Source organism: Perca flavescens, chromosome 11 (genome assembly GCF_004354835.1).
Source record: "Perca flavescens isolate YP-PL-M2 chromosome 11, PFLA_1.0, whole genome shotgun sequence".
Taxonomy (NCBI): domain Eukaryota; kingdom Metazoa; phylum Chordata; class Actinopteri; order Perciformes; family Percidae; genus Perca; species Perca flavescens.
The window spans coordinates 34,278,552-34,422,286 of NC_041341.1; the positions used below are offsets into that span (position 1 = coordinate 34,278,552).

The 143,735-nt window shown below is 42.1% G+C and overlaps 9 protein-coding genes and 1 non-coding gene across 16 annotated transcripts in view; 6 read left to right on the forward strand and 4 right to left on the reverse strand.

Moving 5' to 3' along the window:
- steap3 (STEAP family member 3, metalloreductase) overlaps window positions 1-1,988 on the forward strand; it is a 10,039-nt gene extending 8,051 nt beyond the window's left edge. For both annotated transcript variants that reach the window (XM_028591342.1, XM_028591343.1), the window contains exon 6: window positions 1,251-1,988. In XM_028591342.1, the coding sequence (XP_028447143.1) occupies window positions 1,251-1,529 (279 nt within the window). In that variant the 3' untranslated portion in view covers window positions 1,530-1,988. The remainder of the gene's footprint in view (window positions 1-1,250) is intronic.
- A 3,482-nt stretch (window positions 1,989-5,470) lies between these two features.
- On the forward strand, window positions 5,471-19,307 carry c11h2orf76 (chromosome 11 C2orf76 homolog). Its single transcript, XM_028591656.1, has 5 exons — window positions 5,471-6,003; window positions 6,097-6,147; window positions 8,028-8,065; window positions 16,314-16,395; window positions 19,125-19,307. The coding sequence occupies exons 1-5, from the start codon at window positions 5,874-5,876 to the stop codon at window positions 19,199-19,201; spliced, it is 378 nt and encodes a 125-aa protein (XP_028447457.1). The 5' UTR covers window positions 5,471-5,873; the 3' UTR covers window positions 19,202-19,307.
- A 2,952-nt stretch (window positions 19,308-22,259) lies between these two features.
- Window positions 22,260-29,822, forward strand: dbi (diazepam binding inhibitor (GABA receptor modulator, acyl-CoA binding protein)). Its single transcript, XM_028590945.1, has 4 exons — window positions 22,260-22,383; window positions 23,702-23,819; window positions 26,946-27,008; window positions 29,056-29,822. The coding sequence occupies exons 1-4, from the start codon at window positions 22,369-22,371 to the stop codon at window positions 29,127-29,129; spliced, it is 270 nt and encodes an 89-aa protein (XP_028446746.1). The 5' UTR covers window positions 22,260-22,368; the 3' UTR covers window positions 29,130-29,822.
- A 3,757-nt stretch (window positions 29,823-33,579) lies between these two features.
- mmadhcb (metabolism of cobalamin associated Db) lies at window positions 33,580-38,287 on the reverse strand. 3 transcript variants are annotated; one of them, XM_028591950.1, is made up of 8 exons: window positions 38,231-38,287; window positions 36,751-36,798; window positions 36,150-36,276; window positions 35,082-35,299; window positions 34,705-34,807; window positions 34,405-34,535; window positions 34,110-34,196; window positions 33,580-33,984 (listed from the first exon to the last, which is right to left on the reverse strand). In XM_028591950.1, the coding sequence occupies exons 1-8, from the start codon at window positions 38,231-38,233 to the stop codon at window positions 33,790-33,792; spliced, it is 912 nt and encodes a 303-aa protein (XP_028447751.1). In that variant the 5' UTR covers window positions 38,234-38,287; the 3' UTR covers window positions 33,580-33,789. The 3 variants fall into 3 exon arrangements, with proteins under 3 accessions (XP_028447751.1, XP_028447750.1, XP_028447752.1); XM_028591949.1 differs by lacking the exon at window positions 38,231-38,287 and adding an exon at window positions 37,834-37,931; XM_028591951.1 differs by lacking the exon at window positions 38,231-38,287 and adding an exon at window positions 37,621-37,848.
- Window positions 38,288-39,115: 828 nt separating this feature from the next.
- nmi (N-myc (and STAT) interactor) lies at window positions 39,116-48,049 on the reverse strand. 2 transcript variants are annotated; one of them, XM_028591238.1, is made up of 11 exons: window positions 47,938-48,049; window positions 47,637-47,680; window positions 47,514-47,555; window positions 47,351-47,419; window positions 46,292-46,450; window positions 46,098-46,214; window positions 45,842-46,004; window positions 44,640-44,746; window positions 42,440-42,626; window positions 40,017-40,120; window positions 39,116-39,737 (listed from the first exon to the last, which is right to left on the reverse strand). In XM_028591238.1, the coding sequence occupies exons 3-11, from the start codon at window positions 47,550-47,552 to the stop codon at window positions 39,543-39,545; spliced, it is 1,140 nt and encodes a 379-aa protein (XP_028447039.1). In that variant the 5' UTR covers window positions 47,553-47,555; window positions 47,637-47,680; window positions 47,938-48,049; the 3' UTR covers window positions 39,116-39,542. The 2 variants fall into 2 exon arrangements, with proteins under 2 accessions (XP_028447039.1, XP_028447038.1); XM_028591237.1 differs by lacking the exon at window positions 47,938-48,049 and having other exon boundaries at window positions 47,637-47,931.
- Window positions 48,050-53,223: 5,174 nt separating this feature from the next.
- Window positions 53,224-67,856, forward strand: ubxn4 (UBX domain protein 4). 2 transcript variants are annotated; one of them, XM_028591866.1, is made up of 13 exons: window positions 53,224-53,504; window positions 54,024-54,126; window positions 55,559-55,587; window positions 58,009-58,127; window positions 58,287-58,428; window positions 61,754-61,844; window positions 63,816-63,870; window positions 64,605-64,769; window positions 65,731-65,858; window positions 66,111-66,213; window positions 66,408-66,539; window positions 67,000-67,262; window positions 67,494-67,856. In XM_028591866.1, the coding sequence occupies exons 1-13, from the start codon at window positions 53,423-53,425 to the stop codon at window positions 67,630-67,632; spliced, it is 1,551 nt and encodes a 516-aa protein (XP_028447667.1). In that variant the 5' UTR covers window positions 53,224-53,422; the 3' UTR covers window positions 67,633-67,856. The 2 variants fall into 2 exon arrangements, with proteins under 2 accessions (XP_028447667.1, XP_028447668.1); XM_028591867.1 differs by having other exon boundaries at window positions 67,003-67,262.
- A 4,483-nt stretch (window positions 67,857-72,339) lies between these two features.
- Window positions 72,340-110,089, reverse strand: itgb2 (integrin, beta 2). Of its 2 annotated transcripts, none has more exons than XM_028591915.1 (16): window positions 110,014-110,089; window positions 93,193-93,244; window positions 88,426-88,520; window positions 81,428-81,638; window positions 80,943-81,113; window positions 79,275-79,516; window positions 78,792-78,950; window positions 78,172-78,267; window positions 77,971-78,060; window positions 77,742-77,879; window positions 76,515-76,705; window positions 75,886-76,118; window positions 74,232-74,451; window positions 73,769-73,983; window positions 73,471-73,637; window positions 72,340-72,872 (listed from the first exon to the last, which is right to left on the reverse strand). In XM_028591915.1, exons 2-16 carry the CDS (start codon window positions 93,239-93,241, stop codon window positions 72,807-72,809), a joined length of 2,343 nt encoding a protein of 780 aa, XP_028447716.1. In that variant the 5' UTR covers window positions 93,242-93,244; window positions 110,014-110,089; the 3' UTR covers window positions 72,340-72,806. The 2 variants fall into 2 exon arrangements, with proteins under 2 accessions (XP_028447716.1, XP_028447717.1); XM_028591916.1 differs by lacking the exon at window positions 110,014-110,089 and adding an exon at window positions 97,346-97,512.
- A 982-nt stretch (window positions 110,090-111,071) lies between these two features.
- LOC114564395 (uncharacterized) lies at window positions 111,072-114,195 on the forward strand. The gene is made up of 8 exons (XM_028591718.1): window positions 111,072-111,156; window positions 112,251-112,390; window positions 112,617-112,703; window positions 112,812-112,985; window positions 113,086-113,169; window positions 113,243-113,302; window positions 113,438-113,509; window positions 113,607-114,195. Exons 3-8 carry the CDS (start codon window positions 112,632-112,634, stop codon window positions 114,006-114,008), a joined length of 864 nt encoding a protein of 287 aa, XP_028447519.1. The 5' UTR covers window positions 111,072-111,156; window positions 112,251-112,390; window positions 112,617-112,631; the 3' UTR covers window positions 114,009-114,195.
- A 6,734-nt stretch (window positions 114,196-120,929) lies between these two features.
- trnal-aag (transfer RNA leucine (anticodon AAG)) lies at window positions 120,930-121,011 on the reverse strand. The gene has a single exon. It is a non-coding gene; the product is annotated as a tRNA-Leu (tRNA).
- Window positions 121,012-126,050: 5,039 nt separating this feature from the next.
- On the forward strand, window positions 126,051-128,347 carry c1ql2 (complement component 1, q subcomponent-like 2). The gene is made up of 2 exons (XM_028591815.1): window positions 126,051-126,956; window positions 127,316-128,347. The coding sequence occupies exons 1-2, from the start codon at window positions 126,375-126,377 to the stop codon at window positions 127,493-127,495; spliced, it is 762 nt and encodes a 253-aa protein (XP_028447616.1). The 5' UTR covers window positions 126,051-126,374; the 3' UTR covers window positions 127,496-128,347.
- The last annotated feature ends 15,388 nt before the right edge of the window (window positions 128,348-143,735 follow it).

Consider the following 143,735-nt stretch of genomic DNA (forward strand, 5'->3'; position numbering starts at 1 on the left):
GGCAGCATAGGGACAGCATCCATAATATTCAACTACTATTTCAACCCAGTGCCATACCTGAACACCGGCCCTCACAACCAAACATCCAGACCGGCCCACCGGGAATTGTCCCGGTGCTCCCGATTAGCCAATCTAATCCTGACTCAGAGCGGAAACGACGCCCGACGTCCTTTTAGCTTCACAGTAAAATAACAGTTGGCTGAGCGCGGATGATTTGATGGTTGCCTAGCAAGAATAACAAAAAGACGCAGGTGGCATTGCTCTGTCTGATCAGAGCGGCATTACAGCTGCACTGATCAGTATTTTTGATATTACGACTAGTAAAAATGACTGTGTAACATGGGGTCACTTGCAGTGACAGACCCGCAGAGATCCCCAACTCTGCCCTTTTTCTCAGCTCTCCTGAACCTTTGGCCACTTTTAGCTCATAGTTGAGTCTCGCCACTCGGCTGCAGACGTTCCAGTGATGAAGTGGTGATAAACCCCCTGTACTCTACCTGCTCGGCTGCAGACGTTCCAGTGATGAAGTGGTGATAAACCCCCTGTACTCTACCTGCTCGGCTGCAGACGTTCCAGTGATGAAGTGGTGATAAACCCCCTGTACTCTACCTGCTCGGCTGCAGACGTTCCCAGTGATGAAGTGGTGATAAACCCCCTGTACTCTACCTGCTCGGCTGCAGACGTTCCAGTGATGAAGTGGTGATAAACCCCCTGTACTCTACCTGCTCGGCTGCAGACAGACTCGGTCTGAGGCGCGCTAGCAGCTCCAGAGATTTGGTTCAGGAGCTGGTGGAGACCAGTAACAGGAACGGCTACAGGGAGAGGGCATCCATGCACCGGCAGTGAATAACAGACTCCAAAAGAATGCTAAAGTTTACTCACAGATATAACAATATTAGAATATGTTCCAATATTATTCAGGAAGCTATCCAGCATTAAATCAGAGTTGAAGGCTCCACCTTTTACCGCGCGGTATAAAGTGAGACTATTAATAGTTCATACTTATTCTAATACAGCCAGAAACACCAGTGAAATACACTCAGCGGAGATATTCATTTCAAAATGGCGTGTTAGTATTTAGCAACTAGAGCCTGCCAATCAAAGTGCAGAGCCCTGAAGCCCCGCCCCCGCTGCTCCACAGAGCTTATTAATATTACAAATTGCACCCAATTCCACAGGCAACCCTAACAATGATTGTGTTCTAATGCTCTCCTTTCTCTTTTATATTTTGTCTTTTTGTGGTTCTCCAGTCAGGACTTGGCTATGCAGCCTTAACTCTCTCCGTCATGCACACTCTCTTCTTCGGCTGGGACTTTGCCTTCTTCCCTTCAGCCTACCGTTACCACCTACCCCCGGTGTACCTGCTGGCCCTCATCCTGCCCTGCACCGTCCTGGTGGGACGGGTCTTCCTGGCTCTGCCCTGCCTGATGTTCAGACTGGCAAAGATCCGCAGGGGCTGGGAGTGCACACGACACCGCCCCCCAAACCATCCGGAGCCAGAGGCAGCTGGAGACGTCTATGGGCTATAGGAAGGGCAGCCAGAGGTGTCTTTTCTCTCTGTGAGAGTGTAAACTTCCTCTGTGCTTTGACAAGGCTACAGCAGGACATGAAGTCATGGCTGCCCCCTTCCTCTCCGACACTAACAAGAATAAGACCCAGAGAGAGAGAGATCATTTAGAGCAGTGATAGAACCTGGCAGGGATCCCACTGTGGACTTCATTTTACTCTCAGAACTCATATCTTTGCAGTTAGGCTGTATCATCACTGCCAGGACACCAGGACAACTCCTCCACAACAGAGCCAGGACTGTGCCTTTAGCTGAACACTTCTACACTACACTAGATAGAATGTTGTTCAATGCATTCATGCGATAATATACCTCTGCTTGATACCAGGTTGAATATATATCAGAATCCGAATCAGAAAAGCTTTATTGCCAAGTAAGTTTTTTACACATACAAGGAATTTGTTTTGGTGTTGTAGGTGCATGTCACACATTCTCTAAAATAAGAGTTTAAAATATATATATATATATATGACGTATAATATTTGCTTTTTTAATAATAAGGGAACAAATTCCACTAATTAACCCTGACAAAGCACACCTGTGAAGGTAAAACGATTTCAGGTGACTACCTCATGAAGCTCATTGAGAGAACACCAAGGGTTTGCAGAGTTATCAAAAAAAGCAAAGGGTGGCTACTTTGAGGAATCTAAAATATAAGACATGTTTTCAGTTATTTCACACTTTTTTGTTAAGCACATAATTCCAAATATGTTCATTCATAGTTTTGATGCCTTCCGTGAGAATCTACAATGTAAATAGTTATGAAAATAAAGAAACACATTGAATGAGAAGGTGTGTCCAAACTTTTGGCCTGTACTATATATACACACAGTATTAGTGCAGAGAGAGTGGTTGAGTATAAAAATTAAACTAAACCAAAGGCTGAGATGCGGTGCGTTTTTATTCGTGGTTCCTTGTGGTGATGGCCAAATGAAGCTTCACAAGTCCTTGTGAACTGTGTCTTTATTTTCTGAGCCCACTAGGTGGCGCTCTTGGTTTAAAGAAAAAGGCTCAAGGAACGGCAACTCAGTGTGCTTTAAACCCTTTGTTGAACAGAGAGCGCCATCTAGTGGGCTCAGAAAATAAAGCAAATGGTTCACCAAGCTTCGTTAAGCTTCATTTGGCCATCACTAGTTCCTTGCTTAAAAACACACCGAGACAGACGGGTCAGCACCACTCAGGTTGTGTCTTCGCAGCAGATGTCCGAAGTGAGAGCGCAGAGTGACAGGATCCGTGATCAATGTGAAATGATGCTGCGTGCAACTCTTCCACGAAGACCACTTCTGGCCAGACTTCTCAGGACAGTAGATGGGTGTCCCTGGGTCCCCTGGTTTCTGCCAGTTTGGAGCTGATGGCACCGCTGGACATCTTCCGATTTCAAAGGGAAATAAGCTTGATGTGTTTTTCATCTGCTGCACTAAGTTTCCTTGGCCGACCACTGCGGCTACGATCCTCAACGCTCCCTGACTTTTTTCAAGTGTACCTATAATGGTGCGTTCTATTATTTATCCGTGTCGGAGTTCCGACTAGGAAAACATACGTTGCCTAGCAACAAGCACCAACATGCCACCTTTCCTCGGATTTCCGAGCTCGGAACTCGGACAACCCAAGGGGGTAAGGTTCGCTTCAGAACGTGAACCTCTGATGGCGCCATTTTGTTGCTATAAAGCGATCACCTCTTGTTAGCATTACACTGACCGCCATTTTTTTTTTACTTCACTTGACTGCGAATAACTTTACATCTGAGGCGTTTAAAGACTCTATTTGTCCGTTGTTTATTTCTAAAGAAACACGACAATGTATAAAAGGCTCCATTACCTTGTACCTCACGTTATAGCTCCGTAGCAGATGTTTTTGTAAAAATAAGCTAACGATTGTGTCATAACCAAGTGAATTACTGTCGCACAGTAGAGGAATTACCGTATAGTACAGGAGAAGCTCACAGGCAGTTTCGACTTACATTAGCTGTTTAGGTTTAATTACTAATGTTAACTAGCATGTTAGTTAGCAATAATTAGCCTGTGCTTATGTTATCTCCTTACATATACCTACACTCTCCGTCTCTGTAAGATTGGGAATGATTGAGATTTCTCTTGTCACAGCTACCAGAAGACTTACAACTTTCAGACACGTTGCTCACGTCACATTTACGTTGTCTCTGTCAGTTGGAGGCTGCGCAGTAAAGCAAGAGATCACCGGAAAAGTGTTTCTAATAGCCTTCACTGGTCTCCGTCCAGAGCAACGGGGTCTATTGGTCCATTGTTTATATGTCAATGGGACAACCGTGATGACACCGAGCAAGAATTCCGATATGGATTCCAAGATGGCAGCGCCCTGTGTGACTTGTAGTATGAATTGTTGTCATTATTTTTGGACCGCTTTGGCTGTTTAAATGAAGATTTTAATCACTCGTATTACTGCAATACCTTACTGCGTCCGTTTCTCTGCCTGTTGGTATGGGAATCGGTCTTGTTGTGAGTGCAATATTGAATGAAGCCTTGTTTGTTAACGTGGCTAGCGTTACTACTCGGCCAGTGCTACCATAGCAACAGCTTTCCGGGTGGTGTCCGTGTTTTTTCTCCGACTCGGACGCGCAAAACATACCAGAACGCTTGAAGTGTGGAAATTACGTCATATCCGAGGTCCGAGTCGGTTCATTGAGAATAATAGAACGCACCATTATGAACTGATGCTGGTTTGAAGGCAAAGGGTAGTAACCCCAAATATTGATGTGATTTAGATGTTCTTTTGGTCGCTCACTTTGCATTTTGTAAATTGATAAAAATAAACTCAATTATATTTTTGAAAGCATTCTTATATTATTTTGTGTGTGTATGTATGTATGTGTGTGTGCATATATATATATATATATATATATATATATATATATATATATATATATATATATATATATATATATATATATATATATATATATATATATATATGTATGTATATGATTCTGAATGGGCTAAGTATTATAACTTTAACAACTTTTAACTATATTTTTATGCTAATTCTTTTGTACTTGTACTTTAGTAAGCTTATGAATGCTTTACTTGTATCAGGACGGACTTGTATAGAGTATTTTTACACTGTGGTATTGCTACTTTTACTCTTTAAAAAGATCTGAGTACTTGTTCCATGCCTGTGCGCAGCACACACACTGCTATGGATGTGTGGACACTGTGAAACAGGTGACAATGGGAGAAATGACCAAACAAAGTAATAAATATAATACATTTATTTTATATAGCGCTTTAAAAGGTAGCCACTCAAAAGCACTTCACGAGGTAAAGACAAAGAAAAACAAGATCAGGACAACACAAAGAGTAACAACTAGAGATAGATATTAAAAAGGTTAAGCAAAGCAGCATAGAAACAGGATATAAAAAAAGGAAAAGGACTGAAGTGAGTGAGAGCCTTGTAGGTGATGATTTAGAACTGGATTCTGTGTTGGATGGGGAGCCAGTGGAGGTCTCGGAGGACTGGAGTGATGTGGTCTGAGTGAGTGAGTAAACAGGAGGCTCAGTATTGGATATACTGTAGTTTTTTGAGGAATGAGGTGGGTGTGCCGTACAGAATGCTGTTGCAGTAGTCCAGTGGTGAGGTGATGAATGCGTGGATGAGTGTTTCAGTGGCTTTTACACAGAACTGCTAGTTTCCCCCAATACATCATTATTTGTAGCTTATTGTGGTATACCCATCCGCCTATAATAATACTCTTAATAACACTAAGAAGTAAGGGTGCTCATGTGACTGATACAGGCTAGCTCTGCTTTTTATTTGGAATCATAGCACAGGTTTCACTCTCCATACACTCCGATGCTGTGGGCGCTATTCACCAGTAAATAAGAAGAAGAAAAAGAAGAGCAGCTCGGTTATCGACTCATCGAGTCTTGATAGCTGAACGTGCTCGTGTCTCGGGGCTCGACTGATCTGCCTTATCAGATATCCGGTAACGTTAGAGCGCCTACGTCACCATGGATGTATTTTGAGAACGTCACAGACACGTGCTAACACACCCACGCCAAACAACTGGACGGTAGCTGTTGACGTTAGCGGTTAACGTTAGCTGGTAGCTGGAAGCTGGAAGCTGTTGGCTGTTAACGTTAGCTGGTAGCAGGAAGCTGTTGGCTGTTGGCTGTTAACGTTAGCTGGTAGCAGGAAGCTGTTGGCTGTTGGCTGTTGGCTGTTAACGTTAGCTGGTAGCTGGTAGCTGGAAGCTGGTAGCTTTTGGCTGCGTGACACCACTCCGAGCCAGCGTTAGTTTCCCCGAGCTGTCCGCGGACAGGCAGCGGGGGACATGGCCGCTGCAGCTGTGGTCACCGTGCGACTGGTCCGCTCCTTCGAGCACAGAAACTTTAAGCCAGTAGTGTTTCACGGAGTCCGGTTAGACCAGACGGTGCACGACTTCATACAGCTGGTCAGAGACGGTGAGTCAGCACAATGACAGACTGTGGCATGTCATGACTCAGCATTGTACCCATGGCAATTCCTCAATTCATGATAAACTCCGTTTCTTTCAGATATAGCAACACGGCAGGGGCTTCCTCCTCCTTTCAAGAAATACGCCTATGGTATGTATGGCTGACATTAGTGTTAGACTCGCGTTACATCGTCAATCAAATGTATTTAAAGTGGGAAATCACCATTAGACATGGTCTCAGTGCACTTTACATATCAACTGAGTAGCTTCTTTAACATGTAGTGAGATGAGTGACACGGCAGGAGACTGCTCTATAACCAATATATTTTAAGTTTAGTAGGGGAATGATCAGGAGACCAGCATCAAGGGAGCAGAGTGTGTTAGTGTATACGGTGTAATAAGCTGAGATAAATACGGTGGTGAGAGTCCATGCAGGGCTTTTTATGTTAAAAGAACCTTAAAATAAGCTCTATAGCTTGCACTGGGAGCCAGTGAAGAGAGGCCACAGGCTGTTGTGTGGTCATATTTTTTAGTGCTGTCAAGATTCTGGCTGCAGTGTTCTGAGCAAGTTAAAGGCCTCTAGTGGCACAATTGGGAAGACCAGAAAACAGGACATTGCAGTAATCTAGTCAGGAAGACACAAATGCGTAGATTACAGTTTCAGCATTACGAAATGATAAAATGGGTCGACTTTTGCAATGTTACTGGGATGGAAAAATGCTGTTTGGTAATAGCCTTGATGTGAGACTGGAATGTCAAAAATCCCACCAAAAGTTTTTGATGCTCAAGCTTTCAGAGATAATACAAGCATCAACATTATTACACAGGTTCTTAAATGTAAAGTGCCCATGTTTGGCTGGTCTTACTACTAATGGCTCTGTTTTATCAGCATTCAACAGCAGAAAGTTCAAACCCATCCATCTTTTTATGTCTGATACACATGCCTCTAAATGTTCACTATAGAACATAGAACTATACCAAGAATTGGTATTGTTGTAGTTGACATGTTCAGTTGGATTTGATGAATATGGGTGAAAACCACCCTGGACACCAGTAGAACTCTCCAGACGGCTGCGGTTCACAGTGTGGAGGGCTGCAGCAACAGAGATGTTGAGTCACAGTCAGCAGTAACTAATAGATCATTTACTACTCTGGTCAAGGCACTTTCAGTTGACTGATGGGAACGGAAGTCAGGTTGAAATGTATTTAAAAGATTGTTGTTTGATAAATGGGCAGTAGGGCTGTTGGATTGAATTCCGAAAGTCAAATATAATTTGAATACTAAAAAAATCAATACTATTTGAATGCTAAAATTACTATTTGAATGTGATTTTTTTTATTTTTTTGTAATAAATTGGCTAATGTTAGTTAATCTCCCTCTTCTCATGTCACGTCTGATGAACAATAAGTTAAAGGAGTGAGAAACACAAGGCATTGTAAGCTAACATTTTGTACCGACTAATGTTAGTACAGGGGGGAGTGACAGAACGTGTAACAACAACCACATGCTTGTAGTAGCATTGACAACGCATAAGCCTGAGTAGTGCAGTACATATTTATAACCGGCTGCATTTGAGCATAAAATATTTGAATATTAATTGAATCTAAAAAAAAAAAAAAATTAAATTCAAATGGTATTATAGAGGAAGACTGACGGCTCTAATGGGCAGTAAGTTGGCTCTCAACGGCACGTTAAAGGAGAATTAGTGTTCAGACTAACGTTAACGTTGGCTCATTAGTTTCTGACTAGATTCGTGATGATGTAACGTTATGTGCAGCATGCTGAGGCAGCAGCTGCTCATTATCACCTCATGATATGATTATATATTCTGTAGTGTTAAAAGGGGCCACGTGGTTACAAATAATACATTTATAATTGTGTACTTGATGTACTTTGACCAACCAAAACATGTTAAAGTAATAATCAAGTAATGGATAGCAGTGTGTCTGAGCTATTTGGCTTGTTCTGGTATGTGCAAGGCACCTGGCTAAATCACCTCTGCATCTGCTTCCATTCTCTTGTATTTTCAGACACAATGAAGATTATCCACCAAGCACATGGAGCAAAGGTATCTATCTTTCACATTGATGTTTAATAAGTCTGTTTGTTCATGTTTGCGTTATTCACCGAGGCAAATTCCACGCAAGTGTACTTATTGTGACCATAAAGCTTTTTCTGATTCTGATCTGAAGTGTCACACACGTGCCGAGTGTCCTCAATGTCGGCAGCACCCAGGTTGAGAAGTCACGAAAGGCCCACGAAATGGCCCGCTGGCAGATGCCTCTTCATTAAGCAACACTTCGCTGGTGAAAGTTACAGTAGGGCAGATGTCGTGTGATATGAAATCTAATGAACACAATGATCATAGTGTAGTTATCCTCATCGACTGTCTTATCCTATATTCAAGAGATTCTGGAGAGAAAAAAAACCTCAAGTTGCTCGTAGGTAGAGACGGCCCGATACCACTTTTTTGCTTGCTGATACCGATTCCGATACCTGAACTTGCGTATCGGCCGATACCGAGTACCGATCCGATACCAGAGTTTCATAAATTTCATTATGTTTTAACAGCTGTATACTACTATCCCTGTATGGATGTGATATGATTTCTATCTTTGTTGTCGGTCTGGCTCAGGTTAAACTCTTTGTGAAACATGAACAAACACAAACAATGAATGCCCCAGAACTTTCTTTTATTCTCCAGTTTGACAGTCAGTTATAACGGAAAAAGAACATAAATAAACTACTTTAATGTAGATTTTCTTTAGGGCTTTAATACGTGGTATCGGATGCATAAACTCCAGTACTTCCCGATACCGATACCAGCGTTTTAGGCAGTATCGAACATCTCTACTCGTAGGGCTGTGTACTGAATTCCAATACTTTTTAGGCATCGGCCAGATTCTCTCTCTCGTCTAACCTTTAGGCCACCACTGCCCCCACTGTTTCTGGTCCTCTTCGTGCAGTTTGTTGTGGCTCATTCACTATGTTAAACTATGCAGTACAACACGTTTGAATCCATAATCAATATGAAGCTGTATGTCACACTGATTTAGAGAAAATTTTACAGATAGATTTTACTATGGCCTGGTGTCAATGATATGGATATGGAGCGGTAAACGGGCTATGTATGTGTATATTAACTATTTTTACCACCATTAACTTCATTTCATATGCTGTTTTTGTTTCTCCCTTGGTGGGGATTTTTTTTTTTAAGACACCGTTTTTTGGATTTAGTTGATTGTTCTGTTAAGAGAGCACAATGCTGGTGTGGGTACATCTTTTCTGTACTGCACATTGCTGCAGCTCCTCTTTTCACCCTGTGTGTTGAGCTCTCTGTTTTAGCTACAGAGCGAGGCATCGCAATTCTGTCCCATCTTTGCTGCGAGGCACACAAGCGCAGTAGCTAGGTAAGGATTAGGCCGGGACACGCAGGGCCGATAATCGGCCGTTGGACAGTCTGGCGAGGTCAGTGACTCGAGTCTGTTCGGTGTGTCCCGTGCGGTCGTCAGTCTGGGGGGCTGTCGGCGTTCATTTTGGCCGACCTGACGTGTTCACTCGGAGGCAGGGCAGTCGGGACTCACCCGGAAATGGCGAGCGGAATGAGCGTGACTTAAACTGACCTTTGTTGATCTGAAATGAAGACAGATTCAGCAACTGCACGGCCTACATCTTAAAATGTTTTCAGAAACAAGTTTCAGTGAACTATTTTAGTACAATATGAGATCGTATTCTGAACGAGCCACCATGACAGTCTGGCTTTGAATTTCCGGAGAAATCAAACCCATGTGACGAGTTCATCCAATCAGCTGCCGGTTTTCATTGCTTGGGCAACAATACAGAGTAGCGCCGCCTGCTGCTATGGAGACGTATTACGTTTCTCAAGTCGTGTCGCCTCAGTGTGTTCCGAGGCAGTTTTTTGTGCCTCGGGGGCCCGACTGATCATTCCGGCTTTTCTGTTGACGGTCGGCCGTCTGGTGTGTGTGTGTGTCTCGGCTATTACATGAGCTAGCTGTTTGTTTCTCTAACTTCAGTCAGTACAAGGCAGGATTAGCTGGGAGACTTCTTCTAAACAAGAGCACACTTCCAACTTTGCGTGGAATACCTGCAGAACAGGGACACAGGAGTAGTTCTTTTGGAGATTATGGTGAACTAGTGGGTGTTGTAGCAGTGTTTTGCCATTGAGAACGAGCTAGCATGCTACGGTTAGCCACCTCGTCTCGGCTAGTGACGTAGAAAGCCGTGCAGGTTTTGACCAGCTCACCCGGAGACTGAAGGCAGGGCGGTCCGTGTACTTGGCGGCCAACGGATTTTCGTTTTTGAAAGGAAAAAAACAAAAACGAGAAACGGCCAGTTTCCCAATTACCATTAGTAAATAGGAAAACAAAAAACGGAAAACAACCCATTATTCGTTTTTTGTTTTGATATTAAAAAACAGAAAACGAAAAAGTGTGCGGAGGTGGTGTGCTCAGCAGGGACTTGTGGCGAAACACAAGTTGACTTTTATTATGAAGTGGTCACAGGAGATTAGCGCTGACTGCTCTCATTCATCAAAAATGAGTCTATACAACAAGACAACCATCATAGTCTAATAATAATAATGATAATGAAGCAAAAAACATTTTCAAAATTTCTAATTTTCACATAAAAGGTCTCTAACGTTGTTTTGCGCCATTGCTTTGGCAAATATCTGTCAAACAAACTAAAATCAAAACCATGATATGGCTTTCCCTTATCAAATCGCAAAAGACTCCGATTTAATACAACAATATCTGTCAAACAAACAGGGCTATAATTAGTATAAATAAGATATAAAATCAATACAAATGGGATTTTTGGAGGTTAAAAAAGTAACTAAGTAACTCTACATTTTAAATTAGCTACTTTTACTATTTTACATGTACTTGAGTAAACAACAAGTAGAACTTAAGTAGAACTTTTTTTTACTCTTTTCACTTCTGGTGATTTATTTAAATCTAAAAATTGCATAGACCTAGCCCTAGTCTGCATATTGCTTTTAATATGCAAATATTAAAAGCATTTCACTGGCGTAACACAAGTTGACTTTTATTATGAAGTGCAGGAGATTAGCGCTGACCGCTCTCATTCATCAAAAATGAGTCTACGCAACAAGACAACCATCATAGTCTAATAATAGTAATAATAATAATGTGCGGCAGTTTTTTTTTTTTTATCAATCGCTGTTTACCGCTTTTGTTAAACATACAAATGAATGCTACTCTTAAAGTAAATAATAAGCTGACCACAGCTACGCCGATATGCAGACTAGGGCTAGGTCTATGCAATTTTTGGATTTAAATAAATCAGCAGAAGTGAAAAGAGTAAAAAAAAGTTCTACTTAAGTAAAAGTACTGTTACTTTGTTGTTTACTCAAGTACAAGTAAAATAGTTAAAGTAGCTCATTTAAAATGTAGAGTTACTTTTTTAACCTCCAAAAATCACATTTATATTGATTTTATATCTTATTTATACTAATTATAGCCTGGGGGCCTGTTTCAAAAAAGCAGATATAAATCCAGGATAACTGATAAAGCGAGGCTTGACCTAGTCTAATCTGTGCATCCTGGCTTGGTGCGTTTCACGAAGGCCAAGCCAGGCTGAGGAGGAGCGACTTGGTCGAGCCAGGCTGAACTAGATAGATGCGCGTCCACGGATTTCCTCAAAAGACCGCGAGGTCGATCACAGATTTACTGATGCCAAAATAGAGAATAGGCATTGTAGATAGGCTACTTTATACAGAGTGAGCAGCAGCTTCTTGTGGAAGTATGATGACGTGAAACACATTATTTGAATAAAAAGAAAATAACACGGCCGCTGTACTGAAACAGCGAGAGAAAGCGTAGCAGACGATCACGGACCGACTGAATGCGTAAGCAGCCTAAACATCTACATTAACTGACCACTGCTCTGAATGGAAACCCTCATAATCCTACCATTCAATGATTGCAAATGACAAGTGACACATTGAATGGTTTCATTTAAGAGCAGTAGTTCATAAATGTATATTTTTAGACTATCATTTAGTCGTCCGCTATTATCTGTCACGCTTTTTCTCGCGTTTTTTTTATTTTTTATAGAGGACGAGTTTCCTTCTCTACATATTATATGCCTTGCTCCCTGGTATATATGGACATAGAAAATAAAAACACTGAAGAAATTGCACTGTAAAATCTAGAAACTATAAAGATAATAAAGTGATACATTCTATGCACACTATAAACATGAATGGAACAGAGTATATTCATCAGTTATTTCCCCCCAGGCAAAATATAAGGTCAAAAACCATGACGGTGTCCTCTCCCTGTTGTTACATGAATGTACAGTAGCCTACATCACTAGATAGTTACTGGTCCAGTGAACTAAGTCTATAATTTGGGAGGATTGTACAGTTAGGATATGTTCTTAAAATTGTACAATCCTCCCAAATTATAGTCCCAGTTTACTGGACAACACAAATTGTGTGTTAAGAAGGCCAAATACAATGCACATGGAAGCAGAACAAACATGATCCTTATTGTTAAAGAATAAAAAAATAAATTATAAACTAAAATAATTTAAGGTGCATTGGGGAACTATAGAAATGTACAGCATTGTATGTATTGCCCTTAGTAACAGACTTCATTTAAAACTCATTTGAAATTTTATCAGCCTTTTCTAATTATCTCAACAACTTCCATTATATATTCATCAAAATCTTACAAAAATATGAACAGCAGTCTTCATACAGCAATATAACAGTAACAATGACAAATTTATAATTATAAAAAAAGATAATGGTCACAACTTTAAATAATAACAGTACTTAAATGAACAGCAATATGCACCTGTTATATTTTAATCCAGGCTGATAAGAAAAGTGTAAAACCACTGCTGAGTGAACAGAAAAGGTTCCAGGATTAAATAAATCCTGGCTGTTAGCCTGGTCAGGACCAGGCTAGCTGCACAGAATAAATCTCCATGGTGATTTATGTGCCTCTGCTTTCGTGAAACCGAGTCAAGGCTAAATTCATCCAGGATAACCAGGAAATCCCGGCTTAATCCCTTATATTGGTTTTGTGAAACAGGCCCCTGTTTGTTTGACAGATATTGTTGTATTAAATCGGAGTCTTTTGTGATTTGATAAGGGAAAGCCATATCATGGTTTCGATTTTAGTTTGTTTGACAGATATTTGCCAAAGCAATGGCTTAAAACAACGTTAGAGAGCTTTTATGTGAAAATGAGAAAATTTGAAAATGTTTTCGCTTCATTATTATTATTATTATTATTATTATTATTAGACTATGATGGTTGTCTTGTTGTGTAGACTCATTTTTGATGAATGAGAGCAGTCAGCGCTAATCTCCTGTAACCACTTCATAATAAGTCAACTTGTGTTTCGCCACAAGTCCCTGCTGAGCACACCACCTCCGCACACGATCCTCTCAGAAAACCCCCGTATCGTTCCAAACTGTGAACCCAGCGCAGCTGCTATATCCCCACAAGACATCATATTCTTTCGGTTTTCTAATATAAAACTAGCATATTCGTCTAAAAACATTTTTACGTCCGTATCATTCTAACTGTCCATGGTCTCATGGGTCTCATTGATGTCCAAATGATTTCCGGGTATGCAGCCGCTTACTACCTACGATCGCTTCCGGGTCACGAAAAAAATGAATGAGGAATAAGATTATACACACAATTTAATTTCCGAGTTCCATCTACAAACACATCAAAGAAAATCGGATAACGAGATAGTTTTTCGTTTTCCGTTTTTTAATATCAAAACAAAAAACGAATAATGGGTTGTTTTCCGTTTTTTGTTTTCCTATTTACTAATGGTAATTGGGAAACTGGCCGTTTCTCGTTTTTGGTTTTTTTTACTTTCAAAACGAAAATCCGTTGGCCGCCAAGTACACGGACCCAGGACACATTCAGAAACCGTATCTCACTCAAAACAGCATGGATGTTTTTTTTGTTTTTTTTTCAAGTTTGTATGCGTGTGGAAGCACCTGAGACAAATAACACCCCAAATCCCAGAAAAGTGATTTGTTTTCATAATATGTGTACTCTAAAAGCCCTTTTTTAAAGGGGTGATAGAATGCAAAACCGATTTTACCCTGTCATAGTTGAATAATGACAGTTTGGTGGGTAAATAGGACATACATAGAAGCTCAAAGTCCCATTGAAACCCCTTTACTATGAAAATCTCATATTTTGAAACTGCCGCTGAAAACGGGCGAATCCCAACAAAGCTGGAAGTTGACGTCAACCTCCCAAAAACCGGAACCTTTGTCAGCCCATGGGTGTATTAAGAGAACGGTCACGCCCCAAGATTGACATAGGCTACACAACTGACCTGAGATCAGGTAGTCTTCTGAATCTAGCTAGGTCACGCAGATCTCTGCTATTCCATTACAAAATTCACTTCTGAAACTTTTTTATGCGAGAAATGAACTATGTAAAGCTCAAATATGGGCCGCTTTACGAAAATTGATGGCCAATTGCAAATTTTGTCCGACTGTGTGTCGGAATTCAGCGGCGCTGCCTGTGTTGTTGCCTCGCCGCCCGACCTGCCTTCCTTCACACACCCCGGCCTGCTATGAGGTACTTGGAGCTCCGTCATGACTGGCAGCCCACAGCACTCCATACCCGCGCAAAGTCACCGGTTTTTTGATAATGGACTACTAAACGCCGGTGCTCTGACAGAGCTCCAGGGTCTGCAGCTCCCCTCTTCCTGCTAGCTAAATGCCCGGTGTGTGTGAGTGAGAGCACGGTCAGCGAGCTTGTTACGCCAGCAATCTGTTACCACAGGTTCCAGTTAATCTTTTAATGTGTGTAGTTATAATGTGTTGAGTTATTTAAACAAACTATTGGGGAAATAAATGCTGCTTGTCCCTGAGTCTCATTGATAGAGCCTGCGGGTGGATGTAGCTCTATCAATGAGAGCTAGCTCCTCTTAGAATTCCTCTGAAATTCACAAATATTCATTAACTTGAAATCGGACACCGTTGTTAGCTTTATAAGACCTTTAGGGAGATGTATAAGTGGCGTGATGAAATTCAAACTGTAAATATACACAAATTTTGCGGAAAATTAAGCTAGCTATCCGTGATTTGTAGCTAGCTACACATAGCTAGGATTGAAGGGACAGTCATAGCTAACGAAACCCCCACTGTTCACAAAAATTAATTAACTTGAAATCAGACACCGTTGTTAGCTTTATAAGACCTTTTAGAGATATGTTGTATAAGTGGGGTGACAAAATTCTAACTGTAAATATAGCTACTCTAGTTATGCCGGCAGCTGACAGCCAGCCTAGAGTAACTGGAACTGTGGTAAGAGATTGCTGGTGTAACAAGCTCGCTGACCGCGCTATCACTCTCACACACGGGCCATTTAGCTAGCAGGAAGAGGGGAGCTGCAGGCCGGGGTCTGTGGAGGAAGGCAGGCCGGGCAGCGAGGCAGCAACACAGGCAGCACCGGCAGCTGAACTCCGACACACAGTCTTACCAAATTTGCAATAAGCCATCAATTTTCGTAAAACGTCCCATATTTGAGCTTTATATAGTTGATTTCTCGCTGAGTTTGCTCAAACCAATCAGCGCGTAGCTCATTCTGAATATTCATGAGCATACCATATTTGGAAGAAAAGCTCTTGTTCCAAATAGAGCAATATTCACAGGGTAGTTAAGGGCCTAATAAAATAGCATTCGGGCAATTTTCAGCCCAACCAATGTTACATACCCCATTAGGAGACCTTAAGGAACAGTGTAAAATACCCTATATAATCATTCTATCACCCCTTTTAAGGACCAAAACTCATGAGGAATTGATCCTGCTGAATGGTAAACCACGCTGCTATGTTTCATAGTTACTGTTGTTTAATTTGAGTCAATCCTACACACCTTGGTGCTGTACCCACTGGTGCACTGTATGTATATTGTTTTTATTGTTCCTATTTATCAATCCGTCTTAATGTTTCTATGTTTCTTCATTGTTGTAAGAGCAGCTAAAGTTGTCAGTGTCGGAGTCCAAGAAAAGTAGGTTGAGTTGAAGTGAGCGTGTCCCCCTGGGGTCAGGCCTTGTCGTTGTGTTGACATCCTTGCGTGGACCATGACTGGTCCTTGGTCGAGTCACCTCGAAGCTAAGAGACTTAGGACTCTGGATCGCCACGGAATGAGCTCGAAATGATCTGTACATTCACAACTGAAGCCATCTCAGACTAAGAAAGCTGTAGTGTAGTTTGGGAGTTCTGTGCTTCTTTAAAAGCCCTTGTTGCCATCTGAATATAAACATTCGTTTTTTTTGGCAGACTAATGAGTTGGTGATGAGTTTGGAGGACGATGAAAAGCTGATCCTGCAGGACGGCCAAACCCTTACAGCTGCTGGCGTTGGTAAGACTTGAGTTCAGTTCTCACTGTGTACTTTGTTCAGGGAATGAAACTTCCACGATAGCTACATATATTAGGGCTGTCAATCGATTCAATATTTAAATTAATCTCATGATTGTCCGTAGTTAACTCACATTTGGTATCTGTTTTAAATGTGCTTTTAAAGGGACTTGTTTCCAGCGTTTAAACGTACAATATGTAACTTTCTGCCGCTAGGGGTCTCTCAACCAAAACAATGGATGGTAAAACTGGACTTTTGATGACGTTGTAAAGTTGCATGGAATTATGGGAGTTTTTAGTGTTAAACACCTTCGCTGCCGGTTAGAATGCATCAGTTCACGGACGAGTTTACCCATTCAAGTTTATTCACATTACGTTTATTCATGTTATTCTAATAAAATAGCTGCAGTTTCCCCAACATAATTAAGTTTTTCTTGATTAGATTTTTATTTGTAGCTGACCAGTTAGCTAGTGAGCCAGCAAGCTAACAGTAGCCAGCAGCTAAAACACAAAATATTTCACATATCAATGTCACCTTTTGGGTGGTTTCAACACCGGGGCGGACGGGGTTTGTTGTAACGCTAGCAAGCTACTCAACAAGGCTGAGAGACGGGTGTGGGTGGGGATTGCCGGGGGAATCTCCGCGATAGCGAGCCAGGACGTTCGGTGCCTGTTGTGCAGCAGCAGAACATCTCCCAGCTGCCAGGAATTATCTCCCCTTCACTCTTCAGTAATCTTAACTTTTTGTTTTTGGTGCTTAACCCACCTTTTGTCGGATTAATTTAGCTAACCGTAAAGACAGCTAAACGCGAAGGGGGAGAAATTCGGCAGGGAGGAGATTTTCGGCACATACACCGGTAGCGCTACGGAGATTTAGCTAGCTACTGCTATGGATGGCCGCTGTTGTGACTCGGTGCTGGGTCTGATATGGTCTGTTTCCCGACGTTTAATTAAACTGACGTTAGCGTCGTAAGCACCAGGCACTGGAGATAAGTTCTGGCCGGGTGTTGCTGTAATGGAAGTAGCTGGCTGATAGCTGACTGGGGGCTAACGGTAACTAGCTAGCTTTATGTCCCGGGGCTGTTGTCAGCTGTCATCCCAACTGAGTCTCTCTGCGCTGGGGGAGTGAGGGCAGACAGACCGGGGTGTGCTACTTTGGCTAAATTAGCATTAGATTAATCGTCTATCTATACAGCTAACGTTACTAGGGAAGTTATTCGTGGGTTAGCTCAGTCCTGTTAGCTGTGGTCGAAACAGTCATACTAAAAATAAATATTAGCGTGTTGAACGATGTTGTAACCTCATAATGTTACCCACAAAGCTTTAGCATCAACGTTAGCACATTGTAGTAACGTCAAGCCGGTATTGATATTGAACTTTCAAAATAGATAAGGTCTCTGTTGTTTTACTGTGATAAAAAAGTGGGATGTAATTCATCACAAAATGATGCTGTATGGCAAAAAAAAAGCAGTATTACGGTTACAAGTATTTTTTTTCTGTGACATTGTATGATTTACAATTACTCCTGAACGTATCATCTTGGTGCCAGTGTTCTGACGGAAGTTAGAGCAACTGGAGGGTGAAAGGTTATATGACGCCACTGACGGGCGACTAAAGGAAACGCGCCGTGTCTGAAAATAAAATAACAGATTTCTCTGGGTTTGACATTTGGTGGAAACATTTGGGATAGTGTAAGAACACAACTCATAAAAATATATAACATAGGTATGGTCATTTTTAGACATTTTAAAGCAGAAATGTTACATATTGTACCTTTTTAAAGGGACTTGTTTCCAGCGTTTAAAGGGATATGTTTCCAGAACACATCCCTTTAAATGCTGGAAACACATCCCTTTTAAAGGTCCAATGTGTGATCATTTCTCCCATCTAGCGTTGAGATCATCGCAATCAACTCTCTCACGCCACGCGGTTCAAAGTACGTATTACAGCTACGGTAGCCTTCACGCTTCAAAAATACGGTCTCTTGCTCTTTTCAATCTCCTTTTTCTGTTTCTGGGCGAAGAAGACTCCTGTTCCTAAAATTTGAATTTTGAATACGTGTGGTCCTCCATGTTTCCTTCTTCAAACTTACCGGGGCCGGGAAGCTACGATACCCATTAGCAGCATTAGCAGCACCTGTGAGTTTATCATGTGACAAGTGTGAAAGGCGGAACAGTATATCCTGTATGTCCCTTACCGACTAACGTATTTCAAGATGGAGCATGAATATGGAGCGTCTACCTCAGTTCATGCGAATGCAAATGTAAAATTTCAAGCCAATAGGAATACTTGGAATTGATGGTGGTGGTAAATATTCATGAAAAAGGACAAGTTGGTGAACGGGCAACACAGATTTTGATAATGAACAACTAAACATGTTACACACTGGATCTTTTAAACGCTGGAAACCCATCCCTTTAAACTTTCTTTATTGTTATATTTGCCTGATTAGTAAGGTCTATAGCACCTGTTTATCAAAGCTTTTGATGTATGCATATACAAATTTGTATACACGTCCCCAAACTCTAGCCTGACATATATGGTAATTTCTTAATAAAAAGTGGTATTACTATTCTCAGAATGTCCTGTAATGATATTCTAATGCCATTAATGGAAGTATAAAAATGATTTGTAAGCAATAAGTCTATTAGGACGTGACTGTCCCGGAGCTGCTGCTAGTGGTTCAGTGTTGTCCCAGTGTTAACTTGAACCATTTGTGTTTTTTGTTTCAGCCAATGAAACAGAAGTGGCCTTCTTTAGACAGGAAGACTACAGCGTCTATAAAGCCAATCCCCAAACTGCTTGGTGACCTCAGTATTACTTTAGCTCAACAACCACGTTTCCATCTTTTTTTTTTTTTTTTTTTTTTTTTTTTTTTTAAATATGCTGAATAATAAAGTTCTGGGACTGATGAAGTTTTTGAGTGTTTTTTTAAAGTGTATTAACAGATTAACATGTACTAAAGGAATTGAAATGCATAGTTTGACTGGATTAGAAAAGCCCTTTCTCTCAGGGACTATTCCCCTGGGCCTTCTCTTGACGGATGAACAAATGACCAAAAGTCCGAGCACCACTGCATGATGTTGGATATCCTTGTGATGTGGCGCCCCCTACGGTTTGAGAGTGCCGTTCCCCTGGACACCACTGCTGTAAATACACGTCCACGTGCATTTGGTATCATTACTTTACTGATGATTGTCTTTGCTAACACAGTCAAAAACATCAAGCAAGTGCACCAACTTGGCAGCTAAAGTAGTCCAGCAGCCAGCCTTTGATCGCTCCAAGCTCTGGCCAAGAGCTAAAAGCCGCCCCAGCTTTACTTCTGCTCTGTCACTCTCCTTTCTCTTGTGAGGGTCAGGGTTTGAACATTAAAGCAGAATAGAATCACAGAATATAAGTATTAACCTGAAAATACTATATCATATTTGCCCTTTAAAACAATGTTACTGTTGTATTCATTCAATTCAACAGTTGTGGAGGTCTGCATCAGCCAATTATACTGGGGTTTGCTGTTTTTTTTTTTTTTTTTTTTTTTACCAATCGTTTTCTGGAGTGTCCTTTTTTAAGTCCACCTTCCATGTCTCAAGTCCAGTGCCAGGCCATGTGTTTTACACCTGGGCCTTCAGTACTCTCCTACAGCAATCACACCACCTTTGAATAACCCCACCATGGCACTAGGACATTACCGTGTGGAATGAAGTGATTTAACACAAGGCTCAACACCTAGAGAAGTTCAATACACCATAACAGAGACATGAACACACAGGGACTGAAGCCATCACGTTCACGCAGCACGACAGGATGCTGCATCACATATAGTCTAAATTAATGTAATTGCCAAAGAAACAGGTAACTCTTTACAATAAGGTACACAAAAAAATAGGTGGTTAATGATTAGTTACTGTTTTAAAAAAAGTAACGAATGATTAGTTACTGTTTTTCAGAAGGGTAGTTACTGTTTTTTGAAAGAATAACTAATCATTCGTTACCCTTCTAAAAAACTAACTACCCTTCTGAAATACAGCAACTAATTATTCGTTACTCTTTCAAAAACTAACTTATTAACTACCTTTTTTTTTTATATACCTTATTGTATACCAAGAAACAAAACAAAACTCCCAACAACCGGTCACTTTTACTCATACGGTGACCACAAAGCAATCAAAAATGCTGTTAACAGCGGTCTACTTTGCCTTAAAAGTGAGTAGTGGAAGATATGTTGCTCAGTAAATATTATTGTCCATATGCGAGAGAGAGCGATAACTTCTTAACTTCTCTCCTCATGAAGACTTGGAGAGGATTGTACTGCAATACCTGAGAACCCCGGTGAGCTCAGAACTGGACCCCCTACTGTTCCCTTACCAACCAGGCATAGGGGTGGAGGAGGCCATTATTTCTCTATTACACAGATCATTGTCACGTGGAGAACACTGGGAGCACTGTGAGGGTCATGTTTTTTGATTTCTCCACTGCTTTCAATACAATTCCACTATCATTGCTCTGGGGGAAGCTACTGGAAGCTGGAGTTGACCCCCACCTGTCTGCATGGACCATCAGTTACCTCACTGACAGACCACAGTATGTGAGGCTCCAGGACTGTGTGTCTGATGTGGTGATGAGCAGCACAGGAGCACCACAGGGTACAGTGCTCGCTCCTTTTTCTCTTCACCCTGTATACAGCCGACTCCAGGCACAACCCAAACAGATGTCACATGCAGAAGTTCTCTGATGAAACTGCCATTGTTGGGAGGGTATCGGAGGAGAATGATCAGGAATACCGGGAGGTCATCGGGGACTTTGTCATCTGGTTTGAGTCAAACCACCTTCACATCAACGCCAGCAAGACAAAGATCTTCTTTAGTTGAGTTTCGCAGGAGGCCGCCCGGTAGGGTGTCGACATCGAGATGGTGAAGACATACAAATACCTGGGTGTTCACCTCAACAATAGACTGGACTGGTCCAAAAACGCAGACGTCCTGTACAGATAGAGCCAAAGCTGTCTCCACTCCACACCTGCTGAGGAGGCTGAGTTTCTTTGGTGTGTGCAGGACTCTGTTAAAAAACGTTTTATGACTCTGTGGTTGCGTCTGCAATCTTTTATGCAGTAGCCTGCTGGGGAGCTGGGAGCACAGAGAAGGACAGAAAAAAGGCTTAACAGACTGGTGAAGAGAGCTAGCTCTGTTCTGGTCTGCCCTCTGGACACCATAGAGGAGGTGCGGGAAAGGTGGGTTTTTGCCAGGCTGGCATCAATCACGGGCAAAACCTCCCCCCCCCCCCCCTCCTATGTCTATTTAATGTGTGTTTGTCTTATTCAGATGTGAGTGAATTTGTTTTGAGCTGCTGTAACAAAGGAATTCCGCCAGTGTGGGATTAATAAAGTCTATCTTATCGTATGATATGTGTGCATATAATGTATACATGCTTGTTTTCTAGCATTGTGGATTAGTGATTGTAATTTAAATCCGCTTTATAAAATAAATTGCATAATATTTTACAATGGATCCTTAACGATTACGCACCTTAGGCGTGATTGGCTACAATGTTCACGCCAGTGCTGGAGTCAGCCAATAGCATTTAGGGCAGGGCGGCTGCGAGGCGAATCGGGCTCGACCATAGGCCAGAGATTTAATGTGGGGTCGCTCCGGGTCGTTTGCCCGGTAGCAGAATTACGAATCCCACTATGGCCACGCCAAGACCCGCCCTACGAAGCAGCTCGATTGGTTGGGGTTAGGCATTTCACCTCGAGTGGTTAAGGTTAGGGTTAGGGGATTGGTCAGGGGATAGGACCTGTACATGTAAGCATGGACGCCTGGGCAATAGTAGTGTGTGAACGCTATTGAAGGGCGGGTCTTGGCGTGGCCATAGTGGGTTTCGTAATATCGCGCCCGGGTACGGCAGCAGTTGCATGCTGGGAACTTCGGTGGACTTTAAATTCCCCAACCATCCCAGTCCGCCTAGTCAGATCCCTCTCTAACCATGGCGGAGCTCCAGGTAAGGCCTGAGTTGTTGAAGCAGTTAGCGTTAGTTACTGCGTTATTAACCCGACACAGGTCTCTACTTCCCCTGCGGCCCAGAGGAAGCTGCTAGCTTTAGCTGATGCTAGAGCATTAGCTATTGTTAAGAGAGCCCCGGGGCGCGTTTCCGTGTCCTTCTCTGTGAACCGAGGCGTGTTCTGTTTGCCTAACCTCCACTCGTAGCAGCTGCTGGTCGACTGGATGTTCTTTGGCCGTTAGCTAGCGTTAGCCAGAGTTAGATAGATAGCTACTTAGGTGAATGAGACATGTTAGTTTTTGAAAGTGTGATAGGACTTGGCAGTGCGCCCTTAACCTTCTCTCCGCGAGGCATCTGTGCACAAACGTTACCGTTAATAGGACAGCTTGACTTTGGTTGGGAAGATGTGAATATCGAATACCGTTAGTACTGTGAGTTTAAACGGTGCGTGGCTCTGCGTGCGTGTTGACATCATGTTGGAGGGCTGCAGTCCTATCATCGGGTCAGCTGATAGTCCAGAGTCTGACACGTGCAGGCTGGCCTTAGCCCTACAGCCGGGGGGGGGGGGGGGGGGGTCGTCGTCCTGTACATTTAGGATTTCTATTGGCCATTTAGCAGCTTTCCTCACAGACAGCACTACTTTTGGTTTGGTTACATCTCTGTGAAAGGTGACAAGTTATCTAGCTAGTGAATTATCTTTTCTTATCTTTATTCACATCACTACCTGTAGTGCTTCTCTTAATGAGCAATGCAATAAACATTTTTTTTATTTTTTTTATTTTGGCGCTGATTAACAGAAAGCTTCATTGTCTTTTAGGGATGTAACAATACGATTCACGATTTTAAGTTCCTGATACGATTTACTCACGATTTTTTTTGTTGTTGTTTTAAACAGAATGCATGACTGAAAAATATTATTTTGCTATTTGTATAATCTGTGCTATACAGCAGATGTGCCCTATTTAAAATTGCAACTGAAATAGTTTTTTTTTTTTTAAATACATTTTTTTATCTTAAATAACAAAATGAATTAAAGATTAGTGTTCCAAATGATTTCTGTGTAACACTTGGTTGTGCCATGGTGTGTTACGGAGAGTTAGTGGTGGTTATTAACTGTGCTGTAAAGGCAGAACTCTGAGAGAAGAAGAAGAAGAAGAAGAAGGCAGTAATCCTCGCCCAGCAGCCGTCAACACTAACTCCTCACGTTATCATCAGTAACTCTCTGCAGGCTACAGTTATCACAGTTCACGTGCAAATCCAGATACTCCCAATGTTCTCCATGAGAAAATTCTGACCTCTGATTGTCTCTGACCGGCAGGCTAAGTTTGATGCTGCAGCAGCTGATGTGAAGCAGCTGAAGGCCAAGCCGGCCGACGCAGAGATGCTGCAGGTCTACTCGCTGTTCAAGCAGGCTACTGTCGGGGATGTCAACACAGGTGAGGAAGTTCTCTGAACACAGCGTCTCACTCTCACACGGGACTCTGAACACAGCGTCTCACTCTCACACGGGACTCTGAACACAGCGTCTCACTCTCACACGGGACTCTGAACACAGCGTCTCACTCTCACACGGGACTCTGAACACAGCGTCTTAAGGTGTAGACACGTATAGCCGACGGGCGACCCTTGACAGAAAACCCCGTCAATATGATCAGTCGCGTCCCAGAGGTCCAAAAAACTGCCACAGAACAGACCAAAAAGACGAGAGGAGACGAGACGTAATATGTCTCTATAACCGCAGGCAGCGCTAATCTGTAATGTTGCCCAAGAAATGAAAACTGGCAGCTGATTGGACGAACGCGTCACATGGGTTTGTTTTCTCCGGAAATCTAAAGCCAGACTGTCATGGCGGCCATTCAGAATACGATCTCATATTGTACTAAAATAGTTCACTAAAACGTGTTCCTGAAAACATTTTAAGCGAGAAATAGGCCGTGCAGTTGCTGAATCTGTCTTCATTTCAGATCAACAAAGGTCAGTTTAAAAGATTTTCGTCAGATTTTGAGACTCTAGTCACCTCATTCCGCTCGCCATTTCCGGGTGAGTCCCGGCTGCCCTGCCACCGACCGAACATGTCAGGTCGGCCAAAATGAACACCGACAGCCCCCCAGACGGGACACACCGAACAGATTCGAGTCACTGACCTCGCCAGATAATTGGCCTGATGTGTCCCGGCCTTCACTCTCACACGGGACTCTGAACACAGCGTCTCACTCTCACACGGGACTCTGAACACAGCGTCTCACTCTCACACGGGACTCTGAACACAGCGTCTCACTCTCACACGGGACTCTGAACACAGCGTCTCACTCTCACACGGGACTCTGAACACAGCGTCTCACTCTCACACGGGACTCTGAACACAGCGTCTCACTCTCACACGGGACTGTGAAGTTATGTCTAACTATGTGAGACTAGCGTTTAGCAACATTGTTGTGGATGCTGCTGTCTCGCGGGAGACAACTCACTCCAGTATTTTGAATTTGTACTGCAGTAACTATTTTAAACACTAGTTGTCCGTATTGCATATTGCACCTTTAAGATCACATCTGAACAGATTTTTGTCATGAAGACAGCTCTGACTTGATTTAATAAAATCTTGGGTTTTATTCAGGCTCAAGTCCATAAATACCGTTCATGGATTCAGGGGAACTGTGTATGGGGAAACTCTGCATGTACGGCAGTACAGAGAATCTGCAGACTTTTCCTTAGTCACCAGCTAACGCTAGCTAGCTTGATTGGCGGAACGATAAACAAGGCATTTTTAGGAAACAATGTTCCGGTTAACTTTGCTGAAGTGAAAACGCACAGTGAGTCAAAGTTTAAAGGTACAATATGTTTTTTTATGCATTAAAATGTCTAAAAATGACCATATCTATGTTTTTTTTTATATATATATATATATATATATATATATATATATATATATATATATATATATATATATATACACACACACACACACACACACACACACACACACACACACACACACACACAGGGTCAAAAGTTTGGGGTCACTTAGAAATTTCCATTCCAGACATAATACCAGCTGAGATCAGTTGCATGTTTTTTTTAACCAGGACAGTTGTAGAAAGAAGTGTCTGATCTACATTGTAAATTATGTAAACCCATAATGTCATCTGAAAACTGCTATGCTGTGTATTTTGTTGAGTTGTGTACTTACACTATCCTAAATGTTTCAAACAGTGTTCAAACCCAGAAAAATCTGTTATTTTATTTTAATGACACGGGACGTTTCATTTAGTTGCCTGTCAGTGACGTCCTAAAACCTTTGAACCCCCCCCTAGTTCCTCTTAACTTCCATCAAAACACAGGCACCCAGATGATACGTTCAAGAGCAATCGTACAATCTCACAGAAAGAACAATACTCCGTAACCGTAATACAGCTTGCTTTCTGCCACACCGCATCATTTTGTCATCGATTACAAGCCACTTACAACACAGTAATACAGCAGAGATCTTCTTTATTGATACATCTCAATATTGATCGATCCAGCTTAACGTTATGTTGAGCTCATGCTAATGCTTGGTGGGGGACGTTATAAGGTTACAACATTGTTGGACATGTTCATAAAGTTATTTTAGTTTTATTTTAACGTTCTAGCAAATTGTTTTGATCAAGGTAAAGTTAACGTTAAACAGCACTGGGCTAACTCATGGTTTTGTTCGCCAGCTAGCGTTAATGTTAGCTGTATAGATAGAGGACAAATCTAATGCTAATTTAGCCAGATTTCCAACTCTGTATTTCTGCCTCACTCCCCGCCGCTAAGGGACTTCACTCAGGATGAGAGCGGACAAGACCCATCCACAGATAGCCAGCAGCCAGCAATTATTTTTAAACTTGCAGCTTTATTGCCCTTTTTCCCCTGGGCCTGACTGTCACGCAAATAATCCATTGTCCTTGCCAAGAAAGTTGGTAAAATACATATAATGCAATGCATTCTGCTATATTTTTATTATTATATACAACAATATTGTATTACTTGAATTAAAGGTTGAACGATTAATGGAAGACGTTCTGGTTATTTATTGGTAAGTAAACCAAAGGGTTATCCACTTATGAGAAAATAATCAATAGATTCATCGGAAAATAATGTAAAACACCGGTTGGTGAGTGGATGGAAGTCCCTGAGGAGAGTAGGAGGCCAGTTCCCACAGAGGCTTTTTGGGCGTTTTTCCATTACATGGTACCTGCTCGACTCTGCGCGCCTTTTTGGGTTTTCCATTATTTATAAAAAAAAAAAAGTCCCTGGTACCTGCTAACGGGTACTTTTATTAGTACCACCTCAGTCGAGGTCCCAAGCGAGCTGAGGCGATACCAAAAGGTGACGTGAAAACCTGCAGAGTACTGATTGGTCAGAGAGAATCGTCACTAATCACTGTGTCATCATTAGCTAGACAGACGGGGCGCCGAGGTCGAGTAGAGTCGAGCAGCTATCATGTAATGGAAAAATGCTCTTGGACTTCCTGTACATAAGCTCTTTGCTAACGTGGAGTTTCCTTCCCTCGCACGTGTCTGTCTGTCTTGTCTGTGCAGGTCGTCCAGGGATGTTGGATTTCACCGGGAAAGCCAAATGGGATGCCTGGGAGAAGCAGAAAGGTACATCTTGAGTCCCGTAGGTGGTGTGGGGGTGGGCTGTTTGAGGGTTTGGATTTGCATTCTTAAGTTAAGGTAACAAAGACAAGGCAGTACAAATGTGTGCATCTCGTGGTTACCTGATCAGCAAGTGATGCAGGTCTCCTTGTGTTCCCCCTTAAAGCTGGGGAGTTCACCACAAGTAATCCCACATGTACGGGTGAGAGGTTAAAGCCGTGCAGGCTTTACACATGAACTCCTCGTGGTTTGCCTTCATCTGTCAAAGTAACCTGAGTGAAGGTAAATCGGACTGAGAAAGATGTTCAAGTACAAACACAGCAACACACAAGCACACCCTTTAAGACCTTTGTCCCCCGGAGGGGAGGGACAGTATAGCAGCCCATGTTCCAGCATTCACACATCATACCACACCCCAAGGTGTGCACTGACTCTCGACCTCGATCTCTCTAACGCTCTCGGTCTGTACAGAATAAAATGGACCCACATCGGTTTGCATACAAGCAACAGCGTAGTACTGATGACGCTGTGGCTACACTCGTGCATCTTGTTTCGAAACATCTCAATGCACAGAAAATAAAACCATATGCCAGAGTGCTTTTCATTGACTTCTCTGCATTCAACACAATACAGCCAGACCTATTGGTCTCTAAAATGCATCAGATGGAGATAAACCCAAATCTCATCCATTGGTACTACTCCTTTCTCATCAATAGGTGGCAGCTGGTTCGGGTTAACATCTACTTTCCCCGGTAACAACAAGCTGCGGTGCTCCACAAGGCTGTGTCAGCTCCCCACTGTTATTTACCCTTTACACAAATGACTGTTACAAGTGTGCCTGACCACCACATTATCAGCTTCTCCGATGATCCGGCACTAGTAGCAGTGATGGAGAGGGGAGGAGCCAGACCTTTATCTGGACAGTGTGAACAAAATGGTTCAGTGGTGTGACCGTAATGCTCTCCTAATAAATTACAATTATGTGTCATTTAGCTGACGCTTTTATCCAAAGCGACATCCAATTGCTATATATATATGTCAGAGGTCACACGCCTCTGGAGCAACTATGGGTTAAGTGTCTGGCTCTGGGACACGTTGGTTGATGTATCACAGTGGGAATTGAACCAGGGTCTCCCACACCAAAGGCATGTGTTGAATCCACTGCACCGTCACCATCATGAACACTCTCAAAACAGAGATCATCTTGGGAGCCACCCAAGACACCCATGTTGTTCCATTCATAGTTCACAATCAACCCATAAAGCATCATTCAAATATCTGGGGGTGAACTTAGACGGCCCATTGTCCTGGACCCCCCCATGTGGGTTTCATCTGCAATAAAGTTCAACAGAGGATCTACTTTTTAAGGTGACTTTGGTCATTTGGAGCCAGTGAGGAAATTCTCAACCTATTCTTCTGCTCCACCATTCAAAGGGTCCTTCAGTACAGGGGTCCAGTCTGGTTCAGTGGCTTCCCAGTCAAACTGAAAACCAGGTTACTACGGCTTCTGGGGATCTTGCTCCAAGTCTGTGGAAAATGCCTTCCTTAAAGAATAATTCCAGCGCATATATATATATATATATCTATATATATATATCTATATATATATATATATATATATAGATATAGCTCCAGTAGATTTCAGTTTGGAGAAGCAGACAGGAGAACCAACACGGAAGTTAATCAGCGTGTTGCTGTGGATGGGGGCAGCAGCTAAACGTGCTTTAGACACCTAAAAACATCTGGATCAGTTCATATATTAATATCAATATATTCAGCACTTTACCTTTCCTTTTCACAGAAGTCTCCTGAAGAGCTGAGAAGTCTGACACCTTGTCTGCCTCTGTCGCCACAGTCAACGGCATCATGTCGTTGCTGTCCTCATCATTTTAAGGAATAAACAGATATGAAGATTTTGGCCGATACGATGACCGATATTAACCTGGCTGTATGGCCGATAACTGACGTCGATAGGATCTGTAGAAACCTCAAATAAAATGCATTATGTATGAATGAACCTGAATGTTTTATTTGTATTTGTATTCCCTGTCAGGCAAGAGCAAAGAGGACGCCATGACGGAGTACGTCAGCCTGGTGGAGCAGCTGAAGGAGAAGTATGGAATCTAAAGTCCTGTGATGGCCGCGGGCCTGACAGCAGCACCACACCGGGAAACGCCTTACAGCCAGCGAGTGTGTCCTTCCACATCCGAGACTGGGGGTGGGGAGTGGGGGGGGCTGAAGAACCACTAAGTGTCCTCCACCAGAGTAGCATCGTATTTCAACCATCGTATCAGCACAGAATCCGGCCATTTCAATATAAAAATCTTTCTACTCAAAGTGTTTGGTCTACTCTAAATGTATTAATGTTCTAGTTGCACATATGTTAGCATTATTAACATGTCATATAATGTTAGCATTATTAACATGTCATGTTAGCATTAACATGTCATGTTAGCATTAACATGTCATATGTTAGCATTACTAACATGTCATATAATGTTAGCATTATTAAAATGTCATATAATGTTAGCATTATTAACATGTCATATAATGTTAGCATTATTAACATGTCATATAATGTTAGCATTATTAACATGTCATGTTAGCATTAACATGTCATATGTTAACATTATTAACATGTCATATAATGTTAGCATGTCATATAATGTTAGCATTATTAACATGTCATATAATGTTAGCATTATTAACATGTCATATGATGTAAACGTTAACATGTCATATACAGGTGAAACTCGGAAAATTTGAATATCATGCAAAAGTTCATTTATTTCAGTAATTAAACTTAAAAGTTGAAACTAATATATTCTTATAGACTCATTACATGCAAAGCGAGATATTTCAAGCCTTTATTTGTTATAATTTTGATGAGTATGGCTTACAGTTTATAAAAAAAGAAATTCTAAATCTCAGAAAATTAATAAGTTCAATATAGACCCTTTTTTTCACAGCAGACATGTTGACATGTCCTAGTAGGAAAAGCACAGGTGTATTCAAACCCATTAATGATGGCTGCATTCCACTTAGGAGAGACCCTGGTATTAAACAATTACTGATGGCTGCATTCCACTTAGGAGAGACCCTGGTATTAAACCATTAATGATGGCTGCATTCCACTTAGGAGAGGTCCTGGTATTAAACCATTACTGATGGCTGCATTCCACTTAGGAGAGACCCTGGTATTGTGCATGCTGAGACACTGAAATATCTTACTGGGACACTTGATGGAACTGAGCCATCGTTAAGGTTATCAAGTTCAACTGTGCTCTTCCTACTATGACAAGTCAACATGTCTGCTGTGAAAAAAGGGCCATTGTAGGCTCAAAGTGTCCCACTCTAATCAGCTAATTAATCCAGAACACCTGCAAAGGGTCCCTGAGCCTTTAAAGGGTCTCTCAGTGGTTCAGTCATGGGGAAGGCTGCTGGAAACCCTCATTGACCCCCTCCACGAGGAGGGAAAGCCTCAAAAGGTAATCGCAAAAGAAGTTGGATGTTCTCTAAGTGCTGTATTACAGTACCTTGAACCTGAACACCTAATTGTGTGTCCTCTGTCACTAACAGACAAGTTCGCAAACTCTCACTTGAAGCACTAAAATTGATTTAAATTTTTTTTTTTTGATATTATATGAGAATATCATTTTTAGGGGGACTGAGATGAAATATAGGGATGCTTGAGCCCCCCCTTAAAAGGGTGTGACATCGCCCATGGCGTCCTCGTTGACTTACAGAATAAAGATGAACATACAATTAAAAAAAAAGATGAAATATAATTAGGACCCCCCATTAAATATGACATGCTACATCTCAAGGGTTTCTCCTTTCCAAAAACTCAAACTGTAAAGACAACGTGGGGAAGTAATCTGGCTGGCTTGATGAGGGGGGGGAACATTAAAACAAAATAAAAATACGTTGTTGCCAAGGTAACAGACAGAGTGCATTAGCTGACTGTGAACGCTATGGACATTAGCCGACAAATAATGCAGTCTAAGGTATACTATAAAACCTGACCACATACAATTATTATTATTACACTGAGATATAAGCTGACCATAACTGAAGTAACATACCTTGTATTAAAGTATCTGTAATGTGTGTGTGTCACTGATTACCTGTTCATTTAAAACACCTGTGCTGTGATACCTCTCACCATGTTACCAAGCTATCCTATACTACACCCTAGTGGTCAGAATGTATATTACAGATGTTTAATGAACAAGAAACGATAACCTAATCAGCTCCGACAGATAGATCAGATCACCACGCATACGAATGTCAACGGTCCATTACTAAATCACCTCAGAGAGCCACTAGGTGGCGGTTCAGCTAAAGATTGTTGCTAAAAACCAAGAATTCTGTGACCAACCTGAACAAGAACAAACAGAATTCTTAAAGATCAACAGTCCCTCTGTGGATGATGCTGGATACTTGATGTTCAATAAAAGCTTTCATTAGAAATAAGGCCGTTGCATATTCATCTAAGATGAATAAAGAACAGCTTAAAGAATACAAGAACTAGAAAATGTAACATCAGACCGGGAACCATCTCAGTGTAACTCGGAGCAAACAGCAGATGAAAGAAATCAAATGAAAAAGTGATACAGAGAGCTGAATCTGTTATAGACATAACTACACTCTATTATTATTTTTATGGCAATCATCCTCGTTGTCTTTTGTCTCTGTGTGGGAACGTTTCCAGAAGATATATTTTCATCTGAGCGTTATTGGGATTCTGCTGATGTTATTATTACATAATCAAAGACAACTCAGGCCACCTATGGTAGAGGAAATATAATGGGGACTGAAATTCCTCAGCCATGTTGGAGCCAGTTGCTTATCAAGCGGTTTAAAGTTGAAAAAAGAAAAATAACATCAAGAGCCGTAGCAGTGTGCCAGTGTTGTCCTGTGCCTGGACTCGGGCCCTCTGATGTGGGATGGGGCCTCAGCTTTTGGGTGTGTAGCCCCCAGCCAAGACCATGACTGGAGGTCAGGCCTGCATAGGCTGGTCGGCAGCAGGTTACATGGGTCTCTGCTGTAGTCTGTGTCATCACGTGTGTGTAAAGAGCTGCAGACAGACTTACACACAGAGAGACAGACACACAGGCAGACTTACACACAGAGAGACAGACTTACACACAGAGAGAGACGCAGACAGACTTACACACAGAGAGACAGACACAGACATACACACACCACCACCCCCCCGGAATTGGTTTTTGATGGTTGCATCATAGCTCGATGCTGATCAACCTAAGGCTGGTTATTATAACTGATTTTTTTTTTTAACTCTTCATTACATTATACCAGCATTACCTTAGGGTCTGCACAATATCACTAATGTTTTCCCCAAATTCCGTTTTGTTTTCCCAGACTGTAACCAGTATATATTTCCCCTTGTTGTGTACCCATATATTTCAGTACTAGCAGCAACCAGTAACTGTTTGTTCCTGACGTCTGGGGGGCGGGGGGAACTGTAGCTCAGTCGGTAGAGACCCAGGAACCAGAGGGTCGTCGCTTCAAGTCCCCCGTACCGAGTGTGGACTGGTAGCTGGAGAGGTGCCAGTTCACCACCAGGGCACTGCCAAGGTGGCACCAAACATCCCCCAACTGCACAACCTGTTACCACGAGGTGTCCCCCGTGACTCGGCAGAGAGGCCGTGGATGAGAGAGTAGTGACTCCAGCGCACTGCTGGTTTGCCAATAAACATGTAATCAGCAGCAGCTCCAGAACGGGCAGGAGAGAGTATCCATGTTCCCAGGGTTCTCTGTCTCTCCTCTTACCGGGTCTTCTAACGGCCCCGACCAGACAGACCGCTGGCACGTTGTGCTGCCATGTTTGTTCAAAACGCCTCCCCCCGACCAGCTGCGTCTTTTTGTTATTCTTGCTAGGCAGCCATCAAATCCCCCCTGCTCAGCCAACCAGTGTTTTGCTGTGAGGCTAAATGACGTCAGGCACTTATCAACTTTGAGTTGAAGTTTTTTCAACCGAGCGTCGAGTGCTGAGCAATGCAGCAGCAGCAGACAAAAGCCAAAAGCCGGCTCAGGCTGCCAAAAAACGCTCTCTGTCTGATCACCTGCTGCCTGTAGCCCGACTGATGCTATAGTCCTGGAACGCTAAGCCCACGAGGCTTTAGACTTGGAATGGACTTTTTATCATTCTAACTGCATTTGAAATGTCCATCTCCCTTTGTTCTTTGCACCCTGGGGACATAGGGACTACAGCTGCAGGTTTCAAATCCAAGATGTCGCCATAATTTGAACAGTTTTAGTTTTCTTCGAGACTTAACTGCGCAATCTATCTCGTCGTCTCAAAAACACATGAACTTTGGAGCAAAGAAAGACAACGTCCACCTCTACTGAACTTTGATCCCCTTAACGTCGCCAGGCCACGTTCCTGGGCTCGGCCCGTCGGACGCCGGTGGCTACGCTAACCCTTGGATTACGTGGAGCGACCCCCGTCAGCTCCAGTTGCTGATTTGACCAATGTGGGGTCACAGCCTGTTTGCATAAAATCACAGTAAGGCTGTACACAGACCGGCCCAACTGGAAGTGGAGCCAACTCTTAGTTTAGTCAAGAAAGACTTTAATGTGATGACAGCAGCCTTTCAGGATTGGATTGGCATCTATAAATATAACTCAAAATCAACTCATTTATACACACGTTGCAAAGGTAAAACCACTGATGGGAATTACTGAGAATTAGTTACAATGATGGAGCTGCGGTCACCAAATAGTCCGTAGGTGTGTTAACAGTTTGAATGGCAGCTGGTGCTCAGCTGCCCTGCAGCGTCTTCATGACGGGGCTGCTGGGTGGTGCGTTGGTGAATATTGTCCCCACAAACACGTGTGTCCCCCACGCAGAGTGTCGGATCACTCTGCAGCAGCCCAGGTCCTCGATCTGAAAGCCCAGGTGGCGGTAGCGCTCATCCGTCTCAAACAGTGTGTTGTTGGTGTACGAGCCAAAGAACTGGGGAGGCACACACACACACACACACACACACACACACACACACACACACACACACACACACACACACTTATTTATCTCATCACATCCATCTCCAGGAAAAGTGAGTGACAGTGGGATCTTACCGCCAGGCCAGAGGATGGCTCGATGAAGTCGGCCCAGAATCCTTCTCTCTGCAGAGCGCAGCAGATTTCCTTTGCTCCATCAACAAACTGCGAAGCAAATAACAACTTAGTCTCGCTGAGTGGCGTCAACGGTTAGGGGTTGTGTGGTTGGGATTCACTGTCTTCAGCTCCCCGCGTGGGACGTGTGCAAAAAAAAAAAAATAGAAAAAATAAGAAATATTTGGAAAAGCCAGCGGTTGTACATGAGCATCCTCACTGCTCCGTGTGTTCTAACTAACGGCAGACAGCAGCTCACCTTGCCGAGCATGTGTTCCCTCTCCTGTTCCACCTGGGCACTCCACGCAGTCATATCGTTCTGGCTCTTCTGGGTCACCGTGACGACCATCATCCCAGACAACGGAGCCTCGGGGAACATGGACTGGAAATCTGCTCGGCACGTTACCAGGAAACATCAGGCGTCAGACACAAAGACAGACAATGGACAAACGTGGATTACAAAAAAAAAAAAGGCACAGTAGCAGCAAAGACACGCTCACAAACCCAGGAAGTCAACGCAGCTGTTATGGATGGTTGTGTGACCCGTGCAGTACGGTACCTTGCTTTAGTAGTTCAGGGCACGACTGAACGGCACACTCCAGACTGGAGACGTCAAAGTACTGGTCGGCTGGATTAGAAGACGAGGCTGGCTCATCTTTCTCCTGACACACACACACACACACACACACACACACACACACACACACACACACACACACACACACACACACACGATTGGTTGAGCTGATTAACCCAAAATGCAGCTAGAAAGAGGGCTTGCCTGCAGCCAAGCTAAGACTGGGATCCCAGATCCGAGATTCTCCACAGGCTGGGGCAGTGGGGTAAAACGGCCCATCTGTGTGATGTACCCACATTTGGCGACTGGCGAGTGTTAATTTCGGACCCTGGGGGTAATGTGAATGTTATCGGACTTACTAAGAACTCTGGGAGGAACTGGGCCAGAATGAACTCGTGCCTCTCACTGCTGGACGGGGAGGACAGCACATCAGGGAGCGTCTCGTGCGCCACGCTCTTTTTCTGCTCGGCTAATCCTCCCAGGTGGCAGTCAAAGCCCACGTTCCCGGGCAGCTGGAAGCGCTGGTCCTGGGGTCCAAACGGCCCCATGCTGTCATCAGGCCACACCGTCTGCAGCCCTGAGGCAGGGAGGGAAAGCACAGGACGCATCAGCACGCAGCGTTCACTCTTATACATTTACATTCTACGCCACAACCAACTGCAACTAGGAGTATCACGAGAAGCCATACGTCAGTAACAAGTCCATGCCAACATTCTGAAACATGACGCTACTCATTTTTCTACAGGACAGCAGGTACCGTAGGTGGTACCGGGAGATGCAGTCCTTCCAGACCTGAGGGGGGCAATATGTACGCCTACAAGTGTTCCAGTCAGTCCCTTCATGCAGAAGAAGACCCCCTCCCAGCACGGAGAACTGTGAGCAGAGCCTCATCTCCGTGCATAGCACGCTGCTCCCAAATTTATATCTACTTACTTTTTACATTTACGTTCTGTAACTTCATCACTAATTATATTACACCCATCTTGAATGTCATTGTTTATAAGGGCATTACAACCTTATTTTAATAAGAATGTTTTTTTTTGTTATTTGTTTTACTTATTTCATTTGTACTGTGTCTATTTTGAAAAGATCTTTTTGTCATTTAATTTTGTAGTTATTTAAAAAAAGGATTGCACATTTTGTTGTTTGTGTATTTTTTCTTAACTTTGTAGGTTTATGTTGAGAAATACACATTTCAAAGGGTTAGTAAATAAGTGTTAAGTAAGTAAGTGTTAGTTTGGTGCATTTTCCTTGGTAATCAAGCGAGTAAACTCACTTCTACGATCCAAAATGACCCTGATCTTAGACCGCACCTCTCTCTAACTCTCACGTCGCCCTTCACATCACATCTCTGTGTTGCTGCTCTATAGCCACATATGACCTGCGGCAGCTAACAAATGCTGCGATGTGAAGCAGTGGAGGCCTACCCATTTCGGAGGGGGGGGTGGACGAGATGGACCCAGCAGCAGAGAAGGCTCTGGCTCCAGCCACACGGCGCAGCAACACATGGAACCCTGGGAGATATGTGACCAGCCTGGCTCTGCTGCACAGCACCTGAACACAGACACACACACACACACACTGCTTCACACAACTCAGTCTTTACAGTCTTCATTTAGACTACACTCACTGATAAACATGGGCTATACTGCACATGCAACAGGTCCCACTGAGGCTGAACACTAGAGCCTTGTTACCTAACTCAGTTCCTGTGGTTATTATTATTATTAATTATCTTTTTAGAGGACCGTTCATGGCACAACAGCTGGCCTGCATTACAATGTACAAGTGTACCTAATAAAGCGGCCACTGCCTGTATACAATCAGCTCTGAACTACTCCCAGACATCTCATGCACTCCTTTCACCATAACTAACATCCAACTGCTGTGTGGGTGTCAGTGTCAATGGGGTGAAATTACTGAATTTCCCCCTGGGGATTAATAAAGTAATTATTCTCCTTTACTTACACACACACACACACACACACACACACACACACTCACTCACTCACTCACTCACTCACTCACCCTGGCCATGGTTGAGGGTCTGCTGTCTTGCACTGTCCCGGTCGGTTTCTACAGGGCAGAGATAAGTCAGTCAGACACTATTTCCAAACATTATAATTATATTATTATTATTCTAACAACATTAATGTTGGAACTCTAACTAGAGCTGGGCGATGGAGAAAATCAAATATCACAATATTTTTGACCAAACACCTCAACATCGATATTGTAATGTTGAGTAATGGTGCTTTCACAAAATATATACACAATGAGATTTATGATAATCATCAGTAATGTGGATATAATGACTAAGAGGGTAAAGGTAAATAATAAAACAGTCTGGTATGTTCAGAAAATGACATCACTTTACTGTAATGCAGCCTTTAACATCAGGAAAAAAACAACACTTATGCCATATTACAATATCCAAAATCTAAGACAATATCTAGTCTCATATCACGATACCAATAAAATATCGATATATTGCCAAGCTCTAACTTTAGCCCGGAGTCTCTTTCAGCCTACAGGGATCTGCCATAACACCAGACTACGCGTCTACCGTCCGGTAAGGAACGTAACGTTACGGTGCCTCTATATTAATTATGTGATCCATAGTTGTATCACTGTGTCATATAACGTTACTGTGTGCACCCTCTGTCTTTAGATTGTGTCCCAGGCTCCAGCCCACTAACGTTAGTCCAGTCCTCCACCTGCCCATTGTCCTCCAGCGGTTATCAACCTGACGGGGGGCGGCTCATACTGGAACGGTTACATGTCTCACAACTGGAGACTTCTCACGTAGCTGCCGTTACCGTTCACATGGACGCTAACGCTGGCTAACAGTAACTTACTGTAACTAAGGCTAACAGATGAGCAAGAAAACAAACTTACCTAGCTAACGTTAACGTTATAAACTTCAGAGGAGATGGCAGCGATAATTAGCGTTCATTCACAGACACCCCACCGAAATACAGACAGACTTCTATCAGACAGCGGCACGCGGTGTTTTATTACTCTTCAAGATGTTTATGATAAGCGAACTCATTAAAAACTAGATTTACGGCGACCGCAGCAGCTAAGTGAACTCCTCCATGCTAGATTCACCTTGAATTTGCGCATGCGCCGTCATGAATCATGATGGAGGCTCGTCTCCTTTCTGTGTATCGATGCGCTGAATGGCGCATTACCGCCCCCCTGTGGCCGGAGTGTACATGTGTCTGGCTGTTTAGAGATGGCCTAAGCCACACAGGTTAAACCTAAACAGCCAGCAATGGTAATATGGTACACAATTTCACCCCATGCTTTTTAGTACACATTAATTCATTGTGCAGTCAGCCACACTCTAAACAATTTCAACATTAAAGCAAACACATTACACTGTTTGGTTAATTAATAATCCACATTTATTTCCTTTAGCTTTATATGGTTTAAATGGAATACACTCTTTTTTTACATTGAAAGGTTTTGTTATATTAATCATTATGTTTTTGTTTTTTGTTACCATGCTTGTGATGAGTTCCTCCTTCCCAGTGCAGAAAAGGCGTGACTAAGGGTGAAGGACTGTTATATACTATGGCCTGCCAATTGGGCCGTACCATCAGATGCCATGCTGGAGGGGGGGATTTAGGTTTAGGCTGGGTTTATTTGTATTAGTTTCAATTGTGTCTATTTTGTTTTTCCCCTGTGCGGGTTATTTGGTTTGGCCCAGTTACTATATATGTTTCCTGTTGGCGCATTCTCGGGGGTAGTTTTTGTAGAGTTCACAGTTATTTTTGGTTTAAGTTATATTGAGTTGACCTATTTTAGAGGCTTATATATTAAGTTCTTGGTCTTATATTGTTTTGTGCATTTTTGGGTAAATAAAAACCCACATTTTTCAACAAACTCCTGTTTTCCTAATAGTCTTACTGCTTGGTCCCTGACAATTGAGAGAGCAAGGGAAAGTTAGACCATGATTATTATAATGGTAGCACAGTTACAACGTGCTTTATAGTAATAAAAAAGTAAAGTAGCCTAAACCCAAAACATAAAATATGGAGCTAGTAAAATAATCAATGTAGCCTATTGTACAGAATGCATGAAACGGAATATGCAGTGACGGGTCAATGACTGGGTGAGTTGGGATGGATCTGAGAACCACGTTACAGCTCTGGCATTTCATTGTGCGCTTTCACGTTTCATAAAGACTAATAATACATAATAATATACAAATAATGCCCTGTTCTGCATGGGATGGCTTATTTTTTTTTAACTCAGTGAATACATGTCACATAAATGACTCGTCAGCTCCAATTACTGCACCATAGGTAGCCTCCATAGCTCTGATGCATGCTGGGTAAACCACTGGGTGTGTGTCTGTTGTTATAAAAACACAGAGTTGCAGGGATTGAGTCAGACCTTTAATGAGCTCAGTGTACAGTGGAAGAGAAACAGGTGAACAGAGTGGGAACATCTGGGTATGATCACATGACTCAGCAGCGGCCAGCTGCAACCAAACTCAGGCCGGGTCTACAATAAGATCAGACTGGCTGGACAATCCTACAGGTCACAGATCAGTGCCTGGCTGGAATATACACATAGAATCAAACCCATAGAATCAAAGACATAGAATCAACCCATAGGATCAAAGACATAGAGATGGACATCTCATTTCATTCCCAGCAGGACAGCGCATTTAATTCCTATAACATATCCATACACTACCATATTACAAACAATGTCAGGAGCCAATGGCTTGCCAGCAGCTGCAGCGGGCTAGAATATAGAATATATAGAATAGAATATATCTTTATTGCCATTACACAGGCTCCAGGCTAGAGGCGGCCGTCGCTGAACAGGGCGTGCAGAGCCTTCTTCCCCCGGCTGATGTACTTGATGCTCTCGATCTCCCCGCCGTAGTTGCTGGGCTTCTGGAAGTGGATCTCCAGGTGGTCCTGCAGGTCCTCCTCGTCCTCCTTGTCCTCGATGTCATCCAGGAGGATGGTGCGCTTCGGAGCGCCGCAGAAGGTCTGAAATCAATCCACAGCATCAGTCTGACTTCTTCACTAACCCCGGACTAATGCTACACACCAGTCCCTCAGTGGGTTTACATAGCATCGGTCAGGTTTTGGAACATCACCGTTAACAGTAATGAAAAGGAATATAATTAAAATAAAATACTCCAGCCCAAACACGCTTGAACATCATTTGACTGTCTGAGTCAAATAATAAAGTCAAAGGTCTGTCTTGAGCTGACCCAGCGCTCTGTGCCAAACACTCAACACTCTCTCAGCTGACTCTTGTCTCACCTGAAACTTGCGCAGCTGGTAACTGTAACTGGGGCCGATCTGGACCGTCACCTCCGGATCCAGATCCACATGGTAACTTCCTTTCAGGGCCAGGCTGTCAGCCACTACACGCACACGCACACACACACACACACACACACACACACACAAAATCAGAGACACACACACACACACACACGCACACAGACAGACAGACTCAGAGACACACAAACACACACAATCAGAGACACACAAACATAAACACACAGACAGACAGACAGACAGACAGACAGACAGACAGACACACACACAGACGTCAATGTCAATTGTATTTATATAGCCCATTTAAACAACTGTGGTTGACCAAAGTGCTGAAAAAGACAGAATATCAAATACAAAAATGATCACGTAAAAAAACACAGATGCTAGAGTTTCCTTTCTCAGTTTCTAGACTGACGAGCTATTTCAGATATGGAAACAAGCTTTACACGCCGCAAGAAGCGGTTTGGAGCACCTTACACGTGATACATGTGTTTCCTGATGCTGTGGTGGTAGAGAACCAGCTGCTCCATGCAGGCTGCCTGCTTTAGCTTGAAGGGTGCGTTGGGGATTCCTACTTTTACCGTTTTTCACAATCGCTATGACAATTTTTTCAATACTTTTAACAACTTTCCTAAACTCTTAACGTTACAACACACGATTGGCAAAACAGTTAATTTCATGCTCAAAGTCACACATTGTAAACTAAACTCCAACACTGATTTTCAAAATACAATAATTCACTAACACAATACACTATGTTTACCAAAACAATGCAATCATGTCTCAAAATCAAATTATTCTTCCAAAACACTAACACATGTTCTCTCCCCCCTAACAGGAACATTTGGTCAATCACAGCACAATGTCATAAAAAACATTAACATCAGATGGAATTACAGAAACTGCATTATTTTACATGTGTCAGGTCTGCCCTTATATAACAGACACAAGTGATTGTATTGATTGCACTGCAGTTTCTCTTGAAACCTCTCTACATTTTTGTTTAAGTATATTTTTTTTTTTAAGATTATTTTTTGGGCTTTTCCACCTTTATTTGACTGGACAGCTAGGTGAGAAAGGGGAGAAAGAGAGAGAGGGGGAAGACATGCAGGAAATCGTCAAAAGTCAGATTTGAACCCTGGACCTCTGCGTCGAGGAACAAACCTCCAAGTATATGTGGGCCTGCTCTACCCACTGATCCAACCTGGCCACCATTTTGTTTCTTTTGCTGCAGAGATTCAATACAAAAAATGAATGACCCATCTCAGAGTAGCTTTATAGAATGTACGGTTTATGAAAAAAAGGAGACAGATAGAATTGTCCTGGTACTCCTCTTCCTCTCCCTCGTGAAGGCATTTTTCTTATTTTCTGTTTTCATCTACAGTATATTGTTCAAATAGGACCTCTTTTACTCTACTACCATATGATCATGCGATTGAAAGAACCTCTACACCTGAGTGTGTTTCCTAGAAGGGAATCACCTGTGATCGATCTATTTGCATAACTTCAATCAGCTGTTTCTCAATAAATGCATGTATAAAATGCAGGGGATATATTTGTGTTTCAATTTACAATACGATCAGCTGTCCACTTTGACTTTAGCCTATAAGTTGGGTTTAGAACATGCGGTTATCTGTTCTGACATACAGTGTGAAAGCATTTGTGTATTTGGCAGTAAAGATCCATTGTTTTGGTTTTGGAGCATGTTTGTAAAAGAAGCATTCAAGCATTTTAAATTTGTGTTAACTGTATGCATTTTGTGTCAAAGCAACAAGAAATGTGTTAATTGTATAGCCTACACAGACGGATGTTGTGCTAACTGCGTTAAGAGTTTAGGAAAGTTGTTAAAAGTATTGAAAAAAGTGTCATAGTGATTGTAAAAAAACTAACATGTTCAAGTTTCTTTCAATATTTATCAGTTACTTTCCCAAATCCACATGAACTCTTCATATCGGTATGAACTGGATCCCCCGGCACTGCTCTTATTAAAAAAATAATGAAATGAAAACGTTCTCCTGTTAATCCTGTTATTTCCTCACAAGCGGTGTAGCATGAAAAGGCTATTTAGTGCCACGCTACATTACATCACTTCCTGTAAACTTGACAGAGTGATCTGAATACTCTCTGGTCCAGCTCAGCTAAAAAGCCAACAACATGAATCTGTCGGTGATAAGCGAGCCGGTCTGGAACCGCTATAACTGACCCTAGCAGCGAGATAAGTGGACCGTCCTGCTGTTCCAGCTGGGAACCAATCACAGACAGCGGCCTCGTTCAGTCACTCACAGCTGCAGAACGAATCCAGGGGAACACAGCGTATATTTGGAGGGGTTCTTTGGCATATAAAAATGATTTCTCTGGCCTCAGGCTGGTATCTAGTGAACGCCTGCTTAGTGAGTGTGTACCTCCAGGGCAGAGAAAGGTGATCCGTCCTGTCCCCGTGTTCTTATCGTACTCCACCCTCTCCACCTCTCCTCCTCCTCTGCTGGGCCTGGAGAAGCTCAGCTCCAGCCGGTCCGCTACCCTCTCCTCCGGCATGGAGGAGGGGACGTTGGACAGCTTCAGCTCCTTTCTGGACACATCGAGGTGCACCTGCAGGGGTGACAGCAGCAGTAACACACACTCAGTATCCATATGTGAAGAGTGGCGTGCTGTCAGCGTGGATGGATTGTCTGGTTCTGTGAGTCCAGCCTTTAATGAAGCAGCACTGGTGTTGTACATGTGTGGAGAGTGTGCTCACTGGCCTATTAGTTAGTTGGAAAACACTTTGTAGTGGGCAACATGGAAGCTGTGTGGGGAAATGATAGTTACATATCAGATGTTAGCCCGACAGGCTCAATCTACAGTGGTGTGAAAAAGTGTTTGCCCCCTTCCTCATTTCCTGTTCCTTTGCATGTTTGTCACACTTAAGTGTTTCGGAACATCAAACCAATTTAAACAATAGTCAAGGACAACACAAGTAAACACAAAATGCAATTTGTAAATGAAGGTGTTTATCATTAAAGGAGAAAAAAAATCCAAACCATCATGGCCCTGTGTGAAAAAGTGATTGCCCCCTAAACCTAATAACTGGTTGGGCCACCCTTAGCAGCAACAACTGCAACCAAGCGTTTGCGATAACGTGCAATGAGGCTTTTACAGCGTCCTGGAGGAATTTTGGCCCACTCATCTTTGCAGAATTGTCCTAATTCAGTTACATTAGAGGGTTTTCGAGCATGAACGGCCTTTTTAAGGTCATACCACAACATCTCAATAGGATTCAGGTCAGGACTTTGGCTAGGCCACTCCAAAGTCTTCATTTTGTTTTTCTTCAGCCATTCGGTGGTGGACTTGCTGGTGTGTTTAGGATCATTGTCCTGCTGCAGAACCCAAGTTCGTTTCAGCTTGAGTACACGAACAGATGGTCGGACATTCTCCTTCAGGATCTCTTGGTAGACAGCAGAATTCATAGTTCCTTTTATCACGGCAAGTCTTCCAGGTCCTGAAGCAGCAAAACAGCCCCAGACCATCACACTGCCACCACCATATTTTACAGTTGGTATAATGTTCTTTTTATGAAATGCAGTGTTCCTTCTACGCCAGATATACTTGGACACACACCTTCCAAAGAGTTCCACTTTTGTCTCATCGGTCCACAGAATGTTGTCCCAAAAGTCTTGGGGATCATCAAGATGTGTTCTGGAGAAATTGAGACGAGCTTTGATGTTCTTTTTGCTCAGCAGTGGTTTTCTCCTTGGAACTCTGCCATGCAGGCCATTTTTGCCAGTCTTTTCCTGATGGTGGAGGCATGAACGCTGACCTTAACTGAGGCAAGTGAGGCCTGCAGTTCTTTGGACGTTGTTGTGGGGTCTTTTGTGACCTCTTGGATGAGTCGTCGCTGCGCTCTTGGGGTAATTTTGGGCGGCCGGCCACTCCTGGGAAGGTTCACCACTGTTCCATGTCTTCGCCATTTGTGGATAATGGCTCTCACTGTGGTTCGCTGGATTCCCAAAGCTTTGGAAATGGCTTTATAACCCTTTCCAGACTGATAGATCTCAATTACTTTCTTTCTCAATTGTTCCTGAATTTCTTTGGGTCTCGGCATGATGTGTAGCTTTTAAGGATCTTCTGGTGGACCTTACTGTGTCAAGCAGCTCCTATTTAAGTGATGCCTTGATTGTGAACAGGTGTGGCAATAATCAGGCCTGGGTGTGGCTAGAGAAATTGAACTCAGGTGTGGACAACCACAGTTATAGTATGTTTTAACAAGGGGGGCAATCACTTTTTCACACAGGGCCATGATGGTTTGGATTTTTTTTTTCTCCTTTAATAATAAACACCTTCATTTACAAATTGCATTTTGTGTTTACTTGTGTTGTCCTTGACTTTTGTTTAAATTGGTTTGATGTTCCGAAACACTTAAGTGTGACACACATGCAAAGGAACAGGAAATGAGGAAGGGGGCAAACACTTTTTCACACCACTGTAACTGCTGTATTAGTAAACTAGATGGACTAGTCCTCCCTGCTGGCTCTGATTGGCTGACTTTCGTCATCATCATCTTTACTCTGACCATCTGCTGCTGCTGCTGCTGTGTAGGTGTGTGTGTGCGTAGTGGGTGTGCACCTCAAACTTAACAGCAGGATCCATGGTTATTCTTTTTGGTTTCACGTCCACAGTCGTGTCCTCGCAGGACACAGAGCACTTGGGGATCTTCAGGACCTGGGAGGCCACTGCAGGACACACACACACACACACACACACACACACACACACACACACACACACACACACACACACACACACACACACACACACACACACACTTTAATGAGTTATTTAAGTCCACTTGAAAAGAATAATTTATAGGGACATAAATATTATAGGTGCAGTTAAATACATATACAAAATCATGAGCCATTAGCATACAGCAGGTCTTCATACTATTAAGCATATCCTTCTGTTCTTATGGGTAAGGGCACAGACAGACAGACACAAACACACACACACACACACACACACACACGTATTAACACCCTGTAATGAACCATTGATTCAAAATATATGTTTATTGTGTGAAATGTCATGAGAACATATGGTTTAATCACCATGACACACCATAATGATATATTTTCAGTTTAGTCATTTCCACTAGCAGGGAGTCCAGTAACACTCAAGGCAAGATCCATATTTAAAATTATAATTTTTTTTTTTGTGCGTGTCAGTTCTCTTGTTTTCTGGACTAGTTGTTTTATAATGTGGGATTTATACATTTTATGAAGATGTGCTAACTCTCCTTAGGAGTATATCCTTTTTTTTTAATTTTACTTATTTATATATATTTTTTTTTAATGCTGTAGGGGGAGGGGTGGGAAGATTGTATTGTATTGTAACTGTTAAAAACCCAATAAAGAAAGTATTGAAAAAAAGAATCACAGCAAAAAGTGCTACAATTAAACATGCTACAGTAGTGTAAAAGACAGATTACAGCTTTCACATAAGGTAATACACTTACATTACCCAACATTGACAGAGTCTATCATCTCCATAATATCTATCTTAGGTTGTGATCAATGAAGACATCCTCTACAATCATTGGCCAAATTTGGGTTTGAAGTATTAACAGTAATCTCTCTGATCAAATCAGAAGGGAAGCGCTATAGAACATGTGATTACATGTTTGAAAAAAAACATTTGGATGATCTCCTTAGAGTTCTGTATGGGCAGCCCAGAACACCAATCATTAATTATTATTATTATTATTATTTTGGGGTTTGGAAATATAAAAATACGAGGGAACAAGAGAGTAGATGAAGTCATGTGTGTACCTCTCTCCTCCTCGAAGGTGATGAGCGCCTGTCCTCCATGCAGCAGCACGCCGGCTCTCTGGCTGATGGCAAACACTGCTCTGATTGGCCGGCTGTCGCCATCCTCTTCCTCTTCAACCGGACTGCTGAACTTCACCTCCGTGTCTGGGATCTGAGCGTAGATCTGCACACAAACAAGCGGTTGTAGCTATCATTCTCTGATTAGCATGCGTGGTATTGTTACCGATCGGTATGTAAGCCAGAGCTGCGTGTGGACCTTGAACTTCTGCTTCAGTTTGGTGGACTCGACCCTCCTGGCCTCCAGCTGATCCTGACATCTCTTCAGTTTGTCCTGCAGGTCCTTTTTGCGGCGAGCCAGCTGCTGGATCTGGTCCTGTAAGAAACAAACAGTACTTGGTTATCTGTCCCCAGCTGCTGCAGATGTTACACAGGGCGCGGGGGGGACAGTACCTGCAATGCGTCCATGCTTTGACTGAAGTCCTTCTGACACTCCTCCTGCTTTTTAACGTAAGCCATCATCTCCACCTGGGCCTTCGCCTTGGCCTCATCTTCTTCCAGTTTTTCCAATAACAGCCTGGCTTTCTTATCATCAGCTTGCTCTGCTTTAGCCTGAAAACACATGAGAGGTCACAGAGACCCTGGCTTTCTAACTCAACTACTAGTTCCAGGTCCACATGACGACCAAGGGACCACCACATCAACAGGGACACAATTCTTTATTTGTGAACACCAGGGGAGGGGTTGGGAGTCTGCCACACTTTTTTATATTAAACTCCATTCAAATTATAAAAAATAAAGTACATCATAAGGGATGGATTGGATCTGATGGTGTTGTAGGCTGGCAAACAGTTGTCTGGATGACATGTTTCCTCCACAGAGCTGAGCCAGACAGCACACACCTCCTGCTATATGGTTCAGTAATATGATGTGTATGTATTACAGGAGCAGACTAGTGACGCTGTGATGTCATGTCGCCGTACAGTATACTACCACTGAGTACCACTCAGCTGGTAGTACAGTATACAGTAAGTACCACTCAGCTGGTATACAGTATAAGTACTACACAGCTGGTATACAGTATACAGTAAAGATCACTCAGCAGTACCACTCAGCTGGTAGTACAGTAGAAGTACTACACAGCTGGTAGTACAGTAGAAGTACTACACAGCTGGTAGTACAGTAGAAGACTAGCTATCCTTGGCTTTTTGGTTGCATCATATCTGTTATATGTATTGTATGTATATAAAAGGCTGACTGTAAAACAGGCTTATAGCCTTACATGAGTTGGTGGTTTGGACATTTGAGTGGTCTTTTCAACAGTTCGCCTACTACTTACTGTAGGTTATCTACGTCAGTGTTGGGACCATAGACTGTTAATAATATAGGCCTACAGTCTATGGTTGGGACAGGAGTGTAACAGTAGGGCTAGTCTTAGTTGTATTGAGCCAGATGACGTAGTTAGGTTTAGGATGGAATGTTGTAGAGACAGTCTGCCAGTAGGCCTCTTACCTTCCATGTCTCCAGCTCTTTCCTGGCCTCCTCCAACCCGCTGGCGTCCTCTTCCAGACCACCGTCCGTCTGACAACATGGGACACTGTGTTAAGCATATCTGGCACCGACATATATACTGAACACACTCTGGAGGCTAACTCTGTTCAATAAGACAGCTCACCTGGCCGTTCATCGGGCGGGTATCGCACAAGTCAGCCATGACCTGACGGACGAAAACACAACTCGGTTAACAAAGTCCAGTATTTAACAAATTAAGCCAAGTCAAATACTAACAGTAACCCACCTAGCGTTACTACCTCTTCTGTATTTTGTTGCCGGTTTTATTTCCTGTCGAAGTGAGAAAAGAGACAACAGGAGAACACACGGAGCAGCTGTACTTCAAACTAAGATCAAAAGTGAAAGTTAAAAACTCAAGTTGAAGCAACACTGCGCATGACGTAGCCTATGCAAGACTGACTGGAAATCACGTCGGTAAAGTTGGAAAGAATCCATAGACAGTATATAAGAATCACACATTCGATCTTCCGGGATCAACAACTCAATAACGAAACGTTATTAAATCATAAACGATGCATCTTTCCTACCGTAGTAAGGTAGACCGCGAGCTACAGCCTCATTCCATCAGAACAGCTGCGACCTGGAAGAATAACAGTGGTCTCTACGAGCAGTGTTTAGGGACCGTCTACAAAGTGCAACAACCGAGGAGATATACAACAAAACTATATAACAATTACATTGAGTAATGTCTACTAAATTAGGCTACTCCACACATAGAAGGACCCCTGCTGGTTGTAGGCTACTAAAAAAACTACCTTTGAAAAATAAGCGTAGGCTATGCATAGTTTTGGTAAATATTTGTTAAAAATATTTAATAATTTAACGATAGAGAGGCAAAGTCCCTCCCCTTCCGGTGGACCGCCATGGGACCTTAACTCGGAAAAAATATGAATGGGAGTCAATTGGGAAAGGCAAATTATGTTTTTATCCTGTTTGAATTGAGCCATGGATTACACATATGATGTTCAGTTTAATAGATAATTTTGCAAGTCAAGAAAGTCTCAATTTATTGTTAAACTGTTGAAGTATAAGACTGTGAAAATACGTAGCCTAATTAGAAAGACTACACACTTCAAAGGGGGACTGCCCATTAGCTGCTGTAGCCGATTGGTCAGGGCCTGTACAGGTGGGGCTATTGAAGGGCGGGTCTTGGCATGGCCATAGTGGGATTCGTAATATCGCAGAACGTCTGACTAGGGAATTTTTCGGGTTATTGAGAGGTCGGAACAATGGAGCGTCGCATAAATGACATGGCACCCTTCAAAGTCGCATGGATGACGTCTCGCTGAAGCTACGATGTCTGTGTGTATCGTACCGGGGATGTAACATTACTCAAATGAGCAGAGGATTTCGCTTGTTCTTTTGTCTGCTGAAAACACTTCACTGGATAAAACCCAGCAGGTAAGATAATGTTACATGTGTTGTGGAACAGAGCTAAGCTAGCTAGCTAGCAAGCAAGTTGAGCATCAAGCTAGGTGACGTAAACTGCGTGAGATGTAGTTCACTTAGTGGTTTCATGCTAAACTAAGTGGTCATATGACAAACCTAGAGCTAACTGAGACTCTCTTCGGTTGAAAAATTATCTTTTAAATTGACGAACATCGTATTTGTAATCCATGGCTCAATTCAAACGGGATCAAAAAATAATTGCCTCTCCCCCGTTCACTACCACTGGAATAGCCTTTCTTAATCTCTTGTCTTGGTTTTGTGCAATAGCTGTCAGAACAGCCAACGGGATGTGAGATAACGTAATTGGCTGTGAAACAAAGTCAGTTTAGAGGGGCAGTGTAACTTACTTCCTGCAGCTTGTGTGTTAGCGCCATCCTGTGGTGTTCAGAGGACGAGGCACTTAAGCACCACTCTGTGTTGGAAATGACACATTCACATTTTCTTTTCTTAAAGGAGAATTCCGGTCGATTTCAACCCGTAGCTCTGTTGTTTGTAAATCAGGACTACTGTCAGTAGCGAGAAAAAGAAAACAAACGGTGCCGCCTACACCGAGTTATCCTCCTGCTAGGTTTTGCACCCAACAGTCTTAAACAAGGCTTAAACAGGGCAAGTTTTAAACGTGTTTTTAGCCTCTAAACGTGTTTGAAATGCCATTACTAGTGCTTAGCCATGTGCAGTTATTCCTTACGAGGGAACACAGCGAATTTGACGGCAGTAGATGTGACAGAAAGGCCTAAAAGTTGTGCTAATCCTTACCTCTGTTTATGTACTGCTTTCCGGTCAAGTCAACAATCGAGTGCCGATCTCATACAATCCAATAATCCAAAATGTATTTTTTCCACAAAAAAACAATTTGCCGAGGTCCTGTCCATAGTAATGAGCATGTATCAACAGGCTGTAACCTGACACCGCAGTGAAGCAGAGCTGACCTGCAGTTCAAGAGTTCAGGAGCTCATTTGCATAGGTAACCTAGCAACGGCGGAGCCTGTCAGGCAGAAGCAGTGAGGAGCTCACAGAGCTGACAGACGGAGCTTGGAGTTAGATCAGGACTAATATGAGAAAATGCTTCGAGTTTGTGCCTTTCCAAAATTACGGCAACCAAATGAAGAGATATTTGAGCTTTCACCGTCTACAACCTCCGCAGCCGGGAGATTTTACCGTTATGGCTGGTTGCACTTCAGCTCCCTTGATAACATTAGTGACATGAGAGAGATTACCGTGGTTGTAGCGAACATTGACTTCACCGAAAAGAGCGTCAAGTCCCGGTATCTGAAGGAAAATGCCATTCCTAAAGCGAAAAGACCAGGTGCTGAAAAATTGGAGGTAACGTTTTTATGATTTATACTTTCCAAGGCTATTGTAATTCTCACTTTTTTTTCTGTGAAGAAATGTTTCACGGTATTGGTGAATTCTTGAAAAAAACACTAAATGTTGTAACTCCCGTTACTGAGACCCGTGTATGATATTACCGACATGTAATTAGTAATTAGTTATATTACTGCGTTACAGCAAACATGTATATATTACTGTAATTGCCTTACACCCAACACTGATTATGATAGATGCATCCTCAATGTTACTGTTTTGGCCATTGAGTCTGACTACAATGCTCTTTCTCCTTCTTACTTATTTAGGGGACACCATCCCCCACACTATGTCACTACATAGAGACAGAATTAGCTGCAGTGCCACAGTCAACTCCCAAGATGGCGTCAAGCTGGTCATCCAGCCAGTTTCAAAATAGTCATTTTAAGTCCACAGAAGAAAAAAGCCCTTACCCCGTCATGGACAGAGAAGAAGGCGACTGCTTTGTAACATAGCCCCAGTTCCTCTGCTGGATAAGAGTGAACTGGTTGCTCAAGCCAGGTCACATTATAAGAGCATGTTCTAGGCCTAGGAAAAGAGTACTGAACAATTTTTTCTTTGCACACTTCAGACTATGCTGCAGCATGATTATGTATAAAACCACACACTGTACTGTACATACTTTACATTAATTCTGTCTAGATTGTGATATTGTTATTTCCTTTTTGTTGAAGTAAAGACACAAAAGCACAAATGTAATGTGTATTAATATATTATAAAACCACTGTAACAGACAGGTGCAGTATAGAACTTTACAATGTACTTATTCTTAAAATTTATTTATTCTTACAATTTACTTATTCAAATTTACTTCTACAATATACATATTCTTACGTTTTCCTAATAGAACTGTGCAATTGCTTTGTTTATTCCTAGTAATGGCCATACCAAGTATTACTAGAAATTATAGTTTTTGACTCAGAAAATGTCCTCTGCCTCTTTGAATCCTGTGTAACTTCCAGTTGGGGAGGGGTACTCTTGTCTGATTGCTGCTATAACACAGGTAGGCAATGTTCTTCTGGTGCCCCGGCCAAGGCACTCTCCTCTCAGAACCCACTCCAGAATCACCCGGTAGGCCACGAGTCTGCATTGGCTGGGGGGAGCTTTGGTTATTTCACTAAAGAAGTGAGGCATTTATTTATTATAAATAATAATACATTTCATTTATAGAGGGCTTTTCATCATACTCAAAGACACTTTACAGTAAAAACCAGCACATATATCATATTAAAAACAGATAAGCAATAAAACCAACACATATAATAAGCATATTTAGAAGCAATTAAAAACAGTAACTATCAGGTGAGAAATGTAAGATTATTGTATGTGGAAAGCTAATCTGAAGAGGTGTGTTTTGAATGTGTATACAACTAAAAACAAATGTACCTAAGCTAGACAGAGTCACGTAAGCCTGTTGTACTCACTCATTAGACAGCTGGCCATCAGGTCTGTCCGGTTAGATCATCCTTATAGATCAGATGGGGAAACCTCTGTATGGGCGAAACAATGTCTGTTGACCCGTCCAGACCAGGCTGTATCCTTACAGCACAGGCTTTCTTCCTCGGTGGTCATTGCGATACAGTATCCACACGAGCACCACCATGTACCCGCATCAAGTGCAACCAGCCATAACGGTAAAAGCTCAAATATCTCTTCATTTGGTTGCCGTAATTTTGGAAAGGCACAAACTCAAAGCATTTTCTGATATTAGTCCTGATCTAACTCCAAGCTCCGTCTGTCAGCTCTGTGAGCTCCTCACTGCTTCTGCCACAGGCAGGCTCCGCCGTTGCTAGGTTACCTATGCAAATGAGCTCCTGAACTCTTGAACTGCAGGTCAGCTCTGCTTCACTGCGGTGTCAGGTTACAGCCTGTTGATACATGCTCATTACTATGGACAGGACCTCGGAAAATCGTTTTTTTGTGGAAAAAATACATTTTGGATTATTGGATTGTATGAGATCGGCACTCGATTGGTGGGGACTTGACCGGAAAGCAGTACATAAACAGAGGTAAGGATTAGCACAACTTTTATGCCTTTCTGTCACATCTACTGCCGTCAAATTTGCTGTGTTCCCTCGTAAGGAATAACTGCACATGGCTAAGCACTAGTAATGGCATTTCGAACACGTTTAGAGGCTAAAAACACATTTAAAACTTGCCCTGTTTAAGCCTTGTTTAAGACTGTTGGGTGCAAAATCTAGCAGGAGGATAAATCGGTGTACCGTTTGTTTTCATTTTTCTCGCTACTGACAGTAGTCCTGATTTACAAACAACAGAGCTACGGGTTGAAATCGACCGTAATTCTCCTTTAATGTGGCGCATTCCTTTAAAACGGTAAACGGTCAGTTTCACTGGAACTCCTTGTCCTATAACACGTTTTAATGGACACCCTGCAGCCAATCAGAATCCAGTATTCACACAGACCATGGTATAATCTGGAATACTGGTTATAAGGTGAAGAGTGGTAAAGTGGGGGGCACGTAAGCTTTATCATTTTTTATCTTTCCAGGTTTATACTTCCATTACTAAAAATCCACACCGTTCATACAACCTTGCAGTGAACAGCCATTTTTCAGACCTGAATATCTGAAAAAGACACACGTATTCACCTAGATTGGAATTTCATGATAGACATGTGGAACTATTATGCAGGACAAAAAAAAAGAATAAATAATGTATAGTAGCATAGTCTCATTCTAATGGCCAAACAATGTATCCACACAAGTAGATTAACCGTTACTTTTACTTTAAAAAATAAATTTTTAAGTACATTTTTAACCTTGAATGTTTATGAAAACTTCGACATTTGACCTCTATTTTATTTCTAGCTGGGTTTTTTATATTGTTGTTTAGATATTTTATATTATGTAATTGTATTATGCCTCTGGGATTATTTATGTATTAAGTGGACCATGAGTCCGTTTTATATGTACTGCGTACCTTACCGAAAAATAATTCGGTTGGTACACGTCACGATAAAGTTGTGATTTAAAAAAAAATAATGCTGACGATGGTCACGTGATCCCCGTGGTGTTTGTTCCCGAAGTGTCTCCGCTGGCTGGCTACTGATCAGCGCAGGGCTCCATGTTCAGGCTGGTAGTAGAAACTGACAGGCTCACTTCGCTTCATCAATGTACGGAACGTTAACGGGAGTTTAGCTGGTTAACAGTGTCGGCAACGTTAAAACAGCTCATAAAGATGCTTTGGTTCGAGGGCTCAATCCCTGACGCCATTAAATTGGCTAAACAGCGGAGTTCCGTCTTTGTCGTTGTCATTACAGGTATGTGTGTGCGTGTCGGTTAGCCAGCTAGCTAACGCTATCCTGCATAGGTTACAAGTGATAAAGAAGCCATAGCGCTTGCGCGCTAGCCAGCTAGTCGTAGCCATTAGCCAGCTAGCATAGGCAACCAGCTGTCAAATAATTAAGACGTGTCATTACACATGTTTAAGTAAAACGGCCCAAGAAGAAAGAGTCATTGTAACCTAAATATGATGTGCTAGCGTACTATGTTAGCTGTAGTGTTGTGTGGCCTGCGTAACGGTGGCTCTAAAACAGCGCCTGGTGTCCCTAATAGCCTAACCAGATTAATTTTACGGTAGAATAAGAGGACAGGCCAGTGGATTGTTAAATGATTTAGCATGTCAGTTATTGACGTGACATTATTCACATTATGCAGTGGGTTCCCTCGCTGACAATCGTAGCCAGGTTAGTTACAACCTTACTTGGATAGGAGAGTGTTATGTGTTGGCAGTCAGCTGAAACTAAATGACGTGTGTGTGTGTGTGTGTGTGTGTTTAGGGGAGGATGACCAGTCGGCCCAGCTGATGTCCAGCTGGGAGGATGAGCAAGTGTCAGAGGCAGCCCACCGCTGCTGTGTGGCCATCCGAGTGGATGCCAAGAGGTACTCACCTGCTTACATCAGTGCCCAGTGCATGGGACTGGAACACTCCCCACTGGCTCCCATTAGCCAACTAGTATGTCCCACAGCACCTCAACTGTCCCGTTTCCTTCTCCAAATAGTTTTGCAGTGGACGTTGGCCTTCAGAGTATTCAGTGTACAGTATTCATGATTGTCCTGTATGTCTTAAGTGGCAGAATCAGAAGTTTTAATTCCAAAGTCAACATTTTCAGTTAACTTGCTATGTTGGCTTTTGTTCGCGATGCACATACTAGATAATACCACTGCACTCCTATTGACCCATAATACACACCTACTGAGAGTACTCCAAACAACTGGCAATGGAGGAAGCTATGCACAATGGATCGTTTTTGTTAAACATGAAACCTCTCAGAAATCCCCATCACCAAACCTACCAGACTCCATGTAAAAACTTGCACTTTTAGTGTGTCTAGAGCCAGCATATCTCCACATGTTAATGGATGAGTTAAGGGTTTATTTCAACCAAACCAGAGTGGAGATTGTTGAAACAGTGGAAAGATGAACCAAGACGGCTTTTGATAGTTTTATTTTGTTTCCGTGCACTTTGAATGAAGTGTGTTTTACGATGCTAAAAGTCCTGATTATTTACATGGAGTCTGGTGGAGTTTGGTGATGGGGATTTTGGAGCTGTTTCATGTTAAACTAAAAGGATCTTACTCTTTAAGAAAAAGGTCTATCTCTGTAGGGATCCTTTCCATAATGTTGTCAGACACTTAAAATAATAATCTGAGTCTGTCAGTGGCAAAACAACTTTTAGTGGTCGCTAGCTGACGCTTAACATTTGTCCTATAGGGTTACATTGCAGCTTGTTTCTTGCTAAATACTGGACCAGTTTCAGAGATTGTTGTTCTCGTCAGTCATTTAGACACAGAAACATGGGAACATAGGGTCCAGGTTGTATAAAAACGAAATTACCCTTTTAAGTAACATTTATGAAACTGATTGTACCTAAAATGGCATGTGTCCAAACCTTTAATGTAGAATTGCTTCTGTGTTCGACTGAAAACATTCCTGCCTGAGTTGTTCAGAATAGTTGAATACCAAGATTCCCATGTCGTCACCACTCATAACCTCAGACCACCTGTATGACACTGTCAGTGCGCTCGCCCTGCTAGAATATCAAAATAAGATGTTATTCACACTGACTGACAATTGCAAACAAAACAACCAGGGCTCGACCTGAAGTTTGTATCCGGTCGACTGAGGAGTCACTGATGGGTAGTTGGACAGGTGGACTTTGAGGGGCGTGCCCAGTAATATACAGCTACATGTGGATCACTCTAACAATGCATTTAGTGCAGTAGGTTTGGCAGGTGTATCATGTAACACGTGTAAAGAACAGATGTGTTGGTGTGTTTGGAGATTGAATTGTGTTTTAACATTTTGTCCACAGCGAGCCCTGTGTGCAGTTCTCTCAGATCTGTATCTTTTTTATGTTCTTGGGTTGTGTTGGTTATTATATATATATATATATATATATATATATATATATATATATATATATATATATATATATATATATATATATATACAGTGTATATATAAGGAAATTACTTCTCGACTGAGTCACTACATTACATGGCTGTGTGAGGGGTTAGACCATTTACATCTTTGTCAGCCTCAATCACTAAGCATCTAAAAATATGCATACTACTAGATCATCTAATTAATGAAATGACTCAACCATTGACAATCTAATTTTATCTGGCAAATTAACAAAGTATCTTTTAAAGATCCTATCACATGCTGCTTTTTGGATGTTTTTATACAGGCCTTAGTGGTCCCCTAATACTGTATCTGAAGTCTCTTTTATATAGGCCTTAGTGGTCCCCTAATACTGTATCTGAAGTCTCTTTTATGTAGACCTTAGTGGTCCCCTAATACTGTATCTGGAGTCTCTTTTATGTAGACCTTAGTGGTCCCCTAATACTGTATCTGGAGTCTCTTTTATGTAGACCTTAGTGGTCCCCTAATACTGTATCTGAAGTCTCTTTTATATAGACCTTAGTGGTCCCCTAATACTGTATCTGAAGTCTCTTTTATATAGACCTTAGTGGTCCCCTAATACTGTATCTGAAGTCTCTTTTATATAGACCTTAGTGGTCCCCTAATACTGTATCTGAAGTCTCTTTTATATAGACCTTAGTGGTCCCCTAATACTGTATCTGAAGTCTCTTTTATATAGACCTTAGTGGTCCCCTAATACTGTATCTGAAGTCTCTTTTATATAGGCCTTAGTGGTCCCCTAATACTGTATCTGAAGTCTCTTTTATATAGACCTTAGTGGTCCCCTAATACTGTATCTGAAGTCTCTTTTATATAGACCTTAGTGGTCCCCTAATACTGTATCTGAGTCTCTTTTATGTAGACCTTAGTGGTCCCCTAATACTGTATCTGAAGTCTCTTTTATATAGACCTTAGTGGTCCCCTAATACTGTATCTGAAGTCTCTTTTATATAGACCTTAGTGGTCCCCTAATACTGTATCTGAAGTCTCTTTTATATAGACCTTAGTGGTCCCCTAATACAGTATCTGAAGTCTCTTTTATATGGACCTTAGTGGTCCCCTTTAATACTGTATCTGAAGTCTCTTTTATATAGACCTTAGTGGTCCCCTAATACAGTATCTGAAGTCTCTTTTATATGGACCTTAGTGGTCCCCTAATACTGTATCTGAAGTCTCTTTTATATAGACCTTAGTGGTCCCCTAATACTGTATCTGAAGTCTCTTTTATATAGACCTTAGTGGTCCCCTAATACAGTATCTGAAGTCTCTTTTATATGGACCTTAGTGGTCCCCTAATACTGTATCTGAAGTCTCTTTTATATAGACCTTAGTGGTCCCCTAATACAGTATCTGAAGTCTCTTTTATATGGACCTTAGTGGCCCCCTAATACTGTATCTGAAGTCTCTTTTATATAGACCTTAGTGGTCCCCTAATACTGTATCTGAAGTCTCTTTTATATAGACCTTAGTGGTCTCCTAATACTGTATCTGAAGTCTCTTTTATATAGACCTTAGTGGTCCCCTAATACTGTATCTGAAGTCTCTTTCCCATAATTCAGCCTTGGTGCAGAATTACAGCCACTAGAGCCAGTCCCACAATGAGCTTTACTTAGGATGTGCCATTTATATGTCTGTAGCTTTAAATGCAATTGAGGAGGACAGAGGGGGGGCAAGGTGGAAGGTGGGGGTGTGGCCTTGACCAGCTTGCGGCCACGGTTGTAGCTCTATTTCCTCGTGGGCGGGCCAAATTCTCTGGGCAGCTGTGACCAGCGGGTAAAGCAGAGAAAGGGGAGGTAACATTGCTCCTTATGACCTCATAAGGAGAAGATTCCAGATCGGCCCATCTGAGCTTTCATTTTCTCAAAGGCAGAGCAGGATACCCAGGGCTCGGTTTACACCTATCACCATTTCTAGCCACTGGGGGACCATAGACAGGCTGGGGGAACTCAAAATAATGTTTAAAAAAACAAACTCAAAAAGTTAAATGTTCATGCCATGGGACCTTTTTAAAGGATCAGAACCAAAGGGTGTGTGTGTGGATGAAATGCAGTAGAGTAATACATGTACAGCTTTTCTTTTAGTTGATACTGATCCATTAAAATCAAGCCGGGTCATGTCTCTAACACTCCTAATTCTACTTTAGAGTCAGACTTTTGAGTGTGTCTCCCATAGCATGACTACTATCTTTTTGATCATTCCTTACCTGTCAGTGTTTTCCCTGACTATGGTGGGAATGCATGTAACCAGTGCAGGGTGCTGTTTCTACTGATTCTGTTAACACTACACACTGTCAGTGTCTGGGAGCTTGTTCCTTAACCCCTCCCCCCCCGTGTGAAGACCCCGTGGTGTGCATCCCCTCCAGCTTCTTCATCGGGGAGAATGGGATCCCTCTGGAGGTCATCGCCGGCAGCGTTCCTGCCGAAGAACTGAAGAAAAGAATCCACAGAGTGAAGCAGGTACGCTACTGGGATTAGTAGGGAGTTCATGTGTTCTATGTAGCTAACCCCCCCAACTTGGCCGTATTTGAATGGCAGTATTTAAAAGCGCAGATGTGAAGGCAGCCCTCTAACACCGGGACTGGTTTGTGCTAATGCTGCTGTCCCTGTGTTTGCCAGATGCATGCCCAGCAGATGGAAGGTGGGGCAGTGTTACCAGAGGCAGGTGTTCCTGTGGAGGCCAGTCCAGATGATAGCAGCGCTCTACCCTCGGCTCCAGCCTCAGCTCCAGCCTCAGCTCCAGCCAGCGCAGCTGCACCAGGTGAGTTAACCTGGATCACACAGCCTGGCCACCGCCATCTGTCAGGATTGTTTGTTAGAGCTGCACCAATCGACTGGCCGGGGACCGTCTGATCAGCCAATGATTGGGGTCCAAGCAGATTGCCATGAGCACTGGACTAAGATGTGTTTTTTGAAAACATTTGAGGTGAGAAATAGGCAATGCAGTAACAGAATTTTGCTTATTTGTTTAGCCCCGTCTAGTTTGACAATTTGATCAGAGTTTCATGAGCCTGTAATTGGTCCACTCGGCTGTGTCTTGGTAGTGTTGCATTTCCCTGGACCCATTTCCTGGTTCTCCTTCTCCATAAACATGAAATCAAGGAGAGGGTTAACTTTTCCTGCTCCAGACACTTGGCGGGAGACACTCTTGCATCCGGTGCAGCGCAAAGCCCGACGCAAGTGTCTTTGCTAGTTTAGACCGACCCAGTTGTCAGTTTCCCGTCCAGCGCCCACGTCATTTAAACAGCAAATGCACCTGCGCCCATCTGTGGCCCATGGCTGGTCTTACAGGGAGGTGTGTTCAGGTGCATTCTGGGCGTATTGCTATCTTGAGGCAGCAGGAAGTGATCGTGTCATTGACCAACAAAAACCTGGTCTAAAGGCAATAATGCAGCATTTCATTTCTATTTTAACAGAGCATTAGTAAAACTAACTAACTAACTAGTAGCTCCTAGGCACGTGCACACTATGCTTGTTACACACACAGGGACGCACAGCAGCACACAAACATGCAAAAGATTACAAATACAAATATTAAGCAGAAAATCCTCCATCATAACAGCATTGCTCCAAGGTCCAAACACACCTGGCTTTTAAAGGGAATGGGAGATGACTCTGATTGGTTGATTGCATGTTACGGCTGAAACACACCTCTGATTAATGAAGACACTAAGTACAACTCTTTTGAACCACGCGGCCAGCACACGGACCCTTTTTGCCGCTGTCAAACTAGCAAAAGTCCCAAACGCACCTGCACCAGGCGCTTCACGCCATGCGCTTAGATTAAGGGTGCAACGGAACAAAAAACTCACGGTTCGGATTGTTTCTCGGATCAGAGTCACGGATCAGATCATTTTTTGGATCAGCAAAAAAAAAAAAAAAAAAAGACAAGACAAATAAACATAAGTTTGTTCTTTTTGTCCATGCTATTGACCGAGATTCCCTTCTGTGATGCCAAATTCACTACATGTGCAAATAACCCAATCTGTGGGCCCAGTCCTGCCTCATTCACTGCATTTATTTGATTTTTGGCATTATCAGTTGTGACTGGGATATTACTAGTACTGGGCCTCTTTATCTTCCATTCCTCCACTGCTTGTGTCAGTACCTGCGCAAGATGAGTGCTTGTGTGACTCTCGTAGAGGGGGCGTGTCTGCAGCACTGGACTTCTCATCTCCCAGTCTGCTGTGGTGAAGTGAGCGGTTATCGTCACATAGCTCTCTGTTCCCCTGGACATCCACCCGTCTGTCGTGAGCGTAACAGAGGATGCTCGGGATAGTTCATCCACAACTTTTTTCCTCTCCTGCTCATAAAGATCTGGCACAATCTTTTTGCTGAAGTTGGTGTCGGGATGTCGTAACGGGGCTCAAGCACTTTCAGCATGTGTTTAAAGCCCTCGTTTTGCACAACCAAATATGGCCTCATGTCTGCACCTATAAACACACCGATAGCGTTTGTGATGGCTTTAGCCCGGTCTGATTGTGCAACAAGGGGCTGCTTAAATGCCGCGGTGATAAGCGGTTCTTGAGCAGCTTTCGTTTTCACTCGTGTCAGTGAAACACCGGGGTGATGTCTCTTCAAATGCGTGGCCGTGCTTGATGTGGGGATTTAAATGACGCGGGGTGTTCAACCTCCCCCGTTCCTCCGCTCGCCATGACCACGCTGTGTGTGGACTGAACATGCGCACAACTTTTTTTTTTTTTTTTTCAGAAATCAATCCGCGGATCACGTGTGTGCCGAACCGAAGATATTGATCCGAACGGATCACGGATGGGATCAATGACGATCCGTTGCACCACTAGCTTAGATTGTTAAAATAGGGCATGAGACACTTTGTTTCTCTCACCAGTGTTTCCCATACTTAGGTTCTCCTTGGGTGCACCGCCCAGGTAGATTGAGACCCTACTGGTGGTTTTCCCATGGGATTAACTGTACTGATAAACCGTAGAAACACTGTGGTCATGCCGCTGCAATAGCTCCCTGAACATCATCAGAGTCTGGTTGTTACCCCTCTCCGCGGCAGTCTCCTCCTCTCCAGATCTTTATATCGGAGCTGACTGGAGCTAATCGTTGCTAACCGAGCCTTCAGTTCTCCGTGCCTGAATCCATTAACTGTATTTATGGACTTGAGCTTGATTTTCTTAAGTTTGCTGTAAAGGTTTTAAACTACAACTCAGAGTCTGTTGGTCTTCATGACAGAAATCTGTTCAGATGAGATCTTAATGAGTGTGTTTAGGATCCCAAAAACACAGATTAAAACAAACCATGATCTAACAAACACAATAAGAATTACCTTTTAGATAGCCTTAGTCTCATATGATTGAACAGCAGTTAGGAGGAGACAGTGTTGAGATTTATAATATGTACATTAACCGTCTGTATGGATCATAGTATAGTATTAAGGTTAAGTTAACACATATATAATTTGGGCGCTGGGTAATCAGGAATTTTATCTGCTGAACCGTAACATTTGATAAACCAACCAGATTTAATTACACTTCATCTGTATCATCTTTTAGTCTGGTTTAATATGTAACTAGTTATTTCTTTCTAAGTTATCTGTTAATGTTATGTATTCATTGTTTTCAATAAATAGTTCATAAACCTTTGTTTGACTAGTTTATTACTGAACCCAGCCATCACATCCTGCACCCCCCCCCCCCCCACCCCCACCCCACGAGTAAACTCTCAACCTGTGGGAAACACTGCTCACTGTGCCTCTAGAGTCTCTACTCGCTTCAAAGATAATCGGCATCAATCTCTCACTTACTCTACCACACACACACACACACACACACACACACACACACACACACACACACACACACACCCTGCTGAGCAGCTTCTTTGGAGGCACACTAGATATTCTTCCAAGCACCCAACCCTAGTAAACTTCTTTTTAATTAGCCAGAATGTGTAATAATGACAAATGCCAGTTTAGCTGCTTTGCATAAAATCAGTGAGTGAAGTATAAGTGTGATGATGGTGGCAGCCCTATGGATGTATACATTAACCATGGTTTGTGCTGACCTGTTGTGGATAATCTAGTTAACCCAGTGCTCCCTGCTTGTTTCTGTTCCACTTAGCATCCGTCTCCAGCACAGCCCCAGGGACAGCCGACACATCTTCAGACCATGCTGCCCCCAGTGAAGAGAACCTGGATGCTAAGGTGGACAGGTAGGAGCCTACACACATGTCCTAGACACATGTCCAGCTGTGGACATGTAGGAGCCTACACACATGTCCTAGACACATGTCCAGCTGTGGACATGTAGGAGCCTACACACATGTCCTAGACACATGTCCAGCTGTGGACATGTAGGAGCCTACACACATGTCCAGCTGTGGACAGGCAGGAGCCTACACACATGTACAGGTGTGGACAGGTAGGAGCCTACACACACATGTACAGGTGTGGACATGTAGGAGCCTACACACATGTCCATCTGTGGACAGGTAGGAGCCTACACACATGTCCATCTGTGGACAGGTAGGAGCCTACACACATGTCCATCTGTGGACAGGTAGGAGCCTACACACATGTCCATCTGTGGACAGGTAGGAGCCTACACACATGTACGGGTGTGGACATGTAGGAGCCTACACACATGTACGGGTGTGGAAAGGTAGGAGCCTACACACATGTCCATCTGTGGACAGGTAGGAGCCTACACACATGTACGGGTGTGGACAGGTAGGAGCCTACACACGTGTACAGCTGTGGACAGTTAGGAGCCTACACACATGTCCATCTGTGGACAGGTAGGAGCCTACACACATGTCCATCTGTGGACAGGTAGGAGCCTACACACATGTCCATCTGTGGACAGGTAGGAGCCTACACACATGTCCATCTGTGGACAGGTAGGAGCCTACACATGTCCATCTGTGGACAGGTAGGAGCCTACACATGTCCATCTGTGGACAGGTAGGAGCCTACACACATGTACGGGTGTGGAAAGGTAGGAGCCTACACACATGTCCATCTGTGGACAGGTAGGAGCCTACACACATGTACGGGTGTGGACAGGTAGGAGCCTACACACGTGTACAGCTGTGGACAGTTAGGAGCCTACACACATGTCCATCTGTGGACAGGTAGGAGCCTACACACATGTCCATCTGTGGACAGGTAGGAGCCTACACACATGTCCATCTGTGGACAGGTAGGAGCCTACACACATGTCCATCTGTGGACAGGTAGGAGCCTACACACATGTCCATCTGTGGACAGGTAGGAGCCTACACACATGTCCATCTGTGGACAGTTAGGAGCCTACACACATGTACGGCTGTGGACAGTTAGGAGCCTACACACATGTACAGCTGTGGACACTTAGGAGCCTACACACATGTCCAGCTGTGGACAGTTAGGAGCCTACTCACATGTCCAGTTGTGCACATGTGGACAGGTAGGAGCCTACATACAGTCATAAGTAGCAGCCAATGGGAGGCAGAGTAGCAAATGCACTATTCATCAGTATGGAACTAAACTAAAAAATGTGTCTGAGATCCAGTCCCACACATTAGAAAGGCTTTGACAGAAATCCAGCTGTTTCCAGCCACACCTGTCTCTCATATACATGTTACACAAACATTTCTCTCTGAAAACAAATGTAACATTAAATATAGGTGATATTTGCTACTAATGCTGGACAATGAATCCTAGTGTATTAAAGCTTCTGAACAGCCACACAGGGGATTTCACTTCTTCTGGCCGACTAGACTCTGCTCAGGTTAAAGTGGGCGGAGCTCAGATGGGAATTCATTACATCACAAATCTTTTCCACCTATAAGAATGATAAAGTGTAATTTGTCCCTCTCTAACGGGTGTAACAAAGCTAACAGGAGACTGAGGAATATGTCAATCAGTCTAACCACGCCCACACAGTCTGGGAGAGCTGTCTTATCAGCCAGCTTTACTGTTCAGGGCCTTTACATTACTGACATAACTCTCACACTGACCTTATTTTATTGAAATTTTGAATGTTTTGAGCTCTAAGCTGAAGTCCAGTCAACACTCTTAATTGCTGGGATTGTAATAAATTACAAGATGAGGAAGGAAATATCATGCAGCAAAATCTGTGATATTTCCATTTATCATTCTCCAGGTAAAAGGGATGTGTTATCATTGTGTTGTCCCGTCAGGTTAACCAAGAAGCTGGAGGAGAGACGAGAGCAGAAGAAGAGAGAAGAAGAAGAGGTGAGGACATTAGCCATTCCATGGGTCACGTCCCCCCACTGTATGTAACAGTTGTAATATTTGTGACTGATGGAACACGGAGGGGATTCCTCCAGAACTGAAAGACGGCTCATTTGTTGCGGTAAACATTCAGTGGTAGGATGTGCTTGACAAGGGTGAATATGTCCATGCACTGATCTCAGATCTGAACCCCAGCCTCACTGATGCACATGTGGAGTAGAACCCCGGGCGGGGCTGGACAGGTATTCAGTGTGATGTCACTCGGCCCGTTGTCTTTGTAACGTGTCTCTGTAGTAGGCCTGTGCCGATTGGCCATCGCATTGTATATGGCCGACTGAAGGAATGAAGGGTGATTGGTTTTTCCTAAGCATATATTAAAGCCATTTGAAGTAACTTACTATCAGAACTATAATGTCTAGCATCTGAGCCCTACTGTTTATATCCTGAACAGGTGTAGCAAACCAATATATAATTATAATTCTGCGAAAACGGCGACGCCCACCACCTACTATATAAGTGCACAATATAATAATCATTTGATGAACAACGTACAATATGTGGCTCCTACACATTCCTCTCCCTCTTGTGTGGTTCTGTGTTCCCCGTCAGATATACGTAGTAGTGTGTTTGAATAGTGTGCTCCCTGAGCGTTGGATCCTCGGTGAGTTTAGTCTTGTGAGTCGGGATGTTTACCGGAGTACGTTGTGTGTTTGTGTGTGTTGCCTGTGGTTCAGAGCGAGATCAAGAAAGAAATTGAGCGGAGGAAGATGGGGAAGGATGTGCAGGACCTGAAGAAGAAGCAGGAAGAGGAGAAGATGAGGCGCCTGCTGGAGGAGAGGAACAGGGAGAAGGCTGAGGAGAAGGCTGCCAGGGAGCGGGTCAAACAGCAGATCGCCCTGGTAAGATCATCACGGCACCGTTTGCAGGGTTAAATCTGGCGCCACATTAACACGTGTCAAACATGCATCCAAATGAGCCGAATAACCAGGGATCTGGTGCTCTGACTTTTCCCAGAGATTGAAACCGTTTTTTGTAAGAATCTCAGCTCAAACCCAGCCCTCTTTGGGGCCATACCGCTTCACCAGATTTTAACATAGAAAAATGATTTAACGTTTAAACGGGTCACAACACTTGGGACTCTATTAGGCTAAATGGGCTTTTTGACCGCTAGCATGGTATTCACAACATCACAGTTGTTCAAAAAAGTTGTTCCATGCTTTTTTTTTTTTTAAAACTTCCTTTTGTATTTTCCAGCAAGAACACAGACAGTAGGTGAGACTAACCATCTCCATCTTGCACTTGAGACACTCTGTTTTCTTTGTCAGTATGTAAAAGCTCTGTACTTGCAAATGATTATACTAGGGATGCACCGAAATGAAAATTCTTGGCCGAAAACCGAAAAAGAGGAAACCAAAACAGCGAAAGAAATTATGCCAATTATTAGTACCATTGCATTTATGGCTATGACAGTGTAAACTTTACTAAAATCAAGGCATTGCAATTGTATAAATTAATATTAAAGTTTAATAAAAAAATATCTAGCAGAAATATGGCTACAATCTGATAGTCACATACAGTATATAGTAGTCTAAGAACAGAATAGCTTACCTATTATTGTTATTGTTATTGTTGTTATTATTATTATTATTATTATTATTTTTATTATTATTATAATTAATTAAAAACTGATGAGAAAAATTAACACTTGAACGGACATCAGCGTGATCAGACCAACCTAAAAACCACCTTTGGGGAACATTCATATGACGTGTAGTTAGATGTTTTAGTTAGGTCCGTGTCCTAACGGGGGCTGCTGAACTAGTGCATCCGTTGAGCCTTTGTCCCCGTGTTGTGGTGCAGGACCGCGCGGACAGGGCCGCCCGCTACGCCCAGACCCAGGAGGAGGAGAGGGCGTCCCGGCAGGCGGCGCTGGAGGCCCGGCAGGCCCAGCACGACGCCCGCAAGGAGTCAGCACTCAGGGAGAGGAGGTACAGCGCACGATGAATGGCGATGAAAACATGTTGAAACGGTGAAATGGAGAGAAGCTCAAAGAGCTGCTGAACATGAACTAGACAGAACTCACGCCAGTTACCAAGAAATGTTGAATATTTCAATCCGTTTTGAAAAGAAGCTGCACATGTGGAAGTTTGAGTGAAGTTTCCATGTGTTATGTATCTGAAAGACAAACATCCAGCATAATAATAGTATTAATAAGTGTGTGTGTCTGTCTGTGTGAGCAGTACCATAGCGAGGATCCAGTTCAGGCTCCCAGACGGCTCTTCCTTCACCAACCAGTTTCCATCCCAGAGCAGACTGCAGGAGGCCCGGGACTTTGTTGATCAGGTGGGTGTCAATCAGCAGGTGGAACACGGCTTGGGTCTGGACCTGTTGAACTGCTAGACACACACACTTACCGAGTCCAGAGAGCCACTGAGAGGAGACTGTGGACACAGCTGTCCCTTCCAACGTTCCATGCCATAGCACTGTCAACAATGTCCTACACAACGACTGAAGTGTTTGGTGCTTGTGTGTCTCAGGAAGTGGGGAAGCGCTACGGGAAGTTCTCCCTGGCGACCATGTTCCCTCGGCGGGAGTTCACCAGTGAGGACCTGAACAGGACCCTGCTGGAGCTGGAGCTGGCTCCCAGCGCCTCCATCGTGCTGCTGCCGGTGAGTTAGACCCAGTCACTCAGTCCACACACAGAGCCATGGGGCTGCTCACATTCACGTGATGGTCAAGCATGGCCTGAGGCCACTGTCTATCCAATTGACAAGTATGACCTTTCCTTTTTATAAACTAGCATTTTAAATTCATCAGTAAAACCATTTAGAATCCATATTGGATGACGTTCTAGATTAATAGCTAAGCGTTTATCAGTTCCCAGCCCTATAGAAAGTGGGTGAGACTACCTGTCTCTATCTTGCACTTGAGACACTCCTGCTGTTTTCTTGGATGAAGTCGACTAGCATAAAGGTGTACTGAACCTATGTCACACACTGAACCCAAACCGTCGGGGATCCTACACTACCCCTCTGATCCTCCTACACGCCACTTTACTGTGATCTTCACATCCGCCTCATGTCTGGGTGTTAAGTGGCGTTAACATGTTTTGGGTGCTCTCCCTCCCAGCAGTCGAGCAGGACTGCTCACACAGTGATCCAGTCCTCTGCCGGGGGCGTCTGGGCCCTCCTGGGCACACTGCTCTACCCTCTGCTGGCCGTGTGGAGATTCATCAGCACCTTCCTGTTTACCAGCCCCGCCCCTCCCGGGGCCAGAGAAGCACCCAGAGGCCCCGGTCGCCCGTCCGGCTCCTACACCAGCTCCGCATCGGCCTCAGGATCGGCATCGGCCTCAGGATCGGCATCGGCATCAGCCTCGGACAAAACAAACAGGTGCTCCATTTCACACACAAACACACTTTGGCTTCACTTATCTGCAGCCTGACAGACATGTACAGAACTGATCCACAACTGCTGTGTGAAATTCATCTAAACTTTACTAAGCTGTCAAATGGGATCTGAAATGGCACTGCCTGGGTCACTGCCTGGGTCACCTTGTTGTTGCTGTAGCAGTAAGTGCTTTGTGTGTGTTCATGAATTCCCTGTGTGTGCGCGTCCTCTCAGAGAAACTGTCTCCAAGCACTCTGCGGAGAAGCGGCCCAGGGACTTCAAGAAGGACGGGAAAATCTGCAGGCTGCGGAACCAGGAGGACAGCGAGGACGACACCAACACCTGGAACGGGAACTCCACCCAGCAGATGTAGTCCTCCGTGACTTCCTCTGGCTGTCCTGCTGTGCGATTGGTCCGGTGGTCTCTCTTGTCCCTCCTCCTGCCTGTCGGTACTAATCAACAGCAGCTGTTTTTGTGTTGACGATGCCATGATTGTGTCCGGTGGCCAGGCTCTCTCTGTGTGCGTGTGTGTAGCTCATCCTGTAGTTGACAGGTGTAGAGAGCGCGTGGCCTGCTTGTGTCTGGCGCCCCCCCACAGTCGACAGTACACCGTTGGCCCAAAGACGACACAATCTGAGCCTGGCTTCACATTGCGCTAAAGAGTCTCTGTGTTTTGGAGACGTGTTAACTTTGAAAAGTGATGGGCTGATTGCCAGTGACTCCTGCAAATTATTAAAGTGCAATGAAGATGTTTTTGTTTAAAATATATCAAATATTTGATAACACCTTGCAGCTGCTAGTTGAGGACTGAGTCTGTAGGTGTTCTACTAAGGTGGTGGTGACACACACACACACACACACACACACACACACACACACACACACACACACACACACACACACACACACACACACACACTGATGACTACTGTAGTTCTCCTCATCCAATGAAGAAAAAAATTAAAGCAGTCTTTTTTTTAAAACCTTAAATTGTCTTGGTTGCTTTTGTTCCACATGATATCTTCATGCTCCAGATGTTGAACATAGCTGGAGCTTTGCTATGTTAAATCATTTTTCTGTTTTTTTGAAAATTAATCAATCAATAGAAAAATAAATGCTCACTGGATTATTGGTGATTGAGAACGAGAAAGAGGAGCTGGCCAAAGCTCGGGCAGTGATGGACACTACACCAGGGGGGTCAAACTCAACTTCCCAGAGGGCCACACTGGGGAAAAAAAGAATCCCATCAAGGGCCAGACATGTACATTTTATTGACATGCTTTATTTAATCGAAAAAAGTCAAACAACTTTTATTGCATGTTTCACAGTCTACTCGCTTACAGTTTGGTCGACATAAAGCCCCCAAAAAATTTAACTTAGCAATCAAAGAAAAAAGTGAATTGGAAAAAGAAAAACATAAATGTGACAAAATATATAAAGCAACAAAAAGTAGGTGGGCCAAAAATTTATTATGAACCTATATTGATATGCCGGCCGGATCAAAATCTGCGAGGGGCCTGATTTGAACTTGAGTTTGACACGTGCTCTACACCGAGAGATGACCGAACACGTTTCAGGGGAATCACTGAAGTGCATTGTGGAACTTATAAACGTGAATTGGAACAACAAAAGCTTCCAAAGTATGGTGGTGGAGAGATGATTCCAGAGTACCCCTGGCTGTCAGGCAGGTAATCGGAGATCTGTAGCCATGCATAGGCTAAATAAAGGTATTCCCACCGTAAATTGGTGCAAAAAGAAGTCTATCAGATTGCAGGAAATTAAGTCTGTGACACTCAAAATTTCCCTGGGGGAGGACACCCAGATCCCCCGCTTTGATATGTCCAGTCGGATTGTATAACTATATAGTACAGTATTCAGTACCTGCTAAAATAAACAGACTATACCACTGGTCTGAACGGCCCACACGGAGAGCTTTGGAAAGGATGCAGCCTTATATACTGTCTGGATGCAGCATGTCAGTCAGTCCTATCAACTAGGTAGCTTACAGACCTTTCAGGAACAGTTCCACTTTGTCTGTCTCTCTGGGCCCTATCTTGCACCCAGCGCAATTGACTTTGTACACTGACGCATGTACAGTACAGGCCAAAAGTTTGGACACACCTTCTCATTCAATGTGTTTCTTTATTTTCATGACTATTTACATCCCAATCGAGCGACGCGCACGTTTACATAAAAGAGGCGGTGTTTGCACAGCACGACCAATCACAGACATTGTTGTGTTATGCCCAAACCACACCTATGAGTAATGTAGCTACTTCAGACCAACCCATTTTAGATTTGCGTCAGGCGCAAGTCATTTATCCCGCTGGTATAATAGCAAGAGATCTGCCAACAAAGCCGAGGTCTGCCCACAAAGCTACTTGCGATAAAATAGGGCACTCTGTCTCTCTGTGTCCGATACTGATCAGTCGGTCTTATCAGTTAGGTAGCTTACAGACCATACAGTAAAAGTTCCTCCAAGCTAATAAATCCCTTCTCACTTTCTCCGAAGGATTATCTGCGTTGAGGAGCTAAAACTCTTGTGTGGACGGAAGCTGTTTTTTGTCTTAAAACACCGCTTAAAAATGAAAACGTTAGTGTAGATGTAGCCTAAGTGAGTGTAGAGCATCTTCTGGGAAGACGTGATTCCTACTCAGTGTTGAGGATGCAGAGGGCTCAGATGACTGACATCACGCAGGAAGTGTCTGACACACGGCCATAGGCGGAGTTTGACATTCGAGCCAGGGGGGGCAAAAAAAAAAAAAAAAAACTCATTGTAGCAACTGAGACCTGGGGAACACAGCACGATCACATATGGACAAAACAAACATGCTAAATAAACATAGGTTTATTTTTTTTAAGCAGATTTGAATTTACATTGTAACAATTTAAAACCTCGAGCTTAATTTAGTTAAAAAAAAGAAGTCCATAACGCATATAATTCTTGAGCGACAGGGCAGGCACAGACACAGCCGCTCTGCTGCTGCGCAGGCTGTACGCTTCTCTGTTCACAACGCTGCCTGTTCTGCATAACGTGAAAAAGCTTAACGTGGTTTAATGTACCTAAACAACGATCACCAAATGTATCATGGCCATATCTTGAAATGAACACTTATGCCTGTCAAAAGAACTTGACAGGCTATGGCGAGGAAAAAGCTTGTACCTAAACAATGATTACCAAATTTCTCTCATTGCTCCTCAAAACCACTGAAAACTGTCAAAAAAATCTAACCAGAAATGTGGTGATGATTGATCGTTGTTTAGGTATATTAAACCATGTTAAGCTTTTTCATGTTAGGACTTATAAAGCCCATGAGAACCGTTGGGAGTCAACCAACAGCTGCTCCGCTGCCCTGCTGAAAATGTGAAGCAGAAACGCTAAATGTCAGATAACGTCCATAATAATTGGACTTTGGGTTCTATTTTTTGACAGTTTTCCGTGGTTATGAGGAGCAATTAGAGAGACATTTGGTAATCATTGGTCATTGTTTACGTACATTAAACCTGACCTGCGCGAAAGAGAAAAAAACGTATGCGTCATTGTACCCATCACTTCTGGAAATGTACCTCCGAATGAGTCTCTGTCCCCAGCACATTTCAAACCAAACTGACGCCCGTGGGCACGGCTGTGTTGGAGCACAATAGACAGACGGTGGCAGAATGCCCCGACACTTAAATTCAACTAACATGTAGGCTAACAGTGAACAATCAGTGTTGGACCTCCAGTCTGTTGAGATGCCTCTCCAATCGCAGAAACCAAGCGCAATTGCACCATAAAACGTTAAGACACGTTAAGAAAAAAGATCAGTATTTTGCCGTAATCCAATGACATGAAAACAAGTCATCCACAGTGATCAGTAGATTCACAGAGTCACGGTGTATCCAGCAAGGCCTAAACAAGCGTCCCATTCACCAGTCAGCTCCAAACAGGTGAACGAGGTGAACTTCGCCGTTTAAACAAAGTGGAATAAAACGTATCAAAGTCCAAATCTACACAAAACGCGCATTTAATTAGTAAACTGACAGCAAATGTATATACATGGCATTTAGGCAACCTTTATTGTAACGTTGGCACGGTAAGATGTCCCGACTAGTGCAACAAATTATTGTTTTTTGCGTCCTGCATATGCGTGACAATGTTCTCAGGTGAGAGGCAGTGCCCTGAAAATATATTTTTACTAAAGCAGTATATGAAATCAGATGCATTACTTATCCCCATTTAGTTGTTTTGTGTTTTTAAAGTATTTATACAATATCTGGTTATGTCAGAAGTAATTATTCCACTCATTTTTGAAACAATGCAATTACCCGTTTCAGCTACCAGGGGGGGCAGTGCTCCCCTGCCCCCCCGCAAACTCCGCGCATGCACACGGCCCGGAGGGCCTGATGTTCTGAGTATTGATGTTCCTGTACAATGCATCCAGTGTATGTGTGCTATATATCAATACATTCTGCCCTCCACTCCTGCTGTCTATATTGTTAGCTTTACTACAATATCTAGTACCATGAGTAAATATTACAAGCAATGAGCAAAAACATGCGTTTTTGGAATAATGAGTAAAGAAATACAATGAAAGTGCCGCCGTGGTGCAGCCAATGACAGTTAGTCATCATTAAAGGTGACCCATTATATAGCATGTTCAGGTTCATATTTAGGGCCCGAGCACCGACAGCGGCGAAGGCCCTATTGGAACTGAAGGAATTATTATTTTCTGCAAATGAATTGCCTTTTTGAGGGGATTAACATATTCAAAAACTCACAAAAATTGGTGGTCGCATCAAGTCTGGTGAAACTTTACGTATTTTAAGGGTTTTGGGAATAGGCACACAAAAAATGGCTCGCTAACGCCCCCTACAATCCTTAAAAAATTGAGCCCATGCAGTATGTTTATCATAGACTCACGAAACTTGATACACTTATGTAGCATGTCAAGACGTACAAAAAAGCTCATTAGAGCCCAACACTAGACCTAACAGGAAGTCCGCCATTTAGAGACTTCCTTATTCATTGGTGATGGTTTGGCCCGCCCCCCTATGCTTAAGCCACGCCCCTTTCATAATTGGTGACCCGTTTAAGGTAGAGTCTTGTGTGAGGTATCATTGAACTCAGCAGGGAGTTCCCTTTTCATTGGTGACGATTTGCGGTGTCTGAGTGCCACGCAAATGCACGGAGGACTTAGAACCGGGAAAAATCACCAATAAAGGCTTCTAAACCAAATGGTACACAACCGGACATGTCCCAGCAGTAAAGGGACTGTAATTGGGGAGAAGTGGGATGACATTGTTTACTGTTGTTAGCATGTAGCCTACATGCGACATAGCTGGAAATCTGAACGTTTTAGCTCACAGGGATTTGTCTAAAATGCTTTTACCTCATTATTTGAACGTTTAACATGAAAATACAACATTATGACATTGTAGATATGACAGGAAATACGGGAAAAACATAATATGTCCACTTTAAGAAAGTAAGCAAAGTCCACATTAAAGCAGGTAAATAATGTGCGAATGTGGACGGACAGCATGAACAACTGTGGACTTGGGGCCTCATTCTCCACTGAAGAGGGGGTTTTCCACAGTGGTGGTGGCTTTGTTGAACAGCGGGTTGTCGGCCTGGAAACAGAAAGCCCAGCGATTAGTTTGTCTATGATGTTTTTATGTAGTTTAGTTTCAGATTACACACCGTCTGGAACATGCTCATTACTAAAGCACACAGAGTCTCCCTGATGCTGTGAGACACAGTCCCAGCTCATCTCCACAGTGTAGAAGCAGTGTGTGTGTGTGTGTGTGTGCATGCTCACGTGCATGTGTGTGTGTGTGTGTAATATGGGGGTGGTTGAAATGAAAAACAGCTTGGCCACATTATCTGACTGGACATGAAAAGGTCTCTCACCAGTAAAAGCAGGACATGTAGTGTTAGGGCTGGAACTGTGAGGACTACAGAGAGTCATCTATCTATCTATCTATCTATCTATCTATCTATCTATCTATCTATCTATCTATCTATCTATCTATCTATCTATCTATCTATCTATCTATCTATCTATCTATCTATCTGTGTTATGTTGCAGATAGGATCCTTTTACATATAATACATAGAAACTGTATGCCCAAGTTCCTAAAATGTTGAGTGTGATTATTTCTAATTTCTAAGTTTTAATACTTTAGCAGTGATAATAAAAAAAGATGATGTTTAAATGGCTGGTCTCACCTTTGCCCACTTGGCTTTCTTCTTTTCATTCTCGAACTTCTTGAACTCCTTCAGGTCCTTCATGTAGAGCAGCAGCTTGATGAGCATGAGCAGCAGGATGCCAATCAGAGCAACCGAGGCAATGGAGCCTCCGATGATGGCTAAGACGCTGGGGGGCTCCGGACACTCTGCAGCAACACACGCAAACCACACAGAGATCACACACACACATCCACAATGCTCAGTAGAACAGGTGTCTGATCCGCCGGCTGCAGAAGCAGTGTGAACTGTGAACCTGTAGAGTGGATCAGCAGCGTACCTCTCTTTTTCAGGATCTCAGCCCTGTAGTTATCCTCTCCCACCAACTGCTCCAGGTTGAATTTCATCCAGCAGCCTTCCGTGTCCTTCTGATTGCACTTCTTTTGTTCAATGGAGAACTGATCCACCATAACATGAGAAATGCTCCCGCCACACGCCACACTGCAGTTTTTTTTGAATGGACCCGATTCAAAGCCGAGGCATTCAATGCAGTTCCTGCAAACAAAAAAGTAGTAGCATTTGGTTTTAATTTGATGAATAACTATGAAATGTTATTATCTCAGGACAAACTCCTGAATGTATAACACAACAATGACAAATCTATTTGTTTCAAGGTGAGAAACTAAACATTTTAAATAAGCAAAAGGATGACAACAATCAAAAAGCCCGAGACACAAAGGGGAAAAATGAATCAGACGTTGAATACTAATTTGTAAAAGTAGAGTAAAGTTTGGACTGCTTACAGTTTGGTCAGGCAGGGGTCAGCGCAGCCGATGCAGGTCTGGCAGCGGGGTTGCTGGTACCCCGCCTTACACTCGCAGCGGTTACACTTGCAGAGGCCTCTGTTGAAGCACACAGAGTCGTTGAGGGTGCGGCAGGCCTCCTCTGACACCTTACACTGGCAGGCCGAGCCCTCGTAGCCTTTGAAGCATTCACATTTCCCACACTTGCAGTTCCCATTTCCTACAGATTGGGAGCAATGGACAGGAATGGATGCTAAGTATCTGTGAGGTGCACCTCAGGGTCAGCACCAGAGTGACACAAAAAGGAGCTACGGAAAGAACTACTAATTAAAGGCCTTGTCAAACAGAAGTCAGAGCGCTATTTGTTTCCGCATATTTACGTATTTCGGGAAAAAAAACGAACGAGTTAGGGATGGAACTTGTTTCAGATATTGATTGTCGTTTCCATGATAGGTAACAGTGGACAGTGACCTCCTTTCCACCACAGCTTCAACTGTCTCCTGTTTGCAGCCAATAATGGAGCCAGCCTTCCTGCTAAGGAGTGAGGAGTGGCAGCATTCTCTTGGACCAGCAGGGGAGGGTGTGTAGCCACTCCCCCTCCTTAACTCTGCTTCTCTTCATGATGTCAGATTCATCTACCAACCCTTTGTAAGCCTGCTCAGGTTTGCCTTGGACCATATCTTGGTTAGGTTACTATAGTTTTAGACTGCCGGGGTACTACCTTTGACACACTGAGCTCCTCTCTCTTTCCATCTGTGTGCATTAATGTCCCAGTACTAGCTCTGGGAGTTTATTCCCCAGAGTCCTTATGTTTTCTCGCCTCACAGTTTTCCTTGGATTGGCGTGGCACCTAAATCATGGTTGCAGCTGCTGCCGCGGTCCTGCTCAACACCCTGCTACATCCTGCACTGCTACAACTATTATTTCTCGTCATAGTTCTTTTATCTTTATTGTTACTATAATTGCCACTGTTCATCTTACCAACTGCTATAATTATTATGAATCATATTTCTCCTTATGTTTCTATCTGTATCAGTGTCCCTGTGTCCCAACCGGCAGATGGCCCAAGAAGAGTCAAGGTCTCTCTGAGGTTTCTGTCTGTGTAAAGGACATTTTTCCTCATCACTGTCACACTAAATGCTTGCTCTTGGGGGGAATTGTTAAGTCTTTGTAAATCATAGAGTGTGGTCTAGACCTACTCTGTAAAGTGTCCTGAGATATATTAGGACTCAGTGTGCTGCATTAGGACTAACAGTGCGCTGCATTAGGACTCAGTGTACTGCATTAGGGGTTACAGTGTGCTGTATTAGTGCTCACAGTTCGCTGCAATAGGACTAACAGAGTGCTGCATTAGGGCTCAAAGTCAGTGTGTTTACATGTAGTTTAAAAAAAAAACGATTATAATAGAGTTAAGGCAATGTCCGTTTTCTCAAACGCCATGTAAACACCTTACCAGGGTTAAAATGGAAGTTCTAATAACCCGGTTAACAGAGGTAGAGAACTCCTTCAGGAGCCGGGGTATCCCTCGATGTGTACACCTTAACCGGGCTATAATCGGTTTAAGCGTCTGCGCATGCTTCAACTGCCCCTGTTCGGGCTTCGTGGAAAAATGTTTTTTAAAATGCAGATAATGTAAAAATGAGTCAAACTCTACCTCCACACAATTGATTGCCGAAAACCTCGCAGTGTTCATCATCACACTCGCAGAACTTTCCATGGTAACTGCTTCCACTCTCGGTGTTGTGGCACTCGCACCTGCCACACACACACTCGCCCTGACCCTCACACTCGGTGCCATTATCCCTCTGGCAGGACGCTCGCAGGGTGCGCTCGTCCTTATTGCCAATGGAGCACTCGCAGAACTGACCAATGAAGCCTTCACTGCAGCTGCATAAGATATGTTAGAGAGAGCAAGTAACAACTTGAACAAAAACACATCTTTTCCACCACCATTCCAACCTCTTTAATACATTTCATTCATTTCATTTCATTACAAAAAGTTTCTTTGATCAGTTTTGTGAGCAGAACCCTTATCCATCACATAAATAGATTTCTTAATTTTCCATTTTTCTAGTAATCCACACAGCATCCCAAGTCACAAACAGAACAGCAACACCTAAATGTCACACTACAGCCACATAAAAGTTTGTAATACTGTTTACATACTACGTACCATGTTTAATTAACCTTTATTCTGTTTGTATATTGTTACCTTGCGAAGCAGGTATCCATTGCTAACGCTAACGTTAAATACAGTCATTATGTAGGAGGTGTGAAGCTTACCTGCAAATACCACAGCTGACTTGTCCCTTGTTATTGCAGTGTGGGTGGCTGATGGTGTCTGGGTCTTTACATCTACACTCACAATTTGTAGATAAGGTCACTGTCAATGTGTCTTTGATGCCCAGTGGTCTAATAGTGAAAGACTTGTCCTTCATACATGAGTCAACTGTCACTGTGACGTCAAAAGAAATCTGAAAAAAGGCAGTTAGGGATGACGAGTCAGAGGTTATTACATTTATTACAACATTTTAAAACAGATTATTCAGCGCACTAGTTCTTCCTAAATCTGAGCTTCTACAATCAGCTGGATCCTCACATCCAGCCTTGTGGCATTATTTTTTGAACAATGAACGTTATACCCCAATAGTTTCAGCACACACTCTGGTCCCCCTACACCATGCTGGCCTGCACAGGCGTTGCCCTTGACCATCATGCAACATCCAAGAGGCGAGCCTTTACAGCCCAACAAAGTCCAGAGACTTCTGCATCTCAACCGCTGATGCCTTGCCTCGGAGGTTTTTGACTTCCTCAGTCCTCTACCCATTGGTGAACCTCAGATTCGATAGAACCAATGAAGATTCCTTTCTGGTTGTGGAGCAGTGGATCAGCTCTTTGCAACTGCCAACATACTGGGGAGGGGAGTGCAGGAGTGTAGGTGTCATTACTACAGCCCGTTTGGTCCTTGCATAGCTGGAGTGAGAGCTGTGCCGGCTTTCTTGGCAGGAAGTCAAGCTTATTCTCAGTTTGTGTTGGGCTCTGCCACCTTCGGAATGAGTAACTACCACTTAAGCGAAAGAGTTCAGGTATCTTAGCGTCTTGTTTACGAGACAGGGTAAGTCATTTTCTCAGGTTTTTCAGGGGTATATAATAAAAGTCGTAAAAAAATTGCCTAAAAATAACCTGTTTTAGGAACTCAGACATTTGAAGAGAGCTTGGTGGAGCTAATGTGAGCGTGTCAGAACATGGTGAAGGGATTGACCTGGGGATGGCTTAGGGTCTCTGCAGAAGAACTGGAGGAGGGGGCTAGTGAGAAGAATGTTGGGGCTACTTTGCTTAGCCTGATGCTACAAGGGTCTGGGCAGATAGATGACTTGTTAATGAGACGTACAGTGTGGACATGAGGAGCGCCCAATACAATTCTAAAACCGGAAACTGATGTAACAAGAACTACATGCATTAGTTAAATGAACATCACCATGAAAACTAAAAGAAAACTCCAGAACTGACCTCCTTTCCCACTTGTACATTGTCACAAACCCCTCTGCTTTCCCCTTCTCGTATTGGATGGTCACAATTAGGGGTGTAGACCACTCTCACGTTGTCAGGCAGGTTGTCGTGGGTTAAAGTTACTTTGGAGGACAACCTCTGTCATGGATCACACATGTGAGAGGGTTGTGAGATATAGACAAAAACTGCATGGGAGAAAGTAGCTCAATGCGAGGAATTGACAACTTACATTGTAGGCGTTCTTAATCAAGTTAACCACATTTTTAGAGTCTGATGACAGAACTCCCACCTCGGATTTTGGAATCATTTGAGAGAGTTGCTGAGGACAAAACACAAGGACAAAGAAATGATCAGAGTAATCAGAGCCTATAATGGGTGCTTTATAATTAAATACAATTATGTATAGAAAAGAAAGGTAAATTAAATTTACCTGGAACACCCTCTCCACATTTGCTGTCACTGCAAATATCGGTTGAATATTGTTTTTTTCCAACTGCACAGCTAGTTGTCCGACAGAAGGGTAGTCCTGCACACAACACTCAGAGGAATCAGTGAAGTTCTGTGAGTCTGATGTATATAAACTATCACTATCAGTGGGGTTCTTAAAGGTGCTCTAAGCCATGTTGGGTGACGGCACTTCTTGTTGACGTTCAAAATATAAAAAAAAAAAAAAAACGAGACTAGCTCGCCCCTCCCTCCTCCTCATCCCGTCCCCTCCCCCTCCCTTCCGTGCTTCCGCGCACTATACCCCTCCGCCCAACCCCCACCCCCAAATCCTTCTTGTCGGTTATTGGCTGGAACACTGTTTGTTATGTTTGGTTGTGCAGGTCGGCATTTATTTTTAATGACGTTTGTGGAGCCTGGGCTGTTGTAGCCTAAAAAACGTGTGACATCGTTTAGAGCACCTTTAAAGAAGGATTCAGTTCAGTGTGGCAATAATGAATGATAATGGATAGTTGCAATTCATTCCAGCGTAGGTCTTCTTTTCCTAGTTTAGCCAATCAGTTACGATAGCATGGCACTGCAACCTTTATGTGCTCCCATACATACCATGTCACTGCTCTTGGTGTAAACGTTGTTCTCCATATGGCACCGTTCATCATTGGGTTCCAGTATGCCAGCTAACTTTCCATCCCCGGCCATGTGGAATCCAGCGTCAGTGGTGAGCACAATCAGCCGGGTGCTGCTGTTCCTCCAACCTATTTTTTCCTAAACAACAATATACGTTAGGGACCACTTAAACAAGGGAAACTTAAAGGCATTGACTTTTCAATAATCCTACTATCTAACCTTAACCTTAGCCAGGCTTTGAGTTGTGCAAACATACCCATGCACATGCTTTAGCTGCTCAGAACAGACATTGTTCGAAGTGCAAGTGAAAAATGTTGACAGTGTTTTTTACAGATATGTTCAATACTCTATATGTTGATATAAAACATGCTCTGAGTAAGATTTATTTTTTATAGTAAACCCATGCTTGTTTTGCTTGTGTTTCTCCCGGTACAGTTTGGATGTCTTTGCTTGAGTCCTTACCCCGCACACGGCCGCCTGCATCATGGCATCCAGACTCCCTTCTGGAGAGTCCAAGTTCCCAGAAATGAACTGCTCTTTCACTTTGTTTTTGAAATCCTCTTCCCTTGACGTCAAACTAAGCACATGTCTGTAGCCGAAGGCCGCCTGGCACTGCTGGTAATCATCATCGCACGGCTTCAGCAGTTTCTCCTTGTTGGTGTTGGTGTAAGGAAGTACTGTCTTGTCAACAAAGGCACCAAACCCTGCAGTTCGACAAACAACATTCAGTCCTTACTCTTCTCTTCTCCTTGTTAGGTATCAGTTCTTTAAAGGTTCATCAAACATTACAGACCACAATAAATCACACAATAACACTAACTAACTAAGCGATGGAGTAGCAGTGGAGGCAACTCCCATCGTGTTGTGCAGGGTAGAATGTCAAAGGAGTCTGGCGGCTTTGAAGAGAGCAGAGAGAACGGCTTCAGTTCTCCGTGGTAAAGGGCTGTCTGACAGCAACGGAAAGCCATGAAAATATTCTAAATTTAGCAAACACTTAAAGGGATACTTGGCCAATTTTAAAGCAGCTTTTTGTCCTGGCAGTGTGTGCAGACGAACGGCTCCCCTCCCATAGCCACTGTATGCGGTTATTATATCACAGCTGTGACCCAATCAGATTTCTTGATTTGAACTACCAGTTTTATTATTTACCATTTACAATATTTTCCATGGAATAATGCCTCCGTCAGCATTTTGTTTTGTTGCTAAACTGTTTGTAAAATGAGCGGTGGCGTTAAATCACACGTTTTTACGTAATGTTGTTCTAAGGTACTGTCTATTTGCCGGATTTTTCCATAGCGGTAAATAAGCCCACCGACGTCAACGTTATTATTCATATTTTGGCACAATGTTTATTAATGACAGTAGTAGTGGAAATGTGATCTGTAAAACACATTGCAAAATGTGTTATGTATCTGGAATTGTTCAATAGCTATGTGTGATATGTGTGTGAGGCTGAATGGACTCAACAGTAGTACAAATATTTTATTCTGATCCAAAGACTTTCTGTGAGAGAAAGGACACTGGCTACATCCTGGAATGTAATTGTAAGACATTTGATGCTTTTGAGAAACCATTGCACATAAAGCTAAGGATAATGTGTTTATATGGGACCCATAACAGCTCATATCTGCACCCCCACTCATATCTAACCCCAGGATCTCTTTCTAACATCAGTTTGGATCGTCAGTGGGATCCCATCACTGAATTACGCTTCCCCATTTCACAAACACACTGCACATCTGAACAGATAGCCCACCCCGTACAAGAGGACCCGCCTTATTCTGGGGCCGAGCCAAATGTTTTGTTTGCCAGTCACAATAACACTCATTATTTAGTAATGTATTACAATGTAAATATAATAATAACATAACTAATGTCTATTGTTACTGAGTAAAACTACTACAATACCCCCCCCCCCTACAATTACTAAATCCATCCTATAGTTTAAAACACTTGCAATGTCAAGTCCCTCTTGTCTTCTTTCCTTGTACCTACTAACAGTGTGTGTCCCGATAGGTATTCATTGATATGTGATACACAAGATAAATACCCTGTAAGTTGTGGCTGTATTCTAAAGAGTAACCAAATAATAAATATCAGTATTTCAGATGATTCAGGCTATATTCTTACCAATTTGAGCAAATTCAGTGATTTCATTCAGAGCTGCAAAAAGATCTTGTCCAAGGTTTTTGACAAATTCCAAGTCATCTTTCATGGAGTAAGACAGGTCCATCAGGTAGTAGAGATCAACTGGATAACCGTTAACTCTTTTAAAAGAAACCGTGAATGTGGTGGGAAGCCCTGGGAACACAGAAGAGAAACAAACTAATGAAAAAGAAAGAAAACAAGAAATACTACCACGCTCATGTATGCATAATTGAAGTTCAATGACAGTAAGTGTATACAGTTCTCAAATTTATTTGATGATAGATTGAAAAAATTTGAAAACATTTAGATGAAGGAGTTAGTGTTCTTAAAGTTAGCCCAGCCCAGTCGTGATCCTGACACATCCAGACAGTTGTCCTGGAACAATCAGGTGACGGCTCTGGTTTGACTCTTCTCTGGAAACCAAACACTCCAGATGTCCAAAGCGAGCGTGAAGTGATTGCACTCACCGGGTCGCAGGTTCAGTCTGATCTGCTGTGGACTCAGCTGGACAGGCTCCACTCTGGAATGTTTGTTGAAGGACGTCGACAGAGGCTCATCCTTGACAACTCTTTGATTGTTCATTGGGGAGATGATTTCCTCCCTCTTGCAGCCTCTCTTTGTCAACTTTGCTTGGGTGTCACAGCGTACTGCTTCCTGCTCACCTGGTTTGGTGAAATTCTGGACAAAGGGAATGCAAAAAACACATATGGACACACTGTTTGATGTCCTTATCATGTTCAGTCTGTGCTGCTTCACTTCACTTTTCTTCAATTCAATCGAAGATTGCCAAGCTTCAAGAGGATGGCTCTTACAAGATATATTGGCGTGCTATGTTGGGATGCAAAGAGCAACTTTTGGTTGAGACTGTGATGGACAATGAATGATAACCCTTATCCCTGAAATATTGAGATTTAGTTTTTGTCTGCATCTATTTGCAAATCTAAATGAACTGAATGTGGAACACTTAGCTGCACAGTTGGATATCAGACATGACAGAATGTAGGGGTTGGCACAGTGACGGACTGGGATCCAAAAACGGCCCTGGTATTTGCAACACACCAGCCCTATTTTTTGTCAATAACCTAGCTTGGAAATTAGTAACTCTGCCTTCCGAGTGTATCTTTCCACACACTTTGCCGCAGTACAATCTTGAATATTTGTGGCTGCATGCATAAAATAACTTATCAAAATGAACGAAAGACAAATTATCAGGTCCAGAATTCGACTCATCACCTGCTCCAAATCCTGGCACCACATCACTCCAGTCCTAAAACAACTTCACTGGCTTCCTATCTCCCACCGGATCACCTACAAAATCCTGGTCCTCACCTACAAAGCCCTCCACCATCTGGCCCCCTCAAACCTCATTGACTCTCCTCTCCCCGTACCAACCCTCACGGTCCCTCAGATCCACCTCAGCTGGTCTCCTCTGCATCCAAAAGTCCAACCTCCGCAGTTTTGGGGACAGAGCATTCTCCAGGGAAGCTCCCAGGCTCCGGAACTCCCTCCCCCAAGAGATCTGCACCTCTGAGTCCCTCACCATCTTCCAGTCTCGCCTCAAGACCCATCTCTTCACCACTGCTTATCCCTAGCCCCACGCCCCTCCCCTTTTCATCTGTGCCTGAATCTTGTTTGGTTTGTTTGTCTTTCAAAGCGCTATATAAATTCAATTTATTATTATTATCAGTAGTGGCCCATAGGGTCCATAGGGGCATTTGGCCAAATTCCAGATGGCCAGTCTGTCACTCAGTTGGCATGATAATCATGCTTTGTTATCCTGAGAAGCCTCAGAGTTCTTTACACCTGGCATACTTTAAGGATGTCACAAGAACCGATCCTCGGGACCAAGTCGATACCAAAATTCTGAAAACATGACGGTATTTGTTTTTCTACAGTACCGTATAGGTTATGGGATGCACTCCTTCTGGACCTGACGTCGGCAGTATGTACCCTTAACGTAGCTGCTAAATGCTGAAGAAGAACTGCGACCAGAACAGAAAAACAGAGAATATCTATGGAGTTATATTACTGCCATTAGTCAAGAGCGCATTATTTCAATTTGAGAGCATTTCTCACTGATATTACGTTCAGATTTCTTGCTCTCACACTCAAATGGTCACTGCTCGTGCTTAGATTTGCTCTGCTTGTGCTCAAACTTTCTGCTTGGACTCAGATATGTTGTTGTTTGGACAGATTTCCTGCTCTCAGCTTTGAACCTTCTCCTCGCACTCAGTCTGATTCTGCTCGCTTGCAAATTTTCTGCTCTCGGATCTCTCCTGCGCGCTTGGATTTTTTTGTTATAATCCTGCCAAAAGTCAACAACCAATAGAATGCCAGCTGTAGTGTTGACCAATGAAATGATCCCTGCCCCGTTTAGGGTGCGTTCACTTTACGTTAGAACGTCTGTTGAGGGCGGCTGCACTGTAACCGATAACTGTAACCAAGTTTATATACCCCCGCGCCGTTCATTGCTTTATTATAAGTATATGTCAACAATGTGCACAGAAGGAAACGGGAGAAAGCTTTGAAGTGGGACATATGAAGTTATGTCCACAACTACGAGGGTCAGTAACATAACTTAAGCACCTAGCTAGCTAGCTAACATATGGCGCTAGCATATAGCCTAGCTTGATGTCCATAAACAAATAGATTTTCTTTATTGTATAGCTATATTGAACGACATATGACGGACTGTATGTGTATATGTGATGACCCCACTTTGTATTTTTTCCTCGTTTGGTTAACCATGTTCCTGGGATTTGGCTGATTTCATGTTAGAGCCAGTAGTAAAACCTAAACTGTAATATAACTGAAAGAACACAAGAAACTGGATTGTTTGTGTCAGTTTTTGCATCACTGTTGTGTTGTTCATCAGAATTTAGTCTTCATTCCTTCATATAACATTAGTCTGAAAATGATGAATTCACATCAGTCTGTTTAAAAAGTTGTAACATTAAGTACAATTTCACCACTATAACAAAAACAAATCTAGAAATGATATGCTTTCTTATTTGCTCCTTAAATAGCAGTTATTTGTTTAATTAATACAAAGCAAACTGAACTGAAAAAAACAAGTATTTTGTTTCACGTTCTTTTCATCCAGGTGGGGCTGAGGGGCTCGACCCCTGTTGTGTCACAACATCTGTGTGTCCGTAGTATGAACAATACACTTTTAAGGTTTTGTGTCAAATATTGTGCAATTTGTTATGAATTACTCATTGTTTTGACAAGGTAAATTAAAGCTATTTACCAAGTGTCAGCTCTGGTCAATTTAATTGTACTGTTTTTTTTTATAAATGTTATGGAAAATGAAAAAAACAATTTGCCTTGATCAGGGTTTTAATTTGTTGCAAATATGAACATGGTTTTAATAATCTGTATCTTATTGCTCTGAAAAAATACAATGATTTAAGAAATATCAGTGATACTTATCAACATTTATTGAATTGATTGAATATATTGGCAGACATTACAGGCACCTATTCATGTCAACAGAGAAAACAATAGTTTGTTCTCTCTTTTATCACTTTGATTATGCAGGTGATGGTGCAGAAAGAGGGGTGAAGTCCTTGTAGATCTCTGGCACTTTGAGGACAGAAAGATCCAGCAACTCTCCACTGTTGTCTTTGTATAGTATGCTCCTATTAAAGACAAATTCATAGACATAGCTTTCTTATATATATATATATATATATATATATATATATATATATATATATATATATATATATATATGTTTTTTAATATTCAGAGACCGGATGTTGTCATTTCCAAGGCAACAGCGCCAGCCTAGCCTACCAGTGTTGCTTTCAGCCCAGGCTAAAATTACTTTGGAAACCTATACTCTTGATAATGCTTGGGGGGAATTTTATTTCATAATGTCACATCTATTTATTACCCTGTCTCCCTGCCTCCCTTTGACTCTCTGTTTCTTCCCACCGCAGACAACTTTGCCCAAAGAGAGTCGAACCAGCTGACTGAGGAAACAGACTTTCAGTTCACGGCTGAAACGGTACCGTTACGCCACCGTTAACAATCCCAACAAACTTTCTGTTGCTGCCGTTAAACTTGCTGATCTGGCAGAGAGTCACCGGGGGTTCAGGATCAGATCATGGGGATCAGACCTCCGTTGCTGGGTCTAATATTCTAATATTAGCTGCTGCTGCAGCTAGCTAGCAGGTAGCCACCAGCCCTGTGACCTCGGTCCCTGCGGTTCGCTGGCGTTACCCGCTCTAGCTGAGCTGGGAATCTGCCGCGCTTGTGATTTATTCATATTTTCTTTTCTTTGCAGTGATATGCTATGATGCACTGATGCCAGGCAGGCTTGCTGCTGCTTTTAGTCAGAGTCTGTGAGATAACAAAACTTAATAAAATATAAAATATAACGTGCATATAAATAGACGGAATAAATAAAAGTCCCCGGAAATAAATATAAGTAAAACATATGTATTTAGGCTATTGAACTATAATGACTAGCTAATGCCTATATATGTATTGCCTCATTTATGTATTTCATGTTCTATTTCATAGCCATATTTATTATGTAAAGGGTGGCAAAAAACGGATGATCAGTCGCTTAGGAAGTTATAGGCTACAGTTTCCCTCAACTGCAGCTGGGACATTCTAACGCTTAACGTTTTTTCACGTGGTTTAAGTCAGTTATCAGTCACATAACGTCCATAATAATTGGACTTTGGTTTCGATTTTTTGACAGTTTTCAGTGGTTATGAGTAGCAATATGAGAGAGAAATTTGGTAAACATTGATCATTGCTTAGGTACATTAAACCACATTAAGCTTTTTCACGTTAAGAGTTAGAATGTCCCGGCTGCAGTTGTTTTTTAATACATGTTTATGAAATGAAAATTGAATGAAAAAGTACACAGACCAGACTGATATGAATTCATCATTTTCAGACTAATGCTATATGAAGGAATGAAGACTAAATTCTGATGAACAACACAACAGTGATGCAAAAACTGACACAAACAATCCAGTTTCGTGTGTTCTTTCAGTTATATTACAGTTTAGGTTTTACTACTGGCTCTAACATGAAATCAGCCAAATCCCAGGAACATGGTTAGCCAAACGAGGAAAAAATAAAAAAAAAGTGGGGTCATCACATATACATATACAGTCCGTCATATGTCGTTCAATCTAGCTATACAATAAAGAAAATCTATTTGTTTGTGGACATTAAGCTAGGCTATATGCTAGCGCCATATGTTAGCTAGCTAGCTAGGTGCTTAAGTTATGTTACTCACCCTCGTAGTTGTGGACATAACTTCATATGTCCCACTTCAAAGCTTTCTCCCGTTTCCTGATGGGTGCAGGTGAAAGTGCGTCGACCATTCTGTGCACATTGTTGACATATACTTTAAATAAAGCAATGAACGGCGCGGGGGTATATAAACTTGGTTACAGTTATCGGTTACAGTGCAGCCGCCCTCAACAGACGTTCTAACGTAAAGTGAACGCACCCTCAACGGGGCAGGGATCATTTCATTGGTCAAAACTACAGCTGGCATTCTATTGGTTGTTGACTTTTGGCAGGGTTATAACACAAAAAAATCCAAGCACGCAGGAGAGATCCGAGAGCAGAAAATTTGCAAGCGAGCAGAATCAGCCTGAGTGCGAGGAGAAGGTTCAAAGCTGAGAGCAGGAAATCTGTCCAAACAACAACATATCTGAGTCCAAGCAGAAAGTTTGAGCACAAGCAGAGCAAATCTAAGCACGAGCAGTGACTATTTGAGTGTGAGAGCAAGAAATCTGAACGTAATATCAGTGAGAAATGCTCTCAAATTGAAATAATGCGCTCTTGACTAATGGCAGTAATATAACTCCATAAATATCCCCTGGTCTCCGTGCACAGTGCACACTGATGGCCCCAGCCAGCCTCTGGCTTTACCGTAACGTTTTCTCCACATCACATGGAAATCATACTCTCACTCAAAGCCCTGCACTCCACAGTGACAGAAAGTTAAAACTGGAAAAATCATGACATGGTTGTTCATGTTTGTGTTTGTTGTGAAGAAACCAATACAAATAATTGAATAATAATAAAGGAGGACATGGGTTTCAGTTTTTTACTGCACATTATGTGACATCTGTAGTTGCCACTGTCTTTTTTTATAATATTCAAATGTTTAAATTAAGAACTTAATGTTTTAGTATTCTTCTTCTTTTAATTTTTGGTTGGTGGTATCAGTACCGACTACTAGATTTCCGTCATGGTGACACCCCTACATACTTTATGTGAGAAGGCTCTGGTGTTTGGCCTTGATGGGGCTCCTGACTCCCATGGTAACATGTTGCATGGCCTCCTGTTGGCGTGATCATACAGGATGCTACCTGGGACGTACTGCATAAAGCTTCACTTCCCAATCAACTCACCTGAGACTTATCAGTTCATCACCTGCCTTTTAAAGCCGAGTGTGACCTTCCTCTCCCTGCCGGATTGTTACCTACCCCGAGAATGAGGCTTCTGCAGCTCTCAGTAGTGATTTCCAGTTTTGATTCTAGCCTAATGCTACGTTTACACGTGGCCGGCTATTTTCATAAACGGACATTTCAACCTCTGCGTTTTCAAAAATAACATCGTGCACAGCTGTCAGTTTTCAGAAAAGTGTTCGTTTACATGTACCCGTGTATATATGCAGTCAAGAGCATGCCAGACCTGTAGGTGGCAGTTTAACGAGAAGCTCAAGCCCACGCTACTGTGGTATTTAGTAAGACACTCTGAAAGGAAGTTTACACTGTGTTATGTTGGGTTTTGGGGCAGAGTTTTAAAGATGTTATCTGTGTGTGTGTGTGTGTGTGTGTGTCGCATTATAGGGGAAAAAGAGAGCTGGAGAGAAGCTTTGAGTTAAAACGTCTTCAGACTGACGTTGGCTTCTTATTCTTGTTCAGTTTTTATCATTACAGATGTTGGTCCTCAGTGGATGGAAACAGTATGTAAACTGTTGGAGTAATGGTTCTCTCTGTAATGACACAAAGGCCCCGGCCACAACTAGAGACTTTATAGTATGCTCCATACCAGTGGGAAGGGTTTATACCATTGATTAAAAAAAGAATATATATTTTAAAGTGAAGAGTAAAAGAGAGGCACTATATCAGCACAATGTTCTTTAAGTTACTGAACGTTTGTTCAAGCTGGAGATTGATATTTTGTGGGTAAATCCTGAATCTGCAACGTAGCCAGTAACATTTCTCCGTCAGGTAAATGAAGTAGGACAAGGTTTTCCTCTGGAGTAGAAGTACACAGTAAGTCAGTAGTACACAGCGGGATTGTATTGGGGGGCCTTCTGTGAGTTATTTCGGGAAGTGGACATTCTCAGCGCTCCGAACCGCTCACATGCTCTATTAACAATACATCACAATCTGATTAGGATAATTGAAGTGCCCATAAAGTGTGGAGCTGCCACTGATTTGAAGGCCCGAGTTGGGAGAGTTTAACGGCTTCTCACCAGCTGGTTGCACCAGGCACAGTACGGCCCAGATCTGATACAGTCATCACATGAGTGGATCACCGACTTCGAGCAAACTTCCTCTTGACACAACCCTGCAAAGAAAAACACAAACTACATGTAAGATATCTACAAGTAAGACACAAGATTCTAAACTTATTATTATTATAATGTGCTGTCGACACAAATAATTAGAATTCATTTTTCACATCTAACTCTTCTAGAAATGACAGATTCTGTAGAGGTGGGCAGATGGACACCTGTACTACATTTTGTGTTAGGCCTCTTCCCCTATACAAGTTTTGGGGCTTCAGAATCTCAGTGACATATTTTAATATATTCAAAGCTTCAACAATGGCAAAACATTCAATTACAGATTAGGACGCCGGTTACCGTGGCAACGTTCGAAGCTTGGAAGCATTTGGACCAGCCTTACATTGATACTAGTAGAGATAAGTTTGCCTGTGTTTTTTTTTCTTCTGTTGTATCAAGTTCAACGTCCAAAACGCGCTGGGAAACATTTAAACATTTCCCGCTACAGCTAACGCTAGCGCTAGGTAGCTAGCATGGTTGGCAGAATGCTGAACAAGACAGTGAAAACACAAAAGTTTAAGATGAAAACACGGACGACAGCCACCGTACTTGGAACCGAACGTTAATCGGTCCTACATTTCAGTACTGCTGACTTACAATGGCGGACCAACAGACAGAGAAAGAAGACCGTTCAACTACAAGTCCAAAGAAAAATAAACAAAAAGCTAAACTCCAGTCCGTTCTTCTGCAAAGAATTACCCTCTCTCCATGGAGTCGCTTTTAAGGACCAGCATTCAGGAAATGACAGCCAGGCTGTAAACCAACCGTAAACCTCAGAGCCGCTGGGCTCTCATCCCCGCCATCTCAGCAGCGACAAGCATAAAGCTGCAGTACCCGAGGCTGCACTCTCAGGACTGCAATCCTAGGACCACATTTCTAGGACTCTAGCTTTTCGCGACTGCGCAAACTACTGAAGTGGGGCCGCATGTTCTCTTAATACATCCATGCATGTAACGCTAACGTTGAAAACAATTCTGGTGTCTTGAATTGGACAGCAGTATTTCTGGTCCTCCAACACTTCTAGCCCCTGATATGGGGAAGCCACGTGTGTGTGCCACAGCCGACATTAACATTAGCACTGTGGAGTTCAGTCCGCTGCACTGTTTGGGATGGCAGAGACACTGTGGTTGTAGACTGCGGAGGACCTGTTACCTTTTAGGGGTCTCTACGTTCCTGGACTGGAGAACAGGGGCGCCGAGCTCAGGTCGAGGGGTGGACCCATGCCAGACAAGTGGATGCCAGATTTGGACTCATGTCGGGAAGGCGGAAGTGGATTTGTTCGCCAATCGGTGGAACACACTTTGACCCCTTCAAGGTTAGACCGTGGCCCACCACCCAGCTCACTTGAGTACTACCTAGGTGAGCAGACGCCCCCTACTTCTTCGCTGCCGCGCTGCGGTTTTTCAGAAGACGGCAGGCTGCGGCGCATTAGTTGGCCTTTAGTTGGCCATGATCGGTGTGGTTGGGTCGGTGTTATGCCACAACAGAGCTCATATGTGGGGCTCCTAGTTCTACAAGCACAGGCAAACCCTCTATCTAGAGGCCCTGTGGCTCCTATGACGTCAAAGAAGAGAGCATGGATGTCAGACAGCAGTGACGTGGCCTTTTATGCTGTGCTACTGCACGGTTTGAGTAGGCATGTCCTAATTGGCCGGCTACGTTTATGCAAAGTTCAGTGGGCAAACATGTGCTCAGGATTGGAGCAGGGTATTACCCATAGAGTCCAGTAGAGGGCTCCGACTGTGCTTATAGAACTAGGGTTATAATAGCATTACCTTCGTTCTATGGTGACATGCAGCAATGGCCCGCAGGTTGGACTGAACCTAAAAGCCTATCCTTGCATGCCCGTTGTTCAACATAGTGTCATTCCATATGATGATCTAGATGGCGTGGTTATGTTCACTAACTCTTCCTCCTCTTGGTATACCTTCAGTGGTGTAGTATTGTCTTCATTATTCCTGCTCTAATGAAGAGCCTGGGAGCTTCAAACCATTTGACATTTGAAGACATTATGCTCAGCTAAATAAAGGCTTTTATTAATGTATTTCTCCTTACTGTGCCTAAGCCATACCTGTCAAGTTTTGGATATGAAAATAAGGAAAATTTTCCGGCGCCCACCGCGACCAGTCCCACCACCCCAACCAAGCTCCAGTATCCCTTACATTTTAAGCAGAGGTGGGTAGAGTAGTCAAAAATTGTATTCAAGTAAAAGTACTGTTACTTCAGAATAATATGACTCAAGTAAAAGTAAAAAGTAGTCATCCAAATAATTACTTGAGTAAGAGTAAAAAAGTACTTGGTGAAAAAACTACTCAAGTACTGAGTAACTGTTGAGTAACGTCTGGTTTATTTTTTTTAACACAAACATTCAATCAGACAGACAAAAATACAAAATAATCATCTTTAGGCAAATTATAGCCTAGTTCATCCAATCAATAAAATAAATTTAAATTAATTAATTACAAAATAGCTTAAATTCAAATAATCCAGGTAAATTCAAATACTTAAAAAATTAAATCAATAAAATAATAATACATAAAAAATAAATAAGCACAAGTAACACAAATTTCCAAACCTTTATACTTTTTTTTTTTTTTACCAGGCTCTACATGCAGAACTAGAACAAGGCAATGGAGCTGCTGTTTGGCACTTTTACTAAGGTAAACATGCTTTCATTATGAGGTCAGAGGCCTGGACTACGAAGCAAGATTTTGTTTTCTGTATCACGGAGGTGGATCACTTGTTACCGCGTTCAATCGCCGTGGTAACTCATGCTGGACGCCTAACCTGGTCGGGAGCAGGTTATGTTGGAGATCAGAGATCAACTGGTGTAAAAGCACCGCCTACCGACCAATCAATACTCGGTTGATCACGGCGTCACCGTTTTTAGAAGAGCAGGTGGAGCTCGGTGCAGAGAGAGAGAGAGAGAGAGAGAGAGAGAGAGAGAGAGAGAGAGAGAGAGAGGGGGGGGGGGCATACAAAAACATTTAGAGACCGACAACCCCGTTAACAATCCCTGATGGGTATATTTATGAAATATATAGATTTTAATGGGAGGGAATTACATATTGGTTATTTGTCGGCTTCTTGAGCCATATGTCACCAATGCACACAGTGGTTTGAATTATGTTTTTTTATATTTTTTATTTGCTCTCACGATCATTTGCTCTTGCTTTTTTTTTTGCCAGCTGTCCTCCTGTTTTAGGAAGCAGCGACTGTATTGCGTTTTGTCTGTAAAACCGTGTCTGTGTTCTTCATATTTATGTAGAATTCTAGTTTGCTCTTCTTATGTAAAATATGTGGCTATTGGTCATGTTGGGCAAACATCGCCTCTTTTATGTGAACACGCGCCGCTAGATTGGGAAACCCTGATGGTTGATTGAACTAGTTGTTAACCACCGTCATGACACAGTTTGCGGGACCGCGGTGGTTAGATTAGGTGAAGCCGGGTAACTGAAAGAGATCCAGGACATGTTGATCTGACAATGTTGACAAATCTACTCAAGTAAAAGTAAAAAGTATAGAGATTTTAAACTACTCCTAGAAGTATAATTTTTTCAAAAACTTACTCAAGTAAATGTAACGGAGTAAATGTAACTTGTTACTACCCACCTCTGATTTTAAGACAGGTGTACAAGAAAGCTAAAATCACCACTTGATGCAGAATGCTGAAAACATTTACAATTTATAACATTGCTTGTCTTTACATTTACATTTTATTTTCATTCCACACATTCTTTTCATTTCATATTGCTTTTCTTTTACAGTTTTTCTTTTCATTTCACATAACTTTTCTTTACTCTTTTAGTGAGTTATTGTACAAATTTGTTGCAGACTTTGCATTCTTTAAGATGTTTTGGAAGGAGTGTATTTGTGGGCTGGGCCAGAGTGGTTCATTTTACATGAGAGTAGAGCGCAAACACTTCTGTTTTCTAACGTCATCCTATTCTCTGGAACAATCTTTCATACCATGCTAAACACCCTTTCTCAACTTGCATTGCTATGGGGAATGCATAGTAAAGCCTTCATAAGTTTTGGCAGTGCACCGTCTCTGTCGTAGTGTCCATCATCCGTGTCTGTTTTTTTTTGGTGTTTTTCCCCGCGTTGTCACTCATCATCTGACCTCACACACTAACCTCGCGACAACTGCCACCTACAGTACCTGTAGTAGGCTACTGCAGGTGGCAGTTATCGCGAGGCTAGTGACAGAGCTCAGATTGGGAATGTTTTTTTTTTTTTTACTCCGCTCGGGCCCGGGGTATTATTATTTTTTAATAACGCAGGATAAAATACGGGAGATTTACGGGAAAATACTAATACGGGAGGACAGCGGGAAAGTAGGGTAAAATACGGGACTTTCCCGGCCAAAACGAGATACTTGACAGGTATGGCCTAAGCGTGCCTGAAAAACATTTTATTTGATGTAACTATTCTTTGCAACTTGAAGAACAAGGGTCCTGGAACTCACTGCAATTGAAACTGAATGGATCGATTGGTCTGAACATTATTTATTACTTTTTTTTTGGGGGGCCTTTAATCATTTTTAGTCCCCTGCTACCCAATGACAAAATGCCGTCACATACATTTGGTACATAGCCTATAGTTTACGACAGAGGTCTTCAACAGGGGGTCCTATTCAAATAAATGATGTAATGTTAACTTTTTAAAACTTACCATTTGCAGCCATCAGCAGGAGCAGAAGAAACCGCAAACACAGAGCCATTTCCTGATGAAAAAACAGACAGACATTGCATTGGAGGGCTATTGCATTCCAAAGACAAAAAAATAATTTTATGTTTTTCCTCCTCAAACTTCTGCTCTTAGTATGTGCTTATATACACACAAACAAACATATACATATCCCCCATAAACATTTGTCCAGTAGTACATATCCACATCTTTACATAGACTACATTTGCATGTAAATACATCCACATGTATCCATATTGATTGATTTTAAACCCCAAGTACTTAATATTGTCATTTTCCCAGTTAAAACTACCAAGATTATGAATTTGTATTGCAGGCTTATAATTGTATGAGATAATCTGCGTCTTGTGTATATTTAATTTATAACCCAAATAGTACCCAAAGGTTATCAAGCAGGAGAGTAGTTTAGGCAGACTCAAGTCGGGCTGGGAAAGAGTGATTAGTAGGTAATCCACAGTGTTGGCCAAGTTACTTCCAAAATGTAATACATTATAGATTACTAGTTACTGTCATTTGAGAGTAATTAGTTATATTACAACACTGATTCTTGAGAGTCGGGACAAAACATGTCCCACATAGAAAGGTCTAATTTATATCAAAAATGAAGAAATTCATCATGATTGACATACTTACAAAGTTAAATCTAAAGGAACTGTATATACCTATGTGATTTTTAGAATATCCTTTTTTATCTTTTTGGGGAAAATTTGTTTAAATGTATGGTCTGTGCACTTGTCCTCAGCAAGAGGTCACAATATTAACCATCCCAAAAAACTTTAAAAAAGCTCTACAATTGTGAAAACATATATATCAAATAAAAAAGAAGGGGTACAAATATAAAAAACAATGTAAGAAGTGAACATCAAACAATATTTTCCATAAAAATCTGCCTATTAAAGTTGTGTCCTCAGTTTCTGTCAACTCCGTCAGATTTTTTCATAAAGCTCATTAAATCAGGAAATAGCATGGTCAGCTTTATTCCTGAGGACCCCTTTTCATCTCTCTGCCTGTGGTGAATGCAACACTACCACACATGCTCTGGTACATTTAAAAAATGTTGATATTTAGACAAACAATGTCAATATTCCTATGGTCACAGCTGCATCATGTCAATACCATCTTTCTGTTAAGATACTTTTTTTAAACCATAATGGATTGAATTTAAGCATTTTAGGGAGGTTATTGGGACAACTAGCAACTGAGGAAAAACTAACTAGCTGCAGTGTACAATACATGATTTGGCGGGAAAATACATGCACTTACATCAACTCCGTCAGACGTCAACTCCGTTAGGTTCTATGTTTGACGGAGTTGACCTGTAAGCTGACAGAGTTGACAAATCCACCAATAACCTCTTAATGTGCGAATATAATATTATTTGTGAATATAGTGAAGGTTTAAAATGTTATTTCAGGGTTTTATTTACACAAATGCACATACATAACGTGCATTACATTATTTAACCATACACATCTGACTTTTAGAGAATGGGCAGGCAGTGGCCTGCTTATTATTGTGTAACGTGTAACTTTCCCAGCACTTTAATATACTGTATATACAGTACAGGCCAAAAGTTTGGACACACCTTCTTATTCAATGAGTTTTCTTTATTTTCATGACTATTTACATTGTCACTGAAGGCATCAAAACTATGAATGAACACATATGGAATTATGTACTTCACAGGTGTGCCTTGTCAGGGTTAATTAGTGGATTTGTGTCCCTTATTAATGGGGTTGGGACCATCAGTTGTGTTGTGCAGAAGTCCGGTTGATACACAGCCGACAGCGCTATTGGACACCTGTTAGAATTCATATTATGGCAAGAACCAATGAGCTAAGTGAAGAGAAACGAGTGGCCATCATTACTTTAACAAATCAGTCTGGAAAATTGCGAAAACTTTGAATGTGTCCCCAAGTGCAGTCGCAAAAACCATCAAGCGCTACAGCAAAACTGGCTCACATGAGGACCGCCCCAGGAAAGGAAGACCAAGAGTCACCTCTGCTGCTGAGGATAAGTTCATCCGAGTCACCAGCCTCAGAAATCGCAAGTTAACAGCAGCTCAGATTAGAGACCAGATGAATGCCACACAGAGTTCTAGCAGCAGACACATCTCTAGAACAACTGTTAAGAGGACACTGCGTGAATCAGGCCTTCATGGTCAAGTAGCTGCTAGGAAACCACTGCTAAGGAGAGGCAACAAGCAGAAGAGATTTGTTTGGGCCAAGAAACACAAGGAATGGACATTAGACCAGTGGAAATCTGTGCTTTGGTCTGATGAGTCCAAATTTGAGATCTTTGGTTCCAACCGCCGTGTCTTTGTGCACGCAGAAAAGGTGAATGGATGGATTCTACATGCCTGGTTCCCACCGTGAAGCATGGAGGAGGAGGTGTGATGGTGTGGGGGTGGTTTGCTCGTGACACTGTTGGGGATTTATTCAAAAATTGAAGGCATACTGAACCAGCATGGCTACCACAGCATCCTGCAGTGACATGCCATTCCATTTGGTTTGCTCTAGGCTGTGTAAGGGCTATTTGACCAAGAAGGAGAGTGATGGAGCGCTGTGCCAGCTGACCTGGCCTCCACAGTCACTTGACCTGAACCGAATCGAGATGGTTTGGGGGGAGCTGGACCGCAGTGTGAAGGCAAAAGGGCCAACAAGTGCTAAGCATCTCTGGGAACTCCCTCAAGACTGTTGGAAAACCATTTCAGGTGACTACCTCTTGAAGCTCATCAAAAGAATGCCAAGAGTGTGCAAAGCAGTAATCAGAGCAAAGGGTGGCTACTTTGAAGAAACTAGAATATAAGACATGTTTTCAGTTATTTCACACTTTTTTGTTAAGTACATAATTCCATATGTGTTCATTCATAGTTTTGATACCTTCAGTGAGAATCTACAATGTAAATAGTCATGAAAATAAAGAAAACACATTGAATGAGGTGTGTCCAAACTTTTGGCCTCTACTGTGTATGTATATATATATATATATATTTATTGTTCATATGCAAAAAATATGCTTAATCCCATATGGAATGGTAATGCTTGAAAGTTATGTTTTCTCCGATTTAAGATACAGTGGAGAACTTTGGTTATACTAGCTGTAATCCTCTAGCTAGAAAGGTCATGTTGGACTTAAATTGAAGCGTATAAACTAGGGAAGTTTTCTATGTACATTTGAGGCAGTGATATCTATAATAAAATGCTTGAAAATTATCACTTTTGCTGACAATTTGTCGCATGGACGGACATTTTTTTGTCTTTTGGGGTATGTTGAGGTTGATATTTGACAGCAAAAAGGCAGCAATCCCCAGAATCATTTTCTGCTAGTTTCCCCTATGTGTCAGGATACACCATGCAAAATATTAGGATTATATGACCATTTATGTAGCTGCAGTACCTTAATATTCAGAATTACAGCATTCCGCCAAAAGCTTTTCCCAAAAAGGGTATTTTTTTTGGCCCCTGAGACCAAACGGGGCTGAGTTGGGGGTGGTTGTTATCAACTTGTGATGGCCCAAGGTATAAGATAATAGGAAATAATAGTGAAAAAAAGGTAGCAAAAAACATCCTGAGGAGTGGACCTGGCTCCCGGCCTAATAGAATAACAAAACATTCATGTTGTTTAGTTTAAAACAGTCTAAAGGAAATGGTCAATTATAGTGTGATTAAAACTCACTACTACAATACTTGATTTACAGCTGATATGTGAAAAGGTGCACAACCTTATTTGTTTAACAGTAATTTAGTTTTACTGCGAACCGTCACAGGAAGTGCTTTTATTTTGAAGTAGAATACACGGAAGTTGTCTGTTGTGTACTCTTGCTAGCTTAACGTAGCTGCTGACCGTGAGTCGCTAGATGCAAAACGGGTCAGTCAAGCTGAAGTTGATCACTTTCTTGTTTTTAAAACTGCAACATGTTGAACAGTAAATGGTCACAGTTAAAGACAAGCGTTTTTGATCGTCATTCGAAGCCATTCCACTACAGGCATAGTTACTTTCCACGGCTGATAAAATGCAATGATATTACGTGTAGCAAGCCTAAACATTAATTCCCGACATGTTTCTATCGGTCAGCGGCTCGGACACACTGCTGTCCGCGCTGACGTACCGTTACCTTTCGGGACACAGATGTTGACCCGTTTCGTCTCTGGTTCTGGCTCTGACCACGGGAACAGAGACGGGACAGCTCACTTCAACGCAGCGTAATAAGTCCTGAAAATAATATCCATCTCGCAAATGTATCCGTCTCTGCAGTCATCTCAACCATCGAAAACAACAACAGGAAAGGACTTTCTTTTTTTTTTCGTGAAGAAATGTTTCGCGAAAAAAAAACGACACTAAATGCATTACAATACTGTTGTAACTCACGGTACTGAGATTGTAACGGGTATAATATTACCGACATTTAATTAGTAATGCGTTACAGCAAAAAGGATACTGTAATTGCGTTACTTTTGTAACGCGTTACTCCCAACACTGGTGGCAGGTCTTAAATTCAGTCTTTTTAATCCAAATACCTCTTATTTTTCCATCTTCTCTAATTAGCTGAGCGAGAGGCTTAATAAATAAAGCAAACAGAGCTGGGCTTAAGGGTCATCCCTGCAGCCTATTTTAAGAGGCACAGGGTTAGTTAGGCTGCCATTTATTTTTATCTGGCTAGCCAGGGTTAGGGGATTAGATAAAAAACGTATATTGCTACCCCATATTTTTAGAAATAGAATTACTGATCTGTTAAAGCCAAATCGTTGCAGTGTTAATATAAATATTCCCACCGGACAGAATCAAATGCCTTTTCGGCATCAAGGTTGAGAACAATGGATTTATCCTATTAAGTACTCGGGCCTGGTGCCCGATTTCTGGTGTATGACTTTTAGAAAAATAAATAAATTAAAAAGTCCACATGGGATTTGTTTTAATGCGCTGGATTTAACCAATCATCGAACTACACCAACCAATGAAACGAGTTCCACCACCAATGAAACGAGTTTTAGCCAATTAGATGCAAAGTAGGGCGGGTCTTTGCCAAAATGTCAGAGTGCAGTGCCTGGTCTCCGTGGTAACGCGGCAAAAAAAAAAATGGAGGCAAAGTTTATCAAACTTGGAGCATGTAGATACAGGCAGCTTTAGTTGAGAAAGTAGTTAAAAGAAATGGCGCTGGGCATGAATGGAGGACAAGAAGTAAAGGGTGGAGACGGGAAGCCGTTTAGCACTTGGTGCCTCAAACTGAGGGAGCCGGGTGCTGCTTCTGCAGCGCATGTTGAAGGAAGACACTGGACGGCAGCAGCGGTAAGAAAGAGCTTGCTAGTCATTAGATGCTAGTCACAAAGCTTCGGTACGTGCACTTTGTCATACGAGTACGTTACCGGCAACGACCGCTACCGCTGCGACTGCGCCTTTACTGACCGACCGTGATACAAACAATACGTGTGTGCACGTTCATAACGGAACATGATTTGTAAAAGCTATCTGAAGCCCAAACTGCCTTGACAAAGCTGTCTGTTTGGAATTAGCATGGCAGGTATTTAAACATAACTGCCTTGTTCCAGAGTCTAGACGTCTAGCTATGGCCAAAGTAGTACATTTTAGTTTTCACAATGATTCATTGTAGGATTATGATATTATTGCAATATGTAAATCCACATAGACTCTTTATTTAACATATGGATGGAAGAAGTAAAAATTGATCCAAAATGTTTTAGTTTGTGACGTCACAGTCCGAAATGAGCTGGCTAACCACAACCGTTAGCTCATAGCGTCAGCATGCTAACGCTAGCATGCTACGTCGTTCTCAATAGCAAAGCACTTCTACAACACACACAAGTTCACCATAATCTACAAAAGAACTACTTACATGAAACAGGCTTTCTTTTACTGTCTCTAGAGTTAGCTAGCTGACATGCGCTACATCTGAGCTACTGAGCATGTGCGAGTGCAATCAAAGATAGTAGTGAAGAAGAAGATGAAAAGAGGTCTCACTCTGTAGCTAAAACAGAAACCAGGTGAAAAGAGGATCTGCAGCAGTGAGCGAGAGCTGTGCAGTACAACAAAAATATGGTGTTTTTTGAAAATTAAACCATGTAAACCTATTCTGGTACAACCTTAAAATACAGTTATGAACCTGAAAATAAGCATAATATGGGCGCTTTAATGTGTCGTCTGAAATATTTTTCCTATGTCGCTCCGAAACGGACGTAAAAATATCACCACTTTCTCTGTAGTCTACTGTTAGCTACATACCGTAAATGTAGGCTACTTTTAAAATGCCATATTTTCCCTCTGGGCTCACCAAAACAGACGGAAAAGCATATTAACCATTCACTGCACGTGATTGCTAGTAAACATATTACATCTTTGATGTCATTTTTCAGTTTTTCAAGAATCGGCATCGGAATCGTAAAAATCCAAACGGTACCCAACCCTAGTCAGGGCTGGATGAGTTGGCTGAAAGATGGCTGTCGGGGTTGACTAGCCAACTGTGCTGTGGTAGCGATTCCAAAGAAACTGATTGGTCAGACGCTGGAGATCCTGCCCTACTCCCTTGCAACTGGCCTGTCACATTTGCAGCATGCATATCAACATAACATCAGACTGGGGGGAAAAAGGGGACTGAGTACCCAGGGCCTTCATGTGATGAGGGCCTTTCTATAGGGCCCAGAATTTTGTGCTACGCCCCTAGTTGACAACTGTGAATGTGAGTTGTGTGTGAATGTGAGATGTACTACCTTCTCAGGTAGTACTCCTAAATCTCATTGTATCTATAATGCAGTGACAATAAAGAAATTGTATCTTATCCTAAATCAGATCGGTCGGTGTTGGAAGTGGGGTCTGCACCATGGAAACTCAAGTGTTAGCTGGTTAGCTGTTAGCCGGCCCCCAGAAAGTGATGCGAGCCGCCCAAAAGTTGCTCCTGTTGGCCGCTCCCGGAGCAGCAGCCTATGCTGGGTTATTGGGAGCTGCTTAGAACTTAACCATAGACTGTACTGTATAATATTAATGGACAGAGCATGTGTGACATCACCCATTGGTTTGCGGAGTCGTCGAGTTTACCGTTACTAACGCAGCCATCCTGGTTGCAGATGTGACGATTTTAGACGAGAGGGAGGAGTGAGGGAGGAGCCCTTACACTCTACATTACACACTTTCACTGGCAATCACATCATAGCAGCGCCCTAAAACACCCGCTGCTTTATCGCCGATTTTAAAATCAGCGAGACCATGTAAGGTTTAGCCCCATGGTGGAAGGAGGAGACATGGACTCGGGAGTTCTTCACCGGATGCTTTGTTTTATTTCTCCCCCATTCACGGGGAAAGTGCGGTAGTGCATGGATGAATTATTACAAAAATATATCAAAAATAACAAAAACAACAAAGAAACTAAGTACAAACTAGTTAAATTATCATACTAAACAAATATTAAACAATAGAAAAGCCTAAATTGGGCCCTGACTATTGGGCTCTGGGCTCTAGCACCTGCACCTGCACCCTTCCAGGCTGAAACTGTTCGCCCCGAGGAGCCTCTGCCTCATTCCTTTATACCTGAAGCTCCTCCTACAAGACAAACCAAAGTTAATTGGAAATCAATCAACCTCATCATGTTACCTCAACATTCCACAACACTTCTGGCTACATCAATACAAAAGATACCAACTATAAATTCTATTCAGCTGATAACGCTGCTACGCTAACTCTCCCAATGTTAGACCCAGCTGAAAAAAGCTTCTGGGGGGGTGTTTGGCTCGAGGTCATGGTGCAAAGGACCCTAGGGTGAAATTACTCCGAACCATCACTTTAAAACTAGCGATTGAGACCATAAACTCATTATGAAAATGTTTACTGAGGTAATAAATCAAGTGAGAAACCGACCTTTTTGTCTCCCCCTGCTGGAATAGGCTCCGTGCACAGCGTCATGACGACCGTTCGAATATATATGAAATCGGCACCTCCACTTCCGGCAAAACATCACTCACATGTTTCGCCGGAGGTGGAAGTGCCGATTTCCTGTCAAATTCGAACGGTCGTCATGACGCTGTGCACGGAGCCTATTCAGATATGATGCAGGTTCAAGGAGTCTCCCCCTGCAGGAATTCATATAGAATGCAGGTTTAAGGCACTTCCGCATTTGCAGCACTTCACTGAACTCTTCCATTAATATTATACAGTCTATGAGCTTAACACATAAGGCTTTAATGTGGAGTAAATTCCGTTAAATTGTATATCAACACATTGTTGTGAAAATATACAGAACAGAGTGGAATATGTTGCACACGTTGCCTGTTGTCCATTCATGATAATCTCTCTTCTCTTCATTTTAATACTTAATAATATAATATGTTGTTAAATGATGCTGCGTGATAAATACCTTTGTATGTGATGGTAAACCAATGACTAGTGACTCAAAAACATTTGATGTTAAAATATTAAAGGTCCCTTAAACATCATGCAGTCAGGGGAGTACATATGACGATGGCGGTCATTTTGTTGCTAGGTGTGAAACCCCCGCCCACTGCCAGAGCTCCGGCTGACATGGTTTCCTGCATACCATAACAGGTCAAAGAGAACAGAGCTGTGTTGTCATCTCTATATTTCCGCTCTGTGACTCAGGCTAAAAGTATCTAGATTTTTTTCAAAAAATGTTCCATTAGAAAATAGGATAGATTTCTAAGCAGTAACTTCAGTGTGTGTGGTTCTGAGGCAAAGCAAAGGAACCAAAGATGTAGAAATAGGATGTGTTGACATCTCCCACCTTTGTTAGGTCTACAGATGGTACAGCCATGGTGGGGCTCCTGAAGGGGAGGGAACCACATTACTGTAAATGGTGTTCTGACAATTTCCTTAAGATCAATGTGACTAAAACAAAGAAAATGGTAATAGATTTTATGTGTACAATGACATGGCTCAAACACTGATATTGAATCGTAATCTGCTAGTGACAACTAACTTTAGTTCACAAAATGGTGACACATAAAAACGAGCATGGACGTAGCTCTTTTTGCAGCATTCCTCAACTGTTGGTGCTCCAACATATGGTACCCTTTAATCAACACAGTATATATTTCGGGTAAGTTCAGAGAGCTTTACATCAGAAAACAAAAAAAGTTATCATTAAATAATGATTTATGGACTTTAAAACCATGTTTCTGGTTTACCGAATGTGTGTGTGTGTGTTTTTGTATGTGTGTGTGTGTGCGCGTGTGCGTGTGGGTGGTGGTGTGTGTGTTTGTGTTTGTGTGTGAGTGTGGGTGTGTGTGTTGTGTGTGTGTTTGTGTGTGTGTATGTGTGTGTGTGTGCGCGTGTGTTTGTGTGTGAGTGTGGGGGTGTGTGTTTGTGCGTGCATCTGTGGGTGTGTGCATGTGCGTGCGTGTGGGTGGTGGTGTGTGTAGTGTGTGTGTTTGTGTGTGAGTGTGTGTTTATGTGTGGGGGTGTGTCTGTGTGTGTGTGGTGTGTGTCTGTGTGTGTGTTTTTTATGACTGTTTAGTACACATGTGTCAAACTCCAGGCCCGCGGGCCAAATCCGGCCCGAATATCAATTTGGGTTCACAATAAGTTTTGGCCTGCCTAGTTGTGCACCAAACCAAACACTCAGGAAAGTGTTTTTTAAACTGCAATTACCTGACATTCAAAGCAGAATATGTGAAATGTCGAAAAAAGCAACAAATTTACAGAAAAGTAACAAATGTTTGAGAAAGCCACAAAAAAGTTGGAACAAAAATGAGAAAAAAAGCTACCCAAATGTTAAAAAATAAAAGTGACATGCAGTAACAAAAGCACGTCAATAAACTCTACATGTCTGGCCCTTGGTGTGATTCTCTTTTTCCAGTGTGGCCCTCTGGGAAAATGAGTTTGACACCCCTGGTTGAGTGTGTCTTTGTGCATCTTGACCACTTCCTATCTGGGCTGTGATCAAGTATGAGTGGAGCGAGTGAGTCGGCTCGGCAGTGTGAACAGCTCCTGAGTCAGTCTCTGCTAGGTCACACACTCTACTCAGAACAAAGGGGAAGCTGGCTGCCACACCCGCTCTGCACACTTCCTTTAAAGGCCTTTGCACAACCGTCTGAAATTTTCACACATTTAAAATAAATACAACCTCAGGTTCACTTGTCACCTTAGAGACTTTCTTCTTCTTTTTTTCAGTTTTTGAAACTAGTTCCATTTTCTGCATTTCAAAAGGCTTTAGCACTAGAAGGGAAATAGCCCACACCATTTCACATTGTGCTTAAAGAATTATTCTGTTGTTGTTATCGAGTTCTCTTCAATACCTATCCTGCACATGCCTATATTTTAACATTTGCCTGATGATGGTCTAACAGAAACGTTGCCATCTATTACATTTATTATTGCAAGTTAGACAGTGTGCAGGAATTTCTTTGCAACTTAAGACCTATGTGCTACGTACTCGCCCCCCTCCGACACACCTGTCTCAGGTTATACTGAAGAAGTGCAACCTATTTTTCTGCACATTCCTATATTGCCATAATGATAGAATAATGTAGGGTTTTCCACTCAAACAGCCCCATTTCTTCACCAGAGCAGCGCTGATTAACCCGCTGAATGGATACAGTGCTGTCAATCTGACAGTTAACATTCTCAGTGGGTCAGAGTACTGTCACTTGGCTGCCTTTTCTGCCAACAGATAAAAGAAGAGACAGCATAATCACAACATCTCTCTTCATGGTACGTATAAACTAATACTCTAGTGGGGAATATCGAAGTGTGTTAGTTTGCTCGTAGCTAGTACTTAACCAAAACGGCCGCATCCAAAAGGCACAATCCATTTCTCCAAGATAATGTGATAAACAGTTCTGGGGGTTTGACAAGGTTGAGAATGCTGTGCGGTGTTAACTTTACCATTACATTTGTATTATACAAAAACATTTTGGGGTGTGTAGTGGGATAAATGAATCCCCTGAGAGTTGAACATATGTAGCCTACTTTATTTGTGTCTTTACTATTGAATGGTTGTACCTTTAAACACACCAGAGCTATCGGTTGTAGCTTTGGGTACTGTCAATATGATAAGTTAGTGACTTAATGTTTTCTATTTAGTTTTTAGGAGATAGGAACAGTACGGCACAGCAGCATGATATCGATGGTTTCTTTACAGTAGGAAGAAGTATTGAGACCGACGGTGTGCAGGCCAACCTTGTCGTCACAAAGACTTACAAATATCTTGGTGTGCTACTTGATTCACACCTTACATACCAGAAACACATTTCTAACTTAACAAAAAAGCTGAATCAGAAACTCTGTGTCTAACAAGATTAGATCTTATCTTTCCTTTCCTGTTTCTGAAACCTACCTACACGCAATTGTGTTTTCAACAATGTGCTACTGTCTTCCTATCTGGTCTCTTACCAATAAGGAAATTAGTGAACCAATAGCACGACGATACAATCTAGCTCACCAAAGTGGTCTCATCATTGCATTGCACTCGCACGATCAAACGCTCTGACTTACCAGAACTACATAAACAGTCACGCTATTGCATTTTATTTTCAGTTACAAATTGGCACTTCACCAGCACTTGCTGTTCTTCTTCCATCACACAATATGAGACCAGTACGCCTCACTAGGTCAGTTTCACAGGCATTCATTACAGTCCCCCCATACAAAAACAACTATGGCCAGAAATCCTTTTTTGTATAGATACACCAAAATTTGGAATGACATTCCCCATCACATCAGAACACTACCATCCATCACATATTTCAAAAAGGCATACAAAACTGTTCATTCAACAGTTACACTTGCACATATTGATTTGTTCATGTATTGTCCAAGTCAGTATTGTTGTTTTTAGTTGTGTGTATCTGTCTAGCCCATGCTAATGTCCTGTACACGTACAAGTGTTTCTCTCTTCATGTGCCGTAACTGTATTGTTGTTTCATGTTTCTGCAGAACAGGAACAGTCAGTCAGGCCCGTTTTAAACTGTAACTTAATGTTACTTTTAAAAACCTTTCCTGTATAATAAATGAAATGAAATAAAATGAACCTTCCCCCAGTCACGGCCAAACCAATAGCCATGCACCTGGCAGCAGAGAATAGAGGGAACCTTCTGGCCTTATCACAACAGATAGAAAACATGACCCAACGGGGAAGAAAAACATGTCTAGTAGACATGGTAAATACAACACAAAAAGATATCCTTGCGTGTTTGATGGAGATGGTTTGCACACACACACACACACACACACACACACACACACACACACACACACACACACACACACACACACACACACACACACACATACACACACACAAATGTATTCTGTATTATAAAAATGATACCTTTGGTTTACATACAGTATGCTTTCTTGTATACTAGTGTATAACACTGTGCTACAGTTACAACAGTAATGTCTTTCAACATTGCATTGCTGTTTACAGTGAACTCTTCAACCTCTTCAACTTTCAGACACTCTTCACACACACACACACACACACACACACACACACACACACACACACACACACACACACACACACACACACACACACACACACACACACACACACACACACACACACATCACACACACAAATGTATTCTGTATTATAAAAATGGTACCTTTTGGTTTACATACAGTATGTTTTCTTGTATGCTAGTGTATAACACTGTGCTACAGTTATAACATGTCTTGCCAAAAAATATATGTTCTGTTTCAACATTGCATTGGTGTTTACAGTGAACTCTTCAACCACTCTCAGCAGATACTATCACTGTAGAACCTTGTATGGAAATGTACATATAAGCCATGAAAGACAAAGGAGTTTTAGATTTAGAACCACAGTGCGTACATGGTATATCCAAAAATGTACTATTATGAAAAAAACGTTTGTGGCATTTTGCATGGAATGTTTCATTCTGGAGGAGATATGAGGCATTTTGCATTTTGTGTGTGCAGTTGTTAAAAACTAATATCAGGAATGTTATTTATGTGACTCATTTGAAGCAAACATTCACCATAAGCAGGATAGACATGTGCTCAGGGCGCCAGAAAAGTTAATAGATTCAAAAAAGGACAAAAATGTCAACAAAAAGCGACAACATTTTGAAAGAAGCGTCAAAAACCCATGATAAAGGGTTAAAATGTCAACAAAGTGACAAAGATGTACAAAAAAAAGAGAAAAATGTAAGAAAAGACACAAAAACCTCGGGAAAAAAAGCAAAAAAAAAATGCCTAAAATGTGAAGAAAAATTTCAAAAATGTGAAAAAAGCAACATGATCAGCTGACATGTTGCCTAGGGCAGCACAGTGGCTGGTTATCCAGTGCTGTGTCCCCTCCCTCAGACAGAAGCATACACATGGCTTGTTTCATGATGGACGTGGAGTACTGCCAGAAACTGAAGGACACAGAGCAAATGAGCCCCCTGTTATTGCAAATTATTTTTACCACTAAGTTCCCAAAAGCTTTCATCCATTTATAATTATGTGATATGAATGTAGAAGTTCTGAAGATAATACGGAACACTCGCTAGCTGCCTGTTCCATGTTGCTGATGAGTAACGCCAGCTGTGACCAACTACACCCCCCCCTTCGTCATCACCAGCCACCCAGACAAAAATCAAGAAAAGATGACACAGTAACTCAATATTCCAGACCATTCAACAAATAGTAACAAAGTAGATTATAAACCATAAACCAAATAAACGTAAATGTATAAATGACAGCATAAGCCCATCATACACGCCTCTCCCCAGCACAAAGCTTCTTAGGAGCCCTCCAGAAAGTTCAGATACTTTCCCCATTTTCTAGTGTAGACATCCAATCTGGCAAACCGTTTATGTGACATTTTTTCAAATGCCGCCACCCTAGCCGTCTCACAAGCCCACTCCTGGACTGATGGCACCCCTTCTTTCTTCCATCCCCTTAAAATAATCTGTCTGGCTATCATTCACCTAGTCTGGACCCAGCTTCTTATGTGCTTAACCATCCCCCCAAGGATTGACCAATCTACCTGAACAAATAATCTTGGGCGGAATGGAACCTGGGTCCCTGCAATCTGACATATGGCATCATGTATCCATAGGTGGCCCCAGGGAGGAGCTAGCGGGTGCTGTAGCTACCCCTAGGATTGCCATAGCACCCCCTTAGCACGCCCAAGAAATTGCTGTGGTTGATTTATAAATAAATAAAAAATCGTTAATGTGTAAATAGTATAATTTATATTTGAAAAATGAATAAATACATTAATAAAACAAACACATTATTTTTAGGCTAGAAAACACAGGTGATCGTATTCGGTCAAAGGGTGCAGCACACATTGAACTTATCACAGGACAGAGACCATCCCTTTTCATTAGACACTAGAACCATCCAATGAGCATACAGTATGGGAGTTTCGGTTTTTCTAGGTATGGTTTCAGAGAGCTGAAATGAGACAGCAGCGGAGCTGCAACAACTAATCCACGAGAGTTTACTGAACAACTAATCTGTTGAGAGTTTACTGCGTGCCAACTCCAGTAACAGGTTACAGCTAGAGTTATCAATGATAAAGGTGTGGGAACTAGACTCAGACTCAGGGAGCCTCTTTAACACCTTTACATTTACCCCGCCTGATGATTTATGCAGTGTGCTGCAATAGCAGCAATCGGCACAATGACTATTATCCCCCATACTTATTATTATTCTGTCACTCACATTTTTGTCCCACTACTAGTCACAGAGCGTTGCCAACACATGCACACAAAATACATCAAAACGTGTGTTATGATTGGAAATGGTGTGCTATGACTTTTCTAACAGATTTGCCGCGCGGTTTTCACGAAATCTGCATAAAACGGCGCAAAATTTCCCATGGACTTTAATGGGAAATCTTCGGGAAATCGCTTAACATAGCTCAAAACAACCCCTCTTTGGGGCCATACTGTATCGCCATACTTTAATGTAGAAAAATAATCAAAGGTTTAAGCCTTTATTGAGCTGAATGGGCATTCTGGTATCAAGCACGGTTTCTACCACATCACAGTTTATGTATCGTCCAGTTTTCAGACCGTTTCAGATTTTCCAGTGTGTGTGTATGGGGCCGGAACGTTGAGAGTTAGAGGGGAGGACAGAGGGGGGAGCAGCAGTACGATTCTCTGAAATTTTTCAAAAACAAATTGCTCTCTCCCCTACAGTTTTCACTCTTCATACATCATGGTTGGTCAAAATGTAGGGAATTTTGTGCCGGTCGCAAACTTTTGGCTCTGTTCATACCAACTGCCGATGGAAACAATGAAAAAAAAAATATCTGGAAGGACGTAGACGGTTCCCTGTTTGTTACCTGCTCTGTGTCGCAGATGTTTGATACCACAAACATAAAATGCATTCGCATTCACTGTTATCTCTCTTGTGATGATAATATCTTTGCCGTTTGGATCCACGGTTTTTGAATCACAGAACAAACTTAAGAGGTATAATTATCATTAAATGGACGTGTTTGACCCATTAAAGATACTGTCTCCCCCTCCCTCCTTCAATCCTTCACCGTGGAAATCACCAAAGCAACAAGTTCTGACACACATAGCTATCATGGAGACTCTTTACTGCAGGCCGTGTTGTCCTCTCTTTGCAGGACATGTCAAACAGCAGAGTAAAAGGGAGCTCAGATCAGCTGTTGATAATGATATTAACTATATACCTGTAGTGACGATGGCCCTCAACCATTGTCAAATCACTTTAGCAACACGTACTGCCACAGGAGGAGTAGAAGAAAATGAGTGCAGTGTGAAGAGAGTAGTGGAAAAAAGGAGGAGGAGACAAGATGAAAAAAGGAGAAGAGGTGTTATTTGTCAGCTAACATGATGTCATGATGGACTAACTGACCAACTGACTGACTCCTAACTGACTTCAGGCCTCAACGCCAACGCACCTTAGATTGTCCTGCTTCTAGCTCAAAAACCCTAACTCCTATCACTAGGAGTAAACAACTAATGTTTAATACTGTGACAGATATCATGACACCCTGCTGAACATCCTGTGCAAGAATGGTGTGTGTTGCGTAACAAATGTGAGGACCGTAGCTGTCCGAAAGGGCCTGTTTCTGTTCTCCTGGTATTTCTGGTATGATTTACTGTAATACAGGAGGCAGTTTGGCAGTTGGTGGAAACCGCTTCACTTGGAAGCTCACTGTGCCTCATGTGAAAGTATGTTTGCCTCCCTAAGTACATTGTTAGAAAGGCACGACATTGTAAATTTTTCTCCCTTCATTTTTTTGACCAAAATGTAGAAATATTTGTGCCGGTCACAGACATGTAACCATGGAGTTTACCGTACTTAAACTTTTGGCTCTGACAAATAGGATAGATTTAGATACTTTGCTGTTTAACATGAAAGTGAAAGGAGTTTCTTTATCTTATCAAAGCTAATTTGTATGTGTAATATGATGTGATGTAGGAGACATGATTTCATAGTTAATAATTCTTTCACATAATATAGTTAAACAGGATTCAGATATCAAATAAAAAATAATTGAAAAAATGCTCTCTCTGTCTTGGTCAGTAGTTAATTCAGTCCACTTCCTCTCAGAAACAAGAAGCTTGTCTTCCCCAATATGACTCCAAAACTAGTCTTGTCGCAAAGACAATTCTTTCATATTCCTGTAGTCTGCTTAATAAAATAGACTTCTTCACAAAATGTTTGATGATGATGTAAAATACAGTTTCTTTTGTATTTCATTAGACATGGTTTGAAACACATCACCATGCAAGAACATTTAAAAAAGAATAAGTGAAGCGTTTAAGAGTAAGAACACATTTATTTACTAAAACAAACTATTTAGTAGTAAAGCAACCTTACCAGCACCAGGAAGACGTTGGTTGACAGCTGCGTAGAGGTATATCTGGATGAAGCAACAGCACCCACAAGACAGGAAGTGTGGAGCAAGCAAACATTATGTTAAGTAAGATAACAGGAAGGGGTGTCACACATAGTGACATATAAATAAATATGGCTCATTACACAGGCAGCCCCAGGCACATTATGGCTGAATCCCATTTTTCTGTCTTACCCCGTTCCCTTCCCCTACCCCTTCGTCTTACCCTTAGCCCTCGTCCCTCGAAACCGAGTGGTAAGGGCTAGGGTTGAAAACATACCCCTATGAAATGAGACCCCACTTGGTTACAAGTATTGATCACAAACTTCCAAGATGCCGTCTGCAAGTGTGTGTATGTTGATTGCCTGGGTTTTGACAACAGTGTCGCATGTGTATATTTTATAGTTCTTTTATGTACACTTTGGTGGTGGTGCAGATGCAGATGTTCTTATCTGTGTACTACTTAGGTCTGTTTGCAATACATATTTGTATACACACTGCATGATGTGTTGTATATCTGTTTCAGTTATCACTGTTTTGAATGTCATTGATGTTCAGAAACACTTTCTTTAACAAAAATCTGTCTTTATTGCCCAATAAAGTAAACATAACAGGCAAAAACATTATATAAAAATATATTATATTACAGAACCATTATAAACTATTAGAACCATAATTTACATGTCAAACATATAAAAAAGGCACTCAAATGTATAAAACTCAAAAAAGACACACAAGTTCAACAAGCTATGTTATGAAATTTCTATGAAGCTTATAACTGTGTTCTGACTCAGTCCATACAGTTAATTGCTTCACCAAATATGTGACTTTTCCAAATGGCAGTGGTGGGATTTGAACCCACGCCTCCTGAGAGACTGGAGCCTTAATCCTTAATCCCAGCAGCCGCCCGAGCGACTGTCTAATATTGAAAAATGTCGGACAATTGCTGTCGTAGTTTTAACATTCCCAACCAATGGCGTTCGCGGCTTCAACATTCTGCAACCAATCACATTCGCGGCTTCAACATTGCTTCAACATTCAGCGACGAATCGTCTTCCCAGCTCCAAACTACGATTTTTGTTTTTCCGGAGGGGGCCGCCATCGTTCATATTTACTCAAGCGAAATGGTGAGTGTTTATTACAGTGCTGTATGGATATAATGTATATTTAAGTATAGAAGTAATTTAGCATTGTCATTGTGGCATATCGATTGATTTAGTTATCTAACGTGACGTTATCAAACTCTCCGTCTCGTCTGCCGAAGTTTGCTAATGTAAAGGTGGATTTTAGGTAACGTTAGCTTATTAGTAACGTTACCGTGTTTTGACAACAAAAAACGTTGACTGTGAAGGAAAATATTTAAAACCAATTTGTAAATTTTATAAACGAATATGACGTTAGTACATGGTTGTCACGTGAATAATATATCTACAACTTGACGTTAATGTGAAAAAAAATGCTAACACTAACCTTAGTTAGCTAACGTTGCGCTGTAATAGCTGGTGTCTAACTTCTGTTTAATGCCACTATTTTTAGCTTTCATCCACGTAACGTTATTACTTTTATGGTGGGTATACGTCAGTTTAGTGTTCCAAATTCAATACAATGTCCTTAATTATGAACCTGCTAAACCACCTGTTTAACAGGTGTTATGGTAAGGGCAACAACCTGTCTCAAATAATACCCTCATCATTTGGGACACTCAGTTTTTGGCAAATAATTTGGGACACTAAACCTTGGGGATCATTTACCATTAGTGTTAACGTCACGCAATCACAGTATTAATAGTATGTACACTGTTCAAGTTTTAAAGCAGGGTAAAATTTACAATATTGTGGCCTTTCTAACTATTCTGAGAAGAGATGACATAAATGTAGTATGATAAGTTAATGACAACGTCAATATTATATCCATTGTATGTAACGCCAGATTGTTCATAAGATTATTAATATTATGCCTATGGTATTAACACTGTCTTCTGTCTATCTGCCTAAAACAATATACAACTAGCTTTCTAATTAATGATATTTATCAGCACACACTAAGAATACATATTTATAATGGGAATCTGGTTAATTCATGAGCTGTGTTTCAAACACAGCCTACGTATCTTATTCCACCCACTGCATTTTTCATATGATTATTACAATATAACGCCCATGGTCTGACGTACATGTTCCAGCACTTATGTTGTTTTTATGTATTGATGTCACCAAACTAGGCAAAATCACACAAAGGCATGGGAGACTCGGAGTGGATGGCACGCCTGAGAAAGTTTGCCAGCACGGTGGCCTGGCCTGCAGGTGAGGGAAACAGGCCAGCCCCCAGGCAGACAAGTGGTGGTACGAGCTGTGTCAAAGGGTATGAGTATATTCATGGAACAGTATATTAATCGTTATTTACTCTTAAGACATTTTGCTTATTATAACTTGTATCAAATATAATACAAGGCTACGTTCCAATTAGTTAATAAACATGTAATGAGCAAATCATTTACATCAGATCTCTCTCTGTCACGACACAAATGAAAATCAGTTTTTGTATCTGTGTTTAATTCAATCAAATGTACAACTACTTTTTTTTTTAGATTGAGAAATGCCCGATGCAAAAACAAGGACAAATGTCCTTGTTTGGCCAAGCGAGGAAGTGTCTGTGTGGATTCCACACTCAGAAGGTAACACTGGTATATTTAAGAGTCAAATGTGTGTGTGTGCATATCAATACACAAACTAATCAGTGATGTATCTATGCTGCCATGAAACAACAACCAACTTCTGTTCAGGCAGCAGCAGGGCAGCACACTGAAGCACCGAGTCCGGTGCAAGGCATTGTGGCCCAACACACTGCAACAGCGGGTCTGGTCCAAGCGACTGTGGGTCAGCAGAGTGCAGCACTGGGACTGGGAGTGCCGGGGGCGGTGGGCCATAAGCAGCGACCATCAATGAATTTGTCAATGGTGATTGGGCAGTTATTGACACTCATAAATTGACCCTGAATATTTGACATTTTGTTGGCTTAATTATAGTTTGACAATGTTTGTTTTTATTGCCTTTTAGTTTACAAAGCCAAGATTTGGTGGAGCTCATCTTGATGCGGCAAAGCCAAATCTAAGTAAAGCCAGGCCCAGAATAGCAACCCAGGTAAGGTAGAGTCAAATAGCAAGTGTTTGAATTGTGTTATAAATACAAGTTACTTAGACTGAATGTTTTACAGACCCAAGTCAACGACCCCACCGACGAAAGGGCCAGTTCCTCAGCCAACATTGCTGTCTCAGTGAGTAACACTGTACAGAATAATAGTGTTTTATGTAGAGCAGTTATATGAAACATTAACTTAAGGTTTGATTGTGTTGTAAATGCTATGAACATTTCAACGAAAGTGAGTATATTCTTTGCCATGTTTCATCAGGCTCCAGAGTCTCAGACAGTTTCAGCTTCAGCACCTGTCCTCAGTCCAGTAGCAGTGTGTGCCACTGTGTCCGTAAGTAATCTAACATTATATTTAATACTTTGTAGAGCATCAGCCTAGTATTTTACTAGTGTTAAGTATGTTTGTGTATTGTTTTGTTATTGCAAAGACTGCTGACTCCAGGACAGAGACACCTGAAGCTGTAACATCGCTGCCCCGTTTGTGGTCAGAGGGCTTGCCCCCTGAAGACCACAAATGGATTTTAAAGACAGTGATGAAGGTGGGGCCCAAGGGAAAACTGAAGCTTCAAGACCACCTGAAGCTCTGGTTCTTTCCCCCACAACCAAGCCCTCTCTACCACCAGGCTCCTGCTCCCGACCGCTTTTTTTCGCATCCACTTCTTGTCTGGATGCCCTACAAGTTGTGGAAAGTGAAGGTGGTCTGTCCCAACCCTGTCTGTGGACAGCATCAGCTCACAAAAAGGCGGGCTGCACAAGAGGGCACGACAGGTCCTGGATGTGGACAGGATCTACAATATGGTGACAGAGACTCTAACCTGCACCAAATGTAGATCCACCCATGTGTCGTGGAGCCAGACTGTCCTGAAACAACTGGACTTGGCTCACAGATCTGAATTTCGGGTCATCCTGACACAAAAGTGAGTAACTTTTCTCTCGTGCCTTGTCAAACAGAATTGTGTAAAACAATGTAATTGATATATCTGTTTATGGCTGTCGAACGTTTGCGTGTGACATCCGGGTGATGAAAGAGGCCTCGGTAACAGCCCAACGCGGGTTTTAAAGCAGCTGCGAGAGAACCACACAGAGGAGTGAGGTACACCACAGAGTGTGTGGACTTCCTCCAACGCCCTGGACTGTTGCACATGGTATTTCCTGAGCCTCCAGAGCCAGCTGTGGTACCCAGCTGTAAGTGGCTACTCTCTGTTTACAGCCAGGACATTTTGACAAGAGTGGATGACATCAAGGCCAGAATAACATCGACCTATGGCACTATTCTAAAAATGGATTCAACCAAAAAGGTTAAACGATCTTTTTATCTTTTAAAATAGGCTAGTGATATTATGAACTACTGCCTGTATTTCGGAATCATGCTAACAGACGCCCTATACGGTACATTTTGTGTGCTACAGATCACTAAGAAGCTTGCTGGATAAGCCAAGGGGACAGCACTCTGGCTCACCCCTGTGGGAAATGAGTACGGTCAGATTCTCATCAGTGTGCTGACCGCTCAGGAGGGAGCTGGCCTGGACATGATGACCGCAGGGCTAGTGAAGAGATACCAGCAGGCTGGTGTGGGTCCCCCTGTTGCCTTATATGTGGACTGTGGCTGCTGTACTGGGGTAGGGGAGACCAAGCTGCAGGCGAGATTCAGCGGGTGGCCAGACCTCACCATAAGACTGGATATATGGCACATCATGCGCCGGCTTGCCCTGGGATGCACAACAGACGCTCATCAGTTGTACCCAATCTTTATGTCCTGAATTTCTGCGTGCATATTTGAGTGGGATGCAGCTGATTTAGCTCTGTTGCGCGAAGCCAAAAGCAACAGCTTCTTTCCCAGGGCCTCACTAGCCCTACTGATGACATCAGTAGACATCTGTCCAGGGAGGAGCTGGCTCTCCATTGTCGGAGGAGGACCCGCGGTGAGGAGGCCACCACTCGGCTGCTGGAGGAGCTGCTGCAGCAGCTCATAGGGACCAGCGGCAACGACTCCCTTGGAGTTCCCCTGCTGGACAGAGAGAGGACGGAGCACATCTGACGTGTCCAAAGAAAGCACATCAAGTGCATCCAGGATCCACCAGGTGTTTCTCTGTACATCAGGACAGGGGAGCTCACAAAGGGAGGTGTGCGGTTGCCCATGTTCAGATGTGCCAGAGGCTCTACATCGTTAGAGTCTTTCCATCTACACCTCAACCGCTTCATACCAGGTTTGTGTCTATCAGACATGTTCATTCATGTGTTGCATAGTCCAAGAATATTTCATGATTTAACATTTAATAATGTATTTCTAGGGACCAGTGCCAACAGCCTGAATTTCCAAGTGTACCTGCTGGAAGGACTGCACAGGTGGAACCAGGACCGTGGTAGTGCTGCCCTGTCTACTGGACCATCTGCTTTACGCAGCTACTCAGGTGACCTGCTTCACTGTGTCAACCAACATTTTGAGAAGCTGTTCAGCAGGAAGATGGTCCCAGATTTCTGTCCACCCGTTACACTGGTAAGTATGTCTGAAATGTTTGTATTTATTTTATTATTTATTAACTGATTTGGACATATGTGTCGGAAATTAAGTTTGAACTTCTGACAATAATGCACTTTACCTCTATTGTTTCAGGAGAGCTTATTGGGATACAGTATCTGTTCCGGCAGACTGGTCAGGCCCTGCAGGATATGCACCCGGATTCAGAGGAGACTGCTCAGTTAGTCGAGGAGCACAACATGGAGGACAACCTGGAGGAGGATGAGGGCTTCTCTGAGGTCACAGATGACCCCACAGTGCTGCTCCTGGAGGTTCAGGCTTCAGCCTCTTCCTCCTTTGCCACATCCACCCTGGCTCCTTCCTCTGCCACATCCACCCTGGCTTCCTCCTCCACCACATCCAGCCTGGCTCCTTCCTCTGCCACATCCACCCTGGCTCCCAGCACATCTGCAATGGCCTCTGGTGCATCAATTCTGCCCTCTAGTTCATCCTCTGAGGCTGGAGTCGATGCTCAAGATGAAGATATGGTAAGTGTCAGTGTGATAAATTTAGATATGTATATGAGCTTAGCTCTTTTTTTTAGTATGCACACATATTTTATTAAATCTGCAGCATCAATAACATGTCTTAACAGCTCTATGTCAGTAAAGGTTTTACATTGCTATTTTCTAAACTGTTTCATCATTTGCACAGGCTGTTGATGACAGAAATATTCCGGGGTACCAGTACCAGTAGCCATGCCCATGTCTGTGGTTCAGAGCACCATGCCACAAACCAGTGGAACTACCACCACGGCGGATGCTGGAGCCACTACAAAAAGGCCATACAGACGCACTGTAGAAGCCAATACATGTAAGAAGTGTGGCCAGTTCCGCACCGCAGACACTGGACACAGTCATTACCGTGGCAGAGTGTATTGCCCTCAGTCGGAGACTCTTACAAAAGCTCAGTGGCTGGAGGAAATGAGAAAAAAGTTCTCCAAATAATCATGTACATGTACTGTAAATAGTAGTTGTAATAATTATACTGTAAATAGTTTAAAATAGTGTTTGTTTGATAATTGATTTCTGCTTGCTGTGAATAGTTTTTACATTTGAAGTGTTCATTGTATTTTTCTTTTTATGGTGTGTTTTAATTAAATCTTTAAAAAAAATCTTGATGTATTCCACTTTTTCTAAGAACAAACAAAACTGGTGTAGACCAAAGTGAGTATTTTATTGACAGTTTGTGTAAACAGCACAACATTATAATAATAATAATGGTGATGACAACATGCAATAACAGATAGTTACATGGTATGCTATTTAAACTCTATTGTCTTGAACTAATTACTATGATTTGACACTAGAAAAAACAAATAAACATGAGGAGAAGTTGTAGAATGTGGGTCAGCAATGGATAGATCCATTACCCAAGTTATGTCATGAGGCCTTTGCAGTGGACATTCTGGTCCTTGAGGAAGGTAGGAGAAGGGTAAAAAAAACAATTAGACATTCTCATAAATAGTACAGTGTATTTTACAATTTTCATTTATGAAGGATGCCAAACAATCCTTGCAATTAGACCAAAAGTAAGCATTTCTGTAAGGTATAGGGAAGAACTTCACAAGAATTATTTATTATATATTGTATCACTATAATGTTATTAGCTTTATAACTGAGGGATACCCCCAAATCAGGCAATACACTGTTTTTAACCTGGATAACTGGACTAAAATAAAGAAACTGATGGAATATCTGCCCTGTATTGGACTAGATAACAAAATAACTGTTCATTTTAACAAACAGTAGGGGGCAGTAAAACGCCTAGACTGGCAGGTAGACTTAAAGTTCCACAGGTCGACGGTTCGAAACCCACCCACGGCTTGCCTGAACAATTTAAAACCTCCAAAAAATTATATAAGTGTTCACGAGGGGCTAAAACACCTTAATGTCTTCTCCTTTTTTCTCTTTTTCCCTCTTTTCTTCTTTCTTTTTTTCAACAAGTTGATCACGGCCCTCCTTCGCTACCAGATGGGTGTCAGTACGAATCCCACTATGGCCACGCCAAGATCCGCCCTACGAAGCAGCCCGATTGGTTTGGGTTAGGCATTTCACCTCGAGTGATTAAGGTTAGGGTTAGGGGATTGGTCAGGGGATAGGACCTGTGTGTGAACGCTATTGAAGGGCGGGTCTTTGGCGTGGCCATAGTGGGATTCGTAATATCGCGGGCAGCACTGCCCCCCCGGTGGCTGAAACGGGTAATTGCATTGTTTAAAAAATGAGTGGAATAATTACGTCTGGCATGATCAAATATTTTATTAATATCTTAAATAACACTAAACAGCTAAATGGTGGTAGGTAATACATGTGATTTAATATACTGCTTTAGTAAAAAAAATATTTCCTGGCTGACGATGCGAGCAGCAGGACGTAAAAAACGAAAATGACTGTTGCACTAGTCTGGACATTTTACCGTGCCAAGGTTGCAATAAAGGTTTCCTAAATGCCATGTATATACATTTGATGTCAGCTTACTAATTGATTGCAGGTTTTGTGTAGATTTGGATTTACGTTTATTCCACTTTGTTTAAAAGGCGAAGTGGAGGAAGCCTAGTGACGAGTCCATAGCAACCAGTTTGTGTGTTGAATGTTACCCAGAGTGCCTTGCTGAATGGTCTCAATATTTTATTGTTTTATTTCATGTGAATATTAGTTTACTAGAGGCGTAACTCAGTATTTGAAGTATTGCAGTAATGCAGGAAGTGTGCATTTACTTTCCATGCTTATTGTGTTTCCAAAACAATGTTAGTGAGTAAATCTGCTGAAATGGCCACCACACCATAACAGAGGAGTGGGATGTGTCAGATCAGAATGCAGAGGTTTATTCATATAACTCATGGCTGTTAATGAAACAATGGTAATCTGTATATTTTTGCTAAGCGCAAACCAGTACAAAAGGTATTGATAAATTGTTGGGGATGATCATGCCTTTTTCTACAAATTATTGTGGAGGGTCATTGGCATTTTTTTTTTACTGGTGAAGAGAGCGTCAAGTCTATTTTGGCTAAAGGTCCCCAAACTCTTCCGGTGGCTCCTTAAATAAATAACGAACAGTCCCTTATCAACACTTTTCACTACTTGCCTCTCTGGCATAAGTTATCTTACAATATTGTAACCAGCAGGAAATGAGCAGGTTTAGGTCTGTGTGTGTTTGGGCCGAGCATTTTCCTTTCATTTTCTCCTCCCACTGCCAACAATTGTTCCCAAAACAGTAGGACATACATTTTTAGATTGTAAATTAACTTTACAAAACCAGTGAAGCTGATCAAAAGGTTTGTGATAGGCACATATCTTAGACTTTATTGATTTACAGCACGTGATCAAAGCAGGTTGTCAGAATGCAGGTGGAGACATTTCACTTGGGACACTTGTGACAACAGACACTATGTCACATGGAAATGGGAATATAGTTTGAAGGAATATAGAATTCATATCACTCTAAAGCATTGTAAGTAGCAGAGGATGGTTTTGATCCATTGACCTTCTGGTCACTGGCAAGGCACTGTTACACTGCGCCACTCTGCTCTGCTTTTGTGTTTCATCTAATATGAGACTAATATGAATAAAATTATTGAAAGTGATGAGGTGCTTGGCCAGGTGTTTCCTGAGCCACCTTTGGTCACTTTCAGGAGATGTCCTACAATTCGAGACAAACTGGTCCGCAGCCATTTGAAACCAGAAGACCAACAAACTTGGTTGGGATCTAAACCCAAAGGGTCATATAAATGTCAACACTGTAATCATTGTACAAATGTATTACAGTCTAAAACCTTTGTTGATATTGTATCCCTAAAACAGTTTACTATCAACCACTTCATAAGCTGTAAAACAGTATTTGTTATATACAGACTGGAATGCCCTGAATGTAAAGTGTTCTATATAGGAAGGACTAAGAGGCGTTTACAGGACCGTTTGGCAGAACATAAATATGCAATTCGCACGGACAACATGAACTATCCTATGGCGAGGCACTACAGGGAACACCATAATAGTGATCCATCAACCGTACAGATCTGTGGAATTGATCATATTCCATTGTCACTGAGGAAAGGTAGACAGACAAAAACAACTAAACCAGAGAGAAAGTTTCTGGATTGATAAACTGCAGGCTACTAGTTATCCAGGCTTAAATGAAGAACTTGATCTCAGTGTTTTTCTTTAAAACCATATTGTTTATTTTTCAATTGGGTCCATTTCTATTTGTATTTGTGTTGTACATGTTTTGAATTTTGAATTTTACCTTGATTTGTAGTCAAATACACTGGTCTATTTATGACCAACGAGGACATATATTGGTCATTCTATAACCCTACACCTTTGAACCCTCCTCTACCAAAATTAAGGCTTTTCATTGGCTGTGTTTCTTGATTTGTCTGTTTGAAAGCGTATAAGAAGGTCTCTTCCTGTTTGGGAAATTGATTGACTCCCTGACAAAGGCTTGTATGCCAAAACGCGTCGGAGTACTTTAAGATTTATGATGACTAAGCCATAAATAAAGGCTTTGTATTTTTCTAAAAGAGAGTGCCTTGGAGTTTCCTTTTTGGTTTCTACAATCTTTTTTGTGAGTTTCCTGATTTCCTCCTAGAGTATTGAAGGTGTACACTGAAGCAATAAATAGTGAAGACATTTCACTTAGGACAAACTTGTGTCAGTGGATACTTCTAATCTTCTAAAACATGGCAATGTCATCAAATTCAATTATTATTAGCAGAGGATAGTTTCAATCAATCAACCTCTGGTTTAGGAATGTTTTCTATTCCATAATAAATGCTTATTATAACATTGGACAATAGTGGCAATACATGCATATTTCACATTGAACACTTGTGATTGTGTGGTCTTTTAAAAAAAGGGCCATGTAAGTACAGATATGAATGAAAGAGTCTGCAAGGAGGCTACCAAGTTGCCACTTAGCATTTTAGTTGCTTCAATCCAATTCAAATATTAATTTATAAATTTATAGTATCAAATCATAATCATATGATCATAATCATTATCTCGAGACACTTTACAGATAGAGTAGGTGTAGACCAGACTCTATAATTTACAAAGCCCCAACAATTCCAGTAATTCCCCCAAGAGCAAGCAAAAACTCCCTTTTAGGAAGAAACCTCAGCAGACACAGACAAGTTATGTTATAAGTCTTCTGTGATGCTTATAACTGCATTATAACTGTTAATTATGTCAGGCCATAGAGTTAGTTGCTTCACTAGATTTGTGATTTCACCAAATGGCAGTGGCGGGATTTGAACCCACGCCTCCTGAGAGACTGGAGCCTTAATCCAGCGCCTTAGACCTCTCGGCCACACTACCTGTGTTCGTGCTGCCCTCCACACAGGGATCGTAACTGACGGTCCGCTTGTTAATGTTAGTGCAATAAAACCTTCGCAAGTAAAAATCCAATACTTTATTAATACAAGTTATCAACACTTTTCACTCCTTGCCATATTTCTCTGGCATCATTTATTTTACGGTATTGTAACCAGCAGCAGATGAGCAAGTTTAGGTCTGTGTGTGTGTGCGTGTGTGTATGGGCCGAGAATTTACCTAGTTTCAATCAATTGAACTCTGGTTTAGGAATTTTTTCCACTGCATAATAAATGCTTATTATAACATTGGACACTAGTGGCAATGCATGCATATTTCTCATTGAAAACTTGTGATTGTGTGGTCTTTAAAAAAAAAAAACAGGGCAATGTGAGTACAGATATGAATGAAAGAACATGCAAGGAGGATACCAAGTTGCTACTTATCATTTTAGTTGCTTCAGACAAGTTCAACAAGCTATGTTATAAGATTTCTGTGAAGCTTATTACAGAGTATCCAAATGGCAATGGTGGGATTTGAACCCACGCCTGATTATTATGTTATCTGCATGGATAAAAAAACGTATTGGTTTATGTCAGGCAGATTATAAAACGTTTTGTTCTCAAACATGTCATGTCCTTTTGTCGACGATCCCGTTGATGAAAAAGCTGTGTTAATTCACAGAGAGTTTACGTCGGGAGATTGAGTCCCGACTATAGATGTATTTTCATTTCCACATAACCGATTAGAGAGGTATTTTTTATCACAGTCCATTAGATATGTAGATACCTTATCCGTCCTCATATCACTAACATCAACCATCGTAGACAGGCTTTAACATCCCAGCAGATTCTTTGTGTCGCATTACGTTTTTTGCAAACGGCAGTTTTCTTTACAACAGTGTAGCGGATCATAGTGTAATAGTAAAGCCACTATAGAGAAGTGTGACTCGCTCTAAAATGTTTTTTAAACGTTTTTGTAGTGTTCCCAGGACACAATCCAGTGAGAGCCATTAAAAAGAAATAAATGATTATACATTATAGTTCTGTTAATGATCATGGTGCTGCAGCCTCAGAATGGGATTAGTATAGTTTACTTTTTTTGCCCGCAGGATTTTATATTGTATTACACCTATAATTTCATTTAGGTGTAAATGACCCTGTGGCAACCAAGATTTCGGCAGCTTACGGGTTGCAAAGTTAAGCATTTGATGGACCAATCTTTTTTGTGAGTTTCCTGATTTCCTCCTAGAGTATACTGAAGCAATAACTAGTGAAGACATTTCACTTAGGACAAACTTGTGTCAGTGGAAAGAAAAAAAGGGCAATGTAAGTACAGATATGAATGAAAGAGTCTGGAAGGAGGCTACCAAGTTGCCACTTAGCATTTTGGCTGTATTTCCTTGATGGAAAATTGGTCTAGGGGTATGATTCTCGCTTAGGGTGCGAGAAGTAAAATCCCAGACAAGCCCCTAAGGGAACAATCTCCCTTATCTGTATATGGGGTTTGAAAGTCTCAAAAGGACTATGCTCGTATAAATGTCCACATTTAACGTGCACCTGAGAATGTTGTACGGAAATGGTGATTGTGCTGGAATCCATCAATTTGACTTCTTATCGGAAGTCATTGTGTTAGCACCAAATCCTTAATTTAAAGTAGACAACAGAATAAAGTTCACCCAGATGGTGGAAAATAGGCATATTTGTTCACGCAAAAAGTAGAAGAATGGGTATTAGGCAGTAACGCCATTAAACTTCTTTGATTTTATTGGAAAACCGAAGACAAAGCTCTCGGCAGTCGATAAGCGTTCCAACCGTCAGGCATGGCCAAGTCTTTGGGTATTGACCATAAGAATTCAACCGTGGATATACCAAGCCATCAAAATGGCTTCCTTTCACTGGATGTCTCGGCTCCCTTTTAAGGACAGTTTATCAGCTCAGACATTCTAAAGAGGAAGTGAAAAAAACAACAGCTGTGCCTATACAGTGAAGGTACCACTTGAGAATCTTGGGAGATATTCAGGGCATGGCCTTGTTGGGATGGACCTTAGTGCATGCCTAAAAAAGTCCTGAAAGACCATTGCTTTCATGTCAAATACAACCTTGAGCCCTATTTCCTTTTCAGAAAAAAGCAGTAAATATGCTTTTTGTGGTTTGTTCTTCTACTGGATGAACTCTAAGGGGAAAATGCCACTCTTTTTGCTGGAAAAGGGTTTCAATTTAACAACTTTGAAACAGTTTCACAAAGGAATGTTCTATTTTTAAGTGTCCACATAATGCCCCTCATGCAATTAAGATGAATTCGCCATGTAACTACCATTCACCTGAGAATGTAGTAGTCACTGTGCTGGCATCCGTGATTTTTAATTCTTATCTGAAGTCATTGGGTTGCTACCCAAATCTTAATTCAAAGTTGACAAAAGAATCAACTTCACCCAGATGTTGGAACCTAGACCTTTGTGTTCAGGAGAAAAAAAAGTAGATGAATGTCTAAAAAAATTTAAATGAAAATGAAATAACTGTAGCCGAGAAAAGGTTACTGTGAGCACCGTGAGCTGCCAGTGAACGTGTGTATGCGCACATGCACACACACACACACACACACACACACACACACACACACACACACACACACACACACACACACACACACACACACACACACACACACACACACACACACACACGTTGCGGAAAATCAAGCTGAGATTAAGTCTGTTTATTTCAATTTTTTCTCAAATCCAAAAGGAAGCTAATTACCAACATAGAATGATTTAATCTGTGCCCATCAGGGAGTGTGGTAACACTGTGGGGACCCTGTGGCTTCCTGTGTGCGTGTCAGCGCACGTTTCTGCATGGATTGTGTTCATGGATCTTCTTGTTCAGCAACGCTTGGGTCTGTGGTTGTGTATTCTCATGTGTTTGGGTGTGTACGTGTCTGGCACTCATCAGCAGGGTAGGGAAGGCGCTTGGTTAGCTGCTAGCTTAGCCTGCTGAGACATTGGGATATGAGGATTTCGGTGTCTAAGATGCATGCATTAAATTGGGAGATAGACATCTCTAAATCTGGACAAGTACAACCAAAACGATCTAAATGGTTAGATACCACTAGAGATACGTAAGTAAAACAACAAAAACATTGTTGTTTTTATAATTTCAGTGAACCAACCCTTTTAATGGAAGTTCTGACTTGATAACAAAATGATTCTTTGTAACTAATCCTATAATAATCAATACACTGTTTAACACCTGGTCATCACTCTCCCTTTATATGAGAAGAAGGAGAAACAAATGGGAAAGCATGTGTCATTGTTCCAGAAAGTAACTAATAAGTGCACCTTGCACAATAGGTTTATCTACAGCTTTATCAATAGTTAAACAGTTGTACATTTTTATTCCCAACTTGTATATAGTTTAAATTATTTGTTCTTATATTCTATCCTATTATTATTTCATGTATATTTTATCCTATTATTTCATGTATATTCTGTATGTGTGCTGTGTGTCTGATATTTTGCTGCTGCAACACTGGAATTTCCCATTTTTTTGGGATCAATCAAAATCTATCTATCTATCTATCTATCTCTCTCTCTCTCTCTCTCTCTCTCTATCTATCTATCTATCTATCTATCTATCTATCTATCTATCTATCTATCTATCTATCTATCTATCTATCTATCTATCTACCAACTGCTCCAGTGTTCTGCTCAGTGGCCAGCAGATCAGACTGTGGGTATACTGGGCAGGTGTGAATGTGACCAGGGTGTTCCTGCCAAAGAGAGGCTGCCTCCCACTGAACCTTCCCTAAATAAATAAAGGTAAAAAAGAAGAGATGAATTTAAATAAATCAAGTTGAAGCCTTTTTTTCTGGATCCTACACTTCCCGTTATGATTAAATCTTAATATACAGTACGTAGCATTTCATGAGATCCGCATGGCCATTACTGTCAAATTATATTCTGGGGCTCCGGCCCCGAATATTTTCCTCCAAATTGCTGAATTATTTTGGCCTAGTTTTAGAGGCTATAACGGGTTCTGTTTTAAAGCTAGAGCAATTTATTGGTATCAGGGAATCCATGCTTGGCTATCATTTTTGGAAAGTGGGCTAAATAATGCTCCAAACATAAGCTACATTTTAGCAACTGCCATTGCCTTGACCTCTGACCTCAATATATCTGAATGAAAATGGGATCTATAGGTACTCACAAGTTTGATGCCGTATAAAAGTGTTATTTTTGCCTCTTCTAAAATGATGTTTTTGAATAAGTCTACATACTGGGCTTCATACAGTCTTGGAATTGCAACAATCTAGGTCTGAGAGGAAAGCTGGGACTGTGGATGTGGATTCAATCAGTAAAATTGGGGAAAGAATACTCCCCATGGGAGCATGCCCCCGAACCCCCCCTAGGTTTGGGCTAAGCCCCGATGTTTACAACATCTGACTCCGCCCCTGTCATCAAGGTTTTCTCTGAAAAGCTCATTCAGAGCCACAGCAGGCTGCGTGAGACTCCTCATGATGACAGGTGCAATACAGTATCTGTCTTTATATGACATACCTGCTCATCACTGTGTTGTTTCAAAATAGATTCTAAGTTATTTTAAAATATAATAACTTTAGTTGAAAAAAAAGTTAATAAAGGCTAGTTATTTTTTTAATATTATTTTGGCACATCAAATTAAGCATATAATCTTGTACATCTCAAAACGTGGAAACACCTTTTCATACAGATGGTATGTTAAGAACAATACCAGTGATTTAGTTAAGAACAATACCAGTGATTTATTCAGCCCCCTTTTCTCAAGGACATAATCTGCATTAAGATGATTTTTCTATAACGTAGAAAAAAAGATAAAAGAGGAAATGTCTCACAGTCTGCTAGGGATTTCAAAGTGTCAGTAATGCTTCCTGATCCTTTTCCTTGAGGGATTTATAATTCATACATAAAGATGACATGATTATTGTGGTATAGTCAAAATCCAAATTGCAACAGGCTTTGCCCTGAACTTGTTACGTCAGCATCTCTCTTGCGGCAGACGAACAAAAACCGCTGGGAGCATCCTTCTGCTCGGAGATCCGCCGCGTCCAGCCATGCCAGAACGAATATTTCCCCTGTCAACTGTGTGACGCCAAGTGACACTGGCACCGCGCTAAACGCTGCAGGGTGGAACTGGGCTTAAGGGTTACATCGCGTTTGTTTCTCTCTCTTTGGGTTGAGTGACTCCTTTTTGGTCCAGTCTCTGTTTTTTTCCCGTGGTTTTTAGCCCTTACTACCTTCCACCATTACGTCTCAAAGCAAAACGGACTTTTTAGCGCTCGCTTCTCGGACTTTCCAGAGGAAGAGAATCGTCGCCGCTGTGGTTGGCGTCGTCATGGTTTTGGCACTCATCATCGCCATTCCCCTGCTGGTCCAAACTTCCAGAACCGATGCGCACTACGAGATGATGGGCACCTGTCGGATGATCTGTGACCCGTACAACCCCAAACCGAGCGCCACGGCTCTGGAGGTCATGCAGGAGCTGAGCGCAGTCCCTTCTCCGGCCTTTGTTCAAGGGACTAAAGGCGAGCCGGGTCGGCCGGGGAAACCCGGGCCGAGGGGGCCGCCAGGCGAACCGGGGCCACCAGGTCCGAGAGGGCCTCCGGGGGACCGAGGAGATTCTGAAAAGACGGGGCATCCCAGGGTAGTGGGCACAGCGCAGACCGACACCAGTGGAGAGCTCGGCTCTGCTATCGGCGGGGCAAAGATAGCGTTTTATGTGGGTCTAAAAAATCCACACGAGGGATACGAAGTGTTAAGGTTCGACGACGTGGTCACGAACCTGGGGAACCACTATGACCCGACAACCGGCAAGTTCACATGCCAAGTGGCTGGGATTTACTACTTCACCTATCATGTGCTGATGCGCGGAGGAGACGGGACAAGCATGTGGGCCGACTTGTGCAAAAACGGACAGGTAGGCTAAATAATAATGTTGTGTTTTAAACCGTGCGGTATGTACGTGCTGATTAAACACATTCATTAAAGTTCTTGCCTTGTGTGTGAATCAGCTCTCCATTGCGCAAAGGATAGGCAGATGCAGAGCGCACGCAAAGTAATCTAAAGTCCACGACTGTGGTCTGGATGTTGGTTCTTTATTTTATCCCGTTTTGATACGTCTGTATATACATGCTAAATGCTCGGTTTGTGGAGAACTGTGCCATAAATGCCATAAGTGCGCGCACTTGTGTTCGGACGGTCCTGCTGTAAATGAACGTAGCGTCTGCCTGCAGGAGGGGCATATACTCAATGCTCTCTCTCTCTCTTCATTTGCAGGTCCGAGCCAGCGCCATAGCGCAGGACGCCGACCAGAACTACGACTACGCCAGCAACAGCGTCGTCCTGCATCTGGACTCCGGAGACGAGATTTATGTCAAACTGGACGGCGGCAAGGCGCACGGCGGAAACAACAACAAATACAGCACATTTTCCGGCTTCCTTTTGTACCCGGACTGAAATGGGATAATCGCAGCACTCCATCCTATAACTGCCATGACAGAAATTACACCTCAGTTCGATCTAATCAACCATGTTGATCAGTCCGACAAGAGGAAGAAGACGCCACCGCGCAACGAAGTACTGACGTCTCATATTCAGACTTCAAATCTATCCATTCTCACAGACTATATATACGAGATCATTATAATTCCACTTATTTTCACAATAGTTTCACATGCTTTGCGGATTTATTTTGAGCAGAAAGCAGCATATCTCTCCACGATGGCATGTTAAAGGACCCTTCTGAAACGGATTGCTCTGCTTTGGAAATAAGTGAAATTATTATGATATATTTAAATAGTTATTAATAAATATAATAAGAGAGATTGCTACGGATGAACGGCCTTTACCAGATGGATTCAGTCTATATTTGCAGTGCAGGTGTTCTGTGCATTCTGTGGAGTTGAGGTTATTCATTGACCTGAACAGGGGTCCCCCTCCCCATACAGAGGACATTGCTGTGTGACGTGATGCTATTTTTGCTTGAAAGTGTCTCACAAAGACAGTCCATACATATGTACGCACTTATGTATATATTTATTTAAAAAGAAATGGAAATCAGTGGACCTATATAAGCTGTATAGCCTCAATTTAACTGTCCATACAGTGTTGCAAACATGTTTCTATATGTCTTCGTATTCCAGTATACACGTTGGTCAATAATTTCAATAAATGATTATGTTTTCTCAGTTGCTCTGGGAGTCGGCTGTCAGTAAGACCACGACGTAGTCCGAATGGAAACAGAGGCCAAATGTTTCTAGTGATCAGAAGGAATCTGATGTACAGCAGGATGTAGGTTGGACTTAAAAGATTTTCATATAGCGAGCCCACAGGCAAATCATTCTGCACAAAATGTCATTTCACAGCGTTTTTACCTCTGACTTCATTTTTGATCTCAGAATCCATGTGTGTGACATATAGCTGTGAAATGTAACTAAGTATATAAACTTGCACTTATACTTTCCATATATTTCCATTTTTTTTGTATACTGCATTGTATTTCAGAGGGAATTATTGTCCTTTTGACTCTAATACTTTTAATTTAATTTGTAAGACAGTGAACACATGATGAAGTACAACACATTGTTCAACAAAACTAAACTGTATTCTTATTCATCACATACATACAGTTCAATGTAGTGAAATCCAATTACTGCATTTGAACCCATCCTAAATATTAGGAGAAGTGAACAGCTATACATACAGCATCCGGGGAGCAACATGGGGTTCAGTGTATTGTTCGGGGACACTTTTATATGTGGTAGAAGGAGTCTGGGATTAAACCTCCAACCTTGTTGTTGAGGGGCAACCCCCTCTACCTCCGAGCCACAAGCCACGCCTAGAAGACTAAACCAGTAGTTCCCCAAACTCTCTGGCTTGTAATGGCTTACAAAAAAATGTGTCTTGTTGCGTTTTTTTGTCATGTTTCAGATTTCTATGAGTTGTTAGCAGTTCCACCAAAAGTGAAAAGTAAACCTCTCAGATAGTTTTATTTAAATAACTGTTTGATGCTCAAAGATAAGACGTAGAATTATCAAATATTTTATCAAAAAAGCAAAGATTAGAAAGACTACAAATTTGTTGCAGAACTTTGTTTAGTCTTATTTCCTCATAATTTATCTTTCAGCTCTTCCTAATATTGTGACCCTTTGGAGAGGCCCGACCCTGATGTTGGGAACCACTGGACTACCACTAGCTAACTGTGAAAAAAAAACTAGTCCAACCTCAAGCAGCTACAACAGTAACATGTTAGTCAATCACTGATGCATTACTATTAACAATCCAACAATATAATAAATCATTCACAGGAGACATTTTACCGCATAAAGGTAGCCTACTTTTATTTTCAATGCATTACCATGAACGGGTTCTTGTGCTATCCTACGAAAACTTACGCACAACAATTCATATGATGTCCTACAAAATAGGTGACCTGGCGACCGGTCACATGACAGCTACGTTTAGCCGTCATTGCAGTTCAATTCAGTCAAGAAAAAGTTACTGGGAGACTACAGAGCACCGTGAGCTGCAAGTCATTTCAGTAAATGTGTAGTCTGGGAAAACCCTGACGAACTTCCAGCAAATTGGAGATTTGCTCTGCGAGTCTGGCCAAGAGCCCATTCAAGCCCATTTCCAATTTTTCCAAATCGAGTCACCAATCCCAACCGTTGAGGCGGGCTTCACACGATGATGATAGCGCAGCGACGGCGAGCAGCTTTTTGTTTACATTCAACATGGCGGCCACCAAAGCGCAGCAACCCGTTGATGCTGCTGTCGCTGCTACGTCACCCAGATCGTTGGTCTGATTGGTTGAAGGATTATCCAATGAGCCCAGAGGCTTTTGAGTGGCGTCCATTGGTGATGCCCCTTTGGAAATGGGCTGTGAATGAACCTTCCCCAGAACCACTCTCAGTTACAACTGAGAAGGGTCTGGTGTCAACCAGGCTAGTAAATATGTGGAATGAGAACAACCTATTACTTTTGATGCTTTGCAAACTACAGTTTTCCTATAATACTTCTATACTTTTTATGTATAGTTTGAATGGAGGACTTTTACTTCTAGAGTCCTGCCAGGAAAAGTCCATTGTTGAGTAGGCTATGTTTATATTGTACTTCTTTTACCACTAGAGACACAAAGAAAGAGAGACAATAAGACAGAGAGAAAGAGAGTGAGAGAGAGAGAGACCTTGCCTGCAAGGGTCCCCACCCACCAGTATGCATTTAGTTTGTGTGTGTGTGTGTGTGTGTGTGTGTGTGTGTGTGTGTGAGACACAGACAGGTGGCCCTGTCACTGCCACACAGCTCTTTATGCATATCTTGTGGTTGACAGTGATCCATTCCTGCTCTGATAAATGTTAAGCTAATGTTTTGTCTGCCTCATGCTTTATGAGTGTCCCATTAATTAAAGTCAACAGCTCAGCACGTCACACTACATTCAGGACGATTGGGGACACCAAATCGCACACGCAATTCAGATCGTTAAGGCATAAAGCACCACATCCTGCAGATAAACGCAGCGATACCTCTCATATAATTTAACTACATGTTGCGTCAAAACAGACCGCAACAACTGTGATTGGTCTGCTTGGCCGTGGCTTGGTAGCGTTGGATTTCCCCCTACTCATTTCCCCCTACTCATTTCCAGGTTCTGTTTTCTCACAGACACTTTGTTTCTCCCATTACACCTCTAGAGTCGGTCCTCGCTTCGAAGATAATCCCCGTCACTCTCTCCCTTGCTCTACCACACACTCCCCAGCATACACACATGCCGGCCCTGCTATTCTCTTAAAGAGATCGACGCACACACCAACAATTATAAACTTCAGACCACCTCTGTGTGGATCCTCTGCTGAGGCATAAATCCCGCTACAGCCTCTGTGTACTCATCCAGACTGTTAGTAACATTCCTGAAAACATCTGTACAGTCTAATCATTGAATAATCAAATAGTCAACTATTCGGGGTCAGCCCTACAAGATTTAGGTCTGAATATAAATATATCCAAGTAACACGTAATGATCATATCATGCTCATCATTTGATCAAATTCAGGCACTGAACATAATGCACAGCAGACTATAGGACAGGGGAATATTTTCTTGAAATATTGTGACTTTATTCTCCTTAAATTACTTAATATTCTCGTAATATTACAACTTTTATACTGCAAATATTACAATATATATATATATATATATATATATATATATATATATATATATATATATATTATTTTGAATGTGCGGAAAGTTTTAAACAGAAAAAGCAAATAAAGTCCAGGAGATTATAAATGAATTCAAATGAATTAATGTATCATTGATGTGAACAGGTGTGCCTACATGTGTGTTGACTTAGCAGAGAAGAATAACAATACATGAGAAAAGTTGATCTACATTATTACAACAAATTCACCAGAACGAGGCAGTGTTAAATGCTCAAATGTTCTGTTCTGTGTCCCCACGACTGTGGAAATCTCTGCCTTTGGGTAGCAAGGCCAGCTGTCATTAGGCCAGTTTTTTTGTGTCATCTCACCACGGATTTAAACTGTCAAACTTTGGGCCACTAGTCTGCTTCTCTAACCTCTGGGCTACCAACTGCTCAATTTGCCAACCCATTATTTCTACCAGCCCTGATTTTCTGCCTAATTTCTGCTACATGTGTGTGTTACCTGTCTGGCCTGCTCCTCTGGACTTGTTTGCTTGTTTGGACTACCTTCTTGTGCCTGACTGTGCAATCCTGTTAATTTGAACATTGGTTTAATAAATTATTACTAATGCCATGTACACACATCCGTGACACTTTTTAGTTTAGTTGCATACCAATTTGCATAACAAAGAGGACACTTGCATGTAATCTGGAACTGTCTATACCAGTGATGATTTATTGATTTGTCTTACTTTGAATTTTTAGGACTGACATTTCGATGTACAACTGCCTTTCCCTGATATAACTGCAAATAAAAAAAAGAAATATATTCTGCAGAAAGCCATATGAGGAAGCAACTACAATCTCTTCATAATGGTTACTTTTACTATAATTGCCACGGTTCATCATGTCATTTTATTATATCCACTGTTATAATTATTATGAGTCATATTTCTTTATCTCTCCCTCCCTCTCTCTCTCTCTCTCTCGCTCTCTCTCGCTCTCCCAACTGGTTGAGCCAGATGGCCGCCCAATAAGAGTCAAAGTCTGCCTGAGGTTTCTGCCTGTTTTCTTGCCAATGTCGCACCGAATGCATGCTCTTGGGGGAATGGAAGTGTTTAAACAAACTATCAGAGCTATAGGGCAGCCTCCCTAAACTCCAGAAGAGAATAACACAAAGTTGGAGGATCAGTAAGACAACCTCTAGTCACAGCATGTGCTCTGCAGCCTCTTGACAGGCTGGGTGAGGCAGCAGATTCTCCTCCAGGTGCACTGTGGATTCACACAACATGCCTTGGCAGGAAAAGTTATGAATGAGTTTTCCAAATAGATCAAGATACTTGTTAAAGTTGAATTATTGTTAGGTGAGGATGACGTCAGAAGTGTAAACATCAGTCAATCATTGCCCCTGTTCCAAAAAAAACCCAGCTTAGCTGTTTTTTTAAAGATTTTTTTACTTTCCCACCTTTAATTTGACAGGACAGCTAGGTGGGAAAGGGGAGATAGAGGGGAAAGACATTAAGGAAATCATCAGAGGTCGGATTTGAGCCCTGGACCTCTGCATTTAGGCATAAACCTTTCAGTATACGTGCACGTATACTGAGAGGTTTATGCTTCAATGCAGAGATCCAGGGCTCAAAGGTACCCATTGAACCAACCCGGCCACCCAGCTTAGCTGTTTAAATGACTACCGCCCCTTAGCACTTACATCTGTGGTGATGAAGTGATTTGAGAAGATGATTAAAAGATGAATCACATCCTCCTTACCTGCAACCCTAGACCCCTCACAATTTGCATATCGTCCCAACAGATCCACAGACGACGCCATAGCCCACATTTGTATATCTCTTTAGCTGTTTCCTGTGACAAACATTACAATTTCTTTTTTTTTATGATCAATTTTTTATTATTTTAATATTTTTGAACATAGAACCTACAGAACAAACAACTAAACAAAATCCAGCGTTGAGCTATCATTTTCTTGGTTGCAGTTGAGCCGGCTAGCCAAATTTTCATCTCTCTCCCAAGTTGGTGTAATTAAGAGTTGTCATTCAGTAACAAAACAATCGGGTCAGTAGGAAGTCAACATCCTCTCACATCAGATATGGTTGATGTTGTTTTATTCCAGAACTCATGCACCTGTTCACACTCCCAGACCATGTGCAGGAAAGTTCCAGTTTGACACATTAAAATTTCTGAGGTCCACAACAACCTCTTCAAATTTCAGTTTCCATCTATTACTCTCCTAAGCTTCAGTCTTTAATATATCTACTCTGTTATGCTGTAATGCTGCTAATTCCATATCATTCAAGACTTTTTGCATTTCCCTACTGAAATGATCTCAGTATTAGTGGGTAGCCTCTGTTGCTGCCCTGTTAGCTTAGCTCTGAGCCTACTATCTTAGCCTACTGTACCCACAGCTAACGCAACCTTCCTTACTGTGTCATTATGGTATGTTACCTTAGGTGTCACCTTGATGGCTGGCTCGATAAAGTAGTGAGCATGGGAAAATAGCTGTCTGTTCACCCTTTACAACTCATGATTTTTTTTCTGCAGAAAAAATAGATTATATACAGAATTAGAACCTCATCTTCAGTTATTTCAGATTGAGATATAGGACCTACATGCAGATGTCAGAGTGAGGAGGCTGCCCATGACAGGCGCCCCAAGAAGTTGGGGGATTAGTGCCTTGCTCAAGGGCACACCGGCAGAGCTCAGGAGGTGAAATGGCATTTCTCCAGCTACCAGTCCATGCTCCGTACTTTGTCTGCATGGGGACTTGAACTGGTGACCCCCCGGTTCCCAAGCCAAGTCCCCTAGGGACTGAGTTACTGCCTCCTACCTGATAGAGCCAAAGTTAGTCTTGCATTGCCAGACATTTCTCCACAGCGCTGCGGAGGAGGGTCTGGCTAGTCCACACAGCATTCCGGGATGGGAGAAAAACTCTAAACACTCTAAAAAATAAAACATTTGATCAACAAAAAAAAACATGTTAACGTTTTCCACTAGAATTTTTAAGTTAAGACTGCTGGCAGAATTACATTAATTCAACGCAATGTTTTGAGTATGGTGAATTACCTTTTAGGCCACAATAAAACACATTTCTAAGTAACATGAACTTAATAATTGTCAACATGAATGCAAGTATTTAAGTTAATTCAACATAATGTTTTAAGTTAGGTGAAGAAGCTTTTTGGACACAATAAAACACATTTTTAAGTAACACGAACTTAACAATTGTCAACATGAATGCAAGTATTTAAGTTGATCCAACATAATGTTTTAAGTTACGTGAAGAAGCTTTTTGGCCACAATAAAACACATTTCTAAGTAACATGAACTCATGAGTTCAGTTGAGAGTTGTGAGTTTTGAGCAACTTAGCCTCCTAGGAAATACAGGCTTGTGATGCAATGTCTTAAAGAGTTAGAGATTTTTGATGGGACAATAAGGACTTCAGAGAGGACTTCAATTTTTAAATATAAACAGACACCATTAAAGGTATAGTGGTAGTAGATTTTCTTTTTCCGGGTGGATCATCAAGACTATTGGTCCTCCTGGTTGTCAATCATACTGGTGATATGTTTACGTACGGCCCTAGGACGTGCACGTCCCTAGCTTTCAGGTGCATATGTGTGGTGAGCTTGAGCTACGGTTTCAGCCATTCATTGAAGCATTGAAGCTTTTGGGAGAATATTTCACACACTGGCGTGCGCTAAAAGCACAGGTTGGGCTTCCCACTGATGCCTCAGTCGTGAAGTTTCTACTCCACAGGTAAAGTTTGGCTATTTGGAGAAATCCATTTAAAATCACTGCTAGTAAAAGTTGATGTAAGCTATGATTAGCGATGCTAGCCCTGGCACAAGTCACGCACCGCGCACACACGGTACACATCTCAATTTGTGAAAAAGTGCAAATCTTCTTTTGGAAAGTAGGCTTGTATGAGCCATGCCGACAGCAACTTGTAAACAGTGCACTCTCGTGCACACGTTTAATAGGCGTTCCCTCTCGGGAGCAGGCAGAGTGTTGCACATGTGCATTTTTTCAAAAAGTACAGAGGGCGGTTCTTTTCTAAAATTCGGGAAAATCCTCCACAATACCTTTAATGATCAGACTTTTTTCAAAATGATATTCAGGATTACCATGTGCTGTGTCTGCTCTTCTGTCATGACCTTGATAAAAATTCAAATGATTACAACACAATCTGAGGAAGATGAGGATGGTGTGTGCGTTTGTTTGAGGGTGCCTGAGGGAAAACAGCAAGAAGATGACAAATACCTTCTGAAAGGTTGCTAGGAGTATTTAGAGGCATGAGGGGGATTTCAAAACCTGGCAACCGGACAGTAGCTAAGAGTGCTCAAAAATAAAAAGAAATTCAGACAGTAATATTCATATTAATTAGAACCATTTATTAAAATTAACAGTAGCACTAAATCCTTAAAAGTGCAAACAGCAGCATTTGTAGGCTACATTCTCCTAAGACACAAAACATGTTCTCAGAAGCTTTATGAGGAGGTACAGTGTTATAAAATTAAGTAAAACCCTGTGCATGAATCACCATCCTTTGACTTGTACACATGAAAATGATCCAAAACAAAAGTTCCAGGCACTAATTTCAACATCAAATGAGCAAAGCTTCTTTCAATCAACTTTGACAGTACTCACATCATCATCTCTTCTCTCATCAATCAGACTGCTCACTGGGTCTCTTTGCTCTGGGTCGCAAATTTACAGATTTTGCAAGGCCAGTCCATATTTGATGTTTCTGTTCCATTCCGTGCTTCTTCACACTGACTACATCTCAACTTGAACCCCTTGGTCCACGACACCAGGATACCAGGAAAAGATTAAGGCTAAAATTTTTTGTCCTTGCAAGGCATACAGCAAAGTGACTGAAGACCTAAGTAGGGAGATAAAGTAAGTAGAATTATTAGAAACTTGTAATGCCCGGTGGAAGGGTGGCCCACCAGTGGCCAAGTGTGTTTTTTGTGATAGGAGCCAATCTTAAAGCAAGCCTTGTAATGCTGGTTAAGATAAATTATAACAAGATATAATATTTATAAGGAATTATGTATATTGGAGAGACGCTGAATGAAGCCGTTTACACAGATAAACCCCAGGCAAAGTCCAGCCTATAGTTGAAATGGATTAATTTGCTGAACAAATAGTGGTCAGCAACAGGCCAAATCAACAAGCAAAAATGGAGGCCTAGCCTCTTAGCAAGCAGTGGCAATTACCGCTCCGGTTAGCCTGTAGGCTAGCTTTGTTTATAAACTACAAGTAGCTAGCCACCTCATTTACTTTCGCTAGCTGACTAACAAACTAGCGCACAAATAGGTTGTGTGTTAGCGAGTTATATTTTGTATTTCTACTCATCTGAATCATAGTCTAATCATGTCTAGCTAACATTAGCTACTTGTAATTTATAAACGTAGCTAGCCTACATGCTAACCGGAGCGGTGGCTAATGGGTAATCCCATATTAAGTTAGCTTGCCAAGACGTTTTCCCTGGCTACCTGGCCACCTATTACTCCTGCATTTAGCTAAGCCTACTCAATCAGGGATAGGCTACAGCTACTAGCTAATTTTACCTCGTCACACAGAGTGTACTATCAACACTGCTCAAATTCGGACTTCCAGATATCGGTATTCGGTTACAGTAGGCTATCACAAACAGAATCCTGAGCGAATGCAAATATGTGTAATTAGCTAAGCATAAAATTACTTACCATTCATCACATTACACTTCAATGAGTTTCAGCTGTGGCCCTGTGGTCACTCGTCTGGCCTTGAAAATGCCCGCACATGCAGGAGAGAGAAACTGTGGGCCGTTGACACGTCATCAAATTGTATTTTACATTAACAGAACTTAAAATTAAATAATTTTTTGATTAACTGAAAATGTTAAGCTCTGACAAGTCGTGATAGTGTATTGAATCAATAGGCATAATTTGTGTGTCATCCAAGCTCAATAAAATAACAATTAAAAGTAAAAAGTCTAACAGTATCTCAGAACTTGATTTTTTATTTCACAACAATATATATATTTAAGTAATGACTAAAGGTCCCCTGAATTAGTTTTTAGAGTGTAGTTTATTGCCATTTCTTTAAGCCAATCACAATCGTCATGGGCGGCGTTAAGTGCCAGACAGAGCCACGGTGCCGCTGCAAAATAGCCTCGGGAAGGAACTTGTTTTGGTGGAACGTGTGTCCATTCAAAAGTTGTTTTAGTCGTACAACAGATAACTCAGATTGGACAGATAGTCTGGATTTAGCCTGCAGAGACCAGAATCGACGAGAGTTTAAAATGCCAACACAAAGAAAGAGGAAGGTAACTAACATCTGGCCAAAAAGGACATCCGGTGTCAAAACATTTGATTAATGACAAATGATCGTTGTAAAATGTCTGACAACAAATGTGTTGTTTTATTGTTTTACAGTTTGTTTAAGTGCACTATATCTGCTCGTAGCTCGAGATTCAGATTTGTTAAAGGTCCTTTGACAGCTGCTTTTTGGATGCTTTTATATAGGCCTTAGTGGTCCCCTAATACTGTATCTGAAGTCTCTTTTATATAGGCCTTAGTGGTCCCCTAATACTGTATCTGAAGTCTCTTTTATATAGACCTCAGTGGTGCTTTGCTTGTTTTCAAGCCATGATGTCTCTCTCTTTCTCATGGGCGGGCCAAATTCTCTGGGCGGGCAAAGCTCCTTATGACCTCATGAGGAGAAGATTCCAGATCGGCCCATCTGAGCTTTCATTTTCTAAAAGGAAGAGCAGGATACCCAGGGCTCGGTTTACACCTATCACCATTTCTAGCCACTGGGGGACCATAGGTAGGCTAGGGGAACTCATTAATGTTAAAAAAACTCATAAAGTGAAATTTTCATGCCATGGGACCGTTGACATTCTCAGATTTGACACAATGCATCGTTAAAGACTCAGCCCACCTTTCCTTATTGATTAAAACTCAACAGGGCAAACATTGGACTTGCCACAGATGTAAATATCTAGAAAACCAGACTAGGTAAAACAAACCAGATTTATTGTGATAAAGGTTACCCCTTTAAAAGCACTTCACTCTGTGACTGAAGTGCCTTTTAACTGGGTGACATTTCACAAAACATACAAATCAGAGCTCTGAATCAAAGATAAACCCTCTGTGAGCCACTGCGGCAGAAATCTCCATTGGCAGCTGTCAGACTTCATCAGACATGCTCGATTGCTGTCACCCCTTCTCCGTCCTACAAGCATCTCTGCTAAATAAAAGGCAACAGGTTTTTATGGCACAACACAAAAAAATGCGCCAACGATATAGGACACAGTGGCTGGGATAAAACAACACTTTATTTGTTGCTTTCCAGCCTCTCTCATTTAGCCTGCTTTTAGAGGGGCCCCGGGCAGGCAGGTGGATGCTTTATGTGTCTGATTGACACTTGAGCCAGGGGTCTGACACAGATGCTAGATTTCTTCTGCACCAGCACTAATAAAACAACAAGACGCTCTTTGTCACTTCCAGAAACAAACAGAGGAGCTGGACGGCGCTGCTGGCGAACATTGGGCACCGCACGCTAACTTTTTCTGACAAGAGGCGACGGTTTAAAATAGGTATGTCTCTCAGAGAGCAAACAGAGGCAAAAAGAACACTTAGGGGAAACATTTCACTGCAAAGAAATCCAATATGCTCTGAGAGGAGGGGAAAAGACTCTGATGGCTCTTTACTACAGGAATAGTGTGTGGAGGGGTTTTGTTTCTTTGCATTTCTTCATGGAGGAGGACCAGGAAATGGGGGTGCTACATATACATGCTAATAGTAGTATCAAACAGACCTAGCCAGTTTGCTCAGTGTCTCTGAATTGACTAACCAATGAGTAGCTGTCCAAGAGTGGCCCTACTCCCTATTGTCCAGTAGCGTGGATGCCAGCTGAACTTAGGCCCGCCCCCAACACATTTGAGGTCGGGAAGTTCGGTCTGGACTTGATCCACTGTGGAGCAACTATGCGCGTATGCTCGAACCAGACCTGTTTGGACCAATCAAAGTGTCAGGGCGGGCTTTATACGATGATGGACAGATGATCAACAGTAACCTAATCAACCACGTCACCAAAGAGCACTTGGGTTGAATTTGTTTACAACAAAGGTGGCTGCCACTGGAGAATTGAGATGTGTAGATTCCGCCATCGTGTGTGTGCAGTTTTCTGTTGACAACTATGCGTCGCTCAACATATGTCACATACTCCGTTGCTCTGATTGGTTGTAGGTTTATCAAATTGAATGCAGAGGCATTTTCTTTCCTGGTTCGGTTGGAACAAGCCCCCATAATCACTCAGTGGAGCAGTATCAGACTCCTATTCTGACTAGACTCTGAGTAGGACCACGTCAGGCTAGTTGTCCAGCCTCAGGAAGGTTGGGGGGATTGATTTCTGTGACAAGAAGCTTCACCCATCTGCAGCCTACTGAGCTGCTGTGACGTGAAACCAGCAGCTCAGCTACGTGTTGCACTTTTTACGATCATGTTAAATAAAGTAAAAATAAATAAATGAAAAATCCACTTTAAAGGTCCAATATGTAATATTTGTACTGTAATAAATCCAAAAATGACACCAATGCCTCATCAGATATTAAGGAAACATGACAAATAATGCTAATTTCAGTATTTTTTCTTTTTGAAATTTACATTCCGTGACAGAATTTATGTTTATGTTTTGGTCTGTGTGTTGTTATCAACGGACCAGTTTGACAGGCAGGCCGGGTTGCCAGATATACCTGTAAAAACGTAAACCCAGCACGCTACAGCTGTAACGGTAGTACAGCCATGAAAGCAGCAAACAAACGAACAGGATCAACGGAGATAGATTCTACATGACATAAAAAAAAGAAAACAGCATGTTTATAACAGTTGCGTGACCAGAGACGTAACAACCCCCTGGTAAATATTGGAGATGTATTTGAAAGATGGAGACAGTTTCGATCCCAAAAGGACGCAGAGTTGGCTTATTTTCTCCTGAACAGGTAAGCATTAGCTTCATGCTAATTTATCACAGCTACTAGGGATGGGCATTTTTTGTCATTTCAACATTTGTGTACTCACATTGAATTATATAGAGTACCCGAGTTGGTTACTCGCAAAAACAATTGAGACATAGCCAGTAAAGTGATCCCGACTGGTCATGGCTAACGCCGCCATGCTAACCCTGCTAACTGTTAACGTTACCGGGGAGGACCAGGCAAGCAGCCCATGGCTGTTTACAGCGTGTAGCCTCTTCAGCGGCTGGAGCCGACAACGGTGAGTTATTTTAAAAAGAGAGGACTGTGAGTTTGCAGTGTGTTTAGCGATTGTTGCCGTAATTCTAAGCCAATGAAGTGTGTTCCGTCGGCAAGGTAGTGGTATTTTTAGCGTTTCGTATTGTAATTCTAAGCCGAGGAAGTGTGCCTGACTGGCGTGTGGAGAGGACAGTGAGGTTGTTGTGTTTTTAGCGGTTCATACTGTAATTTTAAGCCAAAAAAGTGTGTGTCAGTTGGTTACAGAGCTCCACGTGAGCACGGGCTTTTATGACTGTCAATATAGCCAGCATCTACCGTTAGCTACTCCGCTGTGCTGTGGAGTAATGTCGGGCTATGTGAGACTAGCATCTACCGTTAGCTACTCTGCTGTGCTGTGGAGTAATATCTGGCTATGTGAGAAAAGCGTCTAGCAACATTGTTGTGAATGCTGCTGTCTCAGCCTGGCAACCCTCGTGAACTTCGAGTCTGGGCAGGAGGGGGCGGGGGAAACGACTCTCCAGTATTTTGAATTGGTAGTGCAGTTACTATTTTAACCGCAAGCTGCCAGTATTACATACAATATTACATATTGCACCTTTAAACAATCTGCGGTATATAACATTTGTCCAGCATTAACTTATGAAAAAACAGTAAATATATAATAGAAAGAGGAATTAAAAATGTCAAATCAAATGTTACACTAACCATTCAACAAAATAATTTCACATTGGATTAATCGCGGTCTTGACTATTAACTAATCGCATTCTTTCATGATTTCTGTGCAACTTTTCATCTGATGATCATAAATGACCTGTAACAGGAAACAAGACTTACAGTAAAAAGAAGGCTATTTCTATATAGTTTTTATTATTGCCTTTGCCCAGGTCAGATTTTTCCCACAAAGTCACAAAATGATTTACGGCAGGTAGACGGCGCTACAGAGCACACATTCTGACGGGTCACAGATTTGGGTGTAACACCGGAAAAGCCTCTGTTAGCGTATCCAGCCAGGTAAAAGGTAGTAGGAGATTTCTTTATATAGGACCAATTGTATTCTAATTTTATTTTAGGAGTTATCTGATGTAGTTATGGCTGATACTTGGGCAGGACCATCACAGAAAAAAAGGAAATTAAACCCAGAACAACTAAAAGCTAAAAGGGAAAGTGAAAGACAACGGGTGAAATCCGAGTCACACTCGACACACTTTCAACAGATATATAAATCGAAGTTATTATTACATTCGTTACTACAAAAATCTCTTAATGCTTTGGCTTGTGACACAGTGACAGTGATACCAGGTTTAGCTCACGATACATCCAGGCTAAGTATGCAACAGTTGAAATGCAAAGATGCATCTGTAACATATTCTCTTATTGTGAATGAATGATTTTCTGTCAGAGCAAAACATTCATCGCGACCATATGACCTCCTGGATTTCACTCATTAGGCCGGATATCCGTTGCCTTGGGCTTCCTTTGTGTTGGCGTTCTAACCTCCGGTGGATTTGTGAGGACTATGGTTAACTGCTCCTCAGATCTCTGCAGGGCAAATCCAGACAGCTAGCTAGACTATCTGTCCAATCAGAGTTTTCTGTTGCACGACTAAAACTACTTTTAAACGTACACATGTTCCACCAAAACAAGTTCCTTCCCGAGGCCAAAATGAACAAAAGAATCCTTGTTGGAGCACCTAAGTCCCTTTACTGCTCTTGGTGCTCAATTCAAACCCCAGCAGACAAGCCCAGAAACCAGTATATAAAACCAGGGGGAACCTCTTCACATGCGGGTGAGTCAAGTTTTGTATTTTCTTTTTGACCTTGTGAAGTAACCGTCCCTTTCCATTTCTGCATCTTCTTAAAACAGAACAGAAATCAGCTCTAGCACCCCTGTCAAAGAGCTGATACATTATGGAAAGACTAAAAACGGCTTTGGGGAATTAAGGTGGGCGTATAGTTTTAACAGATCCAGTTTAAATGTAAAAATGTCTGAGTGATTGAAAGTGTAGGTGTGTGTACGTGCACAAGTGTGTAAGTATGACACAGAGAAGAAGAAAGGATTTATGGGAGGATTTGTAGATTTCTGTCTGTTCGATATATCAGACAGCACAACCCTTATCCGTTTGGGTTTTTAACCACTTAATAAGATAAGATAAAACTTTATTGACTGACGGTACACAGCTTGTTCTCTCTTTTTACAATTAGCATTGTGTTGCATGTGATTGGTGTGTAGGTGGGAGGTGCATCATGCCAGCCCTGTGGCGGAGTAAGGGGTACCGAGTACGGCGAGAGTACTGCCAGCGACTCTCTCTGACTGTATCAGGGGAATCCGCATGGAGAAGTCATCGTCAGAGTTTTCCAAGGCTCATCTCTGGGGAACATTAAAATTCATGAGCAATAGTTACCATATTAAACATGATCTCCATGAAATGCCATTGCTTTTTACTTCAGGTTACGATGCCACATTTCACTTACCTGCCGCATATAAAAGTCAAATGCCAGTGACTTTTCTTGTGTGACTTCCTTCCTGACATTTGGCAGAAAAAGTGAACCTGTTCAGAACCCAATTATGTTCCAAAGAATCTCTAAATGCACTCAATAAATCATTAGCAATCAGAAAAAATGATGTCCGTTGAAATAGTAGGGGAATCTGAACAGGTTAATGCCAGATATGGTGATAGCACTTAATGTTATTGTCCTGTCATAGATAAAGGCATTTTGTCCCCAGAGCACTGCAGCTGAGCCCACAACGGCTGTCTGTAGGCCGCAGGGCCAGTTTATATTTAAACAGCTCAGTTGCTGATTGCGTGTGCACTAACTGACACCGCACCAGTGTCACCCTCACTCTAACACTTACTTACTTACCTCTCATCTTTTACCGAAAACGTATATTAATCTAAATCACATTGCCATCACTCATTGTGTTTCTTTTAGGTCCTAAATGGTTGCTTTAGGGCTACAGAATATGTGTTACATCTTATGTATGAAATGACAAGGTGTAAACCATGTGAAAATGTTAAAGTGTTGAATAGTGATGAACCTATAGAGAAATATACCGTGAATCTGCAGCTCCCTTTAACTTTACAGAGCTTTATAGTGAGTTTCATCTTCGTTCACTCTCACAGCTCTCATTGCATTATATTCAGCAGCAGCAGTTTATTTTTTATTTATTTTTATTATTGTTTATAGAAAAAGCTCTAAAAAGCGACCGTACACTACCTAATGAACAGCTGACATCTTAAAATATGTGTCAATCTTGTGTTCACAACGTAATTCTGCAGCCCTCAAGTTGCCAGAA

Coding starts and splice junctions, on each gene's coding strand:
- itgb2 (XM_028591915.1), bottom strand. CDS start 93,241: ATGGCTCTGTGTTTGCGGTTTCTTCTGCTCCTGCTGATGGCTGCAAAT. Junction 79,517..80,942: donor CACTGAATTTGCTCAAATTG/GTAAGAATATAG, acceptor GTCGAACTGCAG/GGTTTGGTGCCTTTGTTGAC. Junction 73,984..74,231: donor GACCCCTGCCTGACCAAACT/GTAAGCAGTCCA, acceptor TTTTGTTTGCAG/GAACTGCATTGAATGCCTCG.
- ubxn4 (XM_028591866.1), top strand. CDS start 53,423: ATGCTTTGGTTCGAGGGCTCAATCCCTGACGCCATTAAATTGGCTAAA. Junction 61,845..63,815: donor CTGGATGCTAAGGTGGACAG/GTAGGAGCCTAC, acceptor TTGTCCCGTCAG/GTTAACCAAGAAGCTGGAGG. Junction 64,770..65,730: donor TCAAACAGCAGATCGCCCTG/GTAAGATCATCA, acceptor GTTGTGGTGCAG/GACCGCGCGGACAGGGCCGC.
- c11h2orf76 (XM_028591656.1), top strand. CDS start 5,874: ATGGCCGCTGCAGCTGTGGTCACCGTGCGACTGGTCCGCTCCTTCGAG. Junction 6,004..6,096: donor CATACAGCTGGTCAGAGACG/GTGAGTCAGCAC, acceptor CGTTTCTTTCAG/ATATAGCAACACGGCAGGGG. Junction 6,148..8,027: donor TTTCAAGAAATACGCCTATG/GTATGTATGGCT, acceptor TTGTATTTTCAG/ACACAATGAAGATTATCCAC.
- c1ql2 (XM_028591815.1), top strand. CDS start 126,375: ATGGTTTTGGCACTCATCATCGCCATTCCCCTGCTGGTCCAAACTTCC. Junction 126,957..127,315: donor ACTTGTGCAAAAACGGACAG/GTAGGCTAAATA, acceptor CTTCATTTGCAG/GTCCGAGCCAGCGCCATAGC.
- nmi (XM_028591238.1), bottom strand. CDS start 47,552: ATGGCTGACTTGTGCGATACCCGCCCGATGAACGGCCAG. Junction 46,451..47,350: donor AAGAGCTGGAGACATGGAAG/GTAAGAGGCCTA, acceptor ATGTGTTTTCAG/GCTAAAGCAGAGCAAGCTGA. Junction 44,747..45,841: donor CACCTTCGAGGAGGAGAGAG/GTACACACATGA, acceptor TGTGTCCTGCAG/TGGCCTCCCAGGTCCTGAAG.
- LOC114564395 (XM_028591718.1), top strand. CDS start 112,632: ATGCAAAAACAAGGACAAATGTCCTTGTTTGGCCAAGCGAGGAAGTGT. Junction 112,986..113,085: donor CATCAATGAATTTGTCAATG/GTGATTGGGCAG, acceptor ATTGCCTTTTAG/TTTACAAAGCCAAGATTTGG. Junction 113,510..113,606: donor CAGTGTGTGCCACTGTGTCC/GTAAGTAATCTA, acceptor GTTATTGCAAAG/ACTGCTGACTCCAGGACAGA.
- mmadhcb (XM_028591949.1), bottom strand. Junction 36,277..36,750: donor GACCCTCAACCATGGCCAGG/GTGAGTGAGTGA, acceptor GTCTGTGTTCAG/GTGCTGTGCAGCAGAGCCAG. Junction 33,985..34,109: donor AGCCATCCTCTGGCCTGGCG/GTAAGATCCCAC, acceptor GTGCCTCCCCAG/TTCTTTGGCTCGTACACCAA.
- dbi (XM_028590945.1), top strand. Junction 23,820..26,945: donor TGTCGGGGATGTCAACACAG/GTGAGGAAGTTC, acceptor TTGTCTGTGCAG/GTCGTCCAGGGATGTTGGAT. Junction 27,009..29,055: donor TGCCTGGGAGAAGCAGAAAG/GTACATCTTGAG, acceptor ATTCCCTGTCAG/GCAAGAGCAAAGAGGACGCC.